The sequence below is a fragment of the Mirounga angustirostris genome, unplaced genomic scaffold, assembly GCF_029215605.1.
Source record: "Mirounga angustirostris isolate CCGP_5_RB_7025 unplaced genomic scaffold, mMirAng1.0.hap1 SCAF_4, whole genome shotgun sequence".
Classification (NCBI taxonomy): Eukaryota; Metazoa; Chordata; class Mammalia; order Carnivora; family Phocidae; genus Mirounga; species Mirounga angustirostris.
In genome coordinates, this window is record NW_026991712.1 from 163,620,102 (window position 1) to 163,761,022 (window position 140,921).

The 140,921-nt window shown below is 48.8% G+C and overlaps 4 protein-coding genes and 1 long non-coding RNA gene across 7 annotated transcripts in view; 3 read left to right on the top strand and 2 right to left on the bottom strand.

Annotated features, from left to right (window-relative positions):
• The first annotated feature begins 244 nt into the window (after positions 1 to 244).
• DLGAP3 (DLG associated protein 3) lies at positions 245 to 63,156 on the top strand. Its single transcript, XM_045898132.3, has 12 exons — positions 245 to 444; positions 21,941 to 22,023; positions 23,740 to 24,894; positions 29,282 to 29,487; positions 29,771 to 29,843; positions 41,741 to 41,954; positions 42,220 to 42,533; positions 42,898 to 42,983; positions 59,648 to 60,132; positions 61,086 to 61,177; positions 61,415 to 61,558; positions 62,252 to 63,156. The coding sequence occupies exons 3-12, from the start codon at positions 23,791 to 23,793 to the stop codon at positions 62,468 to 62,470; spliced, it is 2,937 nt and encodes a 978-aa protein (XP_045754088.1). The 5' UTR covers positions 245 to 444; positions 21,941 to 22,023; positions 23,740 to 23,790; the 3' UTR covers positions 62,471 to 63,156.
• Positions 63,157 to 68,044: 4,888 nt separating this feature from the next.
• Positions 68,045 to 71,981, top strand: SMIM12 (small integral membrane protein 12). The gene is made up of 2 exons (XM_045898133.2): positions 68,045 to 68,178; positions 71,264 to 71,981. Exon 2 carries the CDS (start codon positions 71,269 to 71,271, stop codon positions 71,545 to 71,547), a length of 279 nt encoding a protein of 92 aa, XP_045754089.1. The 5' UTR covers positions 68,045 to 68,178; positions 71,264 to 71,268; the 3' UTR covers positions 71,548 to 71,981.
• Positions 71,982 to 82,266: 10,285 nt separating this feature from the next.
• On the top strand, positions 82,267 to 91,932 carry LOC129046474 (uncharacterized). The gene is made up of 3 exons (XR_008507885.2): positions 82,267 to 82,879; positions 83,366 to 84,432; positions 84,897 to 91,932. It is a non-coding gene; the product is annotated as an uncharacterized LOC129046474 (long non-coding RNA).
• Positions 91,933 to 126,457: 34,525 nt separating this feature from the next.
• Positions 126,458 to 129,284, bottom strand: GJA4 (gap junction protein alpha 4). 2 transcript variants are annotated; one of them, XM_045898135.3, is made up of 3 exons: positions 129,129 to 129,209; positions 128,854 to 128,892; positions 126,458 to 127,976 (listed from the first exon to the last, which is right to left on the bottom strand). In XM_045898135.3, the coding sequence occupies exon 3, from the start codon at positions 127,957 to 127,959 to the stop codon at positions 126,958 to 126,960; it is 1,002 nt and encodes a 333-aa protein (XP_045754091.1). In that variant the 5' UTR covers positions 127,960 to 127,976; positions 128,854 to 128,892; positions 129,129 to 129,209; the 3' UTR covers positions 126,458 to 126,957. The 2 variants fall into 2 exon arrangements, with proteins under 2 accessions (XP_045754091.1, XP_045754090.1); XM_045898134.3 differs by lacking the exon at positions 128,854 to 128,892 and having other exon boundaries at positions 129,129 to 129,284.
• Positions 129,285 to 135,773: 6,489 nt separating this feature from the next.
• The window catches only part of GJB3 (gap junction protein beta 3), a 5,849-nt gene continuing 701 nt past the window's right edge, over positions 135,774 to 140,921 (bottom strand). Inside the window, exon 2 of one of the 2 annotated variants that reach the window (XM_064589507.1) lies at positions 135,774 to 137,740. In XM_064589507.1, the coding sequence (XP_064445577.1) occupies positions 136,894 to 137,706 (813 nt within the window). In that variant the 5' untranslated portion in view covers positions 137,707 to 137,740 and the 3' untranslated portion in view covers positions 135,774 to 136,893. The remainder of the gene's footprint in view (positions 137,741 to 140,921) is intronic. The other variant, XM_045895463.3, reaches the window with a different exon arrangement.

Genomic DNA, 140,921 nt, shown 5'->3' on the forward strand with positions numbered 1-140,921 from the left:
CACCCCGGAGCTGGGCCTCCCCAGCGCTGTCGCTCAGCCGGGCGGGCGCTCCTCGGAGACCCCGGCGGCCGTCCGCCGGCTGCGACCTCGGCCCTCCCGGGTCCGGTGCGGGGGCAGGGAGCTCGGTCCCCCTCCCTCTCCCGGGCTCCGGGCTCGGCAGCCCTGCGCGGGGGCGGGGGCGGGGGCGGAGCGCGCGGGCGGGATCCCCCCGCCTCCCCTTCCTGGTCCCCGGGAAATCCAGCCTCCGTGGCTTGGCCGCCTCCCGCTCCCGCTCCCGCGCCCGCTGCCGCTCGGCGCTCGCTCGGGGCTCCGCAGCCGGCGCGGCCCCTTCGCTGGGGGCTCCGCAGTGCCGGGCCCCGTCCCTGCCCGCCCGCCCGCCGCCGCAGCGCCCCCGGCCCGGGCCGCCGGCACCATGTAACCCGGCCGGAGCCCGAGCCGGGCCAGGTAAGCCGCGGGGAGGGGTGAGGACGGGGCCGCGCTCGCGGCGCCCTCTGCAGCGCCCCCCAGCCTCGGCCTGGCTGCGGCCCCGGCGCCGCCCACGCCCCGGGCTCCCGCGGCCTCGCCTCCCGGCCCCGGGGTTGGGTGGGAGGGCTGGGCCTCCTCCGCCGCCCCCGCCCCCGCCCCGGCCTCGCGGCCGCGGGCCTGACCCAGAGCACCGGCGGGGGCACCACGCGGAGCGCGGACCGGCTCTCCCGGGTAGAGCCGCGGGGGCCCGCCAGCCCCGGCCCAGTGCTGGCCGGGGCTGGAGGCTCGGTTTTGGGAGGGAGCAGCCAGCCGGGTTTTGGGGGGAAGTGATGGTGCTGGGGAGATCCGGCGAGAAGTTTCCTTTGCAGGTGTGTGAGTGTGAGTGCGTGTCACTGTGCCTGTGATGAGTGTGTGAATGTGTCACCGTGTGGGTCTGTGGGTGATTGTGTATGCCAGTGAGTGTATGCAGTGTGTGCGTGTGTCATTGTGGGTGAGAGTGTGTGCGTGTCAGTGGGTGTATGCAATGTGAGTGTGGAGTGTGTTACTGTGTATGTATCTGTAGACGTGTATGAATGAGTGTGTGTGTTGTCACCGTGTGTGCCTGTGTATGTCTCTGAGTGTGTGTGTGAATAGGATGTGTGTGTGTCAATGTGACTGTGTGAGTGCGTCCAGGTATCCGTGGCCTCTGTGTGTGTGTGTGTGTGTGTGTGTGTTGGCTGTGTGAGAATGTATCTGAGCAGGGTTCACTCTGAATCACTGACTCCTGGGCTTTGTCCCTCCTTCCCCCCAGGGGGTTCCTGGCCATTGTCCGGAGGCAAGGGACGGGGAGATCAGACTTTTCTGAGGTCAGATCATCCCTCCTCCCCTGTGACTCCTCACCCCCAACTCAGGCAAGAGCTGCATTGTACTCCCCACCTTGATCCTCACCTTCACCTACCTCAGGGGGTATCCTCTGTGATGTTACTCGTTGTGTCCTTCTTGCCTGCTGGGGCCCCTGGTGGTAGTAAGGCCAGGGATGAGCTGGTGTGTGTGTGTGTGCTGCTTCTTGGGGCCTAGGAACTTGGGTCATCCCAGTAATGTTCACCAAGGGCCCTTTAGTCCAGGAGCTGAGGAGGCCAGGTGGAAGCTTCTGTCCTGTTGTTAGTCATCAGAGCAGGTGGCTCTCTCCCGGACTTCCAAGTCCTAAATTTCCAAGTTCTGGGTCATTTGTTCAGTCCCTTGGCTCCAGGTGGGTCTGAAAGCTCTTTGAAGTAATAATAGTAAGAAAACAATGCCCTTGTATCTGTCCAGGGCTTTTGAAAAATACTCCACCCTCAACTCCTTCTTCTTATCCCCCCAGTAGCCTCAGGGAGCTAGCAGGCCAGGTTAAGCCATATGAAATTGCCAGTATTCAACTGTTTTTGTTTTTTACCTACAAAACCAGCAATTTCACGTAGTTCAACTTAATATAATGCCAATTTACAGATGAGGATGCTGAGGCTTGAGAAGTGAATTGCATTTCTCATGAAAGACTCCAACCCAGGTCTTTGGGTGATTCAAAGAGTTGGGCTGGGCCAAGGTTAAAGAGTGGTACCTCCTGGTGTGTTCTCTCTGACCCTGGGGGCACTGATCTCCATCTCCACCCAGCATTTCCTGAGTGCTGGGGCTACTTCTGCACCCAGCTGCCAAGGCCTAAAAGGGAGAGAGGGGGAGAAGAGAGGAGGGAGGGAAGGGAGAGAGGCTTCGTGAGTTGGCAGTGAATCAGGGTCTAAAAAGGGAGCTGGGAGGGCTAGGGTGGCAGGTGTTTCTAAAAGGAACATGAACACAGGATGAACAGCCTCAGATACAAACCCTGCAGCCCCCACCCCCACTGCCCCACTGATCTAGCAGGCAGTGCCCACTGCATTTTATGCCAGGGGGCTCACGTCCAAGGAGTGAGCTTGTATATAGGAGAGGAACCTTAGAATCGACTTGGTCTAACCTCTTAATTATAAAGTGAGGACACTGAATCCCAGAGAAGGGAGGGGACTTGCCCAAGGTCACACAGCAAACTTGTGTGTTCCTGGCTAGTCTTAGCCCAGGAACTTTCCAACCCTCCATGTTATTCTCCATTCCTGGAACTCCCACCTGCCCCAATCCATGCCCATCAGAGCTGAGAAGAAAGGATTTGAGGAGAAGAATCAAAGACCCAATAAGCCTAAGGCTGTAGATTCTTTAACCTGGGACCCTTTTTTTTTTTTTTAAAGATTTTATTTATTTATTTGAGAGAGACAATGAGATAGAGCATGAGACCGGGGAGGGTCAGAGGGAGAAGCAGACTCCCCGCCGGGTCGGGACCTGATCCCAGGACTCCAGGATCATGACCTGAGCTGAAGGCAGTCGCTTAACCAACTGAGCCACCCAGGTGCCCCAACCTGGGACCCTTTTTAAAGAGAGAACTAGATGTTATTGGGGATAGGGATTCATAACCATACCCACCACCGAGTAGGCCATGGGCTTGTCTTGATTTCTGCTGGTGAGGGGCTGAAGCTGCTGAAGGCCAGACTCCCAGACTTTCTTCTGTGGCAGTGCCTGCTTTCAGCTGCTGCCTGGCACCTCACATCATCTCTCTCCAGCTGATGTTGGGGCTTGAGCTGGCTGAGCTCCATTTTCCTTCATCCCACCCAGTTTCTGATGCATTTTGCCTCTAGCTAGCCTGACAATTCCTTATTTCATGTGTTCGTGTTGGGTAGAGAAACTTCTGGGGCTTTTCTGGTTTTGGAAGTGTCTGTAGTACCCTTAACCCTTTCTAATTAAACTTCCAGAAGTCTAGGGTAAATGATAAGATAATTGTCCCCATTTTACAGATGGGAAGACTGAAATTCAGAGAGGGGCCTTCTATTTGGTTGTTTTTTCTCTTAATCTACTAAGATCAGTAGAAGAGGTTCTTGGAGTGAGGGGATGAAGGAGGCAAATGACAACAGAACCTTTTGTCCAGAGGGGCTTCTACGGACCCCTTCTACTGTCTTACCAACTCCATAGTCAGGAAACCTTTCCAGAGTTTGATTTTATTCCCACTTGGTGGATTCAATGTGTTGTCTCAGTGGGAGTTGGAAGAACAGCTGTGTACCCTCCACTATACAAGAATTATGTCTTGATTCCTTCTTTACTCACCTGCCCCCCCCCACCCCAGTCTGAAGACTGCTGGCTCAGCGGGCCTCCTGCTGTCTGGGGAGTCTGGGTTTGAGCTGGGGTGAGGCAGTGGCACCATCGTTATGGTAACGAGCTGCCAGCTCATTGTTGCTAATAACTTGTCAAGTCCCTGGGCTCAGATGCAGCATGCCTTCCCACCAGCCCTTCTCCCCATGTCACAGAAAGAAAAAGTGAGGCTGTGAGGGAGGGGCCGACGAATAAGGGTATCTGGGGAAGTGGATGGCCTTGTCCTTGGGTTGCAGCTAGAGAGCTGGGGGTAGGTCTCTTGGGGGCTGATTTGCACATTTGATTACATAAGTTTGTGTATGATTGCATGGGCTGTTACATGTGAATACACCCAAAACATACTTGTATAGACCTGTACATGCTAGCTGACATGTTCATGTGCTTTTACACAGCAAGCCACATGTAAACATGCTTCCAAGCACCAGAACATGCTTGCGCATGAATACTGCCTCTACCATCTGCACATAAGGCACCCAAGAAATCTGGGTTTGTGGGGGTGTCCAGGTGTGTGGGTGGGGATCTGATCTTTTTCTGAAGCAGCTTCAAAGTGTTTTGTTAACAAAGGGACAGAATGGTACCAGGGTTCCTTCTTCCTTCCAGTCAGGAGCTCAGAATGGGAGTGGGCTGGGAATGATGTGGGGGGCTCAAGCTCCTAACTCCTGAAGGCCCCTGCTTCTATGTCCTTTGAGTTCAGGTATCCCCTGCCCCCCTCACTCTCTGTTCTTTCTCATCCTCTCTTCTTCCTATGTGTAAATATTAAAGGGCTGAGCCTGCAGGGCTGATGTAGACATGGGGAGAGAATGAAATTAAAAAGGATTCCCTTGCCCCCATCCCGACACCCCCACGCTCCAGTCCCCCGCTCCTGCCTCCTCCCCTTTCCCTTCTCCCCTCCCCTCAATCAGTGCTTCCACATGTCTCTCCTCCCCCCAGTCCAGATGGGAGCTGGCTCCTTCAGAAAGGGGGCTCAGATCAGGGTGTGGGGAGCCACCTCTCTCTGCCTCCCCCCACCACATCTGCCTACAGGGCTGGGAGCCCCCACGTGAGTATTTCTCTTATCTTTGGGGTGGTGGTTAAGAAGGAAAAGTGGTTTTTAGAACCAGCTGTGAGTGGCGTTGAGAGGCTCTGGGCTGAAAGGAGGTGGGTGGGGTCCTCTCTCTAGGCTCCCTCAGGGAAGCCTCGTGTCTGGGTTTCTTTTCTCTCCTTGGACACAGAGGGAAGGGAGCAACATCAGGTGCTCCCGGTGGATGGGAGCGAGCGTGGGATGGGCAGGGGAGAGGGGCTTCTGTTCTAAAGAGCACCGGTGTGTGGTGGGGTAAATCTTTCTGGCATCCTGGGTTTCTGGCCGTTGTGCCCGGAGAGTCGCTGGGAGCTGTCCCGAGTGCTGAGCGGGACTCGGCCGGGATTTGCTCCTTCGGAACTGTCTTGGGTCTTGAATGGGGCTGCGTTGGAACCCGATGATGGAAATGTGACTAGGCAGTGCCGAGGGCTCACTAGAAAAATTCTCCCAGATGACCCATTTAACAAGGACGGAGTCCCTGGATGGAAAGATAGATTCTGGGATCCTCCTTCTGGCTTTAGGCCTCACAGTTAGTTATTAGTGGTATTTGAAAAAAAGAACTCTTCCTGTTTCAGTTCCCTCTCCCCTTTCCCAAATCACCTTTCTGTTAGTGTGGGGATAGGAATGGAGGATGATACTGTGGCTGTAAGCTCTCTTCTCCTGGATAGTTTTTAGTGCAATAAGCTAAGGGGTACAGACACCAGCTTTTCTCCTACTGGGTCCCACGAGTTCAGGCTCAAGGCAGTTCTGGATTAGGACAGCTTAGGTTTTGCTATTAGGCCTGGGGTAGATAGGTCTCAGGAGTTCAGGACAATTTGATTGACTAGGTGGCACCCCTCTGCCCAGCATACTTTGGAATTGAGGACAGGGGACCGTGAAATATTCTGCAAGCCTGTCTCATTCTCTGCCCACCCCAACCACAGCTTAGAGCAGCATTTGGGAGAGACTTTTATTGGGGAGGAAGATTTCCAAGCAAAGGATTCAAGGAGTGGGTGGGGTTGTTCAATGCCATGGAGCAGAAAAGGAGGAGGCTACTGGAGACAGGGCAATGGGAAAAGAGGAAGATCTGGGGAAGAGAAAAACCCCACAAATTAGGGTATATGGTCTAGGTTTCAATCTTCAGCTTCCTTGGAAATCTTTTTCCCACCAACCTAGCGTCATCTCAATTTTCTGGATTCTTGTGCTTTGTCTTTGTAACTCTGAAGGGAATCGAGCAAGGAGTTATTTCTCCAGGTCCCTTCCCTTGTCATCCCAGGGGGATGAGAGCCAAATGTCAGGACATGCAGATGAGACTGTGGGGAACAACAGGCAGGAAGTGTTGATGGCAGCTTCACCTTCCATCCCCAAGAGCACAATCAAATATTCAAATGGGATCCTTCTTGAGAGGAGAGCAGGGAGGGTTTCCAGATGATGCTGGACAAAAATTGGGTGTGGCAGGGAATTCAAGAAAAGGGGGAAGTATCTAGGGACCCCAAACTGAGCCAGTTCATTCTTTCCCAGATGTGACTTCTAGTTAATAAGGAGCCCATCACCCATCATGTTTTTGATGTAACTCATCAAGATGATTCTTCTCTTCTCTAGCTGCTTGGGAGGAGCTGAGTTTTCCTATGCTGTGGGTGCTGGGAGGTGGTGGGTGTGGGTGTGGGTGCCTGTTTGGGGAGGGGAGGTGTTTGTGCTCCACTCAGCTCCCTTAGTTACATAACAGCTTTGATAAGACTTTACTTTGGAGCTGCAGCTACTGCCTGAAGCAGTCACCCCTCCACCCCCACATGGAATACTGGATGTCCACCCCCCTCTCCCTGGCCCCTTGGAGAGTCCTGCTATTCATGATCCAATGTTCCAGCAGCCACTTTCCTGCTGGGAGTTGTCTTCAGTTCCCCTCCCTGATCCCTACCTAGCTCCTGTTTTTTAAATACTTGCTTCTTTTGTTATCTTGAGCCAAGGTCACCACCGTTACATTTTCAAGCCTTAAGGTCTGGCCTCTCTTTGGCAGGGTCCTTGGGCTGGGATGGAAGGGGTTCACTGGACATCATGAAGTTGCCTTCTAGGGAAGAAGAGCAGCATCCCAGGAGGTTTGAGGGCCCAGAGATAATCTTCTGACTGTTTCCTCCTGTGCCCCAATAACTCTTTTGGAGTCTGGGAGCAGTGGACTATACCCAGAGGTACTGGGAGGAAAAACTCTGGTCTTGATATTTTCTTTTTATTTCCCTTTTTTGAATTAAAGACTTGTATATGTACATGGGGGTGCGGGTGGGGGCTGCCTCTTGGGTGGGGAAAAAGTGCACCTATTCCAAGGTGCACCTGCTTCGTTGCAACTGATCCCCCAGGTTGTCTGAGGAAATATTGGTTACTACAGGCATGGGACAAGGGGATAACAGCCCATTTTTAGAATGACTTTTTTTTTTTCTTCTGAGAGTGGGTGGGAATGGGGTGTGTCCAGGAGTGGGGCATATCCTATTGATAGTAGGAACAACTTTCCAAATGGAGAAGTGGGAGACTGGCAGGAAAGAGAGCAAGTGCAAACTTGTGATGTCCCTTGGAGAGAATATGGACTCCTGGCTTTGTGCGCAGGACAGAAACTAGGGGAGGGGCTGGATAGCTCCGCTATTCTGGTGCACATGCATGTGTATTGCTGCCTGTGAGTGGGTCTGTGACTGTGCATGTGTACACACATATGCATGAGTATGCTGTGTGAATGTGTTCAAACACATTTATGATTTTGTGTAGAAGTGTGGACACATGTATATATAGGTTTATGTATGTATAACTTTATGTGTGCATCCATGTATATATGTGACTTTGAAGGCAATGACTTAATTAAACCCGTGTATGTGTGTGTGTGTGTTGGGGTGCTCACCCAACAATGCGTATATGTAAGTGTAAGTTTGCATGTGAGTGTGTGTGTGGGGACACATATGTGCACACATGGATTAATAGCATGTGAATATATCTACATAAACTGGGTCATATGAGTAAATGTGACAGAGAGAAAGAATGAGAGAGAGAGTGAGAGATTCTGACTGAACACTGGGGCTGTCCAAAAGTTGTTTTCCCACACACTTGAATTTGATCCACCCTGATGCCTGTGGCTCTTCTCCAGAAAGCAGCCTCCTGAGGTGTCTCAAATTCTCATGTCACGGGGACCCAACTGTTCCTCAGTACCATCCATATGATGGGGATTTGCAGAGGAGAAACCTATACAGGCCTTGGAGACAGCTGAGTGAGGGAGCCCAACCCAAGGCTGATCGGATGCTATGGTGCTCAGGAGTGTATGTGGGAAGAGGGCATGGGAGCTTAAACACTAACATGACGACAGACATTTTAAGAATCAAGCAGAACAAGGGGGGCTTAGTGGGTGAAGGGGGCAGGGATATTAGAGAGGCCCAAGTGTGTGTATGAGCCTCACACTTGTGGGGCATGTGGCAATACGTGTGTACGTGTATATGTGTATATTACTTGTCTATGCTTTAATATGCCTATCTTGACATAAATGCACTTTCTAACATGTACACACATGAACGAATCTACAGGAATGTATAGATCAACACAGGGATTTGTCAACATGTACATGCATGCTAGCAAATATACACATATGAACAGAGTATGCAGAAATATGTGGGCATCTGCTAACACTGGCCTGATTGCAGCCGGTGAGCACATACCTGTGCACCTCACTCACCCGCTCACATGTTAACAACAGCCTGCAAATAGTCCCTTTTCCACCACCTGTGCCTCACCCAGTGCCTCGCCTCATTCAGCCAATGTTTATTTTATGCCTGTGATCTGCTACATTCTGTGCTGGACACTGGGGATGGTTCTCGACCTCAGGTAACTTATAATCTAGAGAAGGTGAAAGACCTGAAACCAAGTAAGGAGAGTGTTGAGGAAGGTGGGAGGACATAAGTGGTCACTGGGGTGGTGGAGACCTACAGAGACGTTGGTCGGTTCTGGAGTGGGGAAGGGAGGGGCTTGGTAAAGGAGCCATAGGAGAGGAGGCCTTTGAGCTACAGCTTGAAGTTGTAACAGGTGTTCCCCAGGTGGACAACTGTAGGAAAAGGTGTTTCAGTGACAGGAAATGTCCCAGATGGTCTCCCTACTCCCACCATTGCCAGGCCCTCCTCCATAGATTCTCCCCTGCAAAAGCAGCTTGAGTAAGATGAGGTCATGCATTTCCAATGGCTTTTCATCTCAGAGTGAAATTCATAATGCTTAGTGGGGCCTCTGTGACAGAAGTGCCGTGTGTAAAATAGCTTCTGGTGCCCTCCCTGATCTCAGGTGCCACCCCTACAAGGACTTCCTTTTGGTTCCCCAAAGATGGCAAGCACAGGCCCACCTCAAGGCCATTGTACTAATTTTTCCCTCAGCTTGAAAAGTTCTTCCCCCAGATATCCATGTGATTTGCTCCCTCACTTTATTCGTCTTTGCTCAAAAGTCACTTTTATTTTGGAGAGGCCTCACCCACAGTCTACCTTAGATATCCCCTTGTCTTTCTGTCCCCTCACCCCACTCCGTTGTTAAATATATTTGAACCGAGCCCAAGGCTGATCAGATACTGTGGTGCTCAGGGGTGTATGTAGGGAATATATGTTTTATACAGTCTAACGTACATTCTGTACTAGAAAATGAACTTCTTCAGAATGAGCTTCACCCGTTGTGTTTGCTACTCTACCTGCTGTGTCCAGAGGAGTGCATGGCTTTAGTAGGTGCTCAACACATATTTTTTGAATAAACGTATTTCACTGGCAGCCAGTGAAGAGAATAGACGGGGTTGGACCAAGATGCGAGACAGGGAGACCAGTTAGGAACCCACCGAAATAGCTTTGGTGAGAACTTAGGATGAGGGCCGCTTCGATGTCGACCACTGGCAGTGGAGGTGGAGAAAGGGAGATAGAATGTGTGCACTCTCATGCACACGCGTGCACACCTGTGACTTCAGCCACTCAGATCTATTGTCTTAGCTGGAGAAGGCTAAGGAAGAAAGTAAAAATGTCTTTGTGTGTGTATGCAGTGTGTATGTCATGAGCACCCATGGCAAGCTGGACACCCTCCAGCTAACCTTGGCTGACCATTCTCCCTTCCTTTTGGGTCTTTGTACCGCCACTACATGCGCCCACCCCTGCCAGCCAGGTTGCAGAGCGCTGCCGTGTAGGGGTCCCTCTGGCTCCATTTGGTCAGTGATACAGGGCTCCTGCCTTCAGGAACAACGTCCTGAACAGCGGGAGGGGTCTTAGGAGGTCAGAGCCACGGAGACTTAGAACTGAGACAGAGGCCTGCGGACCCCGAAAGGAGTGCTCAGAGCCGTTGAGCTGAGGCCCGGTCCAGACAGACTTCCTGAGGCCCGATGTGGAGGGAGGGCAGCCTCCTCTGACAGCATTTTCCCTCCTCTCTTCCTCTCCCTGCTCCATTCTGGGTCCTCTCTCCTGGTGGGGTGGGTGCCTTGGCCAAGTATGGGCTCAGGAGTGAGTGGTCCCCCCCCCCCAGGCTGTGATGTGAATTCAGGTATGTGGGCGTACCCAGGGAAAAGGGACCCGAATTCCAGAGGACAGGCCAGGGGTTTGGGGGTAAGGGAGGAATCTCTCTGAGAGTCTCAACTTTGGCCGTTATCCTTTCTGCCAAGAGACACGGGGACTCGCGCTCGTGTAGCACCGTGAGGGACTGAGGCTAGACCTCAGGAGGGGCCAATCGGCGGCCCGCGGGAAGGGACAGAGACTTGGGGCGCGGGGAAGGCTGGGAGGAGGGCCGGCTGAGAAAGAGAAGAAGTGGGAGTGGTGGGTCAGCCCCTCCCCGTGCCGCTCCCCGACCTGGGGTAGGGGCGGTTAAGGCCTGAAATCCTTTGAGAGTTCCTCCCCCAGACCTCCAAGCTTGCGCGCGCGTTGCCTCATCCCCCAGAGGCCAGGGCTCGAGCCCCTTGCAGGTTCTAGGTGTCTGGGGGCCTTCTGCCAATCTCGTCTCCATGTGGACGAGGGGCGGGGGCGCTGCCGCCGCTCCCCTCCCACCTGGGCTCGGAGCTTGGGGGTTGGGCCGAAACTGCCGCCAGAGCCGCCCACCTGCCCGCGGTGTCATGGCAACGACTCTGCCCACGTGGACGAAGAGGAAAGGGAGAGAGAGGAGAGGAGGTATCACGACAGACGTGAGGATGGGAGGAGGCTCCTCAGGGTCCTGCGTGCTGGAGCCCCCACCCTGCCAGTGGTCCGGTCCTAGCTGCTTTCACCCCAGAGCCCCCAGGGCAGGGTGGGGCTTGAGCTCCAGGCCTGGCCTCAGAGTGCGCATGTCCTTGGGTGTCCTGAGTAATGCTGATGACCTTGGCCTCTTGTGCTGGGGGCCTCCCCGGGCAGCGTCCTGGGGGAGATGGGGCTGTGGCATGTGCAGATCTCTTCTCTCCCCACCCTGCAAGTCCGGGATGGTGCCTGGGGCTGAGGGGATGAGAGCCCGACCTACTTCTCCATTTTCTCACTATTTTTCAAAAGGAAAATGACCCACTTTTCAGCCAATGGGACTGGGGCCTGCTCCCAGGCTGATTTCCCTGAGCCCCCCTGCCCAGGCCTCTGCCCCATCCTCAGCCTATTAGCCACGTGCTGGACCCACTTCCTGAGGAAAGCAGGTGCACCTGTGTGGAGGGGTCCTTCCCTGCCATCTGCACCAGGCCGGGGAGGGGCCTGCTCTGAGTGAGGCAGGGGTGTGCCAGGGCCCTACTGATCCTATGTCGGCTCCACTTTGGTCGGACCCCATTGGCAGCCACAGTCTTGGGCAGTTTGAGTGTCCTGTCTGCCATCTCCATATACTCCCAGGATGCATCCTTGGAGGGGCAGGAAGGCTCTGGGGAGGATTGGAGGAGGACCGCTCTGTATTAGTGGATGGTGGTATGCTCTCTTCTCAAGCATGGACAGGGAGAGCCTGTGGCCCTTGAGAACCATGTCTGTCTGTCTCCCTGCCTGCTAGAGCTCCTCCCAGAGAACATTCCTAGAGGGTTCTGTCTATGCCTTTCTTCCCAAGCCCCTCCCCCTCTCTAGGATATTGGTCTGGGCCTCAGAACCCCCTCCCTCCTTCAGCTATATTGGCCTGGGCTGGCTTGGGGGGTGATTAGGGATTTAATTATTTAGTTTCTCCAGCTCAATAGATTAATTCCATCCATCACAGGCAGGCTGAGTCTTCTCCCCATTTCAGGGCTGCCTGGCCAACCCCAGAGGGAGGGAGCATCATTGCTCACCTGGGCCTAGTACTGGATCTGGGAACAATGGATAAAGTTCTTGTTGGGGGAGGGTTTGGTGTATGACATTGAGCAGATGTGGGTGCCTGAGTGATGTGAAATGAACATACATATCTGTTGTATGGGGATAAACACGTGAATGAACATGTATGTGAGGTTTGTATCTGTGCAGCTTCTGTGTGTATAAGCATCAACGTCCACTGGATAAAGATGTAGAGGTGTGTGAGCCCTTGTGGGAATAAGTGCGTGTGTATCTGTGCACCTTAGGTGACGATGACTATATATGACATGCCACGTGAGTTGTGTTGGATGATCTGCATGGCTTTGTAATCTGACTTTGGATGAGCACATATGTTAAACTGTGAATAAGCAGCATGTGCCCGTGCGCGAGGGAGGGATGGCAGGGATGGAGGTTTTCTGAGGCTGAGTGATGAGTCAGGGCACACCGGGGGTCCACTTGGTGGCTTCATCAAACCACTGTGGTCAGAGAGACATGCTACTTTTGACTTGCCGGGGCTTGGTCTCTCCGTGGGTGAGAATGTTGGGCCTGGACTCAGACCAGATTCGCATCCCTCTTCCACCACCTCGGTGACCTTGGGCAATTTTCTTTGCATTTCTAAGCCTCAATTCCTCATCTGTAAAATGGAAGTAAAAATGGTAGCTCCTGCAGAGGAGAGTTTTCAAGGGCGCCGTGAAGAAGTGTAATGAAAGTGCTTGATACCATGGCTTTTTAGTTGTAGGCATTCAAAGAGCTGTGCCTTGGAATCCAGAGTTGAAAGGCACCAGGGCTTGTCTGTCTGAAATGTGTTCGGTTCTTGAATCCATTCTATAGCATCCTCCAGAGCAGCCCTCCAGCCTCTGCTTGCATGCCTCACTAGGCAGGACACGCCCAGTTCTTCAGGGAGCCCACCACCCTGGAACAGCTCTGCCTGTTGGGGCATTCTGGTCCAGCCGCACGCAGTCATTTCCCTCCTGCCTTCTTCTGTTTTTCCTCTGCTCCCTGTGCCCCATCTGAGGGGTACTCCTTCTTGATGGCTCAATCACTGAACTTACTGAGCACCTACTGTATGCCAGGTCTTGTCCATGCTGAGACAGATCAGGTGGATTGGTTTTCAAGGAGCTCAGCATCTGCAAATAAAATTTACCCTACTGTGTGGAATTATGGGACCTAAGAGGAGGTGGCGACTGCTTTGTCCTGGGATTGACGGGGGGCCACTCATAGGTAAGTTTTCTTGGAAGAACACCTCAGAGGGCAAAGCTGGGAGGACAGGCCTTCCATACGGAAGGCTCTCCTCTTCCCATGCTGTCTCCCCCTGTGGTCCTGGCTCCTGCTAACCCAGAAATCTAGAGAGGAGAGCAGAGGCTAAGACAACCTAGAGGCTGGGTCAGGATCAGGTAGAGCTGAGGATTGGGAGGTGTTACCCTGTGAACCTGGTAGTGTGCCAACCAACCAGACTTCATGGGGCCGTGTGGGGCCTAGCCCTGTGTGTGACTCCCCTGCAGGAGAGGTCCAGAGGAGGGGCCAGGCCCTGACACAGGCAGCCACTGTCTAAGCTCACACAGATTGCTAATAGGACAGTGTGCTAACCTGGGAGGCAGACCTAAACTCTGGACTCCATCAGACAGCTGGGCCAGAGGGTAGGAAAGGCCATGGGCCGGGCCTGGCCTGGCTGAGAAGCTGCTGCCCAGTGGACCCTTGCCATGGCCTTGGGATCCTACCTGTTGTTCTCTGATGGTTCTGGTAAGATGAAGTCTGGAGGCCAGAGCAGAGGCAGCAGCCCAAATTTCATCAAACACATACAAATAACAGAAGGCACTAGGGTGCTAAAGTCCAGAGAAGCCAACATATGGAAACATATGTGTCCATTGCCTTGGACAGATCAGCTTATTTTCTCATTGCCGCAACCTTAGGAGGTAGGTATTATCCCTATTTTACAGATGAGCAAATGGAGACTCAGACAGATAAACAAGTTTTTCAGGGTCATGCAGGTAGGGCTACAATATAATAGCTGGAGGCAGAAGACTGTCTTTCCAATACCCAGCAATAAGGTCACTGGGCTTTTCCTTCCATATCCCAGCTGGAGGAGATACCACCATCCCTGGCTGCAGGGATTGGTGGGGCTTGCAAATCAAGGGCCTCTAGTTGTCTCAGGTGCCACCATCTTTGGCCACCAGGGCTGCTCTGCTGTCTTCAGCATTCTCAAGGTGTGGGGGGTCTTCAGAAGGAGCTCAGGCAAACAAAGTCCCGGGGAAACATGAAACAAGTGAGTTTTCAGAGCACCCATTTTTGGTCCAAACCCAAGTCAGGCATGGCTACAGCCTCTGCCCAAGGCCATTTGAGAAACCCTCTTAGAGACCCTGTTTCCAGACCTCACACATTTTCGTGGTCCTCCCCCCTCCATTGTTAATAGCATTGATGGACATTTTACCTGCATTATCTTAATCTTTGGGACATCATGATGAGAAAGGAACCATTCTTGCTCCCATGTGGAAGTTGAGGAAACTGAACTCAGGAGAGATGAAGGGCCCCCTTAAGCCCCATGTCTAGTAAGTGGTGGACTTGGGACATGAACCCAAATAGTTTAATTCAAGACCCACATTCTCTCTTACTAGCTGCCCCTGACGAGGGTCCTATAGGAGTGTGGTCCTGGGAGTCCTGCCTTGCAGCAGTGGGCAGGGATGACTGCCCCAAGAAGGCTCTGGAGAACTTCAGGAGGGAGAACATGGACATGACAAGGCAGAAGAGCCTGAGAATTGGTTCACTTGGCAGAAAGGGAAGAGCAGGCCAAAAGCAGTTGGCCATGGCTGCAATTAGGGAGCATGAGGTGGGGATTGGGATCAGGCTGAACTGTGTCTCACAGGGCCTTTGGCAGCCCTGGAGAAGGAGGAGGAAGCCTGAACTTTGCTTCTGGTGTCTCTTGGCTCTGTGGCCCCAGCTGGGAGAGGAGCTGGGGCCCAGAGCATCCGATTGAAGGGACATACTCGGGGCTGGCTGGTAGACCCCAGACCCTGAGATTCCCTCCCCAGAGTCTCATTCTTCTCTGCAGGGTGGGGGAGAGTCATTTACCCCACTCTTTCTTCCCATTTCCCCCAAACGCCTTCCTTGAACTGTGCAAAGGGGCACATCTGGAGAGACCCAGATGCAGCTGGAAAAGAACCATCTGTATCTGCCCAATTGAGAAGGGCTAGATAAGTACGAAGAGCAGGGCTGGGTTTGGAGGCTGGATTTCTAATACCAATCCTTCAGGGGCTCTCTCAAGCCTTTAGAGGGAAAGGAGTAGAGGTCCTTTCTGCTGGCTGTTGGGCACAGGAGAAGAGTGGATGAGGGTGGCAAGTGAAGACTTTCATTCATGCAAATAGGTGTATTTTTTTTAAAGATTTGTTTATTTACTTTAGAGAGAGAGAGAGTGTGTGCATGAATGGGGGGAGGGGCAGAGGGAGAGCGAGAATCCCAAGCAGACTCCCCGCTGAGTGCGAAGCCTGACATGGGGCTTGATCCCTGGACCCTGAGATCAGGACCTGAGCCAAAATCAAGAGTCGGCCACTTAACTGACTAAGCCACCCTGGCGCCCCCAAATAGATATTTTTTGAGCACCTATTAATGCCAGGCATTGTTCAAGACACTCAGAATACTGCAGCACATGAGACAGACATAGTCCATGTCCTGCTGGGGCTTATGTTCTACTATCAGGAGACATACTATAAACATGTAATAAAGAAAATAATTTCAAAGAGCAGTAAGTGCTATGAAGACAATGGAACAGGGTGATGTAGAGCATACCTGGGGGATGGGGTTCAACTTTAGTTAGCGAGTGGTCAGGGAAGGCCTCTCTGAGCTGAGACCTGAAAGATGAGGCAGAGGAAGCCATGGGAATATCTGGGGCAGAGCGTTCCAGCAGAGAGAACATCAAGTGCAAAGCCCCCTGGGGTGGGATTTTCAAAGAGATTATAGGTAGTGTGGGTTATTCACAGACTGAGCACTGTCCAACGGGTCAGGAGATGGATTTAGACTTGGCTCTGCCTAAATGTCTCGAGTGTTCTGGAGCAGTAAGCCCATTTTCTGTAAAATTCCTACCCTAATGCCCCAAGGAAGAGTTGATTAAATAAAGTAATAAAGGTGAATGAAAAAGACCCCGAGCCTCCCTCCTTCTATTCTCTTCCTCCTGCCTTCTCCATTTTCTGAGGAAGTAAGGGTAGGAGGAGGTTTTTCTCTGGGGTCCTAAGGGCCGGGGCTGGGCACAAGACATACTGAGTCTTCAGCAACAGGGCTGGTGGTGGGGTTGAGAGAGGCCAGGGACAAGGGCACCAGCCCAGCTACAAGAGATCCTGCCAAAGGCAGCTGGGCCAAGCCAGTGTGGAATGGTTCAAGGGGGCTCAGGCAAAACTGGATGCAGGAAGAGGCAGGCAGCTGGGGGAGGAACGCCCACCCCTGTGTAGAGGACAGTGGGCTACAGGTCCTCGGCTTTGTGTTAAGGCTCCCCAGTAGCTAGCCCTTTTATAGTGGACATACAGCCCCCACCACAAATGCTGCTGTCAGGACAGGGGGTGGGGAGGACTGGACAGGGAAACTGAGGCAGAGTCCTGGCCATTCTGGTTGACACAGGAAAGGGGGATGGGTGGGCAAAGCCTGAAACTTTGGGGTCCCAAGAGCATACGTGGCCCACCCACAGGTTTGTAGGAGGCCAGGCCTGCAGCAGCAAAATGAGTTCCAGACCTCACTTGCTGCAAGTTCTGCTGTGTTGGAAGTGGTATGGGGATGATCTCATAGGTTCCAGTGTGAGGGGACTAGATGGGGCTGATCCCCAGCCAGAGAGCAACTGTACCCCTTTGCTGCCATCTGGACCAGTGTGTCCAGCTTGTAGCTTTCCCAGACAGCTTCATGGGGAAGGCATGAATTGGTTAATATTTGATTTTTGGAATCTTTATCTTTGCTTTGCCTACCGCATCGATTTGTGTCAGCCTCTGAGACATTGGCCGTTGCCAAATACTCCTGGTTCCCTGGTGCCTAGGCGTGGACAGTCTTGACTAAGACCTGCTGCCTTTTCCCCCAGCAGAATACCTTTGATCTTATATGGTTGTCCAGGAGAGATTAAGTGACCCACCCAAGGGTCACACTGTAAACCAATGGAGGAAGTAAAAAGGAAAAAAAAAAGAAAAAAGAAAGAAAAAAGAAAAAGAAAGGAAAACAGATAATGAGAGCTCCTTTTATTAAGCATTCACCATGTGCCAGGTACAGTTCTAAGGGCTTTATATGCTTTACCTTGTTAACCATCACATTGTTGTTAATCCCTTTCTGATGGCTCTAATACCGCCATTTTACAGATGAGAAAATAGGCTAAGAGAGGCGAATTGGCTGCCCAAGTACACAGAGCTAGCAAGTGAGTGGAAAGGGACTTGAACCCAGAGAGCTTGACCACAGAATCTGCACCGATAACTGCTTTGATCCAGGGAGTTTGGGAGTTGCCTGGGTCTCAAGAAAGGAAAAGCACCTGAGTTGGCTGGGCAGGGCCCTGGGGGAGAGAAGAGGAAAAAACTCTGACTCGATCCTCTGCAGCCCTTTTCCTTCCTCCCTGTTCCATTCTTTTTCTGGAAGGTAATTGCTTGGGGCAGTGACAACCTCCTGGCGAATTACACAGCTGGTTTCCCAGTGAGATTTGTAACAACAACCCCGCCAGCCTGGCAGCCCCCAGCAAGTTCCGGTTTAAGAAACTAATTGCTGGATTGTGTAGTTGGTGCTAAATTGGGTAATTTCTTGGTGACGGCATGCGTGCCAGTTCTTCCATTCCCAGATAGATTTGAGCTGCATCAGAGAATTTGTCATACACGGCACCCTCCCAGACTCCTCCACTCCCCACTTCCCAGCTAGCGCAGGCAATTGCAAAAGAGGCTGCTTCCCTGGGCCCAGAGTTTCACCATCTGGGCAGCCCTCTGTGCCCTGGGATGGTAGATAGATGCCTTGGTGCAGGAAAATGGGGAAAATAGCACCAGCCCCCAGAGTTGTCATAGGGCTTTAGGGAGCTTCCTTTATTCGGTACTTATCTGACCTTGGACTTGGTACTAATATCCTAATTATCTCTGAATCTCCAACACCTAACTCAGGGCTTTGTCCAGAGCAGGCCCTCAATAAATGTTCCCCAAGTAGATGAATAAATGACTGGACTAGAAAGCACTCCTCCACTCCCCACTTACTGCACTTACTGCACAGGGGAAAAGGTGAAACCACACTCTGGTTAGCTCTGGAGGTTTTGTTTGTTTGTTTTCCTTTTCTTTTTTTTAACAAATTCACTGGCATTACTGTGTTTACTTCAGAATGGCAGTTTAGTAACTTTGGCTTCTCTGGGCTAGCAGCACAGGTCAGAGGAAAGCTAAAGCATTGGTGTGAATCAGACCTGGCTGTGACCTCGGGCTTTGCCACCAACTCTGGCACCTGGGCCTCTGTCGGCCTCAGTTTCTTTTTCTGTAAAACGGAAGTGGGGGATAGTATCTATCCCTTGGAATAGTTGTGGGAGTTACATAAGGTGCCATAAATGAAGGGCTTACATTCACCCCACAAACACCTGCCCTGTGCCAAGCATCATTCTAGGGGCTGGGGTAATGCGGTAAGATGGGCAGAAATTCCTGCACTTCCATGGAGCTTACATTCTGGTGGGAGAGGCAGACAATCTCCAAATCACACCAACTGAAAATGGTAACGGGTATAAGAGCTATACAGGTACCTAGTGCCTCGAGAGCAAACAGCAGGGAGATCTGACCTAGTCAGGGAGGCCAGAGAAAGCTGCCCTGAGGAAGCAACAACGGGGCTGAGATCTGAAGGGTGTGTAGGAGTTAACAAGGCAGAGGTGGGCGGGCAAAGCTTTCTGGACAGGGGGAACAGGTCCCTGATGGGAGGGATCATGGGACTGCAGAAAGACTGGCCTGTTTGGAGCAGAGGAAGCAAGGGGGAACATGTCGTGAGAGGATTGTTGGAAACGTAGGAAGGGCTGGACCCTGCAGGCCTTGGTGGACAGGTTATGGTGTTTTATCTTAAGAACATCAATAAGCCATTGATGAGTTTTAAACAGAGAAGTGACATGATCAGATTTCTGTTTCCAAGTGGCCATTGGGATTGGAAGCCCGGTAGGAAAGGAAGCAGGGAGACCAGTTAGGAGCTTTTGCAGACGCTCAGGTAGGAGATGGTGTTCTGAGTTAATTGAATTAGTTAGCAGTGCTCTCTGCTTACAAATACAGGAAATCTGGCTCACAATGGTTTAAGTAAAGAGGAGTTTATTCCTTACCACATATAGGCCTGGAGGAAGGCAACTGCTTCTGTTGGTTCCAGGGCTCAATGATTCCAGGACTAACGTTTCTGTGATTCTCTAGGTCTTTCTCTCCTGTTGGCAAGGTATTTACCTTAGCTCCAGGCATCATGGTTGTATTCAAGCCTATAAGAAAGGGGGGGAAGGATGGCACTAGCAGGCTCCACCCCTTTCATCATAAAGGCAAACTACTTCCTGGAAACCGTCAGATTTTTATGCATATATCATTAGCCAAAAGTGAATTGTGTGGCCACCAGTTATGGGGGGGGGGCGCTGGGAAAGGGGAGAAGGTTGAGAGTGAGTTTTAGCTAGTCAGCCAACAATGATTTGGTGGGTATGGAAATCAGTGGGCAGATCTATTTTTAGGAAGCAAAATCCATAGGCCTTGGTGATGGATGGAATTATGAGTCCCCTCCTAGCTCGTTTTGCCTTCCTATCACTTAGTAATAGGGTGGCAGCAGGAGAATGTGATGGTAAGGCATACTATATAGGAGGAAGACTATACAATTCAATCTACATCAATGAAATCTTTTCTTTAGGAAATCCATAAATTGGGTATCTCCTTCCCTCAGTAATTTGTATTTGATTACAGTTTAGTATTTGGACAGTGGGGATTTTGGAAATCCAAAATAAAGGCTTCACATGAGGGATTATGTTGTGTAATCTTCTAGAGTTTATAAAATGGCTTCATATACATTTTATCATTTAATATTAAGATCCTGGGAGATAGATGAGCAGACATCATTAGGTCACCTGTCTCGTGTCACACACCTTCTGGTTTCAGAACTTGTGCTTTTGTACTGGACAGTGCTGCCCTATAGGACATGGGTAAGGGAGGCGGGGGTAGCTTGTTTGGAGAGGAGCAGTTACAGGGGCCTGTCTCCCCTGAGACTAGAGCTGGAAGAACATGGATTGATGCTAAAGAGACTGAAGTTTGATAAGCTCTCGATGGAGGCTCAGAGGCTTGGCAATAGCCCCTGTGTGGGGCGGGCCTGAGGAGTTGGCGGTGGGGAGCCTGGGAATGTCCACCATTGGGAAGCTCTGAGTGAGACTCCAGGTTGATGTGACCACAGACAAAGCAAATGAGATGGTCTGGGCTTCGGCCAAAGTGGACTTCCGTGCTGCGAGTCTCGAACGTGGGTCCTGCCTGGGGCAAGAGGAGGAGGGCCATGATGTGGACAAAGGACCAGGCTATCAAAATTTCTTTCCAAAGCAGGGAGATGCTTCCAAGAGCTTTTCCAACAGCTGCTTGTGAGGCCCTCTTGGTCTGAAGTCACCTCGGCTTTCCCAGAGAAGGGAAGTGGAGAAGAATTGTTATCTAGAGCCAAGCTGTGAGGTCACCCCCGGCTCCCTGCAGGCAAGATAACCAATAGCTTCTTCAGTCCAGGCCACAGGGTGGGCCAGGGACTGGGCATGTCTCACCCTCTGCTCTATGGAAGATTTCCAGGAGACTCCACAATTCCCTTCATTATCTCACATCCCTCAGGGTCAGGAAGTTCTTCCTGATGTCTGACTGTGTCTCTTCCACTACTATTAATCACGCCTGCAAAGCTAGCTCTTCTTCCTGACATCCCTGTGTCTAATAATGGCATCATTAGTCTTCCAGTCACGGCTACTGCAAACTTCAGAGTCGTCTTCCTTCATGAATCTCTCTCTCCCCCACCTCGTCCCAGTATTTGCCAAACCCTAAATGTCTGCTGGAACTCTCACAGCCCACCCTCTAAGAATTCTTTATTTGCCCACCTCTTCTGCCTTTGTGCCTCCTGTTTCCTCCTCCGGGAATTCTCTCTCCCCCACCACTTTGTCTTTGGAATACACAGCCATCTTGCTCCACAACCCGAATGCATTCTTCTCTGGGAAGTCCTCCTCAATTTCCCTCTATTGGGTCTGGTCTTGTTTTTATCTGAACTAGTGTAACGTTTGCTACCCCTTTCTAGTCCAGTCATTTATTCATCTACTTGGGGAACATTTATTGAGGGCCTGCTCTGGACAAAGCCCTGAGTTAGGTGTTGGAGATTCAGAGATAATTAGGATATGGTTCCTACCCTGCAGAAGACCACATTCTAGTTGGGGAGACAGAAACTGAAACAGACAATTTCAGTGCAGTGTTATGGTTTCTTTCATGGAGGAACCAAGGGTGTTATGAAAGCCCAATAGAGAGACATAACACAAAATAAGAGTACAGAAAGTCTTTGAGGGTAGGTGGGGCTTCATCTGAGTAAGTGTTAGCCAAGGGAGAGAGTTGAGGTGAGTAGATGGAAGGAGATTCTAGGAGGAGGGTACAGCTTGTGCAAAAATACTGGGACCTAAAATACCCCTGTCGTGTAGGATTGTTCCCTTGTTAGACTATAAGCCTCTCGATGACAGAGACCACACTTAAATCACCTCTGTACACTTCTCACTCAGTCTTGCTTATGGTAGCTGCTCAACAAATTTTGTGGAATGGGATCGTATTTGAGGGCAACGAAAAAAAAAATTGCAGTGGCTCAGCACCACGGACAGATCACACAGACACTTGCTGTTGGAGGTAGTCCAACCTGTAAGCTCATTTGCATGTATTTGCATAATGAAGCCAACTTCATTTCCCTGGGGTTCCAAAGGCTCTGCATCATGGGAGATCCAATCAGTCCTGGTTTGGGGGGTTGGGAAGGGAGACTGTCAAGGCCAGAGACTGGTCCTCTGAGGACTCTGGGACAATCTCTTTCTCCCTTTGCTCACTACCCTTTTCTTTTCCATCAGGAGCCAGTGATCCTGAGCCTTCTGAAGTTAGGATTCTGTCTGGTGGTGGGGATCCTGACACCGAGGATGGGAAACCCCGGATGGTGAGTGGTAGGAGTCTGGGAGATGGGGAGTAGATTGAGGTTCTGAAATCAGAATAACTTGGGTTATTCTGGAAGCAGCCTGAAACAGTGGGTATGGAGAGGTGGTGGTTGGGGAGGAAGGAACGCTGGGTCTCGGAGGTGCTGCTGTCTGGAGTCTTTGAGGCTGTCATTCCCTCCTAGTCAGCAGATGGCCCAGGAGCCTGGTCTGGGATGAGGGAGGGCGCCGTCTGCCAGCTCCTCAGTCCCTGTCCCTCCTGCTGACATCCCCTCCTGCTGTAGCGCCTGCCCTGGCAGCTCTGGAGTCCTGATCAGAGGCAGTTCTTGCTGAGAGCTGACCTCTCTGTCCTGTAGCCTTGGCAAGCCTGGGATGGGGGCCAGGGGCACTGGTTGCAGTGCTTTCTCTCCATCACCTCCCTGCCCTGCCAGCCCACTGTTCCTGGGAGGAACTCCTGATTTCCAATCCCAGTGTAGGGTTTATTTATTTTTTTATTTTTAATTTTTCTAAAGATTTTATTTATTTATTTGACAGACAGAGAGAGATAGCATAAGAGGGAATACAAGCAGGGGGAGTGGGAGAGGGAGAGGGAGAAGCAGGCTTCCCGATGAGCGGGGAGGCCGATGTGGGGCTTGACCCCAGGACCCTGGGATCCTGACCTGAGCCGAAGGCAGACGCTTAACAACTGAGCCACCCAGGTGCCCCGCAGTGTAGGGTTTAGATGCTGCCTTGGACAGCCAGCATTCCTCTTCTTTATGGTTTCTTCTCCCTTGGTGACTCCCCTGCAGTGGAATGGGGGTGGCCAATGGGGGTAAAAGGGAAATTTTACTGGGGAACACTTGGAACCCAGAAGAGGAAGAGGCAGTCATCTTAGGTTATTCCTTCCTGTCTCAGCCCTGGAGTGGGTGGGTGGGGGCTTGTGGGAGGGAGGAGAATAAGCCTGCAGCCAGATGGAAGGAACAGGGTGTGGAAGGAAGGGGAGGGGGTGGATACGTAGATGAGGGTCCAGTGTTCTGTTTGGTTACTGCGGCTGGAGGCTGTGACCCTGAGGCCTGGCTCTTCACAGCATTGGGCAGAGGTGTGGCTCTGGATCAGTTTGCCTAAAGCCAGCTTGTTAAAAAGCTAGTTCACCTAATGACTGGTTTCTTTGAATATATATATATTTTTATGTCTGTTTGGCTATCCTTTTATTTTTGGTAACCTAAGGATTTTTAAAAACCCTTTTGGCTGAGGGCATTTTATCTTATGAATAAGTATCAAATTTGCAGCATTTGACGAATGATGGCATTATTTTGTGCCCTTGTGAGTATCTTTTTTTTTTTTAGATTTATTTTTTAAATTTTTTTTAGATTTTATTTATTTGACAGAGAGATAGAGAGAGAGCACAAGCAGGGGGAGCAGCAGGCAGAGGGAGAGGGAGAAGCAGGCTCTGCACCGAGCAGGGAGCCTGATGTGGGACTCGATCCCAGGACTCTGGGATCACGACCTGAGCCGAAGGCAGATGCTTAACTGACTGAGCCACGCAGGTGCCCCCTTTGTGAGTGTCTTTGTCTAGTATGACTGTTTTAAGGCATTTTAAGCTCATTTGGGGAAAGATAGTACTATTACTCACAATAAATTGATATGCATTACCTAAAGGGATACCAGAATACCTAAGAATAGAGTTTTAGGTGAAGTGGCCTGTTGTTCAATCTGAATCCTTTTTCTCCTTATTTTCCCAGGAGGTTCCTGGGGCCTGGCCCCCAACACTATGAAGAACCCTTGCTGAGGCCATGAGGGGTTACCATGGCGACCGCGGTAGCCATCCCCGCCCAGCCCGCTTTGCCGACCAGCAGCATATGGACGTGGGCCCAGCTGCCAGGGCCCCGTACCTGCTGGGCTCCGGGGAGGCCTTCTCCACCGAGCCCCGCTTCTGTGCCCCGAGAGCTGGCCTGGGACACCTTTCTCCTGAAGGGCCCCTGAGCCTGAGTGAGGGGCCATCAGTAGGCCCCGAGGGAGGGCCAGGGGGGGCCGGGGTTGGGGGGGGCAGCAGCACCTTCCCCAGGATGTACCCCGGCCAGGGCCCCTTCGACACCTGTGAAGACTGTGTGGGCCACCCTCAGGGCAAGGGTGCCCCCCGCCTGCCTTCTACACTCCTGGACCAGTTTGAAAAGCAGTTGCCCGTTCAACAAGATGGCTTCCACACGCTCCCATACCAGCGAGGTCCAGCAGGGGCCGGGCCCGGGCCAGGGCCAGCGTCCGGCACTGCCCCGGAGGCCCGCAGCGAGAGCCCCAGCCGCATCCGGCACCTGGTTCACTCTGTGCAGAAGCTCTTTGCCAAGTCCCACTCTTTGGAGGCCCCAGGGAAGCGGGACTATAATGGGCCCAAGGCTGAGGGCAGAGGTGGCTCTGGAGGAGACAGCTACCCTGGCCTGGGCTCTGGAGGCCCCCACACCTCCCACCACCACCACCACCACCACCACCACCACCACCAGTCCAGGCACGGCAAAAGGAGCAAGAGCAAGGACCGCAAGGGGGATGGGCGGCACCAATCCAAGGCCGCTGGCTGGTGGAGCTCCGATGACAACTTGGACAGCGATAGTGGCTTCCTGGCGGGTGGGCGGCCCCCTGGGGAGCCTGGGGGTCCCTTCTGCCTGGAGGCTCCAGACGGGTCCTACCGGGACTTGAGCTTCAAGGGGCGCTCTGGCGGGTCGGAAGGCCGCTGTCTTGCCTGCACTGGCATGTCCATGTCGCTGGATGGACAATCGGTCAAGCGAAGCGCCTGGCACACCATGATGGTCAGCCAGGGCCGGGATGGATACCCAGGGGCCGGGCCAGGCAAGGGGCTCCTGGGTCCGGAGGCCAAGGCCAAAGCCAGGACTTATCACTATCTGCAGGTGAGGCTTTGGTGGGGGTGGGGCACAGGGTCCTCAACCTTCATTGGTGCTGTCACCCAGGGAGCTATCAGAAGGGTTGGATGGAAGTCAGTTGTCCCTGTGGTGGAGGCCTGGAGGCAGGGAGGTTCCACCCTGCCTCACTGTGTCACCTTGAGCCCCTTTTGGGATCTCGCTTTCCCCATTTGTACAATGAAGGGGCCCTTCTATTCTGACATTGCGTGTCACTGCCAGGAAGACTTCCCTTCAACCTGCTGCTTGGACAAGCTGTGCTGGCCTCTGTCTCATGAGCTCGGAGGCAGAATGAGGTTGAGGGTAGGCAGTGGACAGGACAGCGTGGTACTCCCTGGCTGTAGCTTCCCTTGAGATTGGAGGTCAGCAGTTGGAAAGCAGTTCTCCTGCCCCTAGGCCTTCTCCAGACCTCTTTTCTGCTCCGATCTGGGTGGTCCAGATACTGTTTGAATATGAAGGTCAGTTATTTCCAGAATGTGCCTCTGCTGGGGTTTGTCATGCTGGGGTGCCCGCAGTAGGATGCCATGAGGCCGTGGAAAAACCCTGGGAGCCTGTCCTGTAGGTTTTCCTGGGCTGGGGACACACTGGTCTGAGCCCCAGATACAACGCCAGGGCGGGGCTTCTTGGGAGTGGGTGGCGCAGGTGATAGCTGGCATGCTGTCCCCAGCCTGTCTCCCCACTTGTACGGTTTCTACAGATGGGGCGAGGAGCTCTGACCCCTTCTGCTTATGGTGTCCTTATCCATCCCACACTGTCTCCTCTCCATCTCCTTACTGAGCTGGGCTCAGGGCTCTTCTTACCATCAACCTTCCTCTTTGCCTCCGGCTCCTCTCCTTTACCCCTTGGCTTGCCTTTTTTTTTTTTTTTTTTAAGTTTTATTTATTTAAGTAATCTCTCCACCCAACATGGGGCTCAAACTCATGACCCCGAGATCAAGAGTTGCACACTCTTCTGACTGAGCCAGCCAGGCACCCCCCTGCCTTGCTTTCTTGAGGCCTGCCATAGGTTTGGGAGGAAAAGTCAATACAAGTTCTGGAAGTCCAGCAGACTTAGAGTTGTCCCCCAAACCCACATGCTACATATTTAATCCACAGTCATTCACTCGGGGAGCGTTTCTTGGGGACTGTGGATGCAAAGATGACCCCACAGACATTGCTTGTGAAGAGCTCAGAGGTCGGGGTGGGATAGACAAGGAAGCAGGTAGAATAGAGCGATGAGGCTGTGATAGGAGAGAGCCCTGGGCGCCATGGGAGCACAGAGGAGGCACCTCACCCACCGGGGTTGGTGGCGGCTGAGGGCTGCTCGGAGCAGCTTGCCGGAGAGGAGGACGCCTGAACTGAATCCCAGCGGAGCTGGAGATGGTCGAGTGCAGATGTGGATTAAGGGTCTTCTAGGAAGAGACTACAGCATGTTCAGAGGTACAGAGAATTGACCTTGCATGTGTCTTTTGGGCGTCCTTGGCCTTGCCGGTAATTCTTCACACGTTAGGGCTCTCCTGGGTGGAGAACTTACGGGAGAGCTCAAGGGAAAAAAACAGGGCCACGTGGAAGCAAGAAGGGCCACGTGGAAACAGACAGTAGGGAAGGTGGGAGACTTCTAGGATTCAGGACTTCTGGATTGCCCCCTCCCTGGGTAGAGAGGTTCTCTAAGCTGGGAATTGAAGGGTCCAGCAGAAAGGGCCGAGGAGGGGACACCAACCTTCCTTCTCCCCTGTCTGAGCCCTGGCCGTCCCTGGAGCCTCACTGCCACATGGCTGCTCCCTACTGCTTCTCCAGGGCTGCCCTGACCTCTCTGGGGGCTTCCTTTTTAACATGCACCTCACAGCGTCCTGCAGAGGAGTGAGGAGCCGCAGTGGCTGTGGAGTGGGAGCCCTGCAGTGTGGCCGAGAGCGCCCTGGCTGTCCGATCTGCTGGCCTGCCTCTCTCTGCTTGCCTGTAGCTCCTCTCTGGAGAGTACAGGGAAGGGAATGGTCCCTCAGGGCTTGGGGGTCCAAGGCATCTTAGGATTGCCTAAGGAATCACAATAAATGTGTGTGGGAGAACTAACAGACTGCAGGGGCCATGCCCCAAAGCAGGGGAAGCTGGCCCCATCAGACTAGGTGTCTTTGTTGGATCCTGAACCCTTTTGTTTTGAGACCCTATTTCTCCCACTGGATCCCAGCTCTCCTTCAACCCTCTCCTGAACCCCTCCTTCTACCAGAGCCCTTGTTGCTTTATGGAGTCTCGTCTCCTCCCTGTGTTCCCATCTTCTCATTGAGCTCCAGCCTCCTTGCTGAGCCCTGCCCCTATCTGTGGACCCCATTCCATCCCTGTGTCACTGTTCTCATCCTGGTTTCTGTCCTCTCACCTAGCCTCACCCCCAGAGTCTGTGTCCCTCCCTGAACTCTGTGTTCTCCCTGACTCTTGACCCCTCTCAAAATCTCTACCCTCACCCCATTCAACCTGTTCCTTACAACAGGTGTTTGAAGTCTTCCCTACCTGCCCCAGCCCTCTTCCCCATTCCTCCACTTATACCTCATTCTTCCTAGTGTAGGCCAACCATCACAGGCTCCCTCACCTTCCTATCAGCCCATCTACAGACTCATCTAGATCCCTAGCCACCCCCATCCCCTTCCTTCTTGGCTCAGAGAAAAAGCCAGGACCACTCATCCCAGGCTGATCCCTCCAGTAGGACTTGAGCCCATCTCCCCAGGATCCCCTCTATCCCTGAACTGACTACTGACTGTCCCCCACTCCCTCCCTCCCCACATTTAAAGACTATCTTTATCTTTACTGGTGCTTTCTCTTATCCTGGAAATGTGCCCAGGTTTCTCATCCTAAAAAATCCTTCCTTCACTCCATACCCCCTTCCATCTCCTGTCTTCCCTTCATACCCAAGTTCTTAGAGCATAGAATCTACATCTTCACTTCCTTTAATTCTCCCCTTTACTATAGTCTGACATCCACGTCCCCTGTTCTCTAAAATGTTCTGGTAGTGGTCACCAGTGGTCTCTTGAGAGCTCCCTTTAAAAGGCCACTTCAGTGCTTATAATAATAATAGCTAACATTTATTGAGGACTTACTATGTGCTGGGCACACTATGTTGGCTTATTTATCCTTCCTACCAACGCTAGGACATCGGCATAATTGTCATTACCAATTCACAGACAAGGAAACTGAGAGAGTAATCAGTTTTTGCTCAAGTTCGCCTAGCAAGTGATGGGGCGAGAATTTGAACATGGATCTAACTCCTGAGCCCGAATTACTAACCTCTGAATGCACTGTGGCATTTGACATTATCAACTCTTTTTATTCTGGAAATGTCTCCTGTTTCCATGACATGGCATTCTCCTGACTTCCCTCCTACCCCTCTGCCCACTCCTCCTCAGGTGACTTCATAGGCTTTTCTTCCTTTCTTTGCAGTCCCCTTTTGAAATGTCACTGGATCCCTCCCCAGCTCTCTTTCTTTCCCCTGGGCTGTTTCATTCACCCCTGTGGATTCAGCTGCCGCCCATGACTCCCACATGTCTGCCTCCAGCCCAGATTTCTCCACTGAACTCCAGAACCGAACACCCAACCACCTGCTCGGCATTTCACTGCCAAACTAAAGATGCTTAACCCTAACCTATCAGCTCTCCCCCAAACTTGTTTCTCTGGGATTCTGTGGCTCCATGAGCGACAGCACCATCCCCCAGGTCCTCAGCCAGCAGCCTCCCAGTCATCTGCGGCTCCTCCCCACCCCCTCGCCCCCTCGCCCCCTACGTCTAATCAGACTCACTGATGCTCCTTAACACCTCATTTCCATCTCCTCGTCCCCCTCATTGTCATGGTCTTAATTTAGGCTCATCATCTCTTGCCTGGCTAACAGCATCAGCCTCCTAATTGGTCTCCCTCCTGCCACTCCATCCCCTGCCCTGCTCCCAGCCCTACACAGTGCATCCCCCCTATGGACTGTCAGAATGCTCTTTCTGAAACAAATCTGATGGCACTTGCCTGCTTAGAGCCCTCAGTGGCTCCTCGGAGAGGGAAGGAGGGAAGAGTTGGAGGATTTGAGATGTCAGCAGGTTAAGAGGAGGAAGGAGAAGGAGGGGTGAAAGGTGGGGGCAGGTGATACTTCACTGCTGGGGTGGGTCAACACAGGACACTTTGGCCTCTGATATTCATCCTCTTGACTCCTGGCATATCACCTCAGTTCAGTAGTAAGAGGTCCATGAAAGATGATGAGGCATCTCCCGTAAGGGAGGGGACAGCTTGAAACCTTCTGGCTCTGCTTCCACATGTCCCTGAGCAAGGCCTGCTCCAGCTAACAGAGCACCTCCCGTTGGCAGTGGGGACAGAGGGTCCTGGCTTCTAGATGTAGTAGGGACGCGTCTGAGAGACAGAAGCCCCTGTCCCCGCAGGTGCCGCAAGATGACTGGGGGGGTTACCCCACTGGGGGCAAGGACGGGGAGATCCCCTGCCGCAGGATGCGGAGCGGCAGCTACATCAAGGCCATGGGGGATGAGGAGAGCGGAGACTCAGATGGCAGCCCCAAGGCATCTCCCAAAGCGGTGGCCCGGCGCTTCACCTCCCGCCGCTCCTCCAGCGTGGACCAGGCCCGGATCAAGTAAGGACAGGGAGGGCCAGGGCTTGGGGTGGGAAGCTGATACTGGGGGGTTCCCTGCTTAGGGTTCAACTGGGGAGTCTTACCCTGCCCCACATAAAGAGGGGTCCTTGGTGATCGCTCCAATCTGAGTGCCTCTTTGGGAGAGTCCCTTCACCCAGGTGTCTCCTGGGAGGATCCCTGTCTGGGGGTTTCTGAGGGATAGAACCTGCTCAGGGGCCCCAGTGCTGTTATTCCCCTTTCTGGCAGACCCCCATTCTGAATATGGAATTTTGTCCTTTCCCAGCTGCTGTGTCCCGCCCCGGATCCATCCCCGGAGCTCCATCCCTGGCTACAGCCGTTCCCTCACCACCGGACAGGTAGGGACAGTCCAGCATGCCTGAAGGAAAGGGTTGGAAATGGGGTTCAGTCCCATACTCAGTCTATGCCTTAAAATTAGAGGTCCAGCCCCTGGAGAGAGCACAGGTCTGGTTCTGGGGGAGCTGGGAAGCCCGCCTTGGGATTCCTGGAGCTGACTCAGACTGGGGGTCTCAGTCACATCCTTCAAAACCACCAAGGGTCCTCAAAGTGATGAGTTTGTAGGGGTGACATCAGGTCTCTGAGGTTCCCCAGCCATGTCCTGGCCTGATTAGTCTCAGCTAACCCCGTGCAAAGGGCAGGTGTGGTGGTACAGACCGGGGATAGGCAGAGCTGTGGTCCAAGAGATGCCCATGCTTGAGTTCTTTCCTCACTGCCCTCCAACCCCCCGTGGGACCATTAGTGAGACCCAGTAGATCCTCTGTTTTCTCACCTTTAAAATGACAGTAGTAGTGATATTTATCTCAGGGCTTTTGTGAGAGTTCAGTGAGAAAATGTGTGCAAACACAAGGTACCTGGCCCCAAATCGGTACTTTATAAATGTTGAGTTCCATCTCTAAGTGTAGACTTCCCCTTAACTAAGCAGAGGTATGCATGATTACATGCATGACATGGATTGGAATTCCAGCTCAGCTACTTACCAGCTGAGTGACCTGGGGCAAGTTATTGACTTTTTTGAGCCCCACTTTCTCTATTTAAAAATAGGCATCGTAATAGTGTTCTTGGCACATAGCCAGCACTCGGGAAAGGTTAGCTATTTTTACCGTTTGCTGGGGGGAAAAAGCAATGCAAAAAAGCAATGCCGAAGACTGTCCAGATTGGCTCCTATTGTTTGCTGCTTCAGTCTTTGTTACATTTCCTGAATCAGGGAATCTGATTGGCACAGCTGTCTTTTCACATCAGACTAGCCTATGTTGCCAACCAGTAGTTAATGCTCAGTCCTCGTTTTATTTGACCCATCAGCAACATCTCACACAGATGATGACTCTCTCCTTCTTGAAACACCGTACTCAGTTGGCTTTGAAGATACCATACCTTTTACGTTCTCCTAGGTTCTCTCTCTAGCTGTTTATGCTTTGTCTTGCCACCGGTGCCTCTCCAACTCTCCAGGATCTGAACACTGGATTTTTCCAGAGCTTAGTTCCTGGACTTCTCTCGACACTCACTCCTTAGCTCATTCAGGCTCATGGCTTTGAATATTACTGAGGGCCTGATGACTTCCAAATGTGTATCTCCAGCCCCAAATCCTCCCATAATTGCCAGGCATGTGTGTCTAACTGTGTATTGAAATCTCACTTGGATTAATTTAGTAGACATTTCAAACTTAAGATATCCACAGTGGAGCTGCTAGTATCCTTATCCCCCACTCCTTCCCCCGCAAAATGTCCTGCTCCATCCACTGTCTTCTCCATTTCAGATAATGGCAACTTTATCCTTCTAGGAGCTCGGATCCAAAAGCCTGAAATCAGTCTTGACTTTTTTCTCTGTCTCACATCCCTCCATCCAGTCCTTCAGCAAATCCTGTTGGTCCTGCCTTCCAAGCATATCCAGGATCCCAGCACTTCTCACCACCTCCACTGTCATTACTCCAGTCTACATCACCATGGCTTTTGTCTGGGTTATTCTCTTGCCCCCTAAGTGGTCTCCTGCACGTGCCCTTGCTCCAATTCATTCTTTCTCAGCGTTGCCCAGAACGATCATTTCAAACTAGAATTGCATTCACTCAAAACCCTTGCCTTACTCAGAGGACTTTACTACGATTTATAAGGCCTTGCATGATCTGGTCCTTGCTACCTGTGAGTCCCTCTCCTAATGCTGTTCCCTCCCCCCACCCACTCCAGCCACATTGGTCCCCTTGCTAACCCCACAGGTGTGCTCCAGCTTTTTGTCTCCTTCTGTTTAGGTATGTCTTTTGTAAATAGTTTAAGGAATTTATCTTACATCTATTCTGACAATTGCTTGAGGGTTTAGTACATTTATATTTATTGTGATTACTGATATGCCTGGATGTATTTTGTTGTTTTATTTTGTGCCCTTATTTCTCCTGCCTTTTGGGTGATGCTTTTCTACTCCTTTGCTACCTTCTTTTGGATTAGTTTTCTTCATTTTTCTTACTACCCAATCCCACACTGGTTTGGCAGTTCTATATTCTATTTTCATTCTTGTGGTTGCTTTTGTAATTTTCATGTGCATATCTGACTTAGCAAAGTCTCATTTGACAATTTCTTCTATCCTTAGGACACTTTTGTTTTGACCACCTCTTCCCTTCTTACCTGTACATGTTGCCCGGTATTTTAGTTCCATCTCCTTTTTACCTCTCCAAATTAGTCTTTATTATTGTTGCTACATTTTATGCTATTAAGACTTGATTATATTGGGGCGCCTGGGTGGCTCAGTCGTTAAGCGTCTGCCTTCGGCTCAGGTCATGGTCCCAGGGTTCTGGGATCGAGCCCCGCATAGGGCTCCCTGCTTGGCAGGAAGCCTGCTTCTCCCTCTCCCACTCCCCCTGCTTGTGTTCCCTCTCTCGCTGTGTCTCTCTCTGTCAAATAAACAAAATCTTTAAAAAAAAAAAAAGACTTGATTATATAGACTCACATTTGTACCTCCCCCCATACCTTCTTACATTTCATTCCTTCCTTTCAAATATTCTTTAGTAATTTTTCAGTCAGTGTCTGTTAGTAGCAAACTTTGCCTTTAACAAAAAATGGAGTCTACCCTCATTATTTAACATAAATCAGCTTATTTTAGAATCTTAGGTCAACATTTATTTTCTCTCGGCATTTGGAAGATACTCTTTTGTCATCTATGTTCTGTTGTTGCCGTTGGGAAGTCTGCAATCAATCCAATTGTCTTTGTGGGTAGTTTTCATTTCCTTCTGATTGCTCTTGAAATCTTGTCTTTGATTTTGGTGTTCTGCAGTTTCACTATGTGTGTATGCTCCCTGAATCTGAAGATTAATGCTGTTCATCAAATCTGGAAAATTCTCTCATGGTTACTGTTTGCTGGTACATCTTTTTTCATCCTTTTACTTTCAACCTACTTGTGCTTTTTCAAAAAATCCAATCTAACAATTTCTGCCTTTCAAACGAGCTTTCTTGTTCATTCACATTTAACGTGATTATTGATATGGTTGAATTGTATCATATCATTGTTTTTCCTCTGTTTTTTCTTTACTGTCTTTTGTATCAAATAAATGTTTTAGTGTACCATTTTAATTTCTTTGTTATTAATTCCTTTTTACTATATTATTTGAGTTACTAGAGTTTCTCTAGGAATTATAATGTGTATCATAACTGATTAAAATCTAATTAATTCTGGCAAAATATAGAAGCATTGCTCCAAGTGTATCTCTTTTTTTCTCTCCCCTATTTGTGCTATTATTGTCATGTATCTTTCCTGTGTATATGTTCTAAATCTAACAATTATTATAAAGTAATGATGATGTTATAATAATAGTTTTGTAAAATTTTGTGCCTTTTAAAGGATTTGAGAGAAAAAATGAGAAAAGTATATCTATAGATTCTTTTATATTTGTCATTTATGGTCCCCTTCATCTCTTCCTGTGATTTGAGTTATCATTAAGTGTCACTTCCTTTTAGCCTGAAGAACTTCCATTAATGTTTCTTGTAAGATAGGTCTGTAACGAATTCTTCAGTCTATAGGTATTTGGAAACGTCTTTAATTTTACTTCATTTTTGAAGAATAGTTTTGCTGAATATAGAATTCCTGGTTGACAGTTTTTTCTTTCAGCATTTTGAATATACCATTCCACTACCTTTGATGCTTATTGTTCTGATGAAAAGCCAGTTGTTAATCATATTATTGTTTTCTTGTGTGTGGTGAATTGTTCTTCCCTTGCTGCTATTAAGATTTTCTCTTTGTCTATGGCTTTCAACCTTTTGACTGTAATGTATCTGGCTATGGATCTCTTTGTATTTAACCTACTTTGAATTAATAGAGCTTCTTTAATCTGTAGATTAATGGTTTTCATCACATTTGGAAAATTTTGAGCTGTTGTTTCTTCAAGTATTGTTTTCTTCCCCTTTCTCTCTTCTTCCTTTGGGAGTCCCATTACATGTATACTGCTTTGCTTGTTATTGTCCCATAGGTCTCTGAGGTTCTGTTTGTTTTTCTTTTTTTCTCTCCATTCTTCAGATTGGATAATTTATACTAACCAAGTTTACTGATCATTTCTAATGCTGAGTCCTTCTAGTGAATTTTTCACTTCAGTTATTGTACTTTTCAGCTCCAGAATTTCCATTTGAGTCTTAAAAAAGATTCTTTTTGTTGTGATTTTTTTTTATTCATGAAGTCATTGCTGTGCTTTCTTTTAAACCTTTAAACATTTCTCTTAGTTCTTTTAACATATTTGTAATAGCTGCTTTGCAGTTTTTGTCTGATAAATAAAACATTTGGGGACAGTCATATTTTCTTGTTTATTTGCATGTCTCATAGTTTTTTTGTTGTATACTGAACATTTTAAGTAATATATTGTAGTGATTCTGGATTCTTACTTTACCTTTTTAAAAACTTAAAATTTACATTCTAGTTAGTTAACATACAGTGCAATATTGGTTTCAGGAGTAGAATTCAGTGATTCATCACTTACATACAACACCTTGTATTCATCACAACAAGTACCCTCCTTAATACCCATTCCCCACCTAGCCCATCCTCCACCCACCTCCTTCCATTAACCCTCAGTTTGTTCTCTACTGTTAAGAGTTTCTCTTATGGTTTGTTTCTCTCTCTCTCTCACTCTTTCCCCTTTCCCCCCAATATGGTTCATCTGTTTTATTTCTTAAATTCCACATATGAGTGAAATCATACGGTATTTGTCTTTCTCTGACTGAAGTTATTTCACTTAGCATAATACACTCTAGCTCCATCCACATTGTTGCAAATGGCAAGATTTCATTCTTTTTGATGGCTGAGTAATATTCCATTGTATATATATACCACATCTTCTTTATCCATTTTTGTCAGTCAATGGACATTTGGGCTCTCTCCAGAGTTTGGCTATTGTTGTTAATACTGCTATAAACATCAGGGTACATGTACCCCTTTGAATCTGTATTTTTTTTTATCCTTTGGGTAAATCCCTAGTAGTGCAATTGCTGGATTGTAGGGTAGTTCTATTTTTAACCTTTTGAGGAACCTCCATACTATTCTCCAGAGTGGCTGCAGTTCCCATTCCCACCAACAGTGTAAGAGAGTCCCCCTTTCCCCATATCCTTGCCAACACCTTTGTTTCTTGTGATGTTAATTATAGCCATTCTGACAGGTGTGAGATAGTATCTCACCATGGTTTTGATTTGTATTTCCCTGATGATGAGTGATGTTGAGTATCTTTTCATGTGTCTGTTAGCCATCTGGATGTCTTTTTTGGAAGAGTGTCTATTCATGTCTTCTGCCCATTTCTTAACTGGATTATTTGTTTTTTGGGTGTTGAGTTTGATAAGTTCTTTATAGATTTTGGATACTAATCCTTTATCATATATGTCATTTACAAATAATCCTCTCCCATTCTGTAGGCTGCCTTTTAGTTTTGTTGATTGTTTTCTTTGCTGTACAGAAGCTTTTTATCTTGATGAAGTCCCAATAGTTCATTTTTGGTTTTGTTTCCCTTGCCTCTGGCAACATGTCTAGTAAGAAGCTGCTATGGCCGGGTGCCTGGGTGGCTCAGTCAGTTAAGCGTCTGCCTTCAGCTCAGGTCATGATCCTGGGGTCCTGGGATCGAGCCCCATGTCCGGCTCAGCTGGGAGCCTTGTTTTCCCTCTCTCTCTCCTGCTGCTCCCCCTGCTTATGTGCTCTCTCTCTCTCTCTGTCAAATAAATAAATAAATAAATCTTAAAAAAAAAAAAAAAGTTGCTGCAGCCGAGGTCAAAGAGGTTGCTGCCTGTGTTCTCCTCTAGGATTTTGATGGTTTCCTGTCTCAAGTTTAGGTCTTTCATCTATTTTGAATTTATTTTTGTGTATAGTGTAAAAAAGTGGTCCAGTTTCGTTCTTCTGCATGTTGCTGTCCAGTTTTCCCAACACTATTTGTTGAAGAGACTTTTTTCCATTGGATATTACTTCCTGCTTTGTTGAAGATTAGTTGACCATATAGTTGTGGGTTCTTACTTTACCTCTTGAAGATTATTATTGCTTTGTTTATGTGTTTGTTGATCCCTGGATTAATTCTGTGAAATCTGTCTTCCCTGCTAAATGTGGCCTCTGATATCTTCACTAATTTTTTTTTTCTTTCTTGGTTTTTATTTTTAAGCCTGGTTTCCTAGGGGGTTTGTCCTGTGTCTGCACAGCTTAGTGTTCAGCCAGAGATTGTGCCCCAAAACTTTGAGCCAGAAAGGCTGCTCTCTGCTTATTGTTCTGTGTGTGGACTAGGGAGTACAAACTTCAGGCTGTTTTTCAGCCTACCCTGGATTTTCCTTTTTGTCCAGGCTCTCCTATGTCACCACTACACATGTGCACAGGCTCCATTGGCCAGAAAGGCGTGGGCAGCTTGAGGCCTCTTTGTCTCTGTTGTGCATGCACTCACCTCTACTTAACCCAGCATATGTGGCGAGGTCATCAAACCTTCTCTGGCCATCCCATGCCCCGGAACTCCTCTGTTAAATCCCTGCCTAGTCTGCCAGTCCATTGCTTGTTCCAAACAGTGCTGAAATCTCAGCTTAGCTGTGCTGCTGGCTATTCCTCTATTACTGTTCTCTCCCCAGCTCCCCCCCCACCCCCCGCCCCGGCCCGTTCTTGACACTATACGACAATGTTCCAAATTAAGTGAGCCCCTTTTGGCAGTGGCAACGAAGCAGCTGGTTTTCACAGCCTGCCTCACCCTGGTTGAACTATTGCAAGTGAGAGAGCTGGGAACTTGAGTAATGGGAGCAGCCCCAGGCAAGGACGCCCTGGACTCATGCTGTTCAGGAATTTTCATGTATACGCTTCTTTGTTGTATACCTTGGATTGATTTTCAGAGTGATGAAGTGGTTGTCTTTGACAGTTTTGTCTAGCTTTATAGCTGTCTTGCCTGTCACTCTGTCATGCGTGAAGCAAGGAGTCTGGAAAATTCTCCATTAGTCTAATTAATTCTTCAAATATTGCCGCTTCTATATCCTATCTAGTCTGTCACCTGGAGCTCCTATTAGTTGTATGTGGGACCTTATTCTTTCCTCCATGCATCTTAACCTCTGGTTCATATTTTCCATTTCTTTGCCTCTCTATGCTGCCTTCTGGGTGAGTTCCTCAGATGTATCATCTGATTTACCAATTTTCTCTTCAGTTGTGCGTCATCTACTATTTAACTCATTAATTGTGTTTTTAATTTGACTTTTTTTTCAGTTCTAGACATCTGGTTTGGTTCCTTTTAAATCTTTCTAGTCTTCTTTTCAAAGCTTATATTCTCTCCTGATGTTTTCAGTTTTATCTTTTAAGTTTTAGAAATTTAAACAGTTTACTTATTTTTTTTAAAGATTTTATTTATTTATTTGTGAGAGACACAGAGAGAGAGAGAGAGAGAGAGAGAGAGAGAGAGAGAGCAGAGGCAGAGGGAGAAGCAAGCTCTCCATGGAGCAGGGACCCCCAATGCGGAACTCTGATCCCAGGACCCCGGGATCAGGATCTGAGCCGAAGGCAGATGTTTAACCGACTGAGCCACCCAGGCGCCCCAGGAGTTTTAAACATAGTTTAAAAGCTAATCTGTTTTAGCTAAGGTAACACTAGCTGCTGTAACAGATAAAGCTTGCATTCTCAATGGCTTAACTTAATAAAAGCTTAGCTTTTGCTTATACCACAGTTTGCATTAGTTATCTATTGCTATGCAACCTAGTGTCTTAAAGCAACGAGTTTCTGTGGGTCAGGAATCTGAGTGCAGCTTAGGTGGGTGGTGCCTTCTGGATCAGGTGACTCACGTGGCTTCAGTCAAGGTATTGGCCAGGGCTGTTGTCATCTTAGGGCTTGACTGGAGGAATAGCTGCTTCCTCACTCACTCCCATGGCTCTTGGCAGGCCTCAGATCCTCCTTGGCTATTGGCCAGAGTCATCAGTTTTTTGACATGTGGGACTCATCATCGGACTACTCATAACATAATAGCTTGCTTCTCCCAGACAGAGCAGAGGCTCTGAGAGAAAGAGCGTGTTCAAGATGGAAGCCACAGTCTTTTTGTAATTTAATCTCGGAAGTGACATTCCATGTTCTGCTCATTATAATAAGTCTATTCCATCCTCAGGAGGAGGGGCCCACACAAGGGTGTTAATGCCAGGAGGCGTGGAGATCATTAGGGGCTGTGTCAGAGCTAGCATACCACATGGTCTGGGATGAACTCATTTTCAGTGGAACTTTATCTGTGAGAATTGTGAACAGCCTGGGTTAAGAGTGGGTCCCTCAGAAAATATTTTGCATTTGCTTCTGATAGACTATTCTTGGTTTGGGACCATTTTATGTTAATTTTTAATTTGCAGGGAGGTGTCTGAGCAATGCAGGCCCACAGGCCCACAGAATCCTGTGTCTATGTGAAGACCACCTTGTGGGTCTAATCTGAGGAGATTAGCCTACTTTTCCCCTCCAATGCCTAGACTACAAACTGGCTTCTTGTGATCAGCCTGTGCTGATAATTGATTTTTTTTTTTAGTCTACCATTCATGAAAGGTTTTCCGTTGCCTAGGTTTATGAAGGTTCTCATTTCTAACGCTGTGTTTCATGTGGACCCAACGCCTACTCCTACACCCAAGTGGGTGTTAATACCTAAGCCCTTTGGTCCGTCAGACCAGCAAATTGTGCCCCCACCTCCCACCACCACTGGGCTGTTTGCAGCACTGACTCACACAGTTAATATTCTGATTTTCCAGTCTCCTCTTTGCTTTTGTCCTCTGGGGACATATCTCGCTTTCTTGTGAGCTCAGCTATGCATATAAAACGTTTCTTATATTTTATCCAGTGTTTTAGAGTGTTTGAATTGGGAGTGTTTTCCAAGGTTAGCTAAACTAAATGACATAGGTAAAGTATACAGGATGTTGTCCAGCCCCCAGATGAACCCACTGACTCCAGCACAGACAATTTTCAGTTAGACCCAAGCAAAGTATTTTCTTCTAAATATCCCACATCCTTGGAAATATTTACTGATCCTGAGTCTGGTTTGGACAGAGGCTAAGGTTCCCATTTTCTAAGAGGATCCTTTGACTTTAACTCTACTGAAAGTGGGTCTGGGGGCAGCAGGTTGGAAAGCAGGGCAGGGATAATAGGAGAATTCACAGCACAATATTACAGTTTTATAATCATAATACAGTAAAGATCAACATAGGCGCAATATTCCTCTGGGAGTCTATACACGTCTGTGTTTCCCTTGGGTCCTGGTCCCTTGTGGGAACTTCAGAAGCTCGTCTTCACCAGTAGAGATGGAAAGCATGTGGCCCCAGGGAGTTTCTCACCCTCCCTCTGTCTACCTTGGATGGAGTTGGTCATAGGAATAGCATATGGTTGGGATTTCAAGAGCTTCAGAGACCCTGGGAAGGAGAGGCCTCTGAAAGGTGTTGTCAGTGTGATTTAAGAACCTCTTACTGCTAATAATAGTCTATTATGTTTATTGAGCATCTGCTATATGCCAGATATTATGCCTAATACTTTATACACAGGAGAGGCTTGGAGATACAGAGATAAGCTGCAGAATGAGATTCCTTCCATCTATAGGATCCAGAATTGAGACCAGAATGCTCTCTACTGGGGTTCTACAGGATCACCTGTCCTGTGCCCCAGGAAGGATCCTCTGAGCTGGATTGTTCTAGTTGGGGAGTATCTTGAGCCTGGCCTAGAAATAACAGGAGTTAAATCAGCTTCTGAGCTTCAGGAAATACCCAGGCACTGCTGGTCCTTCATACCTTGGGGGTCCAGCGATAGGAAACTGAGAGGTGGACTTGCAGAGGGTCATGATGAAAGCCACGGCTGCCACAGGGTTGTGGCTTGTGCCAAACCTGGCACAACTTCACTTCTACGGGATCTCGAATTGATTTTTCCATGACCTGTGATTTCTGTACACTTGTAATGAAGTTCCTTTAGAACGGGCTGTGGAAGGAAGTCCAGACACTCCTTTTTGATTACGGGACCCACACTGGAACCACTGAATCTGAATTTCCAGCAAAGTTTGTCCCTGAGCTTCAAGGCAGCCAAAGCAAAGAGAGGCATCTAGTTAGAGAGCCCTGGGTTCAGATCCTTGGGGTAGAGCTTGAGTTAATGTAGGTTTAAAAGGTCCCCAGGAGATTCCGATTCAGCCTGGCAAAAGAGCCAGGAAACCTGGCATTTGACTTCGGTAAATCACTTACAAGCTGGGCATCATTGGTCAACTCATCTGCCCCCTCTGAGCCTTAGTTTGCCCCTCAGTAGAACTGGATGGAAATTTCTGCTCAATTTGAGGTAGAATTTAGTGATATCATGTTATGCTTTGGAGATGGAGTTATGGAAACGTTGAGCAGCATTTTACATGTGGATCAAGCCACTACTTTATCTGTTGATTGCACATAAATATGATGCTATGAATCCTTCCTGGGAGATGTCACAAGATGCAGCCATGGGATATCTGCTATCACATTTACCACGTGGATGCTACTGAGGACCTTGTCCGAGACTTCATCCAATGACCTCTACATAATCACTCGGGGGGATTTCTCTCGGGCTCAGTAATAGGAATAGTTGCGGTTCCCATGAGTGGTGGCCTATTTCCAGGTTGGTCTTGAGACCTTCACGTGCCACTTACTGAGGGCTTAGTGTGTACCAGTACCTGCACCAAACGCCTCCCGTGTTTTTCTTTGAGTCCCCTAAATAGCCGCCCCATGAAGATGGTACCATTATCATTCCCACTGGGCAGGTGATTCAACTGAGGCCCCAAAGCTTTAAGTAGCTTTCCCAGGCCACAGTACTAGGAGGTAGCTGAGCCAACTCTTGAGTCTAGGTGGGTCTCTCTCCATAGACTATGCAGGCAACCTGCAGGCTATATTCCTTGATGCTTTGGAAGCTCAGGGTCAAATGTGCACCCATCCTGTGCTCTGGGGGTAAAGCTTATCCCTGGGACCACCCGCCTTTATTTTTTCTTTGTGCTACTTTTCTCATATAATATGAATAGAAGCTGCAATCTCCGTAGTATATTTAGTCTTAGTGCAGTGCTGTGGGACATGTTTCCATGAGCAGAGTTTTTGTTTTGCATTTTTCTTAGTTGCTTTAATTTTTTTACACATCATGGATTCTGTACCACAAAATATCAAGACAAAAACAAGAACCTCAGTCAGCAATGGCTGGACTTGCCTTAGAGGATGAGGGCAGGGAAGGAGCCAGCAGGCCAAATCAGGACCCTAGTTAGTGGGCAGAAGGTGGGAGAAGGCTTGGAACACTTGAAGGTTAATAATTTTTGCTCCATCACTTACTTACCCATTAATTTCTGCCCAACCCCATGGTATGCGTCCCTATAGGTTGCTGTCAATCAATTTTGTAATGTAATGGATCATAAATAATAAAATAAAAAGTGGCCTTCCCTGCCGTTCCCCACCTGCAGACTGGTCCGGAGGGTGGATGTCCCTGGTCCTCTCCCTCAGTGTTAGGTGAGAGAAATGTGAGGGGCTGGACTAGGTGGAGAGGAAGATGGGGGTGGTCCTAGGAGTCTGGGAGAGGCATTGATGGGGTAGAGGGAGGAGTATTTAGAGGAAAGACTAGACCCCAAGACGGGCCCCAAGGCAGGCCTGGACGGCAGCACAGGGCGGAGGCGCCTCCATCTTTCTTTGCACAGAGTGAGGGTTTCAAAGGCAGAGGCGTCACACAGAGACTGCCTCTGCACATGTAGATATATTCCTAAGGCAAAGCGCCTCAGAGATACCCGCTTCCAGCCCAGCACCCCAGTAACTGTTCTCCCGACCCCTGCCCCCAGCTCAGTGAGGAGCTGAACCAGCAGCTGGAGGCCGTGTGCGGGTCCGTGTTCGGGGAGCTCGAGTCCCAGGCGGTGGATGCCCTGGACCTGCCCGGCTGTTTCCGCATGCGGAGCCACAGCTACCTCCGGGCCATCCAGGCCGGCTGCTCTCAAGACGACGACTGCCTGCCCCTCCTTGCTGCCCCTGCCTCTGTCTCAGGGAGGCCCGGCTCCTGTGAGTGTGCCCTCTCTGCCCCTGGCCGGGCCCTAGGTTGAAGAGCGCCCGGGGTTCTGGCGCTGGCGCTCGCTAAGGCTGTGCTGTGTGACCTTGGGCAGCTGGCTTGCCTCTCTGGGCCGGATGATGGGGAGAACAAGCCTTGGCACGTGGAGTACGCGTGCCTGCTGGGTCCTCCGGCGCCGTGTGGGCGTGGGGTGGTGGGCCACGGACACCCGCTGCGACGCGTTTCTCACCGGCTGCGTTTCTGCGTTCCTGGCCACAGCCTTCAACTTCAGAAAGGCCCCGTCCCCCATCCCGCCGGGGAGCCAGGCCCCGCCCCGCATCTCCATCACCGCCCAGAGCAGCACCGACTCCGCCCACGAGAGCTTCACGGCGGCCGAGGGCCCCGCCCGGCGCTGCAGCTCTGCGGACGGGCTGGACGGCCCCGCCATGGGCGCGCGCACCCTGGAGTTGGCGCCGGTGCCACCCCGGGCCAGCCCCAAGCCCCCTACACTCATCATCAAGACCATTCCCGGCAGGGAGGAGCTGCGGAGCTTGGCGCGGCAGAGGAAGTGGCGGCCGTCCATAGGGGTGCAGGTATGGAAGGAGCAGGTGCCGAAGTAAGCTCAGGCCCTGGCGGGTTGGGGACGGGCTGAGGGGGTCGGTGAGGTTGCTCTGAGCTGCACGTAAGCCCCTGTGCCTGGTCATCGACAGGGCTGTTACACCAGTGCCAGCCCCACTCCCTTGTCGCTTGTCCTGGAAACATCACCTCTACTGGCGAGTGGAGAGTGGTGGCCAGTGGGATGCCTCTGACCTCCTGGGCCTCTTTTCTTGTTCCGGCTGACTATGCAGAACCTGCCCACTGGCTTGGGGCTTAGCTTCTGCTCACCCCCCGCCCCCGGGGAGGGCTTGTGTCCCTGGTCTGGCCCCGGCCCACGGACTCACCCAATCTTGCCGCCAGGTGGAGACCATCTCAGACTCGGACACTGAGAACAGGAGTCGAAGAGAGTTCCACTCCATCGGCGTCCAGGTGGAAGAGGACAAGAGGTAGGTCTGGGTGGGGCCATCTCAGGCCTTCCTTTGGGGAGAAGAAGAGAGAGGACTGCATCATGCCCTCCTTGGTCCGCTCTGCCTGCAAACCCTCTCTTTCTGGACGGGAGACCAAAACCTTCCAATGGCGAGCAGCCGCAAGGTTATCCTCAGAGATGTCACCAGTCATGAGACCTAGAGTGAGTTCTCCTTGTACCCACACCTGTCCCGCGTGCTCCGAGGTGACAGGAGTGGTTGGAAGAAGGGGACACTAGGGAGAGGTAGCAGGTAGGTGCTGAGCAGGCCTCCAACAATTGTCGTTTATGGGGGATAACAGGATTTTTCCAGTCCCTCCTTGCTTCCTGTGGTATACAAGTATGTGAACTCAAAAAGAAACAAATAAACATGAAGACTGCCTCTCAGGGGCCCCTGGCAAATGTAACACTCCTCCTCACTTGGCTCAGGCAAGCATTTAACCAGTCAGGGGGACCTATTATATGCCTGAGTCTGTGGTGTACTCGAGATGGTAGAATTACCAGCAGCCACTATTTTGGCATTACGTGGCCTCAGAAACACGGTTTCCTTACTTTCCAGCTGAAAAATTAGCATTTCAGCTTTGGAGGGGTTACTGGGAGGAGTCCCTCAGTCTTGGGCTTCCTGTGGGAAGACCACTTTCTCTAATGACCATGTGGCAGTTTCACGGTGGCCCGTCTGTCCCCTGGGCTGTAGTGCCATCAGGCCAGCGGCCCTAAGTAGGGTGGCTGTAAGGGTTTCATGGTAATCTGTGTAGCCCAGGAGGAAGAAAACTAGAGTCCTAGTAGCAGCCCCTCGTAGCTCTGTTCCCAGTTGCCGTTGTTGGGCCTTTTGCCTTCCCCTAAAGTTCCCCTAGCTCTTTCTGGGAGTCCCTGGGAGTATCTTGTGCGTGCCTGATCAAGTCTTCTTGGGGTTCCCGTGAGCTTCACCATTTTTCTCCATTACATACTCCAGCTCCTTGCAGTTCCATATGCTCCTGAGGCTGTAAATGCCTCCATCAAGGGTGATAGATAGTTGCCTTATTGCCCCCATCAGTCCTGAAAGCGGCTGTCCGCCACACTTTTTTTTTTAAAGATTTATTTATTGGGACGCCTGGGTGGTTCAGTTGGTTAAGTGTCCGACTCTTGGTTTTGGTTCGGGTCGTGATCTCAGGGCCATGAGATCGAGCCCCGTGTAGGGCCCCGTGCTCATCAGGGAGTCTGCTTGGCTCTCTCCCTCTCCCTCTGCCCCTCCCCCCCTCAACTAAATAAATAAGTCTTTAAAGATCTTATTTATTTATTTAAGAAAGAGAGAGAGAGTGGGGAGGGGCAGAGGGAGAAAATCTTCAATTAGACTCCTCGCTGAGCCAGGAGCCCTATGCGGGGCTCAATCCCATGACCCATGAGATCATGACCTGTGCCAAAACCAAGAGTCAGATGCTCAACTGACTGAGACACCCAGATGCCCCTCCTTCAAACTCTTAATATTCCACAAAGATCCCAGAAAAGTAGCACTTTATGGCAAACCCAATTCGCAGGTCCATGACCTGGGTTCTTGAGAGGTGGGGTAGGAGTCATGGAGGGATATAGCTCTGTGTTGAGAACTTTTCCCCCAACTCTTATTACTGCCCCAGGTACCAGAAACCAAGCCCATTACCCCCACTCACTCCCTTACAAGGTTTCTTGTTCCCTCATCCAGTTAGGCCCCCGGGGGTCCCCCTATTCTTCCTAACAAGCCCGAATCCTGGGAAGAGTGCAGTGGGCATTCTACTGAGATTCAGGCTAAATCAGCAAACTCTGTCATTCATTCATTCATTCATTCGGAAAAATACTTACTGAGCATCTGTTATATGACTGTTCCTGTTAAAGGCTCAGGGAAACATCAAAGAAGTGAGTCTTGCCCTCGTAGAAGTTATGGTCTAGAAGGGAATTGAGGCAATGAATAAAAGATCCACAACTAAAAATATGATTATACATTATGGTATAATATGTAATGGGATATTATTACTTGTTATGGTGGGACTATGAAAGAAAAAAGCTAAGAGAGAAGCGATCTTATTTAGGGTAAGCAGGTGACATTTAAGCTGAGACTCAAGGATTAACTAGGAACACTCAGGTGATGACTGGGGGGAAAGCTTTGCAGAAAGAGGGACTTGCATATGTGAAGGCGTTAGTGCAGGGCAGAGCTTGACACGCGTCAGGAACTGAAAGAAGGTTCTGGGTGGTGTGGAATGGGATGGGGCAGTGGTGAGGGAGTGGATCAGAGAATAGGCAGGCGCCAGGTCATGCAGAGCATGGGCATGATAAAGAACTGGAATTCAATTATAACTGATGAGTAGCCATTAAAAGGTGAAAGGAGCATGACAGGATCTAATTTATGTTTACAAAAGATCACTAGCTGCTAAGTGGAGAATGAATTTGAGGGAAATAATAGTGAGTGTGGGAAGGCTAGTAAGCAGGAATGTTTCCTGATCCAGAAGAAAGGTGACAGTCTTTTGCATTATGGAGGATCTTTTTTTCTATTGTATTTTATAATTGGGCACTACTAGTGTATGGGAAGAATGTAAAGCTTTATATGGTGATTTTGTATTTAGCAACTTTGCTGCTGTCTCTTATTGGGACTCATAGTTTATCTGAAAATCATGATGGGTTTTAGTCATGTTTTCTGTAAATGAGGATATTTCTTTTCTTTTTTTTTTAAATTTAAATTCAATTAATTAACATATAATGTATTATTGGTTTCAGAGGTAGAGGTCAGTGATTCATCAGTCTTATATAATACCCAGTGCCCATTACATCATGTGCCTTCCTTAATGTCCATCACCCACTTACCCCATCCCCCCACCGCTCACCCCTCCAGCAATCCTCAGTTTGTTCCCTATGATTAAGAGTCTCTTAAGGTTTTTGTCCCTCTCTGATTTAGTCTTCTTTTATTTTTTCAGATAGGAACTTTCTTTCTTTTTTTCTTTCTTTCTTTCTTTCTTTCTTTCTTTCTTTCTTTCTTTCTTTCTTTCTTTCTTTCTTTCTGAAAGAGAGTGAGAGAGAGAGAGAGAGCATGTGCATGAGCAGAGGGAGGGACAGAGGGAGAGGGAGAGAGAGGATCTGAAGCAGGCTCTGAGCTGGGTGTGACATGGGTTTCGATCTCACAACCCAAGATCATGACCTGAGCCAAAATCAAGAGTTAAATGCTTAATTGCCTGAGCCACACATGTGCCCCTAGGATGATATTTCTTTTAAATCCAGATTCTTTTAATTTCCTTTTCTTGGAATAATGCATTGAATAGGACTTCTAGTTCACTCTTGAGTGGAGCAGTCTTGTCCCATTCCTGACATTAGTGGATATCTTCTCAAATCCTACTCATAAGTAAAATGATGTTTGGTACGGATTTTGATGGTTACTATTTATAAGGGTAAGGAAATTCCCTTCTATTCCTAGTTGGCTAAGAGGTTTTACTTTTATTTCTTTTTAAACAGAAAATGAGAGTGGAATTTTTTTGAATGCTTTTTCAGAATCCACTTAGATGATCATCGATTTTCTTCTTTCATCTGTAATGTGAATTATATTAATAGATTTTCCATGTTGATCCATTATTTCATTCCTGGCATGAACCCTGCTTGATGCTATTATCGGTTTGGGTGAAGTTTGGCTGTAACAGGACCTCGGTAGTCTCTTCAGTGCATTTGTCTCTCACTTAGAGAAAGAAGAAGTGTGGGTGTCGAAGTGCAGTGTTGGGATCCAGGCTTTTTCTATCTTGCTGCTCTTTCACTCTGTGTATCACCTCCGTCCCGGGAGCTGAAGCTCAAGCTCCAGCTGTCCTGTCTGCGTTCTGAGAAGTACCAAGGAGGAAGAAAGGAGGGATGCAGTGCTGCCTCTTAAAAAAAGATTTCCTGAAAGCTACACCGAACACCCTCACCTACAGCGCATTGGCTGAAACCACATGTGGTGGCATCTAGCTGCAAGCGAGGCTGCGGCATGTAGTCTTAGTTGGGAAGCAGGGCACAATGAACAAGGCACATAGCTGCAGATCAGGGTGCTTATGGCTAAAGACAAAGAGAAGAAGGGGCATGCGGAACTCTAGCAGTTTTTGTCACAGTCTTGCTGTGTTATTTTTGTATATGTTATTGGATTTTTCAATAGCTGTTACTTTAAGATTTTTGTAATCTGTGTTCATAAGTGATATTAACTAACAATTTTCTTTATTGTGGTTATTCAGTTCAGGTATTTAGGTGATGCTGGACTCCTGAAATGAGTTTGGTAGCATTCCTTGTGTTTCTGTTCCTTGGAACCATTTGTATAAAGGAGGAATTATCTATTCCTTAAAGGTTGGGTAAAGGTTGCCTATAAAACTATCTAGGCCTGATGCCTTTTGGGGATAGGAGAAACTTGGAATTACAGCTTCAGTTTCTTTCATGGTTATTGACCTGTTCTGGTTTTCCTTTTCTTTTTGAGTCAATTTTGATGATTTATATTTTTCTAAAAAATGGACCATTTTACAAAAATTGACAGTTTCCAAAAATTTTTGGCACAAGTATTCTTTAAGAGTTATAGTGTTATAATTTTATAAGTTTTTATTGTATCTGTAGCTTATGTCCCCTCTTTTCATTCCTAATACCATATATGTATGTCTTACCTCTATTTCTTGATCAGTCTTGTCTGAGGCTTGAATATTTTATCATTTTAATATATTCTTATTTATTTATGAAAAATTATTATTATTTTTTTTAGAGAGAGAGAGAGGGAGAGAGCACATGTGCAAGCGGGTGGGGTGGGGCAGAGGGAGAGGGAGAGAGAGAATCTTAAGTAGGCTCCTTGCCTAGCACGGAACCAGTTGTGGGGCTCCATCTCATGACCCTGAGCTCATGACCTGAGCTGAAATCAAGAGTCAGATGGTTAACTTACTGAGCCATCCGGGTGCCCATTTAATACATTCATACACAAATATGTGTATATTTACATGTACATACATATATATACACATATATATATATTTAAATATTTATTTACTTATTTTAGAGAGAGAGAGATCGAGAGTGTTAGTGGGGTGAGGGGCAGAGACGGCGAGGGAGAGAATCTCAAGCCAACTCTCCACTGAGTGGGGAGCCCGATACAGGGTCTTGATCTCATGACCTGGAGATCATGACCCCAGCCAAAATCAAGAGTCCAGTGCTTAACTGACTGAGCCACTGAGGCTCCCCTTAATATATATATATATTTTTTTAAAGATTTTATTTATTTATTTGACAGGGAGAGACAGCCAGAGAGAGAACACAAGCAGGGTAAGTGGGAGAGAGAGAAGCAGGCTTCCCGCCGAGCAGGGAGCCCGATGCGGGGCTCAATCCCAGGATCCTGGGATCATGACCTGAGCCGAAGGCAGACGCTTAATGACTGAGCCACCCAGGCGCCCCCCCTTAACATATATATATATATTTTTAAAGATTTTATTTATTTATTTGAGAGAGAGAATGAGAGAGAGAGCATGAGAGGGGTGAGGGTCAGAGGGAGAAGCAGACTCCCTGCTGAGCAGGGAGCCTGATGTGGGACTCGATCCAGGGACTCCAGGATCATGACCTGAGCCGAAGGCAGTCGCTTAACCAACTGAGCCACCCAGGCGCCCTAACATATTTTTTTAAAGTTATATTTTATCAGTCTTTAAAAAAACTCACTTTTGGATTTGGTTAGCATCTTTATTGTTTCTCTCTCTTTTATCTTTATTTTCTTTCTTATACCATCTTTGTCCTTTTTTTTACAGCCTCCTAAACACTATTTCTTATTTTTCTAACATGTGTTTTTAAGGCTATAAATTCCCTTTTAACTATACTGCTATAGCTGATAAGTTTTGAGATGCAGTATTTCCATTGTTCAGTTCTAAATAGCTTGTAGCTTTTATCATAATTTCCTTTTTCACCAATGAATTATTTTGAAGTTTTTTTTTTTTTTTTTGGTCTCCAAATTTTGGTGGGGTGGAGGGTTGGGGAACCACCTTTTCACTACTGATTTCTAAATTTGCTGCATGCATTCTGTATGATATTTCTATTCCTTAGAATTTGTTGAGACTTCCTCTGTTTTATATATACATTTCTTATATAGATGGTCAGACTTATACATTATATTTTTCAAATGTTTGTTTGTTTGTTTTGATGTTTGATCTCCCAGTTCTGAGAGAGTTGTATTAAAAGTATCTCACCCTGGGGCGCCTGGGTGGCTCAGTTGGTTAAGCATCCGACTCTTGATTTTGGCTCAGGTCATGATCTCAGGGTCATGGAGCCCCACAATGGGCTCTGTGCTGGGCATGGTGGGGCCTGCTTAATATTCTCTCTCTCCCTCTCTGCCCCTCCCCCCCAACACTCTTATTCTCTCTTAAAAAAAAAAAAAGTCTCACCATGATTGTGGATATGTCATTTCCCTTGGTAATTTTATTAATATTTCTTTAGTTTGAGAGTACTCTTTGTAAATATACAGGCTTATGATTGTTATATCTTCTTTGTGCGTTGGTTCTTTTATCGTAAATAGGCTCCTTTTCATCCTTACTATGGGTTTTTGCCTCCAAGTCTGTTTTGCTATTATGGCTGCTTTCTTTTGGTTAACTTGCCAAAATACCTTTTTCCATTCTTTGGTTTTCATCTTCCCTGTACCCTCGTGTTGTAGACCTGTTGCTTGTAAGCCATATGGAGCTAAAGTTTAGTAGACATATTTAATCTATTTATATATATATATTCATTACTGATTTATTTGGACTTATTTTTATTATCTCTTTCAATATTTTCCATTTGATATGCTCTTTCTTCCTTTTTTTTTTTTTTCTTCAAGTAATCTCTACGCCCAACACGGGGCTTAAACTCACAACCCCGAGATCGAGAGTCAGGTGCTCCACTGACTGAGCCAGCCACATGCCCTGTCAAGCTTTTCCTTTGTTTTCCTCCGCCCCTACTTTTCTGCCTTCTATTGAACTGATCACATTTACTTTATTTCTCTTTGTCCTTCTCCTGGTTTGGAAGTTTACATTTTAGTTGTGATTGTCCTCAGATTTTTAGCAAATATACTTAATTTAATATTTTTCTAATGAAGTCTAAAATTAGTGAGTATTTCTGTCCTGCATAGGCAAACACCAAGAATCTTGGAACACTTTAATTTCCTTCTTAACTCCCTCCTCCCATGTCCCATGTTGTATTTGTCTAGTATTTTGATTATACCTCTTTAAAAAGACTTCACTAAATCTGTTGTTTTTATATCTTTTATGGTTTAATAGTTTAGATTTACAAACATGTTTTAACAATTTATGTGTTCACTATTACTTGTCGCTGCCCACTCCTTCCTCATGGGTTCCGTGTTTTTTTATGCTAAAATACTGCTTGATCCTGGGACCAGTTTTAGAGTTCCTGTCTCAGCTTGAGGTTTCTGTATTTCAGTGGTGGTACTCACTGGAACTCACACCCACACACAGAGCAACCTTAATGTTCTTATTCTCAGCATCCTGCTTCCTGGCCACATTCCTGGAGCGTGATCTGAGTTTTCCAGTCCACGTTTGTAAGTGAAATTGACCCTTCTTGGCTGCTGGCTTTATGCACAGGATCTCCTTCCAGCTCCACAGGATGCATGGGTTTGGGGGCTCTCCTCTCATCCTCCCTGGGCACTACCATCTAGCCTTTAGCATATGTCTGGCCCAATATTCCTGTGGCTCACTTGGCTTAGATTCCCTCTCACTTCTTAGGTTTTGATTTTCCTTTTTGTCTCTAGTACCTGAAGATATCGCTCTTCCTATTTTCAAGCGTGGTATAGCAGAAACACCTTTTGACTTTATTTTACCGGCATTTCTGTATGTTTGGGGGTGTGTGTGAGTGGGAGCTTCTTAAGTTAGTTCAGTCTACTCTATTGATTGGTTGTCTGGACCAGGCTGATAGCAGCAGATACAGAGAGAAGTGGACCAATTTGAGAAGCATTTTGGAGTGAAGTCACAGAAGGGCGGGGATAGGCAGAGACTGAGGTCTTCCTTGCTCTTGCGTAGGTATTTGTGAGGTCTTGGTGGGGTAAGCTGGGGAGGGGGAGATGGTGTTGGATGAATGTCTGAAGAACTGACTTGCCTGGGACAGGTGATCACACTGGGAACCCAAGGGGGTGACAGGTGGGGAGAGGAGAAATCTGGCGCGTGTCTCTGGCCAGGCTCCCTTGCCTGTCTGCTGTGGGCATCCTTCGTTATACACCTGCACTGTCCTTTCTGTCCCTTATGTCCCTGGCACTTTAAGTCTGACTTACCACACACCATGCCCCAAATGGTACATAAAAACGAGCCATGACTACCAGCCGCCTCTCTGGGCAAACATCCAGGAGCTCCCCACCTGCTGCCGCTCCATTTTCTTGGACTCTCTTGTCCTTACTCCTGTCTCACTGGTCCCAGGATCTGTTGTCTCTCTCTGTGCATTGGTTTTAGAAATTGCCAGGGAGGAAAAGTCTCTCCTTTTCCGCCTTTCAGTGTGTTCCCTGCCAACCTGTTGGGTGAAGAATTCAGATTTATTGCTCCTTATACCTGTCGTCGGTGGGTTTTTCCAGTTGCCCACCATCAGTGACTTGGCTTGGAAATACACAGGGATGGTTGTTGGTGCTTCTTTACTTCCATCTCCACTGTACCCCCACTCAATATTCATTTGCCCACAGATAGTTATTGGATCCCTATTATTTGTCAAGTACTTTGCTGGGCACCGAGGATACACAGGTGGGTGGAACCAGACAGCCCTTGCCTGTGAGGCATACTGCCATGTTAATCTGAGAAGCGCATAAATGATGTACAAGTATAGCTGTGGTGGTGCCACAAAGGAGAGGTTTGTGCATAGTGAGAGTGTGCCACAGGGGGCTCTGACCTAGTCAGAGTGGTTTGGTGTGACTTCCCCAAGGAAGTGACATTTAGGCAGAGATCTTAACGAACAATTAACACAATTTTACAAGGTGAACAAGAATTAACTAGGTGGAAGTGGGAGATGAGAGTGTTCTAGGCAGAAGGAACAGCATGTGCTAAGGCCCTGTGGTGGGAAGGAGCATACTTAAGGATCAGTTACCAGCGCTGCCACAGGGCATCCTACAGCACCTATCTACGCAGACCCAGCATACTCTGGGCCAGGATAAAAGAATGCATCAGATGTCCTTGCTAAATATTGGAAGAGTGTTCCTGGGGCCCTTTAAGAACATAGAAACCAGGTGATTTTTGCCTCAAACGCTCTCTAACTATGGGGATCCCCTGTATCTTTTACCTCTAGGTCCTTCCTACTAAGACCTTATCTTAAATTCAAGATTTAGCAAAAACAAACAAAATAAATGAACAAAATACAACAGAATGCTCAGTTAAATTTGGTTATCAGATAAACCATGAACAATTTTTAGTATAAGTAGTTCACAAATATTGCATGAGATATGCTAAAAAATTATGTTATTTATCTGAAATTCAAATTCAAGAGGGAGTCCTGTATTTTATCTAACAACCCTACTTGTAACCAATTGAGCCCAAACAGGGCCAGCTGGAGAACTCTACGTAGGAAGGCCGCCCCCTCCCTACCACCGCTTCCTTAGCATCATGGTAATTTCTGGCCTTGGGACCTTTGGCATGGCATATACTGAAAGAATAGAGCCCCTTGAGGCCCGGGAAGGAAGCTTCCATCCTTGTGAAATTTTTTTTTTTTTTAAGATTTTGTTTATTTGTCAAAGAGAGAGAGCACAAGCTGGGGGAGCTTCAGGCAGAGGGAGAAGCAAGCTCCCTGCTGAGCAATGATGCAAGTCCCGATGCGGGACTCGATCCCAGGACTCTGGGATCATGACCTGAGCCGCAGGCAGACGCTTGACTGACTGAGCCGCCCAGGCACCCCTTCATGAATTTGTACTCCCAGAGCAGTCATGCGAAAACAATGCACTGTGGATTGACCACGAGCCCTGGGTGTGGACACTGCCTGCATTCCTCAGCCTTCTACTGAAGGACGGTTCCTGACTGACCTATGGCTCTTCCTAAATCCCCCACCCTGGCCCCACCTCGGCATCACTGTCACAGCCCCCAGGCTGGGGTGGTAGACTCAGGGCCCCCAACTGATTATATATTTAAGCCCTTAGATGCTTTTCCAGAGAGGGGGCTAGTATCATTGCTGAAATGCTACTGCCCTTCGCCCCTCCCTGCCCAGTGCCCCCTCCCACCCCTGCCAGCCTGCTGCCAAATACTCCTTGTAAAGCCTCTTGACAACTCCTGGATGTGGAGACTTCCTTGGACACTGTGTCTCTTGGGATAAACCAGTTTCTTCCTAGAGCCCTTTGTGTTATCCCTTAGAGAATCACAGTAGAAATGTCACCCTGAAATAACCATGTAACAACTTCTAGAATCATCAGGAATGTGATCATTGTCACCCCAAAGAGCTCGAGGGGGAAGGCCTCCTCAACCTTGTTAAAAAGCTTGGGGAGAAAAATATTGTGACAGGCATTGTTATGAATTAGTGATGATTCACAACTGAGGCCGGTTTCTATCCTGTGTTTACAGCTGTTGTGAAGACCACAGCAAATACTGCCAAATCCAGAACTAAATAGGGACATAAGCTCTGGACTTCACTACCCTGAAAATTCATCTGTTATCGTTAGGATTAGGTTTGGCTGTGAGTTCCAGAAAACCCCCAAGATGACAGTTTATTTCTCTCTTGCTTAGAAGTCCAGAGATTCGGTTGAGAGCTGGTAGGTGCTGTGCAGTGTCAGGACCCGGGCTCCTTCTATCTTATTGCTTCTCCATTCTTAGCACTTGGCTTCCATCTCATATTCCCAGATGGCTGCTAGAGTCCAGCCATTGCGTCTGCATTCTGGTCATCAGGGAGGAGGAAGGAACAAAAAATGGCACATTTTCCTTTTAAGAACATTTCCTGGAAGTTGCACATACCCTTTTGTTTTTATCCTGTAAGCTAGAACTTAGCCATATGGCTCTACCAGAGAAACTGGTAGAGTCGTTACTCGAAGTGGCCATGTGTCCAGCTGTAAATTGTGGGATTCTATTACTGAGGAAGAAGGGGAGAATGGATATTGGGGGATGAATAGTGGTCTGTACCATCCTTCCTTCCAACCAACCAATCTACCAACCGACCCACCAACAAACCCACCCACCAACCAACCCAGCAACCACTCAGCCAGCATTTATGTGAGGAATGGCTCTATTTATAAGGGAGACAAATGCAAATTACTAACTATAATACAATGTGCTTTGGAGTATAAAAGAGGTTTTATTCCGAATGCTGTGTGAGAACAGATGGAAGTGATCAGCAGCAATCACAATGATTAATAACTACAATGCCCTCGCTGGGTTCTCAGTGCTACATTCCCATTATTGTATTTGTCCAGCTTCTTTTCTTTTCAGTGAGAGCTACAAACCTCTCTGCCTCTCAATATAATAGCTAACATTTACAATGGGTAGGCCAGGTGCTGGTCTAAATTCTTTACATATGTTATCTCATGAGAATTCTGTGATCATTTTCACTAGTAGACAGGGAAAGTGAGGCACAAGCCATAGAGCTGAGTTTTGACTCCAGGCAGTCTGGTTCCAGGGTGCATGTGCTAACCACTTTGCTGGGTTGCTTCCCCTAAAGCTGCTCATTCTCATTTCTTCCCTGACCGCGCCCAGCCCCCAAATTTCCAGAAGACCACCTCCCTGTTCACTTCCCTATAATGATTGTGGTCATCTGGTGGGACCTGTCTCCACTTCTGGACCAACTCCCAACTTCCTTGCCTCCCTTCCCTTGCCTCTGCCACCAGTCCTGCCCGAGGTTGAGGCATATCTCCCCAATTACAGCCACCCCTCTCCCTCAGTCCTGGGGAGGCAGTGGAGTGGACTGGAGTGGTGTAAGCACTGGCCTCCTCAGCTAGACTGGGTTAAAGTGATAACTGTCTGATCGTAAGAGTCCACTTTCTTCTTTAAACCTCAGTTTTCTCTTTTGTAAATAGGGATGATACTAACACTCTTACCGTGGGACCGATTCTGAGGATTGAGCATGTTTCTGTGCAAAATACTTAGTCTAGTGCATACTAAGTGCTCAAAGGATGTTATTCTTTATTTATACTCCTTATGTTTGGTCCTTGGACTACCGCCTCTTTCTTCTCAATCTTTAATCGATTTCTCTTTACAGGTTGTGTTAGTTTCCTATTGCTGCTGTAATAACTGATCACAAATTTAGCAGCATCATATAATACAGTATTATTGTCTTACATTTCTAGGGGTCAGAAGTCTGAACTGTGTTTCACTGGGTTAAAATCAAGGCATTGGCAGGACTGATGCCTTCTGGAGCTCTGGGAAGAATCTGTTTTTTCCCTTTTTCCTGTTTATAGAGGTTATCCACAGTCCTTGGCTCATAGCCCCCTGCTGTCTTCAGAGCCCCAGTGGCAGGTGGAGTCCCCATGTTACATCATTCCGGCCTTGATCCTGTCATCCCATCTCCTCTGATTCTGGCTTACCTCTCTCCCTCTGTCACTTACAAGGACCTTGATGATTAAATTGGACACACCTGGATAATCCAGACTCTTCTCGTCTTCTCAGGATCCTTAATATAATCATATCAGCAAAGTCCCTTTTGCCATGGATGGTAACCTATTCAGAGCTTCCAGGAACTAGGACGTGGACCTCTTCAATCATTATTCTGCATACCCTGCAGTTTCTCTCCTCTCGAGATACGGCATGGGAGAACCATCCTAAATAAAACATCCCTCTCTTCCTCTCCCTCACCCAGCTTTATTGAGATATAATTGACAAATAACCAAAATATCCCTCCCATAAAGGTACACTGTCTTTTCTTTTCCTCCTTTCTCAACCAAGCTCTTTGAAAGAATTGTCTTCCCTAGTTTTCTAGACCTCCTGCCAACCTCCTGCCATCTGTGCCAGCCCCCATACTCCACTAAACTGACTCTTGCCCTGGTCCCCAGTGGCTTCTATTTTGCCATAGCAGCGGACACCTTTAATTCTCGACTGGCTGCATATTCCATGTTGATTACTCATTCCTTCCTGAGACCCTTCTGTCTCCTCTCTGCCTTTAGGTGACTTTGCCCTGGTTTCCTTCCTCTTCCTCTCTGGCTTAGACACCTCTGGGGCTATATTGTCTCCACCCGCCCCTGAAATGTCAGTGTTCCCCAGGGCTTTGCATCTTTGTTTCATTGCTCTTTTCTTGGGTGATCACATCACACTGCTGGTTTTATTATTTATTTTTATTTTTGATTTTTAAAAAGATTTTATTTTTGGGTGCCTGGGTGGCTCAGTCGTTAAGCATCTGCCTTCGGCTCAGGTCATGATCCCAGGGTCCTGGGATCGAGCCCCGCATCGGGTTCCCTGCTCGGCGGGAAGCCTGCTTCTCCCTCTTCCACTCCCGCTGCTTGTGTTCCCTCTCTAGCTGTCTCTCTCTGTCAAATAAATAAATAAAATCTTAAAAAAAAAAAAAAGATTTTATTTTTAAGTCCTCTCTATACCCAACATGGGGCTCGAACCCAGGACCCCAAGATCAAGAGCCGCGCACTCCACTGACTGAGCCAGCCAGGTGTTTCTCACTGCTGGTTTTATTATTTTATTTTAATTCTTCCAAATTTTTATTTAAATTCAAGTTAGTTAATATATAGTGTAGTTTTGGTTTCAGGAGAATTTTTTTTAAGATTTTTATTTATTTGAGAGAGAGAGCGAGCACGTGAGTGGGGAGGGGCAGAGGGGGAGGGAGAAAGAATCTGAAGCCGACTCTGCACTGAGCATGGAGCCCGATGTGGGGCTCGATCCCACAGCCCTGAGATCATGACCTGAGCCGAAACCAAGAGTCAGACACTTAACTGACTAAGCCACCCAGGTGCCCTCAGGAGTAGAATTTAGTGATTCATCTTTTACATACAACACCTAGTGCTCATTACATCAAGTGCCCTCTGTAATGCCATCACCCATTGAGCCCATGTCCCCACCTACCTCCCCTCCAGCAACCCTCAGTTTGTTCTCTCTAGTTAAGAGTCTCTTATGGTTTGCCTCACACTGCTGGTTTTAAACACCACTTGCACAAGGTTGACCGACTCCTGCTGGAACTGTGCCAATCTCTGGCCCCCAGCTGGGAATGTTGGTGAAGACTGTGCTTCTAGTCATCCCATGAGCTTCTCAACTTTTTTGGTCTTCCTTGAGGCAGGCATGGTGAAGAGACCTCATTGAAGTTGTGACTTGAGAACCATGAAGCCTGAGGCACTTACCCATGCTTCTGTTCCAGACCACGTAGCCTGTTTCCACCCAGACTGGATGTGACCTTCTCAGGACCCCTCAGAGGCTAGGTGAAAGGTAGCATGCACAGTGGTGCTGAAGGACAGATCCATGTTTTGTGGGGGGACCAGGGAAGCAGACAGGGAAGACAGGCCTTCGATGATGTCTTTTCTGGGGCAAGCCCCACCTGTACCTGTGTGGTTTGCAACTGCTGGAGCTCTGAAGGAGCCAAAGGTGAACTGGAGTTCAGAGGCATGAAAATATTTGCGGTGGAGCCAACATGCATCCAAATAGTTCAGTTAGACACACAAGACTCTCACCTGAAACAGAGAACAATTTAACGGAACAGTGGGGCTGCTTCCACATGCAAGAAGGCTGCTGAGGGAGGTACAGTGCTGAGGATGGTCTTGGGGGCAGTCAGGAGGCTCACAGAGGAAGAGATGACTAGAGGCAGGAATGGACAGGGAGGGAGGAGGAGGAAGGCCATTTTAGAAAGGGGAATAGCACATGCAAAGGCTTAGAGTCAGGGCCAGCATCGTCTACTTGGGGAACAAGGAGAATGCAGGGGGGATGAGGTTGGAGAGGAGGACTGCTTCCAGAGTCGAGGTTAGCATTGGGTGAATGCCAGCAGAGGAAACTTGAACTTTTTCTGGTTGGCGGTGGGGAGCTGTGGAAGAGTTTTGGGCAGGGGAATGAGTGGGCAGAGGTCAGCTTTAGGAAGACTGCTCCAGATCTGAGCGGATTGGTGAGGGAATGTTGGGCCCCTGATCTGAAAATATGCAAGGTATAATTTTTGAGAGAGGAAGTACCTTGGTGATTATTGGTCCATTCCTATCATTTTATATCGTATATATGTGTGCATGTGTATTATATATAATAATATGTATCATATTAATATATTTTACACACACACACACACTAGATGGAGGGTGAGTGACTTCCCAAAGGCACATGGCAACAAAGCCAGCATTAGAACTCAGATCTGACTCCTCATCTAGTGGTTTTCTTTTGTGCTGAGTGGAGATGGAGGTGTCTTGAAAGGAGGCTGATCTGATACCAAGGAAGAGGGTGGTACAGTCCTGACCAGGGCAAGACAGGGCGGATGCCGGGGTGAAGACCATGTGGGAGGCAATGCGGATATGTTCTCGCTTTCTCTCTCTCTCTCTGGGTGGGGGTGGGGACACAGGGCTTGTTGGAGACTGCACATGAGTGCATCTCTCTTTCCTGGGTCCTGCAGCATCCTTCTGGGCCTGGTTTCTATGGCAACAGGCTCCCAGCAGGCAGCCCGCCAGCTGGAGGGAAGCAGGCAGGCAAGGCAGGCAGGGAGAGAAGGCCTGGGCAGCAAGAGGAAAGCTGAAGTTGTGGGGGTTGGAGGAGACTCCGGGGAAGCTGGAGGGGTCTGCCAAGAGTTGGCCCCCCAAGTCCCTCTCTCTTCAGACCATAATGGGGTGGAGGTGGCTTAAGACACGTGGGTCTTTTTTTTATGGTCCTGAAATTTCCAGACGTCAAACTTTTGTTCACCTCTCCCCACCACCCCCACATCTCCTGACTCCCACTTCTTCAAGGATTGTCTGACCCCAGCTCCATGCACTTCAGGGGCCACGGACTTCTGCATAGCAAAGAACTCTGAACTGTTGGGGGAGTGGTGACAAAGAACCAGGCCAACTGACTTTCCGTTTTGCAGAGGATTTGCATATTAACTCAAAAACAAGAAATTTCCAGGCCCTGTGTCATTCCTGCCAACAACTTAATTCAACTCCACTGGCGCTGGCTGACCATGTCTGGCCAGGCTCTGGGCTGGGCTGTGGGGGTCCCTAGAGGAGAAGTCCCTTCAGCTGCAGGCTCCTCCCACCCTGGCCACTCCAAGGCAGTTCTTTCTGATGTTCTAGCCGCTGGTGTGGTGGAAAGTGCTTGGGCTGAGGAGCCAGCGGCCCTGGGTCTAAATCCTGGCTAGCTACTTTGTAGCCCGGTGACCACCCATCTGGGCTTTAGTTTACTCATTTCCGAAGGGCTGAAGACAAACCCATGCAGCTGGTGTAAAGTAGAAAAGACACACTATTTGTTAAAATGCTGAAATACTTCAGTAGTCACTGGGAAAGAGCCACCACCCTGGCCCCTCTCTTGCCCTTCTGCTCTGCCCCACAGTCCAGCTTCTGCAGGCCATGCTCTAGAACTCTGGGTGTGTCCATTCTGATCCATACATGCCAGCATCTTTTCTGCCCCTGGGGTACAGACTGTTAGATATTTTGAATATCACCCCTGTCCAGAGGCAATGCAACAGGAATTCTGTACCCACCAGCAGGGACTGGTATATTTAAAGGTCGTGTGTTAATGTCCATCCCATTGTAGGTTTCTTTTCTCATTCCTTTTCCTTTTGGCCTGGGGTGGGGTGAGGGGGCTTGTGAGGGTGGGGATGAGACTGGGCAGGGGCAGCGATGACAGCCACCTCTCTCGCCAGGCGGGCAAGGTTCAAGCGCTCCAACAGTGTGACGGCGGGTGTGCAGGCAGACCTGGAGCTGGAGGGCCTGGCCGGCCTGGCCACAGTGGCCACAGAAGACAAGGCCCTGCAGTTCGGACGCTCCTTCCAGAGGCACGCTTCTGAGCCCCAGCCCGGGCCCCGGGCCCCCACCTACTCAGTCTTCCGCACGGTCCACACGCAGGGCCAGTGGGCCTACCGCGAGGGCTACCCACTGCCGTATGAGCCGCCGGCCGCCGACGGGTCGCCAGGCCCTGCCCCTGCCCCCACCCCCGGCCCCGGGTCCAGCCGCCGTGACTCCTGGATGGAGCGCGGCTCACGTAGCCTCCCCGACTCAGGCCGCACGTCCCCTTGCCCACGGGACGGCGAGTGGTTCATCAAGATGCTGAGGGCAGAGGTGGAGAAGCTGGAGCACTGGTGCCAGCAGATGGAGCGCGAGGCGGAGGACTATGAGTTGCCCGAGGAGAGTGAGTGAGGGACCCTGCGTGCGCGGAGGGGTCCCAGCTGGGCTGGGCGGGGAGCAGTGGAACGCCAGCGCCCTCCGCTGGGGCTTGAGTGTGCCTCCCCATGCTTTGCTTCTTTGGCCTGGATAGCCGTGGGCCCCCTTGGCCGCAGGGCATGCTGGGAGCTCTTGGAAGGAAGTGGGGAGCAGCTTCAGAGGCCGGGGTGGGACTGGGCAAGTGACCAGGTGGAAGGGCCGGGCCTCTTAGGAGATGGGGCCAGTCCAAGTCACCCAGTCCTTGGGGCTCAAGGGGACTCTATTCCCATCTGGCTGGTGTGGGAGTCCAGGTCTGATCTAGGGAGTAGGACCACACTTCAAGGCGGAGGGTGAGCCAGTGCCAAGGTCAGATCAGTGTCTGAGACCTGGGTGAAGGAGATTCCACCCGAAGACATGGCCCTGGACTGAGGGAGGCCATGGCCCTTCCCTGCAAGCCCATCTGAGGGGAGACGTGGCCATACCTCAGAATCCCTAAGTTGATGGGATAGTGACTAAGAAGACAAGAGTCATGCACATGAAATTTTCAGTAACCCTGGATGAGCCAAGGAGTCATATACTGACGAGTGACAAAGTTCTGCCGATGGGTGGTCATTGAGCTAGTGCCTGGGTAAGCCTGAAGGGCCAGGCTGGGGCTAGTTCCCCTCTGTTCCATGGCATTGGAGGAAAGAAGGACACAGGAGGATAAGTGCTTAAGAAATGGAGGTTGTCTGAAGAAACACTGGTGTCTGAGGATATAGTCTTCTTGGTGCCGTGGGATAGGAGCCACTTGTTACGAACTTGAGGATGGGATGGGGAGGGCCTGGAGGGGACAGCCTGACAGAGTGCAGGATAAGGCAAGGTTGAGTCATTCAGGGCAGACTTCCTGAGGCTGGGAAAGGAGAGGCATCCGTCCCTCCCCCTCAATCTCCTCCTGCTCCCCAGTCCTGGAGAAGATCCGCAGTGCGGTGGGCAGCACACAACTTCTCTTGTCCCAGAAGGTTCAGCAGTTCTTCCGGCTGTGTCAGCAAAGCATGGTGAGTGCCGGTGGGCCAGAGCCCACCAAGGGTGTATATTCCTGGAGGTGAGACCAGGTGTTTGTGCTCAAGATGGAGAGGCCCGGGCTCTTTCTTGTCTTCCTGCCTCCCACCCCCCAACGCCACTGTCCCAGGCTGAGCTTCCTGACGGGGAGGGTGGATGGAGCATTCTCTGGTCCTGGCTGGGGAGCAGATCTTCCTGACTGGCCGCCTCTCCTCTGTCTCCCTCCACTGAAGGACCCCACTGCGTTCCCCGTGCCCACCTTCCAGGACCTGGCGGGTTTTTGGGACCTCCTGCAGCTCTCTATAGAGGATGTGACCCTCAAGTTCCTGGAGCTACAGCAACTCAAGGCCAACAGCTGGAAACTCCTGGAGCCTAAGGTAGGGGGAGAGTTCCTTCAAGCCAAGAGGCCAGACCCTGGAAAATGCCCTTCCCCACAGATGGCCTGTGTGGGGAGAGGAGGGGAGCTGAGGGCATTCATGGGCAGCAAAGGCAGTCCTGGACAGGTGAGGGTGGCCATCTTCTTCCAATACGACCACATTCTTGGTCACTGCCATCTGCTTGGCCCTGTGCCCATCACTGCCTGAGCTGCCAGAACCCCCAGGTGGCTGCAGCCCCCTCGGACCAGCTGTAGTCTGAGGGAGCAGAACTAGAGCTTTCAGAAGAGGGGCTGCCCTTAGCTTGGAGCTAGGCACGGAGGGGCTCTCGGGGGGCCTCACAGACGTTGTCTGTGATGAGGCCCAGAGGCCTGGTAGCGAACCCCCATTGCCCTGCGTGAGTCGGGGCCGCGCATTCCTCCCGACTGGAGGGAAAGCGCCCACTTCCCACCCACGTCCCCGGAGGAGCGAGCACTCGGATGCGAGTTGTCACGAACGGCGCCACCGGGGGGCGCCCGGATTCGTAATTTTTAACGAAAAGTGGCTTTTGACCTTGTCCCAGGCACACCTGGGGCTTCTGGCCGCCCTCCCGCGTCGGAGCCGCGCGGTGTCGGTCCCTGGGGCGGCGGGGGCGCGAGCGGGGACTGGGGGAGAGACCCCGCCCCCAGACTGAGCCGCCGCCCCCTCTCCCGGCAGGAGGAGAAGAAGGTCCCTCCGCCGATACCAAAGAAGCCCTCGCGGGGCCGGGGCGTGCCGGTGAAGGAGCGCTCCCTGGACTCGGTGGACCGGCAGCGGCAGGAAGCGCGCAAGCGGCTCCTGGCGGCCAAGCGCGCCGCCTCCTTCCGCCACAGCTCGGCCACCGAGAGCGCCGACAGCATCGAGATCTACATCCCCGAGGCCCAGACCAGGCTGTGACCGGCCCGGCCCGCCCAGCCCGGGCCAGGGCCCGCGGTTTTCTACCCGTACTGTACACCCAGCGTCGAGGTCACTGTGAACGCGGGCCGCACCGTGCGCCCGCCCGGCCGGCACCGCACGCCCCGGCCCCTCCTGCCCGTCACACTCTCGTGGGTTTTTTACCTTCCTGACCCCACGCGAAGGAGCCCGGGCTGGGCTGGGGGCCGTGCCTCTCCGCCCTGCGCCCCCACCTGGACCCCCTTCTTTCCTGGTCCGACGCTTCGTCCCCACCTCCTCCCCAGGGGCACCATCTCTGCCATTACTTCCCCCACCACGGGCCAGGCCGGGCCGGGTCCCCCATCTGGGCTCTGCGTCCCCCTCTCCCCCCCCACCCCGCGGGGCTGGGCTTCGTGGGGATCAAGCTTCGTGGCTTTTTATGAAGAATCCCGAACCCCACCTAGGAGCCTGCCCCACCCTCCCAGGGGCTCCACACTCAGCCCTCAGCCCACTGGGCCCAGGGACCGCAGTGGCTGGACCAACCCAGGACCAGGGCGCCTGGGCCTCTCCCCTTTCCCAGCTGCTGGGGAGGGGAGATGGGGCTTCCCCTCACCACACCTGTGGCTGTTTCCACATCCCCTTGAGTATCCCAGGAAAAATAAAACGGCAGAACTGCACTCGAGCCGGCTGCTCTCTCCAGAAGGAGCCACCTCTGCCCCGTGCGTGGGAGCCGGGAGTGTGGGGTGGGGGGGAGGGGGAGGAGGCAGGGGAATGGGGGCGTGGGTGGGGGAGTGGAGGGAGGGGAAGCCAGGAGCCACTCTCCGTTTGGGGAGAGTGTGGTAACCTGGGCGAGCTGGGCAAAGGGGATTCGGCCCCCTGGTGGCCACAGAAGGACCTGAGCCCTCCTGGAGGGGCCCAGGGGCGGTGAAGAGGGGAGGGTGTTTTCCTCACCACTTCTAGTTCAGTCCATTTGTCTTTCTGCCCCCCGGTGCTCCCAAGCTTTCCCGCAACCGGGCAGCCCAGAGCCCAGTGCCTGGCCCACCGGCCTGTGCTCAATAAACAGGGAGTGCTGTTATTCTTAGATGCGGATGGATACTGGTTTCCCTTCCCCTAAGGGTCCCGTGTTATCTCTGCTCGGCTCATTCCTGATCAGCAGCAGAAACGCTGTTCGATTTAGTGTTGTCACCTTTTCTGATGCCTCCTCTGGGTGGGCACTCCGGTGGCGGCCCAGGAGGAGAATGGAACTTTCCTAGGAAGCTAAGTAGCAACGCCCAGCTAGTAGTGCTGGCTAATGTTTATGGGATGTTTGCTCTGGGTCAGGCGGTGGGGTGGAGGGGGAGTGCTTTACATGAATGTAGCTCATCCTTAGGACAGATGAGAAAGCTGAAGCTCAGGAGAGGTTCAGTGACCTGTCCAAAGTCACAGGCAGGGCTAGGAGTGGCGGCCCCAGGTCTGCTTCATGCTAAACCGGGAGCTTTTTAGCTCTACAGCTTTCAGAGTCCCCAAAGGGTTTGATGGCAGCCCCCACCCGGTCTGGCAACCCCACCCATTGCTTGGGGTTGATGTGTCACCCTGAGGCAGGAAGAAGAGCCATCCAAGGCTTCGACTGCCCTTCTGGGCCACACTGGACTGGACAATTCTCATTCATTTATTCAGCAGGCATTTATCAAGAACCACTGTTGGCACTGGCCAGCACCTGGGAGATAGCCCTGAACGAGTGTAATTTCTACTCTTATGGTGCTAATGGTCTTATGGGAAAAACAGACAAGTGAACAAGCAGTTACAGAATAAGGGTGAGTGCTGGAAAGAGCCACTGGAGGAGGGCCAGCGATGGGAAGAATGTTCTAAATCAGACAACAGCTATGCAAAGGCCAGGAGGAGAAAGAGCATCGGGAGTGCAGAGGCATGACCATGCTGGGCTTTTCGGTCAACTTGAGGTGGGTGGGCCTGCGTCCCCAGAGCCATGGGGAGCCACGGAAGGGTTTTGAACAGGAGAGGGGCATGAACAGCTACTTTATAGGCCAGTGTGGGAGACTGCTTGAAAAGCAAGAGGTTGTACACACACACTTATATGAGACCACGGAAGGTGGAGAGGAGCCCCATGTGATCCAAATTCCCGAAAGTGAGTCAGCTTGGAGCTGATCCCACACAGATTCCTGGGCCCTGTCCAAGACTGTGAATAGACTCTCTGCCCCCAAACGAGTTTTTAACAAGTGTGCCAGGTGATTTTGATGGGCAGCCAGGTTTGAGAACACTTAGGTTGGATGATCGTCCAAAAGTTTCCACTGGAAATACCCATTTGTCTATTTCCCCTAGACTTGCCAAGTGAGCCTTTAGCTGGGTCACTTCACCTCTCTGAGACTGAGTTTTCTCACCTCTAAAACTGGGACGTGGGCAAGGTTTGTACTAGATGATACTCAGAGCAATCCTTGAAGCCGATATTGTTGTTACCATCATTTATAGGTGAGAAAACTAACACTCTGAGAGTTTAAACAATTTACCCCAAATCACAAAGCTGAGAAGTGGCTGAGTCTGAGTTTAACCTTCTATACTATACAGCTCTTTATGGCTCTATGTCTTTTCCTAGAAACTGGGCCACGTTTCCCAGGACCAGGAGGTATACGGGATGGGCACAGAGGAGCAGGGCAGCCCTGAATGAATGTAGTGGGCATCTTGCTACAGACTGACATCTAAATCTCCCCGTGTGGAGCTGATGTGCTGTGGAGTCTTTGGATGTTGAGGGCTGGGGAGTTGTGCTGGGCTCCATGGACAAGTGAAGGATTAGATCCAGTCCCTGTGCTTTTCAGTTGCTCCCAGGTGGCCATAGTCAGGCACATAAAGAGAATGGCACGTACAGAGGGAGGCTTCTCCCAGAGGGGCTGAGGATACCAAAGGAGGAGGCCTCTAGCAGTCAGTTGAGTCTTTCTGCAAGAAGGGCCTTTTGAACTGGGTCTTGCAGGATGAGTTAGAGTTTTGCAGCAGAGGAAGAGAGGGAGGACATTCATTTCAGGCAGAGGGACCAACTTGGGCAAATGCATGATAGGGTATGTCTGTGTGTGTGGGATCATGGGAAGAGCAGAGACTGGAGGTTGGTGACAGGCTCGGACAGGGGTATAGAGGGCATAGAGGAGATGTGGCCAGAAGGGACCCATGTTCCAGAAGAGAGGGGGTTTAAGCCGGAGATTTCACTTTTTTTTTTTTTTTTTTAAGATTTTATTTATTTGAGAGAGAGAGAGAGCAAGTGTGCACAAGCAGGGGGAATGGGAGAAGGAGAAGCAGGCTCCCCACTGAGCAGGGAGGCCAATGCAGGGCTCAATCTCAGTACCCTGGGATCATGACCTGAGCCGAAGGCAGACGCTTAACTGACTGAGCCACCCAGGTGCCCTGGAGACTTCATGGTTTTATTTAAGCTTTTGAAAGACCCTTTGGCTAAAAATGGAAATGGACTGGAGGGAGCAATAGAAGGCAATGAGACCACTGAGGGAGTTGCTAAGGTAGTCCAGGTAAGAGATGAGGATGATGAGGGACTTGAGAGACATTCAGGAAGCTCAGGTGTTCTAAGCTGGGTTTGGGGAATAGTGCAAAGATGAGATTTTGAGGATGTCAGGTTTTTGGCTTAGTGAATAAGTAAAACCATAAGTGGACATAGAGCATTATAGAAGGAGGAATCAATTTGGGGAATACTAAACATACCAGTGGCCATTTACTGAGCACTCAGGAGGCGCCAAGTACCGTGCCAAGCGTTTTATACACATTAGGTGACTAGGACTCAGAACCACCCTAGCGGATGGGTATTCTCATTGCGTCTGCTTAAACAAAGAGTGTAAACAACTTTTCTGAGATTAGCTGGCAGCAGGGCCAGGATTTGAACCCACTTTTGATTCCTAGGTCTGTGCTCTCAAGCCCCACTCAGTTCTGCCTGACTGAACTACTAGCCATCACTTGAGACTCAGCTCAAGGGCAGGTTCCTCTGGTGAGCCCTCCCTGATTCTTTCTGGGTTCCTCCTCTGCGCTACCTATGCATGCTTCTGTTGTCACGTTTCTCACACTCCCTTGACAGTTTGTAGAGCCCTCTGCTTCCCGAGCGGTTGGTCCGAGAACTCCTGAAGGCAGGGGTGGTTCTAGTCATTTTTGTATCCCCAGTGGCTAGCACATGTCGATGTTCTAATGCTAATTGTTCTAGGCAATTTTGTTCCCTTCTCTTCTCTACACATTCATTTAGGGAACAAGTGCTGCTAATAATGGTTTCTTACATATATCTCTATACTGTTCTTTTCTATCTCCGCTGCAAGAGCTTAGCACTGACCTCTTTGAGATCATAGAGGAAGGGCATCTAACATGATGATGCAGTCTAGGAGGCTCCCTCTGGAGGTGTCTCTTAAGCACGAAAAATGAGCCAGAGCTACTTTGGTAAAGAAAAGTGGGAAGGGCACTCCAGGTAGATGAATAAGCATAATAAATGAAGGCACAGAGGTTTGAAACAGTTTGGTCTGCATGGGGGAATATGAGGGGTTTAGCCTGTGTTACTAAAGATAAGTAAATACGCGTGGCTGAGACTCGTGGAACAGAGGTGAGAAGGCAGGGCCAGTGGGGGCATTCCAGAGCTTGAGCTTTGGTGTTATTTTTCTATACAGTTGACCCCTGAACAATGACAGCACTAGGGGCGCCCAGCCCCCGAACAGTGGAAAATCCATGTATAACTTTGACATCCCCCAAACTTAACTACTAATAGCCTACTGTTGGTCGGAAGCCTTCCTGATAACATAAACAGCTGATTAACACATATTATGTATGTTATATGTATTATGTACTGTATTCCTACAATAAAATAAGCTGGCCAAAAGAAAATATTATTAAGAAAATCATAACAAAGAGAAAATATATTTCTAGTACCATTCTGCATTTATTGAAAAAAGAAATCCATGTGTAAGTGGACCCACACAGTTTCAGACCCCTGTTGTTCAGAGGTCAACTATACCTGATAAAATAGATGTCTGTACAGGGCATAGTGGGGACACAGCGGGAGTGAATACTTGTATCAAGGGGTCAGGCAAGACTTAAGTTTCACTGTATTTCAGTTCTTTGTATACCGACAATAGTACCATTTATTTCCCTGTTGCTATGTACCTGGCACAGCACTTAACATGCATTATCTCATCAAACCCTCACAACATCCTTTGAAATAGATGTTATTACCTTTATGCCTAAGAGGGAAAGGAGGCTCCAGCGGATTAATGGTGTTCCCAACGTCACATGGCTAAAAAGCTAGCCCAAATCTGAAGAGGTCTTAGAGTTCTAGACTATAGCCTGCTAAGGAGATCTTCTTGAAGTTAAGGAACATGTCTTTTGTTTTTGTGTGTCCAGACCTAGGTCTTAGAGACGCCCAATAAACATCAGTTGAATAAATGAACGGACGACCTTCCACTTTCTCCACGCGGAAAGCACGTGCTGACGTCACTGGGAAACCCTCCGGGCCACGAGGGGGCGCAGTCCCCATCTCGGCGCAGCGGGGCCCGCTGCGGACGCTCAGCTTCCTCCGGGCCTTTGACTGGAGCTCAGCCAATCGGCGCGCTCCGAGAGAGCTGGCGCCGGTGGGCGGGGTCCCGGGGCCAGGCCTCGCAGGCCGCTGGGAGACGGCGTCGGTGCTCCAGGCGAGCGAACAAGCCGAAAGGCTCGCTCGCGGGCTGGGCGGAGGGCGGGGGCAGGACCGTGGAGTGCGGGCTGCGGCGCAGGTGAGCACGCGGTCCCAGCGGGCAGTTCCCTTCCCCGGAGCGGCCGCCGGGGCCGCCCATTGTCAGGGTGACGACTCCTGGTAGTGACCTCTGAGTTAGGGAAGGGTGATTGCGAGTGTCCGCTCCGGCCCTGGCTGGGCCTGACAGCTCTCTTCCCAGGGCTCGGAGGCCGTGTCTGGGCGCCCAGCACACCCTCTGCGGCCAGCGCTTCTCGGCCTCAGGCACGTGGGTGAGAACGGACGCTGCGGAGGCCACGAGCGTGGTGGGACCGGGAGCCCAGAGGAGGGAGAGGGCCAGATACTTGGGACTCCGACTTAGTTGCGCTCCCATCCCCGGGCTGGGCTCGAGTGACGGTCAGGGCCAGTCTTCCCACCCTGTCAGGTCTCCTTTGCTCTTGTTAACAATTCTCAAATCTCGGGCTGCGGCTTCAGGTCTCATTGGGCTTCCGGCGCGCCCGCACAAGGGCAGGTTTCCTGGCAACCCACTTGACCTTTACCGGACACTCAGGCTTCCTCTGCCAGGCTGGAAGGAAGACGTTCCAGTATTTGCGGGACGCTTTTGCCGCCTTCGTTTTGATGCCCTGGGGATGACTTGTTAGGGGGTATTTAGCTTCTTCCGATCTGCAAAGTAGCCTGCTGTATTCCTGCCGCCTTAGGAGGGCGTGGGGGTGGGCGACTGCTGTGGTTTTACGCTGGTGCGTTGTTTGAGCTGTCATTCATTCATTTGACAAACTTTTTTGGGAGCACTTTATGGCAGGCAGGGCGGGAAGGGTGGGGGATGGATAAGACACAGTGGGGGCCGCACAGACATGGTCCTTGCCCTCTTGGAGCTTAAGTGTTTTGAGAAATGCAGACAAGTCGGGTAGGCCCGCCAGCACAACGTCTGTCACAGAGAAGGTGGTTCTAAGTGTTGAATAAATGAATGAATTGACTTACTTGGGAATGATTAGAATGTGGGCAGGACAACAGAGAGAGAGACATTTGCTGCATATGGGAGAGGATATGAATTGTGGACTCGTGTTTGGTATGTTTTACAACAAATTGGGGATCTGAAGGGAGAATTGCTGTTTAGGGTAAGTGTTAACTTAGAGAGAGCTTGCATAAAAGGTAGGAAAGAAAATGAAGTATTAGGTTTGAGGTTCTTCAGGATTGTTTGTTTTAACAACGTCTAAGTCCTGTAATTTCACAAATCTCTGAGTAATCTTAGAGTTTGCCAAAAGGGACGCTCTTCCAGATAGTGACATGCCAAGTTGATGGAAAAAAATTGCAGGAAGCGCTCCCCAAGTCCAGGATTTGGACAGAAACAGCACACCTATCTGCAGTGTGTTCTTGCCACTAGAAAGAGCACAAGTGTTGACGTTTGGAGAAGCCTGGATTCAAAAGCAGTGGTTCTGTCACTTCTAGTGATCTTGGACAAGTTCACATAATGTCCCTGAGCCTTTGTGGCCTTAGACACAAATCTGGGCTAATAATTCCTACCTCATAGAGGTGTTGTGAAGATCAGGTGATGACCAGCGGGTGACTTGTCCGGCATAGGGGCTGGTGCTAAGACAAAGGACCCAGAGGGGAACATTCTAGCTGCTGCAGTTTTTTCCCTGATAATGGTCCGTTATAGTCTTGGGTCCACAGAATGCTGGGATTCCTCCAAAGAGAATTGGAACCAAAGAAAGAATCATTTTATCCTTGGTGAGATTTCAGTTGTACACTTTAGACTAGAGATAGCCAAGTTGGAGAAACACCTACAGAGGTGCAAATGGAATGAATGATCTTTTAGTTGAGACTTTGGGGCAAGTTACTTAACCCTCTGATAATACCATCTACCTCACAGAGTGGACATGAAGATAGAAGGAGATACTGTAAATAAAGTGCTTAGCCCAAGGAATGGTACATAAGTGCTCAATAAATGATATCTATCATTATTATGATAATGTGAGTAATCTTTTTTTTAAGACTTTATTTATTTATTAGAGAGAGAGAACAAATGGGGGGAAGAGTAGAGGGAGAGGGACAAGCAGACTCCACACTGAGTGTGGAGCCCGACTCGGGGCTTGATCCCACAACCTTGAGATCATGACCTGAGCTGAAATCAGGAGCCACCCAGGTGCCCCGTGAATAATCTTTGATAACTGTTAATGGTAATAGTCATGAGACTAAATGGCCATTAGAGTGAACCAATTTGTGTGTTATATATATTTTTTTGGTGTTATCTTACTTCATTTCAGGACGCTCCAGGGCCAATCCACTTTTTCCCCCCACCGCCATGGGCTTGTACAGTGTTTTTTTTGTTTTGTTTTTGTTTTTTTGTTTGTTTTTACAGAAAAATTCAAGACCTATCACGTTCAGAGTATGTGTAATGTGTTGGTGATATTTTTAGGAGTTTATTATGCAAATACGAGGGTATGGGTTTGGTTGAAGAGAATGTATTTTGAGAGAGGTTTGGCCAGCAGTTTTGTAAAGTATAGGTATGTCTCATTGTTAGAAAGATCAAGTTCAGAATAGGAAAAAAATCATTATCTAAAATCCAGAATGGTTGAGTAATGGATTAGGGTATTGGCCATTTAAATAGACTCCTTATTCTTTTTGTGAGGTAAAGGAACTATTTCTCATTATCTTGGACCAGGAGAGTCACAGTGGGACTATACACGGTGGGAAAAGTGTGGCTGGCTGTGTTCATGGAGAAATTGCATAGAGCAGGGAAGGGCTTTTTTCCATTCCTGAAATGTTGGTAAACTGTGGAGGGAGGGCCTGGGGCCAATCACAGGCTTGAATCTTTGTTAGGTAAGCTCAGAGGTTCCCTTGTGGGGAACACTGCCAGACATGGTTGCATAATGGTCAATGAGTATAGTACATAAAATAGAGATCCTTCCCCTTTCCCCTAACAGTCACGTCTTTCAAAATTTTCTAGATTGCTTCAGGGCCCTAACTGTTGCCTAAGCAAGGTACCATCTGTGTTACTCTGCGTGGGGTGGGTGCTTGGTAAATTCTGCCAGGCTGCCTGGTAAATGGAGAGCCCTGGTGGGTTGTCCGCATTCGGTGGGAAGGGGGATGCTGGTTTCTCCCTAATGCTGCCTTGTGCTCTTCTGCAGATGTCATGTGGCCTGTGCTTTGGACCGTGGTGCGTACCTATGCTCCCTATGTTACATTTCCTGTGGCCTTCGTGGTCGGGGCTGTGGGTTACCACCTGGAATGGTTCATCCGGGGAAAGGATCCCCAGCCTGTGGAGGAGGAGAAGAGCATCTCTGAGCGCCGGGAGGACCGCAAGCTGGATGAACTGCTAGGCAAGGACCACACCCAGGTGGTGAGCCTTAAGGACAAGCTGGAATTTGCCCCTAAAGCTGTCCTGAACAGAAACCGCCCAGAGAAGAATTAATGAAGGACACAGAGCCCCATGGGTCCTTGTGTGGGCCATGACTGGCCCTGCCACCATGTCTACCCTGCTCCAGAACCCACATTGGATTTGCTGTGTCGCTTATTCTGGCCCCTCCTGTACCACCCAGCCCCGCACACACCAGCCGCCCTCGTGTTGCCAGGTGGACACTCGAGCAGCCGAGGGGCCAGGGAAGAGGAAGGCCCTTGAGGGTTCTGGCCTGAAGGCTGCATGTGTTGTATGGTGGCCGAAACTGCTCAGGCTTCTGCGCTTGTGGGCGCGCCATGGGGAGGAGTGTCATGAAATGAATGATGGCTGTCTGTTTCTTTGGGGAGGCACTTTGGCCTCAAGTGGGAGTGGCTGGGGTTGGGGTGTTGCCTTAGGAGGGATGCCTACATGCCTAGTTCCAGTGTACACTGGGAAGAATTCAAAAAGCTGCCTGGCTCCCTTCACTAGTTTGCCCTCTTCTTGTACTCATTCTTCCTGAAATCCTGTCCTGTCAGCTCAGGAATGAGACTCCCTGGGGAGGAAAGCCTTTTACTGTTCTTGGAAGCCCAGGTTGTTTACCTTGGGACAGGTGAATTTGCTTGAAAACAGTCACATTTTTCACCACCCCCATCACTGTATGGTACAAAACTTGATTAAAGTGGCATCTGAGAATCATATTGATCTCATCCTATCTTCCAGATCCTGTCGGAGTCTCCTTAGGGTTATGCAAATGCAGGCATTTCAGGGTCGGATAACATTGACCTTTAACCAAGGGCTCATGGGCCCAGGCACTGAGTCCTGGAGGTGCAGGTTCCCAGGAGCCTTTTTATCATGATGAGAAAAGGCTTATAGGACCTTTCAAAATGTGAATTCAGTGTGGACCGGGGAGCTTAATAGTTGCTATCAAATTTTTCAATTATACACAGGCATACATTTTCCCCTATAGATGTAATATATGTACATTAAAGAACATTTGGTAGAGATTGATAAATGGTGGCCCCCCACTCCCTGGGCTCCAGTACAACTAAAAAGGTAGCATTTATTACCTTTCACTAATTCTTGGCATAGTTTTTTAAGTGTTTTTTTTTTTTTAAGATTTTTATTTAATTATTTGAGAGAGAGAGTGCAAGCGAGAGAGTGCATAAGCAGACGGAAGGGTAGAGGCAGAGGAAGAAGCAGGCTTCCCGCTGAGCAGGGAGCCCAATATGGGACTTGATCCTAGGACCCTGGGATCACGACCCAAGCCAAAGGCAGCCGCTTAACGGACTGAGCCACCCAGGCGCCCCATTTTTTAACAACCTTATCATTACTGTCCCTTTAATTTTATATTCCTTTTTTTTTTTACATAGTGTTTCATATCGTAATCATTTTTCTGTCTTATCACATGGTCTTCATAATCCTAGTTGTTTTTAATAGCCACATAATTGCCCATCAAGTGGGAATAAAGCATAGTTTGTTTTTAATAATTTCCCAGTTGCTGGACACTTGGGTTGTTTTTGATTGTTCACTAGTGTAAATATTGTAGTGACTGTCCTTTATAACTTCTGCATTTGGGAGTAAATGGCAGGACCAGTAAATGGCATTTTGGATGAAATGGATGAGCAGTTTTAAGGGTCTAAATGTCTTTCCTAACTGGCTTCAGGAGTTTATACTAAATGCTGCTGCTTAAGATGTTACTGGTACTGTTGGAAGAGCAGTGAGAGCAGGGGGACAGGAAGAGGCGTGAGAACCTATTGTCTCATGAAGTCCACTGACATTTAACCTAAGTGAGCAAAAGGAAGTGAGTGCATGATGAAGGATGCACTGTCTTTAAAAGCAGGGGAGGGTGTCTGTCCCTGTGGGGAGGTGCTGAGGCCTGATGGTGTTAACAGGTGGGTGAAGGTGGGATGCCTGAACAGGTAGAGATGTCCTGTGGAGTGGGAGGAGCTGGGAAGACGTGGAAGGTGGTGGCCAGAGAGGAGGAGAGTGGAAGTGGCTAGTGGCTCCTCCTCTGTCCCTGAGGCGAGTGGGCGCGCTGAAATGAGCCGCTGTTGCTTTTAGGGAATAAATCTGATGGGGAGTGGAGGGGATGAGCGTCTGCTGCTGAGGTAAGGATGAGATTTCTGGTTCTGAAAGGATGTGCCAAGCTCAGCTGGGTTACTCACTGGCAGGTGGGCGGGCCTCAGTGACGGCCCAGTGCTGCCGCCCTGTGGCCGTCCTGAGCATGACCAAGCCTGGCATTGCTTCCCTGGGCTTGAGGAGTGACAAAGACATGTGCCCACAGGGGTCAGTCGGGTGACTCCAGTGAGCAGGCCAGGCCAGGAACTAGAAGGACGGGCCTGCCTAATGGGGGCGGTGGCCATGCGGCCTTCTCCAGTTTGTGCTGCTTGCCCAGTAATGCCACATTTTTCAGTTTTTTCCCTAAAAGATGCTAGAAATTTATATATATTTTTTAAGATTTTTTTTGGTTTATTTGACAAAGAGGGAGCAAGTGAGCACAAGAAGGGGGAAAGGCAGAGGGAGACTGAGAAGCAGGCTCCCTGCTAAGCAGGACGATGCAGGGCTTGACCCAGGACGCTGAGATCATGACCCGAGCCAAAGACAGATGCTCAACCAACTGAGCCACCCAGGTGCCCCTGGAAATTTAGATTTTTGTGCATTTTTCTTGAAACTTGATTTTTAAATGTTGGCATTTTATTTTATTATTATTTTTTAATTCTAAGCATGTTCACATACCCATGGGGATAATTTGACCCACTGGCTGCTGATTTGTGACCTCCCAAACTGCCCTGTCCTTCCAGTGAAGTCTGATAGGTATACATTTTTTTTCCTAGCAATCTAACAACTTGTGGCAAATATTAGGGCCCAGGAGTGGTTTCTCTTGGAACACTTTTGGGTGTCGTGCATGTGTGTCGTTTAATATCTGTCTAACTGGGGGGTCAGAACACTGGGGGACAGAAAACCTACAGAAATGACAGCAACAGAGTTTTCCCACAGCCTGAGACATTTTTGGATTTGCAGATCTTTCAGGGTAAGCCCGTCACTGTGGCTATGCCTCCTCCCAGAGCCTGGCCACAGAAGCCCCATCTTTGAAAACCAAGTTGCTCTCTTCCAGCCATCTCACTTTATGCCCCCTTTTAAATAATTTCATCTCCTAGGGCTTTGCTCTCACTGACTCTCTGCCTCTGGCAAGTCTATTAATATCTGCAGCTGGGTCTTTCTTTCCCACGGTCGGCTGGGACCTGCTGCCGCAGGGCAGGCATGGACATGGCGTGTGCTTTCTTGCCTCTGCTCGGGTAGCAGGGTTTCTGTGGATGTGGGCAAAGGCAGGCTGAGCTTGCTGGGATGCCCCAGGGCACTGGTTTTCTTCCATGCTTGCTGATTCACCTTGGAGGCATGTGTCCCTTTTTATGGGCTGGTCCAGCAGTCACGATTCACTGAAACACATTAGTGAGTAGAGGCGCTTGGTGTCGCGCCCGCCCCCCCCCCCCCCGCCCCGCCTTGGGTGTTTTCCCGGCCTAGAGATGGTGATGGCTTTAGAGCGGGGTTATCCTGTCTAAGCTGGGTAGGAATCACTTCTCTCCCCACTCAGCCGCCCAGTGTCTGGTGCTTTTCCACTCTCTCTAGAGCCTTTCCTGTGCCTGTTGCTGTGTTAGCACAAGTCAGCTGGGAGGCCGCCAGAATAAGCCTGCCAGGGAGCCCTTTGACTCTTGTCGGCCTCCCAGGGTTCCAGGCTGGTGGGGCTGGTGGCCGAGTGAAATGCTCTGGGATGGGCCTCCCTGGAGCTGCCTGGGAGCTGGGCAGCAGAAATGGAAAAGCTCCTGTCTTGCTTCCCTTTTCCTTTTCCACTTTGATGGGGAGGCCTCTGCACTGGTAGAGTGGTGAGCCGGGCCGTGCGGGAGAGCAAAATAAAGTGCGCTCTGCAGTCTGACAGACTCGAGTTATGATTCCTGCCTCAAGGGCTAGCTGACCTTGGGCAAGTCACTTAGGCTTTCTGAGCCTCACTATCCTCATCTGTCAAATGGGGATAAGAATACCCATTTTTGCTGGGTTATGTAGCAAGGCTAAGGTAACCTATGTGAAGTTTTTAGCAGAGTCCCCGGCAACCAGTAGGTGCTTAGTGATGTTAGCTGCTTTCATTTGACTATAGGAAAAACCTCCACTTCCTGCAATAGTGGCATGTATGCTTGTGATCCTGGTGAAGTGGAGATCCAGAGGCAGGAGGAGCCTTGGCTGGGAGAGTGATGACAGGGACCCTCATGGGCCCGGCAGTGGAGGGCTGCTTAGGAATACTTTACAGAAAGGACCATGTTGCATAAGAACCCAGGTGGCCAGACCTGTGTCGCTAAGTAGGAGTTCCATTGGTGCTGTCTGTGGGGTCAGAGACAGAAAGCGGGGAGCGAGGGGTTGCAGAATGCCCAGGAGTCATGGATCAGGAGCATAGGCAGAGGAAAGAGCCGTGGATTTGGGGCCAAGGAAACTGGGTGACCTGGGACATGACCTTCCACTTCTCCAGGCCTTGGCTTCTCTGCCTGCAAACCAGGGATGTGGGTGTGCTCCCTGCTGATGGCGTAAAAAGAGGGAGAACCAGCTCCGAGAGTGCTTGGGAAATGTTGGGTGCTAGGTTCTAGCCCAGCGAAGCCTCACTGTTAGCGCATTGGGGTGGCAGCCCGTCTGGGTAATGAAATTGAAATAAATGCTCTTCTTTTCTGTCCACAGTCTCTCAAAGTATTTGCTAAAAAGCAGTCTTTGGGATGTCAGCTTTTCAGAATAAAGAAGAGTATCTGGGTACCCCTCCCATAGTGTATGATGGGTTTGCAGATAACTCCGTAATCTAGTTTGTGACTGGGAAAAGTCCCTTTGCTTCTCCAAGCGTCCTCTGTGGAGTGGGGTTAGTTCTGCCTCCCTCACGGAGTTGGGACGATTGAGGGGATGTTTGTAAAACACCCAGCACGGTGTTTGGCGTGGAGCCCATTCCCCCTGTTCTGTTTCTCAGGCTGTCTATGACTCCCCTGCCCCCCAGGGGTTCCCTCACCAGCCTGCGGCCACCCTCCTCTGTCCGGCCCACCTCTCACATCCCCGCTTCAGGGCTCCATCATCTTGCCTCAACGTTCGGTCTCTCCCGGGAACCTCTTCCTATTCCTGCCAGCATCTTCCTTCTACAGTACATCTTTGTTGAGGTCACTGCTTGAAGACCTCCATGGCTCCTTTTGTCCTCTTGCCCCAGTCTCCCTCCCGTCATCCCCAGGGATGGAAGCCAGGCTTTGCCTCTTCCTGAACACATCGTGCTCGTTCAAACCCTGATGCCTCCAGATGCACCATGCGTCGTGCCTCCTTGGCTCCTTGGCGAACTCCTATTACGCTCTAAGATTTGACACGCGTAGGTCCCTACCCGCTTTCCGAAGCAGGGGCTGCCATTCCCTCCCGCTCCAGGCCTGGGGTCATGCTACTGTGGCATTTATTACAAGGCACTGTAACGGGGGTGTGTCTGTCCCCCACCCAGACTGTGAGTTCCTCGAGGGCAGGGGCCACGGCTTAGGCACCTCTCTGCCCCTTGCAGAATGCCTGGCACAGAGTCCTTTCCAATAAATGTTGAGTGAATGAAGAGGCCCCTGAGTGTGATTCGGGGACGGGGCAGGTACCGGGGCTGGGCGTGGAGATGAGCCCCTTTGGAAGACAGGGAGCAGGGCTGCCCACAGCCTTGAGCTCATGGCAGCAGTGTTTGGCTGTGGCTTTGCCTTCCCCAAGGCTGGTAATAAGCTAAACCCAAAGGAAACCACCCTCCCCCACCCCGCCCCGCTTAAATTTCCCAGGGGAAGGGGCTTGGGCAGAGGGCAGGCTTTCCCCACTGGGTGGGACCTGGCCCGGCAGAGCCCATGATGAATTTGACCCTGATGACTCTGTAGTGGGGAACAATGTCCTCAGGAAAGCATTCAGGAAACCCTTCGTGTAGTAGTGATCAAAGCCCTGCAGCGGCTCAGCAGGCTGGATGGGGACGCTCCAAGGAACCAGCAAGGCCCTGGGCTGGAGCCCAGGGACTCACTCAATGCCCTTCCCAGGTGGGGCTCTCCCTCAGCCTCTGCAGAACCGTGGGCCAATGCGGGGGACGTGGAGGTCCTGGGGAGGCCTGGGAGTCTGAGGGAGCCCCTGCTTCTGGAGTGTCTCCGCTTTGTCTGCATTTATCCCCTAGGCCTGGGAGGGCGGGAGGGCTGATCGGTGAGGCGCACTTTAGTTTCCTCATTTCTCCTCAAAGCTGATGTAAACCTTCCGTATTCACATGAAGCCCCTTTTGTTTGTCCCTCATCCCCAAGGAGTTCGGTCAGAAGGGAGAGGAGCACTGGTTCTCCTCATGCTAACAAAGGGCCTCGGAGGCCCCAAGCGGGAAATGGCTCACCCCAGATAACACCAGGAATTCTTGGCAGAGCTGGGCTTGTAGCCACCCCGTGCCCCCTCCCCCTCCCAGTTTCTGTATTGTCATCACACTGGACCGAGGTCAGCTGGCCTGTAGACTGGTTGACTTGATGAGGGAAGCACCCTTTGAGTGCCTGCTGGTCAGAGGGCACAGCTCGGGCCCAGCTCGGGCCCTCTGCGGGCGGCTCCCGGGACTTGCCTCAGATGGAGGCTGCTGCCTGCTTCGCCTGCCCCTTCCCGCTTTCATTTTCCCCCGTATGCAGACCAAAGATAAAGCTTTAGGGGTAGCGCTGCCTCTCGGATGTTCTCCAGACTGCTTTCCTCACGTGCGGGAGGGTAGGAGGTCACAGTCTTTCCCACAGATGGAGTTCTTTGTGTTTATAGTTTGGTCAATTGATGACAAGGTGGATTGTTTATCTACTGTGGTCCCTAAAGTCCTGTCCTTGGCTGGCTGTCACCTCCCTGACATGTGTTGGGCTTCTAGGGGCTCAGATCCCAGCCCTCCCCTTCCCCTCCAAGAAACTCAGCTCTGGAGTTAGGCTGTTTGAGTTCAAAGCCCAGCACTGCCCCGTATAGCTCTGAGGCCTCTGCCAAGCTGCTTGGCTTCTCGGGTTCAATCCCACGTGTCAGATGGGCTAATATGGGACTTGCCTCAGAGGGTTATTGTGAAGACTAAGGGACAACATGCAAGGTGTTTGGAACAGAGACTCACTGATAGTTAGCGCTTGGGAAAAGGTAGTTATTTTGATTGGTAGCTTTTACATTCCATGCAGGTACTCTTGCCTCAAGACCCTGGTCTCTCTCTAGGCTGTAAGAGGGAGTGTAGAGAGGAAACAGGACTACAGTGAGGCTGTGGCAGGGGGCTGGGGCATCCTGATCCTCAGCCCTGAGGCCCTTCGGCTTTGCCATTGGCTGCGTCTCTGCTCCCTGCCTCCCCCACCCCCCAGTCCCTTCTGCACTGCCGTGGCATCTCGAAGCATTTCCCCGGCTCCAGCTGGGTCCCCGACACCCACACAGCCTTACCTTGGTCGGCTCACTGATTGGCCTGCGGGCAGATGGAGGTTTCTGGAGGGGGCTGTAGAAGCTGGGCATCTGAAGGGTAGGGCCAAGCTGAAGGGAGCCTGCCGGGGTTATTGTTGCAGCAGCCCAGCTGGTGGCGTGTGAGGGGGAAGCCCCCCAGAACCCTCCTCCTGATCCCCCCAGCCCAGGGGAGGGTCGCTGCAACACAGAGCCACAGGCCAGGTGGCCCGGGGCTGCAAGTCTGAGATCAGGGGCCAGCAGGGTTGGCTCCCTCTGCGGTCTCTCTCCTTGACTTGGGGGTAGCTTCCCACTTGCTACCTCTTCACAAGGTGGTCCCTCTGTGCCTGTGACCGCTCCCTGGGGTCTTTTGTGTCCAAATCTCCTATTCTTAGAAAGACAACAGTCAGGTTGGATTAGGGCCCACTCTAATGGCCTCATCTAATTTAATCACCTCGTTAAAGGCCTTATCTCCGAATACAGTCCCAGTGTGAGGTACTGGGGGTCACGGCTTTAACATAGGAATTTTGAGGGGACACAATTGAGCCTATAACAGGAGAGTAGGGCAGCCGTGCAGAAGAGGCTGCTTCTGCCACTGGGGAGAGCCTTGGGCAGGGGGTACCCAGCCCCCTGAGGCGGGGCCCCGCTGGTCTCTGGTGCTGCCCTGGTCCTGGGTGAAGCTGGTGCTGGCTTCCCCCGACTCCCCTCTGCAAGAGGCCTTAGAGTAGGAACTAAATGCCTGAGGCCGGAAGACTCTGCGAGCTGATTATCCCTGTGGTCTCTGGGGTGAAGGAACAGTCAGCAGGCCCCAGGCACGGGTCCTGTCCTTCCCCTGCCTTATCAGAGCCTGGACGCCCTTCCGCCCCAAGGCAGCTGCTCCAGGCAGGGCCGTGGCCCCAGGCTCTCCCAGCGGGGGCTGGCTTTGCGGGGATCATTCAGCTGCCCTTGTTTTAGCTGAGCTCTGCAACTCACAGTAGTACCCTTTCAGGTAGGGAGTGGTAGAAAGGCACCGAGAATCCGAGTATCCCTTCTATTATTTTTCCAGAAGATTTACCTGCCTGATTGGGTAGGTTCACGCTGATGTTCTCATATAGACTTTTTCCTTTCAGCTCATGTGTTTTTTTGATAAAAGCTGAGCAGGGTGGGAAAGTGACTCAGATGTTTGCTGGGATTCAGAATTGGCCACAGATAACAAGCCAGCACCTTGCCTTGGCCTGGAGCCCACCTCTGCGTCACTTTTCATGCAGCCCCATTAGGTGGACTAGCGAACGTTTTAGGGACCTCTGATGGTGCGCTGCCCTTCCCCAACCCTCATTGTGTCCCTCCAGGCTCTGCAGCCCTGGGCAGAGCCAGCAGTGCGGGCAGGGGTGACGGATGCTTCAGGACAGGCTGCCAGCCACCTCCTGCCCAGCTAAATCCATGAGTCCTGGGATTGTGATGTTCCCGGCTTCTTGGAAAAGAGCTAGCGGACAGCCACCCTGTTTCTCCTGCGGACCTTTTTTTTATCTCAGGCACCTGAGGCAGACAAATCCCAGCCAAGAAGAAGGAAATAAGCTTGCTTGCTGAGCTCCTGCAGGTGAAGAGGAGTAGTGGTTGGGCTGGGTGCTTCACCGTATCTCACTTAATCCTCCCAAGCTGCCTGCAGGGCAGGGGTCGTCTCCATGGAAAGGAGGTAGAATCTGAGACTCAGAGGCTAAGCCACCCTCGAAGTCACAGGTGGAGAAGGCGGTGATACTTAAGCCCAGGTCTCTGGCTTCTGAGTTCTTTTCTACCCCAGGGAAGCTGGCTGCCCCTCCTGATTTCACTATGCCCTTGGCCTTTCCTCCCCTGGGACAGGGGAGGGTGGAGGGTGGGAAAATTGGTGAGGGCTTTCTCCCCTCCTTTCCATCCCCAGAGACCTCTTAGTTCTCCCCATTCCTGGACACTGTGGGCCTGGGACTCCTTAGCAGCTGAGCTGTAGCTCTCAGGTCTCCAGTGGGTGGGCGGGAATGAATGGGTTGTCACCCTTTGACCTGTCCTGCCTCCTCCCTGCGCCCTCCCCCCACCCAGGCAACCACAATGGCCTGAGGCTGATTCAGTGCCTCCTTTATCAACAGTGGAAAACAATACTCAGAGGCAGGCTGCTGGCGGGGTGGGTGCAGCCCCCTGCCCTCCCTAGTGTTGCTTCCCCAGTGCCCGGAAGCTGGGGGAGGACTTCCAATGTCGGGGATATGGGGCGCAAGTCCTAAGAGGGTGTGTGAGAGGAGGGGGTAAATGGTACCCTCTCCATTGCCCTAGACCTCAACCTGTCTCCCTGTGCCAAGCAAGGCTGGGGGTAGTATGGCTCCAGCTCTCAGTAGCTGGGGGACCCGGGGCCAATGGCTTAACTTCTTGTCCTGAACGTGAGGCTCTACTACCAGTGTCACCAGGTAATGGAGGGAAAAGCTCTTTGCCTAGTGCCTGACTCTGCAGAAGATGCCCAGGTGCATTCACTCCTAGTTGCCCCGGTCTCGCTGTCCCTGATCAACCTCCGTGGGGAGCCAAGGTGTGTGGGGAGGCACGCCCGGGGAAAAGCTTTTCTCGAGTCTGGCCGGAGCCTGGAGGGAGAGGGGGCCTCCCCGCTCTCTTGCTGCCCTGGGCTTTTTGTGACACAGAGGAAGCCGAAGGAATCATGACCATCCACCCTGGGAAGAGAAGGTCGAAGGGTGACTGAAGGAGCATTTGTAAGACTATTGAAGGTTATTGTTTGGAGTAGAACCGTGTTCAGTGTGCACCAGAGGAATGCGAGGAGACCCGGGAAAGCCTTTCCCAGCAGAGGCCTGAGATCCTGGAATTGGGGGGTGGGGGCTGTTACTGAGGAAGGCCGTGCAATCTTTAAAAATAGGTCATTTTGTTCTGCCTGGGCTTGGGTGGGGTTTGGCCGGGAGGTGGAGGAACTGGTTAGAGGCCAGCAGAGAATTCACCCTTGAATCAGAAATGAGGTGAGATGGGTGGCCTTTTGGGGGGGGGAGAAATGAATCCTGCCCGGGCCCCCCTGGGGGGGAGCAGACAGAGAAGCTCTACCACTGCCCCCGCCCCCAGCCTCACCGAGCTGTATTTTCGGAGACAGCACAGGAAGTGGGCCTTCACAATGTCAGGATACAGGAAGCTATCGGACTATTGAAGGCAACTTCCTGTGAGCTGGTCATTCACATACATTTGTCACCGGCTATCAGGCCTTTTGGGCCCTGCCATTGTCTGGAGGGGCTGCGCAAGCCGGGGGGCCGCCAGCGGAGGCTCTTGGACACAGAATGCACTATTGTGCCGAGCTGGCAGCACCCCGTGGGGTGGGGAGGAAAGCGGTGGGTAAGAAGGGGACGCCTGCCTCTCATTGTCACGGACTGCACAATGGGGTTGGGGGCTGGGGGCTGCCCCTGTTCATGGGAGCCTAAACTTCCGGGAGAAGGGATAGATGCCTGCAGCAGGAGCCTGGCTTCGGGCATGGTGCCAGGCAGAGCTGGAGAGGAATTGAGGCCCTTTATCAGCAGCGGTGGGTTTTCCAGATCTCTGCCAAGAGCCAGTGTGATCTAAAAGGGGCTGGGAGTCCGGCAGAGCTAGATTTTGAAGTCGCACTCTACCCTATCACCTGTGTGACTTTGGGCAGATCGCCCTGCCTGTCTGTGCCTCAGGCCTGCTCCTATAAACTGAAAATAGTCGTCACTACCCCGTACCGATGATCAGTACTCGAGACGGTCTGTCGAAGTCCTTAGCTTGGTACCTGGCATGAAATGAAATGTCTAAGAAATGTTAGTCCCTTCCCCACCCTCATCTCCTTCCCTTCCAGCTCACTTCTGACCCCCCGTCTGGCCCAGCCTTGAGTGAGCAGATCAGCGTGTGCAGGGGAGGTGAAGAGGTATTTTAATATTAGCCCGGACAAAGCACAGCTCTGCCTTCCCCTAAGCCAAGAATATCAAATCAACTGGTAATTATCCGCACTAATGGATGGCACAGAAGCAGATAATTTGTCTTTGGCCATGTGCCTTTGGCCTTCTGTGTGAATCTGGGTGTGCCTGAGTTCTACAGATTCACCTCAGGTCATAGCATGCAGTCATAACAGGGCAGCCTGAGCTCAGGAAGAGGCAGGTTAGGGGACCCTGGGCAGCCCTTGGCCTTGCCCTGCCCCGCTCTGACCCGTCAGCGCCAGGAGGGAGCGCTTTGTTCCTCAGCTGTGTAATGAGGTGGAAAACCAGGGACTTTGAGGCCAGACTCTTAGGGTCAAACCTTTCCTCTGGCCTTAACTAACTGGGTCACCCGAGGCAGGTTATTAGACCTGTCTGAGTCTCAGTGTCTTCATTCCTAAGGTGGGGATGATCGTATTTACTTGGCAGGGTTTCTGTGAGGACGAAATAAGGTAATACGTATACGCCTTTCTTTTCTTTCCCTTTCCCTCTTGTCCCTGTCACTTCAGCCCTACCCTGAACAGAGAGCCGTTTCTGATCGCTCCTGGCACACGGACATGGTGAAATGTTTGGATCTCAGAAGGTTTTACTGCCCCGCCATGTGCAAGAGCCAAGACTCCGCTGTCCCATATGGTGACCACTAGCCGTGGGCAACGATGACAAGTACAAAATAATGAATTAAAACTACACATCCGCTTCCTCACTAGCCACACGTGGCTGGTAGCTACTGCATTGGATATCACTGTGGAATGTTCTATTGGACAGCACTGAGCTGGAGGGCATGCTATACCACAGAACCTGAGAAGGAGGAGGAGATAAATTAGTGGAGGAGAGAGGCTTTGAAGCAAATATTGGCTCGCTCCTACTTGGACTCTCTACTGCCAGGGGCCTCTGAGGCTGGGCTGAGAAAGCTGCCCGGGTAGGCCCTGTGCTCCAGAGTTGGGTCACCTCCAGCCCTTACGGACAGTTTGCCCTGTATGCCACGGCCACAACGCAGCTGTGAGTTGTGGCTACTTAGGCCCGGGGGAGCCACAACCGCCATAAGACTCTTTATCTGGACTCTCTTGCCACCCCTGGTGTAGAAAGCAGGGCCATTCACGTGGCCGGCGAGGACACCACCTCCTCCCAGGTGCAGTCCTGCGTGTGACTCAGTCTCAGCTTACTTTGTGCTTAGCTGCAAGGGCCAATCCCACCAAGCAGCCTGGCCTGGGCAAGCTGCGGGGCTCTGGAATCAGCTTCGTTGCCAACAGCCTGGTGTGTGTGAGTCCTGGGCACCCCTGGACCTTGGCTATCTGGCTCCAGCTCTGCTTTTCCAGTTTATACAGTTTATACGCCCTGCTTTACTTCCTGACGCCCTGACTGGGCTCGTTCGTGTCTCCTTACCCTTCTGCCTTTCTCCTCTGAGGGGCTGGGCTGGTTTCCATGCTCCTAAGCAGTGGACTGGGATCCTGCTCAGAACACAGACATCTCCTAAAACGCCAGTTCCGGAGTCTGTCTGCTTTGAGGATCAAACTGGCCTAAAGACATCAGCATTGGGCTGGGTCTTGCCTTGGAGTAGCTCAGCCTCCCTGCTCAGGTCCTGGTTTCCTGTCCTTTCCCCTCAGCCTGCACTAACAGCAGAGTCCCAGCAGTTGGCCCCGTGGGCTTGCCCACCCCGAGCGGGTACACAGTCATAGCAATTAGAATTCAGAGGACTTTGGCAGGTGCTAAGGTCAGGGGTGGTTCTGGTGGGAGGCCAAGCTGGGAGAGATCAGGATTCTCCAGCTCAGAGTCTATTCGGCTCCCATTGTGTGTTTCACGGCGGGGTGTTGGGGGGGGGTGGGGGGTGGGGAGGAGTGGGGGGATGGGGTGCCTGAGGGAGAGGAAAGAGAACTGACTGACTCAAGGCCACACTGGAGGTCTGAGTGGGGGCCAGGCAGCCATCTTTTCTCCTGTTGAGCCCTTTCCCCACCCGGGCCTGGGATCCTTCCCGCCCCAGCACAGAATGAGCTGTTCTCCTGTCCCCCACCTGACCTCTCCTCTTTCCCTCTCTGTCCTCAGGAAGCTGTCGTTAGAGCGTGGTCCGCAGGCATCAGGTTTCCGAAGACACTAGAACTGCCTCTACCGCCCATTCCCGCCTCAGTCTCGCTCGGCTGCCAGCTGAGTGGTGGGGGTATCCGGGGAGGTGTCTCAAGCCATAATGAACAATGTGCTGCCCGTGTGATTGTCGGGAGAAGCCCAAGGGACGGCCCGGCTGGGGCCCCCTCCCGCTTTCCTTCTCCCTGGTGCTGCTGCTTGGCCCTGCCTCTCCTGGGATGGATGGGAAAGGGCACGATGTGGGGGCTGGACAATGCTGTAGGCCAGTCACCGAAGTCCAGCGTCAGGCTCTTCAGGCAAAAAGACCTTCCTAGTTTCTAGAGCGGCTTCAGCGTCGGCCATGAAGGTCACCGTACTTTCTCTGCGCCGCTCACCTCTGTGTCTCTCTCTCTGGTGGTTCCAACCTCTCTCTGCATACCTGTTTCTTCCACATGGAGGAACACGGCTGCCAAGGACTCCCAAGTCTGATATATGGCAGGTTCCCTCACAGGACTCACCTCGATCCTTGGTTTCCAAACCCAGAAGTCGAGAGAGGAGGCACACTGGCCCACTTGAAAGGGCAAGTGTTAGGTGAGAACGTGGCCGATTCTGCAGTGGCCCAGGGAACGGGGCCAAAGTTCCCAGAGAAGGCAGGCGGTTTCTTAGGAGGCACGATGAGGGGGCAGGTCTGACGGCGCCTCTCGGGCGGGGCAGGGGTTCACAAGGTGGCCCCCAGGCGTCTCTGCTGCTGAGAAGGCTCAGCATAGGTGTACCGGCCTCGGGAAGGGAAGTGGGGTGGGCTGACCAAGAGGATTTCTGGGACCTTCGCATTGAAGTGGGCATCAGGGGTGCCCTGGTGAACGAGCGTCCTGGAAGGATCATGGCTGTGGAGCCAGGGACCCAGGCGTGGTGCTGGCTGTACCACCTCCGCAAGTGACTTGGCCTCTTTTTTTTTTTTTTTAAGATTTTATTTATTTATTTGAGAGAGAGAGAGAATGAGAGACAGAGAGCATGAGAGGGAGGAGGGTCAGAGGGAGAAGCAGAGTCCCCGCCGATCAGGGAGCCCGATGCGGGACTCGATCCCGGGACTCCAGGATCATGACCTGAGCCGAAGGCAGTCGCTTAACCAACTGAGCCACCCAGGCGCCCTGTGACTTGGCCTCTTTGAGCTTGACTGACATCCCTAAGAGTTCGTGAGAGACGGCTTTCCCTGGCTTCACCAACCTGTGGCTACAAATGAAATTATTGACATTAAGGCCCCACCTTTGCTGCCTCATAGCTCCCCGTCGTGAGGACCCCAGGCTTCTACCTACTCACAGAGCCCCCAGGGTACATCACACGTGTTCATAGTTGGCTATTGCATGAGTGGCCCTGGTCTGCGAGCCACAGAAGGGCTACAGGGACCCTTATCCCAAACCCAGTGCCACCCCAGTGCCCTCAAGCCTATGATAGGGTGCCAGGTGGCATCATATTTCCCTCAGTCCTTGCTGGACTGGAGCCACGGGAATTGTATGAAGAAGCAGGGAGAAGGGTTCTCTCACCAGATCCAAATCATACTTGGTCACCGGGCCCCAAAACAGAGGGGCTTGTGAGCTTCTCTCACATAACCCCCCAGGAAAGGCAGTTTCCCGGTTAGCAACGCCCCCTCCCTCTCCCTGAGGTTCTGACCCAGTCCTGGGAGCTGGGCTGGGGAAAGCGCATCTTGCTCCGGCCTCCTTTTCTCCAGGAGCCTGCCTCCTGTGTACGCCCCCATGCCCGACCTTCCTCTTGTGGAGGGAGGCTAGGAGGAGAGGACACGGTCCCTTCCATGTGTCAGACTCAACCTGACTCTGAGTCCTCACTTAGCCTCCTCTGGAAATGCCTTCTTCACCAGAACAGGAATTCCCCCTTAGAAGGGTTGGCGTGTTAATTACAGGAGCTACATGATGGGTGCTCGGCAAATGTTCCGTTTCCTTAGGCCAGGTGTTCATTAGTCTCCTTTTGGGAGGGCAGGGATGATGGCACCTCTGATCTGCCAGGGGAGCAGGCCCATTGGGGCCAGGAAGCAGCCTGGACTGGCCAGATGAAGCCAGTGTAGGTCCAGCCTAGCAGCTCTTCTGTGGCTTTTTGGGATGAGCTTCATGGGTCCCAACATGGTGCAATCAGAGGTCCTGGCTGGTTGTTAGGTGTGTCAGAATTTGAGCCAAAAGGTCAGAGAAGGTAATCCTGGCTGAGAACTCAGACCCAAGACAGTGAGGAACTACCTTGTTTCCCCTGGATGACCTCCTGCGGTGTGCATAGCTGCCCAGCTGAAAACCAAAGCTCTGCCTCCCTCCCAGGCAGGAATCCCCTCTGTGGCAGCCCAGCGGATGGCTGCCCAGGCTCTGCTCGAATGTTTCGGAAAGCAGGTCCATCAAACAGGAAAAAAGTGTGCTCTCCATTCAAAGACATCTCCACGTGCTGGAATGATAAAAATCTAGCAGGGGTAGAGGGTAAAATATTAAACTGCATAAAGATAGAATGGAGAGCTGGTTTCCAGAGAGTCTCAAAAACAGCCTTGGGAAAGTGGGGACAGGTACCCAGTGAGGAGGGTGGGAGAGGGTCTAGGCTGAAGTCGCTGGGGGATATTTAGTATCTCCCCCAGAGGAAGATGTCTTTCACAGTGAGATGTTCTGGGTTCTGGGAGCTAGGACTCACTGTCCCCCACCCTCTCCCCCTGTTCCCTGGAAAAGGTCCTCAGAGAAGGTTCTGGATGAATCACTCCTTCCCCAGCCAAAGTTGAGAACAGGGCATTGACCCCTGAAGGGAGCACACAGAGGTGGTGCCCTTGGGGAGCAGGCAGGACAGAGTCAACTGGAAGCTGCTCCTAGAACATTGAAGCTGGTGGTTTCCCAGAGGGGATGGCTTCTGTCCTCAAGAAGGCTCTCAGAGCTGCCTTTCACCCTGGGACATAAGACAGGGAGGTGTCCACCAGGACCTGCTGTCTGTTCATCCAAACTTCACTTCCCACGAAGAGACCTAGAACCCAAGGATTAGCTACATGCACGCGTGCAAGAGCCTCAGCCACACCCTGGTAGTCCTCATGCTCATGCACACATGTGGACCCTGACATATGCATGCCACTTCCTTCCCATCTTCAGCCACTCTTGTCCTGGACAGTTGATGCAGGCCCAGGACTTCTTGTCCCCTCCTCCTCTGCCCTCACTGCCCCCCTCGCAGCCAGCCCCACCCCTGAGAAAGTACAGCTCAGGGGTCCCCAGGGCTGCACAGGAAATGCTTTGCACACCACGGGTCAGCCAGGCTATTTTCTGTCCCAGAACCGGAGGGGGGCTGGGCTGGGAGCAGCCACACGACAAAGTCGGCTCTTCTCTGCCTCTTTCTCTGGGCCTTTTTCTCTGCCTCTCCAATTTGCCGTGGCTCTCTGTCTCCCCTGTCTCTATCTTGTCTCTGGATTTCTCTTTCCTTGGACCCACAGTCCTTTGCTTCCTTTCACTTGATGATTGCCTACATGCCCTTCAAAACTCAGCTCAGTGCCACCCACCTCTTTCAGAAAGCTTTCCCTGAGCTCTCCTGTGCCGTCTGGGTTCCCCTCCCCTTCGCTCTCAGAGCTCTGCACCGTGTGCATGTGTGTCTGCCTCCGGGCCAGACTGTGCAACATGCGAGCACAGGCTGCGGGGGCTTGAGCCCTCTTGTCAAGGGCTAGATCCTTGCGTAACAACGGACAGCTGCTGAACTGCCCTTTGAGGAGGGTGGTTGGGGCACCTGCAGGGCTTGCACCTTAGCTGGGTGAGCTGTGCAGGTTTGGGGCCAGAGCAGAATTGCTTGAGACGGGGAGTCCACGGGGTAAGGGGCTCGGGCAAGAGGAGGATGTATTAGTGTCCTATTGCTGCTGAAACAAATTGCTGCAAATTTAGTGGCCTAACACAACACAAACTTATTTTTACAGCTCTGGAGGTCAGAAGTGTGAACCATGCCTCACTGGTCCAACGTCGTTTCTCTCTGGAGTCTCTAGAGGAGAATCCATTTCCTTGCCTGTTCCAGCTTCCAGAGGCCACCAAATTCCTTGGCATGTGGCCCCGTCTCTTCTCTCCACCTTTACAGCCATTTCCAGTCCTCGTGTCAGATCACTTCGACATCCACTTCTGCCTTCCTCTTCCACTTTTTATGACCCTTGATAGTGTAGGATAATCTCCCCATCTTGATGTCAGCTAACTGATGACCTTACTACCGTCTGTAACTTTAATCCACCTTTAATCTACAGGTTCTGGAGATTAGCATGTGGACACCTGGACGGGGGCAGACATCATTCCACCCACCACCTTGGTCTACTAGTGTGGTGGGGAGGAGCCTGGGATTAAACACATCTGATGGGTTTGGGGGAGGATCTTGCTGTGGGGTGTGTACGTCCTCTGTATTTCTTACAAAATCTCCAGCACCTGGACACTACGTGTATTTTCCTGGGGGTAGATGTGAAGACAGGCAGACTCTTGCTTCAAGGGTTGGCCTGAGGAAAAACCCCAGGCTTCCCACAACAGAAAGGGCCGGAGGCTGGGTTACACATTCATTCACTCAAGCTGTATGCGCCAGGCTGGGAGTACAGGCTCACGGCCCCCAAGCCATTCACAAGCTCCTGGGGGCGGCAGGTGTACGAACAGGTGAGATCACTCTAGGGTAGGAGGTCAGTCGTGAGGTTCTGCACAGGTGGGGTACGGAAGAGACCTTCCGCTTCATCTGGAGAGAGAAGAGGCCAGGAAGACCCAAGGAGGTTGCACCTCAGCCTCATCTGAGTTTTGCAGGATGAATAGGAAGGAATTCGCCAGGTGAAGATGGGAAAGTGTATTTCCGGCAGCCTGGACTGACTGTCAGAGCGAGGACATGGAAATGAAGATACAAGCCAGCATGAGGGGGGCGTGGGGGTGTGTGGAACTGTAAGCATAGGTCCTGGCACATTGGAAATATTTCTGGAAGGAGTACTTCAGCATTCATGCTGTCCCGTCTGTGTTTCTGGGCAGGTCTTGGCCCTGCCAGACATCACGGAATAGGAGACACCTCCTTTTGTGGAAGCCCCCCCAGAGTTGCCATGACTTACCCAAGAAGTTTTTCAGGGTCTTTCCTTAGGAAAAAGGGGCAAGTTTATTTCATATCTGATCTCCAATGTAAGAATAACTCTTCATATCTGAAGAAGAATGCATCATGCTTTACTGAATCATTTGTAATGTCTCAACTGATCTTTTTTTTTTTTTTGTCCCAGCTGAAGAAACTGAGGCTCAGAGAATTGGTGAACCTTTCCCAAGGCCCCATGGCCAAGGTCCCACAGCTGGACTCCAGCACACCTGCTTCTCAGCCAGGCCCTGAGCGGCTGCTAACTGCTGGGTCCCCTTCCGTCTGGTGTCGGGGCAGCTGGGAGCTGGGCCTGGATTGCTGAGTGCTGCCCAGGACTCTTCTCCTCCTCTTCCCCAAAGGGTTTTCCTGAAGGTGGAAGTGGGTCCTGCGGCCCTGGAGGGTGTGCATTGTTCAGCTGCACCTGGAGGGTGAGCTCATGTCAGCAGACAGGGCAGGGAGGGCAGCGCCAGGCAGGGGAGGGCCTGAGCAGTTCCCTTGGCCCGGGTCCCTGCCTCCACCTTTGCCTCCTCTTCCCAGGAGCGGGTCCTTTCCCCGAGTCCTGGGCTGACAGTCAGGAGGCCAGGGACCCAGTGAGGCCAGGAAAGTCCCTCAGTTTCCCTGCCTGAAAATGAGGGTTGAGTTAGATTGGGCTTTCCCTGTCTGCTGAACAGTACTCCTACAGAATATTCTCCAAGAAAAGGGTTGCATGGTCAAATGAGGGAAAACCTGGTGACCTCTTCTGCTCCAGTTGGTGCCGCAGGAAGAGCCTGGGTTTTGGGACCAACAGCCAGATGTTGCCACTTAGGAGCTATGGCTCAGGCAGGTCGATTCCTGAGCCTCAGTTCCCTCATCTGTAAAAAGGCACATGATAAAACTCAGTAGAATCATTGCAAGGACTTGAGACATATATGATTTAAAGTACTTGGTGTATAGTAGGCACCCAATAAAAGATCATTGTATCATCATCAGATCCCTGTGCGAGCACTATGAGCCCTTCACTAGATGGACTCCCTGAGCGCAGGGATTGTGCCTTTTATCTTGTCATCCTGAGCACAGCTGCTGACACAAAGTAGATGCCAGGTAGCATTGTTTGATGAAGATGGATGGACGGAGCCTGGCAGCTGGTGTGGAGGGCGGGATGGTGGGGTGAGACTCCCTGTCCCCACACTGGAGACAGCAGTGTGTCTCATGGCTCTGCCACACTTTCACTGCAGGGGCTGAGGCAGAACAAGTCTTCAGAGACCTGAGAGAGTCTTGCCCTGTGCAAAACAGAGAAAAGAGAAACTTTTGATTTTGGACATGTGACTTGGAAGCACCAGATGGGTCCAGGAGAGAGAGACGGAACTACTTTTGTGTGGATCTAGGAGTCTGGCCCAAGGGTTAAGTACATGGAGAGAGATTTTAGCTCCAAATATGATTAGATTTTTGGGACTAGGCTGCCTTTGAAGGTGATCGGAATCCCCTTGATGGAGCTGTATGAGCAGAAGCTGGCCAGCCATTGGTCGGTCCAAAGGCCAGACCACAATCCAATACCTGGTTGGGTCGTGTATCAGCTTTTTCTGCGTAATAAAACTTCAATGGCATACAGCAATAAGGATGCCTGGCTCACAGGTGGGGAGTACACTGGGGTGGGCTAGGCAGCCCTGCTGATCTTGGATGGGCTCAGTCTGGGAGTTGCTGCCTCGGCTGGGGTGACTGCCGTGGCTTGGCTCTGTTCGGCGTGTCTCTCATCCTCCCGGGCTAGTGCAGGCATGCTGTCTTGGCTGTGGTAGAGATGCAAGAGAGCAGAGGCAAACATGCAAGACCGCTGGGGGCCCAGGCTCAAAGATGGCACACAGTCAGTTCTGTTGCACTTTGTTGGTCAAAGCAGGCCACGAGGCCAGCCCAGATTCAAGAGGTGGGGAAGCGGATTCCATTTCTTTAGTGAGGAAAGCTACAAAGTCATATACAAAGGCGGTGGGGTCAGGGAGGGGTAAAGCTTTAGAGTCATGAATGCAATGCAAAATGGGTGGGGATTAGCCCATTGTTTTAAAATCTGAGTTCCGTGTAAACCTAAGTTTTGAACATTTTCCTCAGGGATCCTTGGAAGGCTTGGGGGAGGGTGAATGGGTTGGAAGTTTCCTCTGGACTTTTATAAAAGCCTCTTAACTTAGTATTAATAATGTATTATTAGCTTGGCATTAGCAATGATAAACACCATTGAGTACTCTTCACATCTGGTGTATTTTAGGCTCCCTAGTTAATCCCCTTAAGAATCTTTGAGACCGGCATTATTACTTTTCCATTTTGTTGGGGAAAAGACACCGAACCTTACTGAGGTCCAGCAATCAGCCTGTCTGATCTCAGGGTTCTGGCTCTCAAACGGGGAGCAGGCAGGAGAGCCCAGCAGGGCTGGTGAATAGAGGATGGAGTGGTAGAAGAGCCTGAGATCCAATCTGGGGTGAAGGGCATGTGTGCTCCCAGGGGCTCAGAGGCAGAGCCGTACTGAGTGTTGAGGCTTCCCCAGGTGGGTCTGGACCTCTGTGGCCAAGGTGTGGGCTGAGGAAAACTCATCTACTTATTCTTTCAGCTGCTAGCTACTGAATGCCTCTCTTGTCCCAGGCACTGCTCTAGGTACTGGGGACACAGCAGGGAAGAAGATGGACCAGGTGTCTGCCTTTTTGAAATTTACTCTCCAGTGGAGGGAGAAACCAAACCTATAAGCAAATCCATAACAAAACTTCAGATAGTGGTTAAGTGCTAAGGGCCTGGTCTCCATTCAGGGGATTTCCCAGAAGGTTCAAGGTTGTGTTGATGACAGTGCACAGGTGAGAAGTCACCTTCCGGTGCTCCCTCTGGGTCTGTGTTGTGTAACCATTGGGAGATCATGGCCCCTAGGTAGACCAGCTGGAGGCCAAGCTTTTTTGGATTGAATTCTCAGGCCAGGGCCCTAGGTGCCCTGGGGGCAGGAAGCAGGTGTGGAGTTGGACAAGAGCAGAGCAAAAATAGCGCTGAGCACAGTCAGGGAAGATTAGTGAGGATTGTGACATCAGAGAGGTAGGCGTAGGACCCTGGATTACGTGCGAGAGGATGGGATACAGACCCCTAGCCTTAGCGAACAACCTGTGGAATACTTCTTGAACAGGGAGTCTGGTCTAAGAACCTTAAAGATCCCAGGGATTAGTTCTGATGCCAACTCAGAATATGGTTGCTTAGAGTGATGTGTGGAGGATGGGTTTTGAGACAGCATTCCCCTTCAGTGGAAAAGAGCCCCGACTGAATCAAAGTTTCTGTTCTGGATACAGAATGGGAGAGGAGGAGCAAAGGACAGTGGGGTTTGGCAGGGGTGGGGTGGGGGTAGGGGCTGTCCACCTGGGTGGGGGAATATTTTGTCACTAATATTCTTGAGAATGGCCAGTGCTTGGTGATAATAAAAAGCTGGCTGAGTTTTAGTCAGTCTTACTGTTCTTTGCTGCAGACAATGCACCCCTTTATTGCCCCTACCTGGGATAGACCATGCCCACCTCTGCCCCGCCCTGGCATCCTTCTGCACACATGCAAATGGTAGGACAAAAGCAGATCAGAGCAGCCCTTTCTGGCATCTGTTATAAACCCCCAGTGACTGGATGCATATGCCTCTTTGCCAAAGACTCGGAATCAGAAGATAACTTGCTATATGGGGCGCCTGGGTGGCTCAGTTGGTTAGGTGTCTGGCTCTTGATCTCACCCCAGGTCTTGATTTCAGGGTTGTGAGCTCAGGCCCTGCACTGGGCTTCATGCTGGGTGTGGAGCCTACTTTAAAAAAAAAAAAAAAAAAAAAAGCTTGCTGTGTTGAAGTTGGACAAATCACTTGAATTTTTGAGCTTTTCCTCATCTGTGCAGTGAAGTGCCCAGCATGGTGTCATTTGTATACCTGCACTGGGCACTTTTCACCAGTGACTAGGCCACCAGAGAGCCCTTGGGTATAGTGAGAGAAATGGTGAAGAGAATTTGGGGATTGATTATATGGCTCCTGGACAGTAATTTTTTTTTCCTTTTTTTGAAAAAAAAATTAAATTCAATTAATTAACATATAATGTATTATTGGTTTCAGAGGTACGGGTCTGTGATTCATCAGTCTTATATAACACCCAGTGCTCATTACATCATGCGTCCTCCTTAATGTCCATCACCCAGTTACCCCCTCCCCCCACCCCCACCCCTCCAGCAACCCTCAGTTTGTTTGTTTCCTATGTTAAGAGTCTCTTATGGTTTGTCTCCCTCTCTGGTTTTGTCTTGTTTCATTTTCCCCTCCCTTCCCCTATGATCCTCTGTTTTGTTTCTTAAATTCCACATATGAGTGAAATCATATGGTATTTGTCTTTCTCTGATTGACTTATTTTGCTTAGTATAATACCCTCTAGTTCCATCCATGTCATTGCAAATGGCAAGATTTCATTCTTTCTGATGGCTGAGTAATAGTCCATTGTATATATATACCACATCTTCTTTATCCATTCATCTGCTGATGGACATCTGGGCTCTTTCTACAGTTTGGCTATTGTGGACATTGCTGCTATGAACATTGGGGTGTAAGTGCTCCTTTGGATCACTACATTTATATCTTTAGGGTAAATACCTAGTAGTGCAATTGCTGGATCGTAAAGTAGCTCTATTTTTAACTTCTTGAGGAACCTCCACACGTTTTCCAGAGTGGCTGCACCAGCTTGCATTCCCACCAACAATGTAGGAGGGTTCCCCTTTCTCCACATCCCCGCCAACATCTGTCATTTCCTGACTTGTTAATTTTAGCCATTCTGACTGGTGTGAGGTGGTATCTCATTGAGGTTTTGATTTGGATTTCCCTGATGCCGAGTGATGTTGAGCACTTTTTCATGTGTCTGTTGGCCATTTGGATGTCTTCTTTGCAGGAATGTCTGTTCATGTCTTCTGCCCATTTCTTGATTGGATTCTTTGTTCTTTGGGTGTTGAGTTTGATAAGTTCTTTATAGATTTTGGATACTAGCCCTCTATCTGATAAAACATTAGCAAAAATCTTCTCCCATTATGTAGGTTGTCTTTTGGTTTTGTTGACTCTTTCTTTTGCTGTGCAAAAGCTTTTAATCTTGATGAAGTCCCAATAGTTCATTTTTGCCCTTGCTTCCCTTGCCTTTGGAGATGTGTCCAGCCAGAAGTTGCTGTGGCCTGGACAGTAATATTAAGACCTTCTCCTCAGGGGCACCTGAGTGGCTCAGTCAGTTAGGTGTCCAACTCTTGATTTCAGTTCAGGTCTTGATCTCTGGGTTGTGAATTTAAGCCCCACACTGGGCTCCACACTGGGCACGAAGCCTACTTAAAAAAAAAAAAAAAAAAGATCTTCTCCCCAAAAGGAGGAAATAAATTCTGCCCCCACCCCCGCTTTTGGAGGGGGAGGTCATGAATGGGGATGGAAGACAGAGGTGGAAGCGGGGAGGAATCCAAGGACACGGCTCTCTCTGGACAAGGTCAGAAGGGTGAGGATGGTGAAGCTTGTTGTCTCTGGCTGGGGTTCAGACCCTGTGGGGTGGGCTGCAGGGACTGTGACCCTTGGTGAGAGGTCATCCACTTACTTAGAGCTGAAGATGGGCCCAGGGTGTCCGGGTCCCAGTATGCAGAGGGTGTGGGCGTAGTGTGGTCTGGGTGGGGGGCATTTTGTAGTTACATCTACAGAATGAGGGTGATGTTTTCTGTTTACTAACATGGCAGAGTCTGTTGGGGCCCCACTCATGTCCCCTTGGCACTGACCGTGCACATGCTGTCAACTTGTATGCCTCCTCCTGAGGGCTTTCTCTGGCTACAGGAGCATGCCCAGCCTCTCACAGCACAGTCTCAGGGGGCCAAGGTGCCAGGAGCAGCCCTCAGCTAAAGATGGGTGGCAGTGGTGGGTAATTATGTCAGCTTCCTTGCATCTCTGGGGGACAGTCCTGTTCTGTGTCCCAGGGGTCCCCAGTGTGACTGAATCTCACTTGCCCACAGCTGTCTTGGCCCACTGATATGCCTTATGGGAGCTTCCTAGGATCGATTCCTGAATAATCTGCTCTGCATTCAAACCCTTAATTCAGGGTCTGCTTTGGGGGCATCCCAAACTGAGACATGATCCTCACAGGTCTGTTGTGAGCTTCTTGATAAAAAATGTGGGGTAGCTATGGCAGGTTGATAATAGCCCCACAGCAGCCCCAGTAAATGAATACAGTAGCCTGTAAGAACTTTGTAAACTGAAGACCCCTACAAATACGAAGGGCTGTGGGGCTCGCTAGGGCATGGAAAGAACGTGGGCTCTGTGGTCTGGCAGATGCGGATTTACATCCCACCTGTGCACCAAGAGCTGTGTGGCCCTGGACAAGTCACTTAGCCTTTCCAAGCCTCAGTCACCTCATCTGAGAAAGGTAATGGGGAGCAATCCTTCTTATATCATCTACAGCATTGAAAATGGCGATGCTGGGGAGGGGACTGTCACAGAGACCAGCGGAGAAGCAGGCACCCCGTGGGTATGTGCACGTCTGCTCTCAGAGGTAAGCGTGCTGTGCTGCTGAGGTCAGCGATGGTGCTTGTGCCCTTGGCAGCCCCCGTCTTCTCTTTCCAGTGAAGGCAGGCTTGGAGTTGGGTGCTTCGTCCCTGGAGTGGCCAGGAGCTCACTGTCCCCACCCTGACTCTGAACCTGGCATTCTGGCCCCAGTGACCTCCAGGGTGGGCCTGGCCCTGCCCCTGCTTCTGTAAACGCAGCCGGCAGCCTGGCAGCCAGGCCTGTCCACGCTTATCAGCAACCTTGTTTGCTCAGGATGGGCACGGGCCTCCCCCTCCCCCTCAGAAAACAAGAAAACATGTTTTGCCAGTGGCAGGGTGGAGTGGGGTGGCCTCTCCAGCTCCAGGCCCGCCCCCCAGCAAGGCCGCCAGCGGGCAGCAGCCTGTTGTTATTGGAGGGATAGCTGGCTCTCCAGCCGCCTGTTTCCTCCAGCTGTCCAAGCATGGCTGGCTGGGGAGGAAGCCCCCGGTCTGCGGGGCCCTTGCCGAACCCCCTGTCACAACAAGGGAACAATGGCCTGGATGGGCCGGTGGGTGGGTGGAAGGGCAGCCTTCTCTGTTCCCTGCTCCCACCAGCGAAAGGGACAGGTTGTTGGGAGGTCTGCTCCCAGCTTACCTCCCCCACCCCATCTTGTTTTCCACCTTGTTGGGCATACTGTCTCCCATCACAGGGCCAAGGAAAACAGCGGCCTCAGGAAATGTCTCTGGCCTGTTGCTGGGGTTCTGCAGCTCTGGGAGGTAGCAGAGCTGGGGGAGGGAACCAGAGAGGGATAGGCATTGCACAGGCTCCAATATACCTGGGACTGTAGCTAAGGAGTCACAGTCTGTTTCCCTAGAGCCCCTTGAGTACTCTGTCTCCCTGCATCTTGCGTCTTTAGGCCCAGCACGTGGCTGGGCATTGAACAGATGGCAGAAATGATTTGTTGACTAAATCAATGAAAGATTGAGCAAATGAATAAGTTCAATTTCTAGATCTGCTACCTGCTGGCTGTGTGACTTTTAGCAGGTTACTTAACCTCTCTGAACCTTACTTATCTCATTTGTAGAGTAAGTACTTCATAGAATTGTTGTAAAAATGAAATATGCTTCTAGCATTAAAAAAAAGTTATTTATTTATTTGAGAGAGAGAGAGCAAGAGCAAGGGTAGGAGCAGAGGGAGAAGGACAAGCAGACTCCGTGCTGAGCACGGAGCCTGACAAGGGGCCTGATCTCACAACCCTGAGATCATGACCTGAGCTGAAACCAAGAGTTGGATGCCCAACCAACTGAGCAGCCCCAGTGCCCCTATGCTTCTAGCATTCTGATTTTCCTTGGGAGAAGTCTCTGACACAATAAGCCCAAGAGATTGTAACTGATGTTAGTACATGATTGTTGCCATTGTGGTTTTTATCAGAGTGTGATTTGGAGGAGGTTGCCACAATATGTGCAGTAAGAGGTGTACAGTTTTGTCTTCATGAGTATGGGGGGAGGGCTGAGGAGATGCTATCTCTCCTGGGGCCAAGAGTGCCACTCCCCACATATTCACAGCCCTCTCCATTGTAGGCTGGCTCCTGGGAGCCTGGCCAGTTTTGGCAGCCTGTGGGGATGAGGCCAGTGGTTTTGGGCTCACTGCAGGACTTCAGTGTATCAGAGGCTGTGCAGGCCCCTACTGTCTGTTATCTAGTGTAATCTTCACAACAACCCCATGAAGAAGACATTATTATCTCCATCTTACAGATGGGGACATTGAGGCTCAGAGAGATAGAGTCACATGGCCAAGGTCACATGGCTGGTAATTTATAGAGAGATTTGGATCTAGGTCTTAGAAACACCAAGTTTTGTCCATTCTAGTGTGCCTCACTGCCTAGAGATAAAGATGTGCTACTTAGATGTGGGATTTGGTCTATCAGTGACTTTAGACTCAGGATTATAACAGAAAGTAAAGATGGAGGTTTGAACATAAAGCCAGGGATGGAAACTGAAGAGTGGGATGCTGAGCCCAGCCTGAACTAGGGCTTTTGAGGAGTTGTGTTCAGAGTAAGAAGGACAAGGATAGAGCAATTATATATATTAGTCAGGTATGCTAATGGTGTAACAACAATAATAAAAACCCAATTCTTTGTGGCTTAATACAATAAAGGTTTATTTTTTACCTACTTCACAGTTTAGCATAGTGGGTGGGGAGGGGAGCTCTGCTCCATGCAGTCATTCAGGGACCCAGGCTTCTTCCATGTTGTGGCTCCATCATCTTCTAGGGTCTCAGAGTCCTCCACGAGCTTCTCTCCATCCTCCAGGAAACAGAACATGGAGAAGGCAATCATTCTTTTTTTCTTTTTGAGAGAGAGAGAGAAGCGGTGGGAAGGGGCAGAGGAAGAGAGAGAGAGAGAATCTTAAGCAGGCTCTATACCCAATGCAGAGGCTGACATGGGCTCAAAGTCATGACCCTGAGATCATGACCTGAGCCAAAATCAAGAGTCAGACACTCAACCAACTGAACCACCCAGGCACCCTGGCAACCCATTTTTAATTGCCTTGTCCAGAGGGAACTCGTATCACATTCAACCACATTCTAGCAGTAAGAACTAGTTTCATGGTCCTACCTAGATGCAAGGAGGCCAGAAATGGGATCTAGTAGTGTATCCAGGAAGAAGAGACAACATGATTTGGGTGAGCCCCAACAGGCTCTGCCACAAAAATATCAGTAATTTATTTGTATCAATGATCTATTTGTATCAATGATCTATCTATCATCTATTTTTCTATCTATCTATCTATCTATCTATCTATCTATCTATCTATCTATCATCTATCATCTATCTATCTATCTATCATCTATCTATCTATCTATCTATCTATCATCTATCTATCATCTATTATCTATCTATCTATCTATCTATCTATCTATCTATCTATCTATCTATCATCTATCTATCTATCTAACAATTATTGAACTCTTTCTATGTGCAAGATACTGTGTTAAGCTTTGATCCACTGGGTACAGGTAAGCACTCTGTGCTCAGGTAGTTGCTAACAGGACTGATGCTTGCTTCTTTTGAGTTAATGGATCTGAACTTGTACAGAAGTATGTAGGTGAGGGGGCTTGGATAGTTCGTGAGCTTTTTGAAATGGCCAGAACAAAAAAAGCCTGCCTTATCTTCTTTGATGAAATTGATGCTATTGGAGGGGCTTGTTTTGATGATGGTGCTGGAGGAGTCAATAAAGTGCAGAGAATAATGCTGGAACTGATCAATCAGCTGGACAGTTTTGATCCTCGAGGTAACATTAAAGTCCTGATGGCCACTAACAGATCTGACACTTTGGTTCCAGCACTGATGAGGCCAGGGAGATTGAATAGAAAGATCGGATTTAATTTACCTGATCTAGAGGGTTGGATTCACATTTTTAAGACTCAATGAGGGTTGAAAGAGATATCAGATTTAAATTATTAGCACGACTGTGTCCAAATAGCACTAGGGCTGAGATTAGAAGCGCCTGCACAGAAGCTAGGATATTTGCCATCAGAGCAGGGTGAAAAACTGCTAGTGAGAAGGATTTCTTAGAGGCTGTAAATAAGGTCATTTAGTCTTACGCCAAATTCAGTGTTATTCCCCATTATATGACTTATAACTGAGCCCTGAAGACTTTCATGAAAACACTTCTTTTCTTTTCTTTTTTTAAAGATTTTATTTATTTGACAGAGAGAGACACAGCGAGAGAGGGAACGCAAGCAGGGGGAGTGGGAGAGGGAGGAGCAGGCTTCTCACCGAGCAGGGAGCCCGACGTGGGGCTTGATCCCAGGACCCTGGGACCATGACCTGAGCTGAAGGCAGACGTTTAACAACTGAGCCACCCAGGTGCCCCGAAAACACTTCTTTTAATTGGAATCCTAACCTTATTATAGACTTGTTAATAATCATTACACAGAAAAAAATTAAAGGGTTTCAAAATTGTATGCTTTTTTCAGATGTCTTTTCTCTGTAGTGCAATAAAAGGTATAAGCGTCTGCCTTCGGCTCGGGTCATGATCCCAGGGTCCTGGGATCGAGCCCCTCATCGGGCTCCCTGCTCTGTGGGAAGCCTGCTTCTCCCTCTCCCACTACCCCTGCTTGTGTTTCCTCTCTCACTGTGTCTCTCTCTGTCAAATAAATAAATAAAATCTAAAAAAAAAAGGTATCTAATATCTAATATCATTAGTCAGAAAAGCTTATTACAATGTATGTTGACTCTTTTTTGATCCACTACCATTTAAGAGTCCCATATCATAAAGTGCTTGCTTAGACCCATATGTTCTAGGCATATTTTGGCTGGGTGATGATTGTATCCTACCATCTGCCCAGTGAGGTGGATATAATCAATGCATCTTGATCTAAAGCAGACAAAAACTTTCCTACCTAATTTACTTGTTCCAGAGCTCGGATTCAAGTCCAAGTTTTTCAGCTCCATTGCCTATGTTCCTCACCTTCATGCTCTTCTCTCCCTCATCAAAATAGCCCATCTAGGCATCGGACCACATGTGTTGTTTTGTTTTATTTTGTTTTCCTACCACATCAAGTAATAAAGCTTTGGTCACCTTTTTTAAAGTGGAAGAAGCATCTGATATATTAGGTTTAGCTTTGCTATTTGAGTTGATTTCAAGTTAATCAAGAAGAATTAGTGATTTTAATCACTAGCGATGTAGTAAAGCAGAAAGAAAAATATATACACATAATAATCTAATTTAGAAAATCCAAATTGGTTTCATATAGAGGAGTACTTATTTTCATCTTATAAATTAATGGTTTAAAATTTTGATGAAGGTCCTGTTAGACTTCTGGTCCACAGTGAGGTATTTCTAAAAATAAAGTTGTATTAGGATCTTAAAAAAAAAAAAAAAAAGATACTGTGCTAAGTTCTCTATAGAGGTCATCTCATTTTATCCTTGCAACAACCCTGATTGGTTGGTACTAATGGAGATGACTTTACTCTTTACAACTAGCAACCATTGATCTGCTTTCTCTCACTGAAGTTTTGTCTTTTCTAGAATTTCAGATAAATGGAATCATATAGTGTATCATCTTTTATGTTTGTTTTTTTCAGTTAGTGTGTTTCTGAGATTCATCATGTTGTTGGTATGATCAGTTCTTTTCATTTTAGCCATTCCGGTGGGTTTTGTAGTGGTATTTCATTATGGTGTTAATTTATATTTCCTTAATTTCCAAAATGTTATTGAACATCTTTTCATGTATTTCAGTTATTGCTTTTGATGAAGTCCATTTATCTCTTTTTTCTTCTGTGATTTGTGCTTTTTATGTTCTAAGAAATGTTTACCTAACCCACAAATTTCTCTTCTTTTTACTTGTAGAAATTTTTTATTATTAGTTCTCATGTTTAGGTTTTTGACCTACTTTCAGTTAATTTTTGTGTATGGTGTGAGCTAAGGGCTCAAGTTCCTTTTTCCCCCTCCCTATCCAATTGTCCCAGCATGGTTTGATGAAAAAACTATTATTTACCTTGGCATCTTTGCAAAAATTCAATGGGCCATGTATGGATGGATCTATTTCTGGACTTTCTATTCTGTTTATTGATCTATATGTCTATCCTTACACCAATACCACATTTGTTGATTATAATAGTTTTATAGTAAGGCTTGAAAACAAGTAGTGTATGTCTTCCAACCTAGTTCTTTTTCTAGATATATTACATTTTTTTAATATAAAGATTTTATTTATTTATTTGACAGAGAGAGACACAGCGAGAGAGGGAACACAAGCAGCGGAAGTGGGAGAGGGAGAAGCAGGCTTTCTGCCGAGCAGGGAGCCCGATGTGGGGTTCAATTCCAGGATCCTGGGACCATGACCTGAGCCAAGGCAGATGCTTAATGACTGAGCCACCCAGGTGCCCCAGTATATTACATTTTTATATAAATTTAGAATCAGTTTGTCAATTTCTACCCAAAAAGCCTGCTGGAATTTTGATTGTGATTGTATTTAATCTATATTAATTTTAACTTATGTTGCATTTAATTTAGAAATCACTTTCAGGAGAATTGACATCTTAAAAGCAATGAGTTTTGTTATTCATGAACATGGTATATCTCTCACTTATTTAGACCTCCTTTAATTTCTCTCTGCAATGTGTTGTAGTTTTCAGGGTACAGTTCTTTTACATGTTCTTAAATTGATCCCTAGGTTTCCATATTTTTGATGCTGTTGCTAATGGCACTTTAAAAATCCCAATTCCATTTATTTTTTGTGGCATAGAAAATGAAGTTGAGTTTTGTGTATTGACCTTATAAGCTGAGATCTTACTAAACTCATTTATTAGCTCCAGTATCTCTTCTCTTATAGATTCTTCAGGATTTTCTAAATAATCATGTCATTGGAGAATAAAGACAATTTGACTTTTTTCTTTACAAAGCTGCCTTTTATTATTATTTTTTTTCTTGCCTCATTGCACTGGTCAGCATAATGTTGACTAGAAGTGGTGAAATCATACATCTTTGTCTACTTCACCATTAAGTATGATGTTAACTATAGATTTTTTGGTAGGCACTCTATCAGATTGAGGAAATTCTCTTCTATTCCTAGATTACTGAAAATTTTAAATCATGAATACATGTTGAATTTTATTAAATGCTTTTTTTCTCACCTATTGAAATGATCATGTGGTTTTGATTTTCTAATGTTATATCAGACTTGTATTTCAGGAATAAAGCTCACCCATAAAGTGACTTCTCTCTTTTATATATATCCCTAAACTTTTCTTAGAGACTTCTGTTGTCTATGTTCATGAGGGGTATTGACCTGTAATTTTTCCTCCCTCCCTCCCTCCCTTCCTTCCTTCCTTCCTTCCTTCCTTCCTTCCTTCCTTCCTTCCTTCCCTCCTTCCCCCATCCTTCCCTCACTCCCTTCCTTTTTTTTTTCTTGGAATCTCTTTATCTGTTGCTTTTATCAGAGTAATGCTTGCTTCATAAAGTGAGCTGGTATATATTCCCTCCTTTTCTATTTTCTGGAAGAGTTTATGTAGAATTGTAAATATTTTTTCCTTACATGTTTGGTAGAATTCACCAATGACGTCATTTGGGTCTGGAGGTTTTTGATTTTTCGTTTTTTTTTGGCAGGAGGATTTTAAACTACAAATTCTATTTCTTTAATAGATATAAGGCTGTTCCTGTTACTTCTTTCTTCTTCTTCTCCTCCTCCTCCTCCTTCTTTTTCTTCACCTTCATTTAATATATTATTTCTTGTTTATTAAAATGAAAAAAATTCAAGACCCAACAAAACAGCTAAATGATAAGTTTAAATGATATGTTATTTAGTGAATTGAGAATCTGTCCAAAAATATTTTCTGAGAAAAACAATACTTGATACAAATGTGAGTACAAATTTGTCTCTTTTTAAACTTTAAAGCATATTGTTCAAAGTTTTAGCTTGTGTGCATGATAGAAAATCCATACATTGTTTTCTCAATGACAATAAAAAGCACACTTTATTAAAAACTGAAGTAAAAATAAAAATAGCTTTTTAAAAAATTGGTCAGTTTTATCATTGGTATATGGAGGTTGTTCCAGGGACCCATCCAAAGCTCCTCATCACCCGAGTGTCTGTGGTCACTATAGAATTCCAAAGTCTCCTAGATGTTCTTACTGTCAACCACAGACTCCTGTTCAACTGTGCTTTTCAGCCTGTGGCCCAATGGCTTCCCTACTGTACTGTCAGTCCCCAAAGGGCAAAGGACAAACGTAACCAGAGTTGGTCTCGTGTTCATCTTCTCAGTAGAAATTGGCCCCTTTGATAATGTGTTCAGGCGGACATTTTCCTCATGTGTCACTGCCAACTTCTCAACTTTCTTAAAAGGCCTCCCCAGTCAGACAGGAGAAGTAGCTTTTAAGGTATCAGTGAGGCAGACACAGTGGGTTCTCACTCTGGAAACGTTCTCTCTCTCTCTCTATATATATATTGCAGTATATATATTGCCATTGATGTTACTGTGTGTTTTTGGATGGTGAAGACATTTTCTCTGACATTCTGGAGCAAAGTCTTCTCCAGTGGAGCTGGCTTCATACTCGTGATTGACAACCAACCTGATCATTCTTTATCTTACCCACTGCCAAAATAAAAAACAATGAGTCACTGTCAAAGGAATTAAAAGGGCAAAGATTACAAGAGGCCTGTGAAATTCAAAACCTTCAATAGAAAGCTATCAAAGGTAAAAAAACTCAAAAGAGGTAGAGAAAATCAACTCTTCATTAACATCAGATTCTTTCCCAATAACTGTCTACTGGTTTTAGTGCTCAACTTCTGAAGAAAGTGTTGCTCAGTTAAGAAGCAGACATTTTAGGAAGCACCTGTATATTTGTTTCTTCTTGAATGTTCTTTGGTTGTTTGTGTCTTTCAAGGAACTTGCCCATTTTATCTGAATTGTTGAATTTGTTGGCATGAAGTTGTTCATAATATTTCTTTATCATTCTTTTAATGTTTGTAGAATCTATAGCGGTGACCACTCTTTCATATTTTATATTTGTGATTTGTGTCTTTCTTTGATCAATCTTGCTGGTTGTTTAGCAATCTTATATGTTTTGTTAAAGAACCAGCTTGGTTTCATTGACTGTTGTTCATCTATTCTCTATTTTTGTGGACTTCTGATCTTACCTTTGTCATTATGATTTTTTTTAAATTTAGATTCACTTTGGTCTTTTTTCTAGCTCTCTAAAGTAGAAGCTTAGATTATTAATTTTAGAACCTTTTCTTTTCTAATAGAAGCATTTACATCTATCTATTTCTATCTAAGCACCATTGAGCTGCATCATAAAATTTTATGTTGTGTTTTCATTTTCGTTCAATTTAAAATATTTTCTAATTTTCCTTGTGACTTCTTTTACTCCAGGCTTACTTATAAGTGTGTTCTTTTCCAAATATTTTGTTTTTTTTCCAGGTATCTTTCTTTTTTTTTTTTTTCCTTAAAGATTTTATTTATTTATTTGACAGAAAGAGACACAGAGAGAGGGAACACAAGCAGGGGGAGTGGGAGAGGGAGAAGCAGGCTTCCCACCAAGCAGGGAGCCTGATGCGGGGCTCGATCCCAGGACCTTGGGATCATGACCTGAGCTGAAGGCAGCTCCATGCTTAACAACTGAGTCACCCAGGCATCCCGTCCAGGTATCTTTCTATTGTTGATTTCAAGTTTAATTCCACTGTGAAGGGAACATATTTTGGATGATTTCAATTCTTTAAAATTAATTCAGATTGGTTTTATAGCCCCAAATATGATCTGTCTTAATGATGTTTCATGTGAACTCAAAAAGTGTGTATTCTGTTCTTGTTAGGTGGAAAGTTGTATAAATGTCAATTGGGTCAAATTGGTTGATAGTATTTTTTTAAGAATTTATTTGTTTGAGAGAGAGAGAGCACATGAGCAGGGCAGGGGCAGAGGGAGAGGGAGAGGGAGAAACAGACCTGAGCAGGGAGCCCAATGCAGGGCTTGACCCCAGAACCTCCGAGATCATGACCTGAGCTGAAGTCAGATGCTTAACTGACTGAGCCACCCAAGCACTCCAGTTGATAGTATTGTTAAGGCTTTTATATCCTTAATAAATTTTTTGGTCTATTTTTTCTATCAGATTTACTGAAAGAAGGGGATTGAAATCTTTAGCTATAATTACAGATTTATCTATTTCTTCCTTTAGTTCTATCAGTTTTGCTTCATGTATTTTGAGACTCTTACTAAGTGCATGCATATCCATTTAGGATTGATAGATCTTCTTGAATTGGTGCCTCTACATTATGAGATGCCTTCTTATCCCTGGCTATATTCCTTGTTTCAAAGTCTATCTTGTCTGACATTAGTATAGCTACTCAACTATCTGTTAGTATTTGCATGGTATATTTTTTCCATCCTTTTTACTTACAAAAAAATATATTTTTACAGCAGTTTTAGGTTCACAACAAAATTAAGCAGAAAGTACAGAGAGTTCCCATATACTTCCTGTTTCCTGCCCCCACCCCCAAACCTCTCCCACTATCAACATGTGGCACCAGAGTGGTACATTTGTTATAATTGATGAAACTGCACTGGTACATCATTATCACCCAAAGTCTATAGTTTATGTTAGCGTTCACTCTTGGTGTTGTATATTCTATGGGTTTTGACAACTGTATAAGGACATGTAGTATCATACAGAATAGTTTCATTGCCATAAAATCATCTGTTTGTTATTCATCTTTGCTCTTCAGGGTTATTCATCCCTCTCTCCCTCCTAATTCCTGGCAACCACTGTTGTTTTTATTATCTTCATAGTTTTACTTCTTCCAGAATGTCACATGGTTGAAATCAAACAGTATGTAATCCTTTCAGATTGACTTATTTTACTAAGTAGTGTGCATTTAAGTTTCATCCATCTCTTTTCATGGCTTAATAACTTGTTTCTTTTTAGTGCTGAATGATATTCTATTATTTGGATGTACCACAGTTTATTTATCTATTTACCTATTGAAGGACATCTTAGCTATCTCCAAGTTTTGGCAATTATGAATAAAGCTATAACCATCTATGTACAGGTCTTTTTTTTTTTTTTAAGATTTTATTTATTTATTTGACAGAGAGAGACACAGCGAGAGAGGGGACACAAGCAGGGGGAGTGGGAGAGGGAGAAGCAAGCTTCCTGTCGAGCAGGGAGCCCGATGCGGGGCTCGATCCCAGGACCCTGGGATCATGACCTGAGCTGTAGGCAGACGCTTAACGACTGAGCCACCCAGGCGCCCCTACGTACAGGTTTTTATGTAGAAATGAAATTTCAAATTTGGGTAGATACTAAGGAGCACAATTGCAGGGTCATATGATAAGAGTATATTTAGTTTTATAAGAAACCACCAAACTGTCTTCCAAAGTGGCTGTACTATTTTGCATTTCCACCAGCAATGAATGAGAGCCCTTGTTGCTCCATATTCTCACCAACATTTGGTGGTTAGTGTTCTGGACTTTGGGGATTCTAATAGGTGTGTAGTGGTATCTCATTTTAATTTCCCTAAGACATCTGATGTGGCATGTTTATTTACCATCTGTGTATCTTCTTTGCTGAGATGTCTGGTAAGGTCTTTGGCTAATTTTTTAATTGGTTTAATTGGTTTGTTGATTTCTTATCACTTAGTTTTAAGAGTTCTTTGCATATTTTGGATAACAGTTCTTTATAAGATGTCTTTTGTGAATAGTTTTTCTCAGTCTGGGGCTTGTCTTTTCATTCTCTTGACCATGTCTTTCACAGAGGAGAAATTGTTAATTTTAATAAAGTCTAGCTTTTTAATTACTTCTTTTATGGATGTGCCTTTGGTGTTTATTTAAAAAGTCATTGCCAAGCCACTCTGAAAAACAGTATGGAGGTTCCTCAAAAAGTTGAAAAAAAAGCTACCCTATGACCCAGCAATTGCACTACTGGGTATTTACCCCAAAGATACAAATGTAGTGATCCAAAGGGGTACATGCACCCCAATGTTTATAGCAGCAATGTCCACAATAGCCAAACTATGGGAAGAGCCTAGATGTCCATCCAACAGTTGAATGGATAAAGAAGATGTGGTGTATATATACACAATGGAATATTATGCAGCCATCAAAAAATATGAAATCTTGCCATTTGCAACGACGTGGATGGAACTAGAGGGTATTATGCTAAGCAAAATAAGTCAGTCAGAGAAAGACAATTATATGATCTCACTGATATGAGGAATTTGAGAACAAGACAGAGGATCATAGGGGAAGGGAGGGAAAAATGAAACAAGACGAAACCAGAGAGGGAGACAAACCATAAGAGACTTGTAATCTCAGGAAACAAACTGAGGATTCCTGGAGTAGAGGAGGGTGGAAGGGATGGGGTGGCTGAGGGATGGGGTGGCTGGGTGATGGACACTGGGGAGGGTATGTGCTATGGTGAGCACTGTGAATTGTGTAAGACTGATGAATCACAGACCTGTATCCCTGAAACAAATAATACATTATAAGTTAATAAAAAAATAGTCATTGCCAAACCCAATGTTATCTAGAGTTTCTCCTGTGTTATCTTCTAGGAGTTTTATTTTGCATCTTATATTTGGATCTATGATCCATTTTGAGCTTATTCTTGTGAAGAGTTTAAGATCTGTGTCTAGATACATTTTTTTTTTTCATGTGGATGTCCAATTGATGGAACTACATTTGTTGAAAAGGCTATCCTTTCTCTATTGTATTGCCTTTGCTCCCTTTTCAAAGATTGACAATATTTATATGGGTCTATTTCTGGGCTCCCTATTCTGTTTCACTGATCCACTTTTCTATTTCTCCAATACCACCTTGTCTTGATTCCTACAGCATTATAGTAAGTCTTGAAGTTGGGTAGTGTCAGTCTTCCAACTTTGTTCTTCTCTTTCAATATTATGTTGGCTCTTCTGGGTATTTTGCCTCTACCTATAAACTTTATGTCTGGTTTGTTGGTATCCACAAAATAACTTGTTAGGATTTTGATTTGGATTGCATTTAATCTATAGATCAAGTTGGGAAGAACTGACATCTTGATACCATTGAGTCTTCCTATTCATGAACATGGAATATCTCTCCATTTATTTAATTCTTTGATTTCTTTCATCAGAGTTTTGTAGTTTTCCTCACATAGATCTTGTACATATTTTTTAGATTTATACCTAAATATATAATTTGGGGGGGTGCTAATGTAAATGGTATGGTGTTTTTAATTTCAAATTCCAATTGTTCATTGCTGATATATAGGAAAGTGATTGATTGTTGTATATTAAACTTGTATCCTGGCAACCTTGCTATATTGCCTGTTAGTTCTAGGAGTTTCTTTGGTTGATTCTTTTGGATTCTCTACATAGATAATCATGTCATCTCTGAAGAAAGACAGTCTTATTCTTTTCCTATCAATATCAATATCAACTAATCCAAATCCACTTTCCTATGATATTATACCACTTCATGGGTAGTGCGAATAGCTTATGATAATGAAATAATCCCAGTTCTTTCCCACTGTCCATTTCACTTATATAAACACACACACACACACACACACACACGAATAGATATTTGCTATTATTGTTTTTGAACAAACCTGTTAGATCAAATAAAAATAGAAAAAAATAAAGGTTTTTTATTTTATCTTTACGTATTCCTTCTCTGATTTCTTTCTTTATGAATTTCTGACATATATAATTTTCCTTCTCTCAAAAGAACTTCTTTCAACATTTCTTTCATGGCAGGTATACTGGTAAACAATTTCCTCAACTTTTGTTTGTCGGAGAAAGTATTTCTTCTTTATTTTTTGTTGGTGACTTTTTCCTCTTGACTCTTTAAATATCTCACCCCATTCTCTTCTTTCTGAGAAAAAAATTGGATATAATTCTAAGCTTTGTTCCTCTGTAGGTAAAGTGTTTTTTTACTCTAACTTCCTTCAGGATTTTTTCTTTATTTTTTGATTTCCTGCAATTTGAATATAATAGTCGTATCATATTCAAATTGCAGGAAATCAAAAAATAAAGGTTTGAGTTTTTTTTTTTTTTTTGGAGAGGGGTATTTATCTTGCTTCATGTTCTCTGAGACTCCTAGATCCATGGCTTGGTGTCTGATTAATTTGGGGAAATTCTGAGTCATTATTTCTTCACATATTTCTTCTGTTCCTTTCTTTCTTCTTCTAGTATTCCCATTATGTGTATGTTACACCTTTGTAGTTGTCCCAAGTTATTGGATATTCTCTTCTGTTTTTTTCCTTTTTTTTCAGTCTTTTTTCATTTTGTTTTTAATTTTGGAAGTTTCTATTGAGATATCTTCAAGCTCAGAGATTCTTTCCTCAGCTGTGTCTAGTCTACTAATAAGCCCATCAAAGGCATTTTTCATTTCGGTTACAGTGTTTTTGATCTCTACTTTTCTTTCTGATTCGTTCTTAGAATTTCTGTCTCTCTGCTTACATTATCCCCCTATTCTTGTATCCTACTTTATCCATTAGAGTCCTTAGAATATTATTCATAGTTGTTTTAAATTCCCAGGCTGACAAATCTTGTCATACCCATGTCTGGTTCTGATATTTGCTCTGTTTTTTTTTTTTCAAACTGTGTTTTTGCTTTTCAGTATGCTTTGTGATTTTTCTCTTGATAGCTGGTCATGATGTACTGAATAAAAGGAACTGCTATGAGTAGGGCTTTAGTAATGTGGTGGTAAGGTGTGGGTGCAGGGGAAGTGTTCTATAGTCTTATGATTAGTCTCAGTCTCTTAGAGCTGTGTTTCTGGATTGTGAACTTCAGTGCTTCTCAGCTATGTCTAGACCTCCCCTCCTCCCCATTAGGTGGGACAAGTTGGCTAGAGGGGGCTAGGGTTGAGTATTTTTCTTCCTCCAGATCAGTTTGGCTCCCATAAAATGCCAGTAGATTAGGTTCTGGTTTAGTAGTTTCTCTGAGAGCAGACCTTATTCAGAACAGAACTCTCTGATGTATTTCAAAACGGCTACTTTCCCCTCCCATTGCAGGAAGCATCAGGGGATTTTTCTCTGATATTCACTGTGAGAACCTAGTTGAGCCCTTGAAGTTAAAACTCACAGAAGTGTGGAGACCTTCCCACCCCATGACTCGGTCCCCCTGGAATTTTGGACTCACACTTGTCCATACTGAGTTTCTAGGAATTTGTCAATTATTGTTTAAGTTTTCCTACCCTGGCACTGGTTCTGTCAGAGGTCTCAGTGGGTGGGTGTCATCTGTTGTGATTTTCTTTTTCTTTTTTTTTTTAAAGATTTTATTTATTTGACAGAGAGAGCACAAGCAGAGGGAGAGAGAGGGAGAAGCAGGCTCCCTGCTGAGCAAGGAGCCTGATGTGGGACTCGATCCCAGGACCCTGGGATCATGACCTGGGCTGAAGGCAGCCGCTTAACTGACTGAGCCACCCAGGCGTCCCCTGTTATGATTTTCTATATTAACCTCTTGGTCTTTCTTTTTTGGGGGCAGCAGTTTGCCTTGTGACCTCAATTCTCTTACAGATCCAAGGAAAGTTGTTGGTTTTTCAGTTTGTTCAGCTTTTTACTTGTTGTTAGGATGGAAGGGTGGCTTCTGAATTCCTAATATGCTGGACTGGAAACTGGAAGTCTTACTTTCATTTTCAAAATCTATTTTCCCTGAGTTTAGAGTTCTAGATTAATCGTTCTTTTTGTTGTTGTTGTTTTGTTTTTATTTATTATTACTTATCATTCTTTATTAGGAAACATTTCAAACCTTTAGAAATATATAGGATAGTAGAGTGCCCAGGAATCCATTCCCAGTATTTAACAAATGTTAATACTTATGTACCATAGATAATTAAAAAAAATATAACAATTTCTTGATTCAGTTGAAATGGACCTGCATACCTTCCCCAAACCAATTCCCTTTTCTCTCTCTCTCTCTCTCTTTCCCCATCATGATAAGTGTACTTCTCAATGGGTAAAATAAGTGATGGGGACTAAGGAGTACACTGATATTTTTTTTTAACTTTAAAAATATTGTTCCATTTTTCTTTGGCTTGCTTAGTTTTTGATGAGAAATTTTCTCTCATCTTTTGTTCTTTTACGTGTAATGCTTTTTTAAAAAAGTTGTGGATACTATTAAGATTTTCTCTGTATCTCTGGTTTTCAACTATTTGATTTTGATATACCTTGGTGTAATTATATTTATTCTTCTTATGTTTCATTGTGCTTTTTCATTGAGATGTTTATGGCTTTCATAACTTCAATTTTTTCGGTCATTTTTTTTCTTCAATATTTTTTCTGTCTCCTTTCTTTCTACTTCTAGTATTTTCCCACTTCTTTGTTAGACTACTTGATATTATCCCATAGGTGGTGGGACTCTGCTCAATTTTTTTTCCCAGTGTTTCTTTTGTACTTCATTTTGAATAGTTTCTCTTGGTATGTCTCCAGTTTTACTCATAATTTTTACTAGAATGTCTAATCTGTGTAAATCTCATCCAGTGTATTAAAAAATTTCAGATTTGCATTTTTTCTATATAAATTCCATTTTGATCTTTAAAAATATTTTCCAGGGATGCCTTCAGCTCAGGTCATGATCCTGGCATCCCAGGATGGAGTTCCGCATCAGGCTCCCTGCTCAGCAGGGAGTCTGCTTCTCCTTCTGACCCTCCCACCTCTCATGCTCTCTCACTCTCTCTCCCTCAAATAAATAATAAAAAAACAAAATCTTAAAAAAATTTTTTTTCCATTGTTGTCTTCAGTATGTTCATGTTTTCCTTTATATCCTTTTTTTTTTTTTTTAGGATTTTTTTCTTTTATTTATTTGATAGAGAGAGACACAGTGAGAGAGGGAACACAAGCAGGGAGTGGGAGAGGGAGAAGCAGGCTTCCTACTGAGCAGGGAGCCTGATGCGGGACTCGATCCCAGCACTCTGGGATCATGACCTGAGCCGAAGGCAGACGCTTAACAACTGAGCCACCCGGGTGCTCCTTCCTTTATATCCTTGAGCATAACTTTATATATATATAAAGTTTACATAACTTTACATATATATATATATGTAACTTTACATATATATATATATGTAAAATAACTCTTTTAACTCACTTTTTTGGGTAATTCTTTCATTCTATAATTATTGGGTCTGTTTCTATTTATTAAAAGTTCTCCCAGTTATTGGTTACATTTTCATGCTTCTTTGCATGCCTGGTAATTCTTATTGAATTGTATTCCTTTAAACAAAGTTCAAATTGTTCTAGCATACAACTACATTACTTGGGATTAGTTAGATCCTTGTGAAGCTTACCTTTAAGTTTTGTTAGGGTGGGTCCAGAGGACCCTTTAGTGTGCAGCAAATGTAAATCCACTACTATGCAATGCCCTTGCTGGGAATTTTTTCATTGCCTCATGATTTATGTGGTCTCTCCAATCTGATAGGTGGAAACATGAACTGTTCCCAGACCTGTGGAGGTTCCCAGGATTTGTTCAGCTTAGAGTTTTCCAGTGATTCTTGACTTGTCTTCATAGGATGCATGGACTCACCATGGACTCAAAGGACCCTTCTGAGGATCTCTGGAGTTCTTTCTCTGTGAGGCTCCATCTTCTGTGGTACTCTGCCCTAGACAGCCTACCTGTCTTGGCTTCCCTTAACTCTGGTCTCTTTCTCTTCAATTCAGCAAGACTGTTGGTCTCCATTTGCCCTGCTTCTCTGCTCTGAAGCCTGAAAACTGTTTCCACACAGTGAACTGGGGCGATCATAGTGCTCACCTTGTTATTTCCTTTCTCTCAGGGAAGATAATCCTTTACTGTCTCTTGCTCAAAGTCCAAAGGAGTTATTCATATATTTTATTTGAGTTTTCTAGTTGTTTATAATGGGAGGGGTTTTTCATAGCAGTTGATTCTTTGTGAGTAGAAGCACAATTCTCCATTAGTTTTAAATTTCAATAACTTCTAAAAATTGTTCTGTAAGTTTGATTTAGTTCTTTAAAACGTGTGGACCTTAATTTCTTAACATTATCTTTTTTGCTCACTTTTTATTTCTTTTTGTTTTTTTTCTTAATCATTTTAAACATATTTATTTGTATAACTTACCTATAATATGGTGTAAGTTATCACCCCAAAACTTAGTGGCCTTCTTATGCATCTGTTGATTGGCTGGGACAGCTCTGCAGAGCGAGGCTAGGCTCAATTGGGTGCCTCTGCTTAACACTGTGGCGGCTGGCAGGGCTCCACTTCTCACTGAAGATCTGTGGTCAGCTGGGGCAGCTTTGCTTCTAGAGTGTTTATTCAGGGCCCTGGCTGAAAGGGCAACAGCCACTGAAGGGAGGAGTTTCTCATGATGATTGAAGAGACACAAAAGGACAAACAGAAATATATGAGGCTGCTTAAGGCTTAGTCTGGGAACTGATCCATGGTTACTTCCTCCACATGCCATTGGTCAAAACAAGGCATCTACTTAAGCTCTAAGTTAAGGGGTGTAAAAGTACACTCTGCCTTTGATAAGGCCATTGCAAGGGTGTAGATGCAAGGAGGGATAAAGTACTGGGGCCAATAATTCAATCTATCACAATTCAATCTGTTGAACCTATCCAATGGTTCAATGATTCGAAGTTTTGGGGGGTCGTATTCTTTTGTATGTTGTTTTGCTTATTCTAATTCATAGTGCATTATTTTCTTGTGTGTTTTGTAATTTTGGATTGTGTGTTCATATATAGTGGGGCTTTTTCTATGGGATTTCCATGTGGCTTTGCTTGAGGAAACATCCCTCAAGAGTGACTTTCAGTTTCTTCCGGGTGCCCTAAGGCTCATATTGGCTAAAGACTACTCATCATGTTAATTTCTGAGCTTGGGGTATCTGGCTGTCACAAAGAGCAGAAATTGAACTCCATACTTGTGTGAAAACAGGTTTGTGGTTACTAAATCTCAAGGGAGGCATTATCCTCCGCTACTAGCACCAGGGCTGAGAGAGAGAGATTGAGAGAGATACTATTGGCTTTATCAGGAGTCTCAGTTCCAACTCTGCCACAATTGGGCCCAAAACCTTGTCTCCTGTTCCCATATCATTATTAAAGAGTAGGCTGGCCCTCTGACCTCTGACTTGCTGGCCTCCAGAACTGTGAGAAATAAACAATTGTTTAAGCTACCTAGTTTATGGTATTTTTGTTATAGCAGCCCACACTGACTAAGACATCATCATACCTCTGGGCTCATCTCTACCTGTCCTGTGTCTAGGCAACCCTTCCAGGAGGATCCTGGGCAGAAACATCTGATTGACTGAGCTTAAATTATGGTCTCTGGTTGCTAGGTTCCAGGGAAAAAGTGTTTTTTCTTCACTTCAGCTTCCATGATGGGAGGTAGACCCAGTCTTCAGTTTCTCCTAGGGCTCCTTCCACACTGGGAAGGGTTTGGATGCCTGTTCAGAGGTGGCTGAACTTCTCTTATCTGCCTGGGTCTCTGCCCCATTTTCTCCTACCTCTGCCCCATGCTTCATGGATGTAGCTTCCTTTCCTTTCCTTTTGTGACATTTACCTGCTTTCATGCAATATCTTGGAGTTCTCTTAAATTGGTTGTAAATCTCTTGCTCTCTACTTCTTCATATATTGCAGATAAGCTCATGGACTTTACTCTTTTGAAAGTATTCCTGCTGTGCCCTGTCAGAATCTCTGAGTTCAGTTCAATTAAATTCTATAAACCTTAATGAAGTCATTTTTTCTGGTTCAGAAAATGTATACTTTTTGTGGGAATTTCCTGATTGCGGGTTTTGTAGATGCATAGTCCAGGCCCTCAGGGATCTCATGGTCTAGTGGAGGAGACCTAGAAACTCAGATTATTTAAATCCTTAGTCCAGGTTTCTCTTTTCAAATCTTTTCAGGAGTTGAAAATCCTGGGCTACTTTTACTTCTTGAGGCTCTTGCTTATTAGATAGTAAATAATTGTATATTACATTTGTGGTATGTTTCAAAGATGTAAATTTTGAATGTTTTTGACAGACATGCTAAAGCACAATTGTATGTATAATCTCACTTGGAAATAGTGTCAAAACTTCTACTGATGTTACCGATGGGTTGGTGTTCTAGGCTTGTCCCCTCATTGTCTCTACTCTAGGTATGTCTGGCTCAGATACAACCTGCTGTTATCTCTCAGTTCCTCTAGGGGCCTCTTTCAAGCCAATCACCGGAAGCTACCTGGGCTCCCTGCCATACTGTGTTTTGTTCTTTGCAGGGACTGACTGCTGTAAGGCTGAGAATGATTTTTCCTATAGCTAAAGCTTGGGTTGGGCACCTGTAGTCCTAACCTAATGCCTGGGCATCTGGTCTTGAGAAGCTTTATGGGTCCTGTGCTGAACTTGACTTTCCATGTCTGTCCCTCATTCCCCTTGTAAAAATCCACCATCCCCCAACCCTTGAGTTTCTGTTTCTGCTCTTAGAGATCCTCTGGGTCACAGCCAAGCTGGGCTGATTGATTCTCTGAGCTCAGGACATGGCCTAGGTAATCAGGTCTCCCACACCCTCAGATTCTCTGTGATACTTTGCTGTTCTGTGCTGCCTTCCCTCCTGTAGAGTGGGGTGGAGCAAGGAGTATGGTCTTTTAGAAATAGTACTTTGCACTTAACAAAGACCCTAAACATACAGACCCAGGAATAAATGTTGACTCCACCATGGAAAGCCACTTAATTGTATTAAACTCTCAGACTTACCAGATGAAGGATAAATCGGATTTATCAAAGCGAAGAGTGGTTAATACTCTGGATGAGAATCCAGATTTAAGAGGATGGTTCTTGTCAGTTGGCATAATGGGCTGAAGTGGACATGCTGACATTTTGCTGTTGTAGATTTCAGATGTGTGACTTTTATTGCCCAAATTCCCAATTACATAAGCTCATGCTTAGTAATAGCTTAGTGGCAGCCCATCAACCTAGTATAACTGTGATACAAAATTTCTCCACACGGCACACAAAGAAGCCAAGGAACAATCTTATTTAGGGCTTTTAGTTGAAGTGTAAGCAAAGTGAAAATAGATGGCATGATTACCTAAGGCTGCCCAAGTACCTAATTCAAATAGCATTTTCTTTTCTCTTTTTCTTTTTTTGTGGGAAAATATAAAGTACTAAGATTCATGAAAAAGGAAATCTGAGTAGGCAAATAGTTGGTGGAGACAGTAAAAAAAAATTTAAAGAATGACATAAAAAGGCATTGAAAGAAGAGTTACTTATTCTTCTCAACTGTTCCAAAAAATAGAAGAGGAAGGACAACTTCCAATTCCTTCTATGAGGCCAATATCACCCTAATACCAAAACCAGATAAAGACACCACAAAAAAAGATAACTATAGGCCAATATCTCTGATGAACATAGATATAAAAATCCTCAACAAAATACTAGCAAACTGAATCCCACAGTACATTGAAAAAATCATTCACCATTGAGCAAGTGGGATTTATTCCTGGACTTCAAGGGTGGTTCAATATTTGCAAATCCATCAATGTGATACATCACATCAATGAGAGAAAGGATGAAAACCATATGGTCATTTCAATAGATGCAGAAAAAACATTTGACAAAGTGCAATGTCTGTTTGTGATAAAAATCTTCAACAAAGTAGATTTAGAAGGAAAATACCTCAACATAATAAAGGCTATATATGAAAAACCCACAGCGAACATCATACTCAATGGGAAAAAACTGAGAGCTATTCCCCTAAGGACAGGAACAAGACAGGGATGTCCACTCTCACCACTTTGATTCAAAATAGCACCGGAAGTCCTAGACACAGTAAGTAGACAAGAAAAAGAAATAAAAGGCATCCAAACTGGTAAGGAAGAAGTAAAGCTTTCACTATTTGCAGATGACATGACTATATATAGAAAACCTGGGGGCGCCTGGGTGGCTCATTCAGTTAGGCATCTGCCTTCGGCTCAGTTCGTGATCCCAGGGTCCTGGGATCGAGGCCCACATTGGGCTACTTGCTCAGTGGTGAGCTTGCTTCTCCCTCTGCCTGCCACTCCCCCTGCTTGTGCTCTCTCTCGCTCAGATAAATAAATAAATAAATAAATAAATAAATAAATAAATAAATAAATAAATAAAATCTTAAAAAAAAGAAAACCTGGGGTGCCTGGGTGGCTTAGTCGTTAAGCGTCTGCCTTCAGCTCAGGTCATGATCCCAGGGCCCTGGCACCGAGCCCTGCTTTGGGCTCTCTGCTTGGCGGGGAGCCTGCTTCTCCCTCTCCCACTCCCCCTGCTTATGTTCCCTCTCTCTCTCTGTGTCTCTTTCTGTCAAATAAATAAATAAATAAATCTAAAAAAAAAAAAGATGAAAGACCACCAAAAATCTATTAGAACTGATAAACGAATTCAGTAAAGTCACAGATACAAAAGATGAGAATGAAGCAGTCGAAAGAGAAATTAAGAAAACCCTCCCATTTACAACTGCACCAAAAATAATAAGATACCTAGGAATAAAGCTAACCAAAGAAGTGAAAGACCTGTATTCTGAAAACTATAAAACACTGATGAGAGCAATTGAAGATGACACAAAGAAATGGAAAGAAATCTCATGCTCATGGATTGGAAGGACACATATTGTTAAAATGTCTATACTACCCAAAGCAATCTACAGATTTCATGCAATCCCTATCAAAATACCAACAGTGTTTTTCAAAGAACCTCAACAAACAATCCTAAAATTTGTATGGAACAACAAAAGACCCCAAATAGCTGAAGTAATCTTGAAAAAAGAAAGCAAAGATGGAGATATCACAATTCCAGACTTCAAGTTATATTACAAAGTAATATAATCAAAACAGTATGATCCTGGCACAAAAATAGACACATAAATCAATCGAACAGAATAGAAAACCCAGAAATAAATCCACAATTATATGATCAATTAATCTTTGACAAAGCAGGGAAGAATATCTAATGGGAAGAAGACAGTCTCTTCAACAAATGTTGTTGGGAAAACTGGACAGCTACATGCAAATGAATGAAACTGGCCTACTTTCTTACACCATACACAAAAATAAACTCAAAGTAGGTTAAAGACCTAAATGTGAGATCCGAGGCCATAAAAATCCTAAAAGAGAGCACAGGCAGTAATTTCTCTGACGTCGGCTGTAGCAACATTTTTCTAGATTTGTCTCCTGAGGCAAGGGAAATAAAAACAAAAATAAGCTATTGGGACTACATGAAAATGAAAAACTTCTGCACAATGAAGGAAACAACAACATTCAAAAGCAACCTACTGAATGAGAAAAGATATTTACAAATGACATATCTGATAAAGGGTTAGTATCCAAAATATATAAAGAACTTACACAACTCAACACCAAAAAAGCAAATAATCCAAATAAAAAATGGGCAGAAGACATGAATGGACATTTCTCCAAAAATGACATACAGATGGCCAACAGACACATGAAAAGATGCTCAACATCACTCATCATCAGGGAAATGCAAACCAAAACTACAATGAGATACCACCTCACACCCGTCAGAATGGCTAAAATCAAAGACTAAAGACGTAAGAGTTGGGGAGGATGTGGAGAAAAAGGAACCTTCGTGCACAGTTGGTGAGAATGCAAACTGGTGCAGCTACTGTGGAAAAGAGTATGGATGTTCCTCAAAAAGTTAAAAATAGAACTACCCTCTGAACAAGTAATTTCACTACTGGGTATTTATCCAAAAAGTACAAAAACACTAACTCAAAGGGATACATGCACTCCTATGTTTATTGCAGCATTATTTACAATAGCCAAATTATGGAGGCAGCCCAAGTGTCCATCGACAGATGAATGGATCAAGAAGAAGTGGTATAAATATAAAATGGAATATTATTCAGCCATAAAAGGAATGAAATTTTGCCATTTGCAATGATAGATGGATCTAGAGGGTCTAATGCTAAGCAAAATAAGTCAGTCAAAGACAAATACCATATGATTTCAATGACATGTGGAATTTAAGAAAACAGATGAGCAGAAGAAAAAAAGAGAGAGGGAATGACAAATCAAGAAACAGACTCAACTATAGAGAACAAACAGAAGGTTACCAGAGGGGAGGGGAGGTGGGGGGACGGGTGAAATAGGGGAATGGGATTAAGGAGGGCACTTATTGGGATGAGCACTGGGTGATGTATGGAAGTGTTGAATCACTCTACTGCACACCTGTATGTTAACTGTACTGGAATTAAAATAAAAAAATAATAAGTGAAGGCAAAAAAAAAAAAAAAAGACATTGAGTCCAACTGGCTTTAAAGGCAAGTTTGTTCAAACCTTCAAGGAATCATGCTATTAAAACAATTGCAGAGTGTATAGTCTACCTAAATCAGTCGTTGGCCTGGGTATAGAATTCCAGGTTGAATTTTCTTTCCTCACTTTCCTCAGAATTTTGAAGACATCCATCGTCCTGTAGCTTCCAGTGTTGTTGAAAAGTGTGATGCTATTTTGATTCTTGAGACCACATATAGAACTCTGTTATCTGTCTGCAGACTTGTGGGCTCATCTCTTTGTCTCCTGTGCTCTGAAAATTTCCACCTGTGTGGTCGTATATTGTCCATTGGGCTGGGCACTCAGTGGTGTGTTTCAGACTCTTTCATATAAGGTGTTTTCCTCGAATGCTTGGCATTCTTGGCTGTGTGCTCATATTAAGGAAGGGTCGCCAAAAAAACCTGGGATGCTCAGAGTGAATGGGTGGGGCTTTCTGACTGCTCTTCATCTCATGGCCATGGAGGAATCTGTTTCCTTTGGCAACCCTTACTGACCACATCTTTAGGTCTTTTCTTATGGGTCTGTCAGATTCCACTGAGCAGATCTTCCAAACACCTGCCTAGAGAATTTATACATGGATTTCAGGATTCTGAAGAGAAGTAAAAAAATAAGAAAAGAAGGTATTCTACCAGATTTTAGAATGTGTTACAAAGCTACACTAATGCAAAGAGTGTTAGTATCATATAAATTAATAAATCAATGGAATGACACTTTAGGTAGTCCAGAAATGGATTGTTTCATGTATACAAATGTAGTGTATGGTCAAGCTGGTATCACAAATTAGTGTAGGAAGGATCATTCAGTAAGTGCCGCTGGAATCATTAGTTAGTGGGGGAAAAAAGTTAGCACCTCACCTTATATGCTAAAATTAATTTATTTGTTCATTCTTTATATTATTCAACAATTATTTATTTGTCTCCTATTATGTTCAAGACAGGTCAAACATCAGAAGCTGAAAAATAATTCTAGAGAAGGGAAACAGTATAAACTTGAAATTATTATATAGAAAGAAATTGATAAATTTGACTACATAGAGATTAGAAAGGACAAAATAACACACTAAGGAAATTTTTTATAACCAACATGCCCGATAAAGAGTTGATATCCTCTCTCTATAAAGAGCTTAAACAAACTGATCAGAAAACACCAAAACCCGAGAGAAGAATGGGCAAAGAAAATCCACAGAAGAAACATAAGTGCTGAAGAAGTAGTTTTAAAATGTCCAGCCTCACCAGTAATCAGGGCTTATGTGTTAAAAGGTGATATCATAATTTTTTTTTCTGATTAATAATTAACAGAGGAATTAAAAATTTTTAATAATGTTAGTGTGGGTGCCTTGCGTTGGGCACTTTCATACAATGCAATTGAATATATAAATCTTTTTTTTTTTCTGGAAAGGAACTTGCAGATCATATAGAAAAAAGTCCTGAGCAATGAATAATATATCAAGCCCCCTTCTTTCGGAGCCTGGAGAATGCTGTTCCCTCTGCCTGGGATGCTCTCCCCATCTCTTCCCTGAGCATCCCTCCTCACCTTTTGGGTGCTGAGGCTCACTTCCTCAAGGCAGCCTTCCAGGGCCTGCAGTCTAAATCAGGTTCTCTTTTTATAGCCTCATCTAGAACCAGCATTCTGGGAGCCAGCTGTGGGGGGAAAGAGGGTCTCACCGTTGAGTATGTAAACTTCCATTCAATTCCCCTGTGTCCTTTATGCTACTCCCACCCTGCACTCTGCATGGTGTCTCCCCCTGCATCTCTGCTTTGTTGTCTCCTGAGAACAAGCTCCCATTTCTCTAAGGATGGGGGAAGGAGGATCCTCTGTGCCCTGGGCCTTCAGTCAGCTCTCCTGTTTTCAGCTCCACCTTTTCCCCCACGCAGAGGTGGCTGGTGCCTTTCCTTCTTAGGATTTGCTTGTGCCTTTCTGCATTTCTGAATCATCCACAGTGAATTACTTCCACAATCAGAAAAAAAGCCCCTAACTTTTTAAAATGAAAATGGACCTTTAAAATTACTGGAACTTTGACCCAGTAATTTCACTTCTTGGAAAGTCTTTCTTTTAAGGAAATAGGCAATTTGGAAAACACTTATGTTCAGGCGTCTACATCACAGTGCAATTTATAATAGAGGATAATTAATTGCAAACAACTTAAAGATCCAATATCAGGGTCATGGTTAAGTAGATAATGATAAAGCGATTAAGTAGTGTATCCAACTTGATGACATGGGGGAAAAGGCTTATGATTTATGTAAAATGAAAAAAGAATACAAAACTGTAGGTACACCTTCATTCAGATTTTATTTAAAAATATTCATGGAAGAGCCTGAAAGGAATTATTTCTGAATATTAATAGTTACTATGCCTGCATGGTGGGATCTCATTGTCTACAATGATCATGCATGCTTTTATAATCTGAAAAAAATTTCTATATATGGAAAAGAGAAGAAAATAGAGAAGTTAATATAATCCTATGTTGCATTAATAGAGGTAGAAGTTTTGAGTCAAGAGAGGTGATAATCTGGACCCTGACCACCTTGACTATCATGTCTAGCACCCAGGAGAGTGAGGCGCCTTTTAAGAGGAAAGTAGACAGATTGCTGATTGGCCAGGGACTTTGGGAAATCAGAGTCAGCTAGAAGAATAGGAGAAGAGCAGACTCAGGATCAGCCTGGTGGCTGTCTGTCTGTGGTTACAGTGCTTGCACGGAAGGACAGAATGGTTGAGCCTGGTGTGGCACTGAGGTCAGAGCCAGGGCTGGTGGGGGAAGTTGTAAGGTTGAAAAAAAAGTTCTAACGATCCGTTATGGAGATCCCTTCCTACAAACGTCAGCGGTCATGCTGAGGTTAGTGTAAAACGGAAACAAAGGATCCTCAGCGGAGGCACTGGAGGCTGGTGGTGGTAGAATCATGAGGTCAGCACCCCAGCGGCCAGTAAGCTAGGACGTTAGAGCCAGCACGTTAGCTTGGGAAGGGGTTTGACATCACCCAGCCCGACAGCTCTGTTTATGTGCAGCGCATGATGTTCACATGCTCCCGTGGGTCATAGATAAGATGACCTTGGGTTATGCAAAATTCCCACTGCACTCCACATAACCCCCGTCCCTTTCTTTCCTACTCAGGAAGGCACTGTGAATTCAAGTGACTGGAACTGATCTTATATAGGAACAAACTGGAATCCATTCTGATTGATGAAAATAGCACATCACTCACAAGCTTTAGACCAGTGATTAGTCACAGGTTACTTCCTGCAATGCTCCTCATACCTAACTGCCACATACCTGTTTTTCAGCTGAGGCCCAGAGAGGGACAAGGGCCAGAGTCAAGTCAGTGTGAGGAGTGGGAGGCGGGAGTCAAGCCTCCTATGACTCTTTCTGTGACTGAGAATTGCCTGTTACCATCTTAGATTTTGGTGGTGGTGGGGAATAGGCAGGTGGGAGGAAGAAGTGACGTGGAATGTGCTGGGTTCCATCCAGGCCCACATCACCAAGGAGATACCCGAGTCCAGTACATACTGAACATTCTCCTTGACCTCGCCCCACTAGTGCTTAGAGGTGAGGTGGGGCTGGTGGGGTGGCGCTGTGGGTTGTGTTCCCCCCAAAGAGGTATGCTGAAGTCCTAACCTCTAGAACTTCAGAATGTGACCTTATTTGGAAATAGGGTCTTTACAGAGGTCATCAAGCTAAAATGAAGTCGTTAGAATGGCCTTAAAATCCAATATGGCTGATGTCCTTATGAAAAAATGTGGACACAGAGACAGACACACACAGAGGGAGGATGCCATGTGAAGATGAAGGCAGAGATGGGGGTGATGCTTCTATAAGCCAAGGAATGTCAAAGGTGGCCAGCAACCCACCAGAAGCTGGGAGAGAGGCCTCGAACAGACTTTGCCTCAGCCCCCAGAAGGAACCGACCCTGCAGACACCTTGATCTCGGACTTCCAGCCTCCGGACTGTGAGAGAATAGGTTTCTGTCGAAGCCACCCAGTCTGTGGTGCTTTGTGACGAAAGGCCTAGGAAACGAGTACAGGTGGGTTGGAGCTTATAACAACTCTTCCTCCATAACTCTTCACCCTACTGCCCTGCCCCCACCCCACTCTGTGTGGCCCCATTCCCACGACAGTGTTCTCATCCTTAAACCACAGCCCATTTGCCTTTGTGTTTATGTGGCCACAAGCGTAGGACCCAACCCCAGTCTTGTCCAAGAGCCAAGTCCCTGGCCTGACCTCAGACCCCAGACCAAGCTCAGAATGGATGAACTTCGAGGGAAGGGAAGGAAGGATACCCTCCTCGCTCATCTAAACCTTTCTTCTCTCACCTTTCCAAGCTAGGACAGGTAGGGAATACCTACTGGAAGCACAGGCTTCTAGAACCTTCAGGTTGGGCTGGCTATAAGAGACTACCCTCTAACCCACGGATCTGCCCTTTCACCCTGGCTGGGGGAGAATCTCTTGGAAGAGGACCTCAGCCTCTTGGATCATGGCCTTCTTATGCACAAACAGCCTACTTTCTGCCAAGTCTAACTCAGTCCCTCATTTCACAGACAAAGTGAATGATGGGCTAGGCCCATGGGGAATAAAAGTGACTTCCTGGTGATCCTTAGAGACTCACTGGGGAGATGAAATAGGCTCATACTAAGCAGTGGTTCAGTTTCCTGAGGTGGAGATCATCAATAGGGACTGGCTGGAGAAATCAAGGAGGGCTTCCTGAGGAAGAAGGATGTATGATAGCCTTGCTGGAGGCTGAGCTTAATTTTATTGCATGACTGCTAGGATCCAGGGACAGTCTTGTGCTTTCTCTTGTTTTTATGTCTTGTTGTGTGGCAGCCAATGCCATCTGCATATTATAGATGATAGAACAGAGACTTACAGAAGTGAAATAATTGACTTAAGACCACATGGCTTTGTACATGTCAGAGGCAGCATTGAAATTGAGGACCCTCTGACGTCAAAGCTCATCTTTCTCTCCGCACTCAGGTACTGCCTTTTTCAGGGTGGTGTAGTGTTTAAAGGGCTGGTGGGGTTTGGGAGTGGGGGGAAGAGGCACTCTGGGCTGGCAAAGGACCCAGGTAGGAGCACACCCAGATGAGTCTGGGGAGCTGTGAGGAGGCTGGTCTAATAGAGCTCTGGGATTCAGAGGGAACAATGGGAACTAGAGCTGAAGGAGTTATAGGGCTGTAACTTTTCAGGCTGAGCATTCAGACTAGATGGGTAAGTAGTGAGTAAGTTAGTTCTGGGCTGAGGGACGCAGAGCTGGTGTTTTGGAGACCTATTTTGATGGGAGTGGGACAAGTTGCCAACCTGCTGCAAAGGCTCTCAAGGAGAGGTACGTGGCCACTTGAGCTGGACTCAGTCCCCCCTCCAACCGCAGCCCCAGATCTCCCTGGGTAGGGAGGGCTACTAACTGAGTGCTCTCCTCCTCCCATGTCACCTTCCATGAAAAGTCAACTCTGCCAACACTGGGCTCATCCTCAGCCATACCTCCCACATCCTGGATGGCTCATCAAGCCCTGAACCCCTTAATCATCCCTCTTCTCCATGCTTTTGCAGAGACAATTTTCTCTGCCCAAATACTCTGTGTTCTCTTCACCTTCCCAGTGAACTCCAATCCACCTGTCAAGATCCAGTTCCACTGTTTCTTTTTCTGCAAACTTTGTGACTCGGGCAAGATTTGGTCCCTTCACAGTCCCTTCCACTTCTCTGTACTGCCATCGTCTGTTCTTACTGAGTTTTCAGTGCATGGGGAGGAGATATGATACAGACCTGTAAGTTGCTCCTTCTGGTGGGCAGACCAGAAAGGGCCAAGGTAGGAGGGGGCAAGTGATCTAAGCCTGCCTCTCCAAATACCCAGGGGTCCAGGATGAGGTCGAATAGGAGTGCAAGGCCCATTTGAGCTGGACTGGGAAGGGCGTGGCTGGCAGGCATGCTTGGGTAGCAGAGTGTCCAGTATGGGGGTGCACTGCACCCAGTGTGGCCAGGGCACTGAATGGCCATGGGGCGGGGTGGGGACTGACGCAGCTCTGGCTGTTTTGGGGGACTAGGTAGTGGGGATGGAAAGAGGAGGACCGTGGCAGAGGCCTTTCAAAATATGAGTGTTTAGAACTCAGGGCTGCTGAGAAGCAGGATGTAGGGGCGTGAGGGTTTAAGGTGCTGGGTGGAGTTGGGGTTGCAGAGGTCAGAGATCATGAACGACTGCCAAGAAAAGGGAGATGGGCAAAGCCACTGCCCCCCAGCCCTTGGAGGCACATCGCGACAGCATTGGTACACACCTAGCTTGTGATCAAGTCTTGTTTATTTTAGAAGCATAAACAGTGGAACTAGGAAGGAGTGAGAACGAGACACCTTGACAGGGCCAGCTCCAGCACAGGCTCTGTGCGTGTGATCAAGGCCGACCCAGCAGCCTCGACCAGCCTTCTCCTGTGAGGGCAACGTGGGCAGAGGTGAATCTCCCATGAGGGTGGGGTAAAATTGGCTCCGGGTTTGCTCTGAACCAGGTGAAAGAGTCCAGAGGCGCCACAACACCCTTGGCCAAGAGCACCCCAAGCTGGCTCGGTCCATGCCTGGGGCAAAGTCATGTTCTGGAGGGGAAACCATGGTGCCCTCTGCTCACCAGGAAGGCCCTACGTGTTCAAAAACAGGCTGCAATGAGGCCCCCGTGGCCAGCAAGCACCTGCTTCCCCTGCCTCCCTCATCCTTGCAGTCTTCCAGGAGAGGACATTCAAGGCAGCCAGACTTCCCGGGGCCCCTCTGCTGGGTGACAGAAGCCCCAGGCCCCTACACATACTGCTTCTTGGAAGCAGAGCTGCTGGGGCGACTGGGGGATTTCTGGCCACTCTCGGGAGGTGGGTCCAGGAAGAGGGGGGCCCTGGAAGAAGCCAGCCTCTCTTCTGTCGTCAGATTGGCCCAGTTCTGCTCACTGGATGAGAGCCCATTGTAGGTGGGGCACGGTGGGGACGAGGGTCCCTCGCCCATGGGGAGGTAGAAGAAGACCCGGTCAGCGTAGGGCTCCGAGGAGGTGCGCTGGGTCAGGGGGACATCCTGGCCCCGCTGGGCCCTCATCCCCCGGCTGAGGCAGCGGCATAGCAGGTGAGCCAACTCCAGCAGGTTAAGCACCAGGGAGACGATGCCGACCACCAGCATGAAGATGATGAAGATGGTCTTCTCCGTGGGCCGCGAGACGAAGCAGTCTACGAGGTAGGGGCAGGGTGCCCGTTGGCACACGAACACGGGCTCCATGGTCCAGCCGTAGAGACGCCACTGGCCGTACAGGAAGCCAGCCTCTAGCACGCTTTTGCAGAGCACGCTGGCCACGTAGGTGCCCATGAGCGCCCCTCGGATGCGCAGGCGACCGTCCTCCGCCACCGAGATCTTGGCCATCTGACGCTCGATGGCTGCCAGTGCCCGCTCCACGTGTGGGTCCTTGGCTGGCAGCGCCCGCAGCTCCCCCTCCTTCTGCCGCAGCCGCTCCTCGCGCCGAGACAGGTAGATGACATGGCCCAGGTAGACCAGGGTGGGCGTGCTGACGAACAGGAACTGCAGCACCCAGTAGCGGATGTGGGAGATTGGGAAGGCCTGGTCATAGCAGACGTTGGTGCAGCCCGGCTGGGCCGTGTTACACTCGAAATCGGACTGCTCGTCGCCCCACACCGACTCACCAGCCAGGCCCAGGATGAGGATGCGGAAGATGAAAAGCACCGTCAGCCAGATCTTGCCCACCACGGTGGAATGCTCCTGGACCTGGTCCAGCAGCTTCTCGAGGAAGCTCCAGTCGCCCATGGCTCCCCGGCCTCCGTCTGCAGGGACACAGAGGATGCTGTCAGCATGGCATCCTCCTCGGTTGTCCTAGCAACAAGCCTGCGGGGAGGTTGGCCATGCCCATTTTGCCTACAGAGACACTGAGGCTCAAGGAGGGGGAGGGACTGGCCTGGGGGCTCACACGCAGCAGGGTGGTCAGGACTAAAAGCTGATCTTTGGATGATGGCTACTAAGCTCTGACAAAATACAGCTAGGGTCCTTGTCTTGTCATACACCTGTGTCCCTCTTGTTCCCAGCCATTGTCCCAGGATGACACAGCTCAAGATTTGGATCACGTTGAGGCTCCTGAGCTAATGGGAACAGAGAACTTGAGGAACTTACCTAAGGTCACACAGCTGTGCTATGCCCCTCCTTCCTTTGCTCATGACAGGCTGTCTGTCTCCAGATTGTGGGGGTGGGGGTGGTGCTATCTTCAGCTTCTCAGGGGGCCCAAAGCCTCGGCTCCCCACTCTTCTGCCCATTGTAGCTCACCCAGCTGCCCTCACTCTAACCTTTGAGCTTGTGGGACGGGTGTTAGATGCTAAAGGCAGCATCCTGTAATAGTCCCACCTGTCAGCAATAGTGACCACCTGCCACTTAAGCATGGACACTGATACTCTCCCCTTTCTCCATCCTTCCCCCATCCCCCAAGCTGTTGCTGCCAAATTCTTAACTCTTAAAAGAATTGTCATAGCAGAGTGGAGGCACAGGCCACAAAGTTCCCAGAACATTGGGGAAGGGAGGGAAGGGGAGCGGAGAACTGGGGGGAGAAATGCAGGGAAGGATGCAGAGGAGGTGCTTCTTCCTTGGAGCAAGGCTGTTTAGAGCCAGGCTGTGGAATCAGACTTCGGTCCTCACTCCCTCTTGTGAACTAACCTTGGGGAAGTGTCAACCTTAGCACCTGAGCATCCTCTCCTGTAAAATGGAAATAATACTCTTACCTCCTAGGGTAGTAAGAACACACTGAAAGAAGGTTGGAACGTGGCTTAGCAGAGAGCCTGGCCACAGGCAGGCTGGGTAAGCCTAGCCCTTGGGGCTCCCCCCGGACCCCGCAGCCACCCTCAGCCCCTGGCCGGAGGCAGACGTGTCCCCCGCTCGCTCGCTGGCAGGTGGCGCCCCGGTCCCCCCCCCCGCCCCCCAACCCTACTCACCGCCTGCCTGCTTGCGTGGCTGCCCAGTGGCGGCGGGGAAGCGCGACGGTGGAGCGGCGCCCGCGGGAGCCCTGCTGGACGGCGCCGGGCGGCGGGGGCGCCTTAAATAGCGCGGAGGGGCGGGGTGGGGGCAGGAAGCGCGGCGGGAGGGCGGCGGGGCGCTTTTCAGAGCGGGGGGCGGGGGCGAGGAGGTGCAGACTCCGTGAAGCCGCGCTCAAGGAAGGGGCCCTGGAGGTGGCACTGAGAATTCGGGGGGGGGGGGTGGAGGGGGCTCGAGAAGCCTCTGGCGTCCCCTTCTTCGCCCTCGGCGCCGTCTTCCGGCCGGTAACCCTCCCAGCCTGTTTCTCCGGGGAGTTCAGGAGTTCTCCAGGGCCAAGTGTTTTCAGGGTGGCTGGATTTGAAAGGTTCATAGCAAGAACTTTCTGATCCTGCACCTGATCTGAGGGCTGTGGGGGATGGGCAGATGGGGATGAGGGTGTGGGGGCCTCCAGGGAAGGGCCTTTCCTTGACTTGGGGGCCTCTTGCCCTCGGTGGGAAGAAAGGAGGGAGAAGGCCACTCATTTTTTAGGTGGCCTCAGTGTGCCCCGCACTGTGCCAGGACTTGGCAATGGAGGCTCATCAGGACCTGGGGAACCACACTGGGAGAGACGGGTTATATCTGCCCTCCCTAGCATCTGTGGTGGAGCTGGGCTCTCAACCCAACCGGAATGCTTGCCGAATTCTCAAACATCCCCACTCCTGGGCAGGCGATCAGAGGTCACTAGGCAACTTCCAGAAGTCACTGGAGACCGAAGAGGAGGGGCTCCCCACCTTTAGTTTGGATCCCATCCTCATGCCTCTAAAGGGGGGTGGGGGCACCCAAAACAATTAAAGAGGTGGGCGGAACTCCCCCCCCCGCGTTCACTCAGGCATCACCCTGTGGATGAACATTGATGGGGGTCTGCTGTGTAGCAGGCATTCTAAGTGGAGCCGGGGACTTGGCCATAAACCAGCCACGTGTGGTCTCTGGCCTCTGCTCACACTGGCTGGTACAGGAGGCAGGAACTGAGCATCTCAGCCCTTGGGTAAGGGTAAAGTTGTGAATATGCAAGGTTTTCCTGAGAACTACAGGGTGACTCAGAGTGGACTTGGTTAGGAGCACTTCCTGGAGGAGACTCAATTAGCCGGTTGAGAGGGCTGGGGGGATCGTTCTAGTCTGAAGGAGCAACATGAGCAAAGGCCAAGGGTTGCAAAGACTTGGGTGCTGAGACTTTGCTGGGCAGAGGCAGAAGAGCCTAGAAGTTGAGACTTTGCTGTTGACTCCTGTGCCTCAGTTTTTTCCTTTGTAGAATGGGGATAGTAATGCTTCCTATTGTGTAGGGTTGATAGGAGATCCAATCAGCACATAGCATAATATTGGTACACAGAGAGTTTTCAAGTGAGTGGTGGCTCAAAACATGGCAAAACAGTTGTGGCCAAAAGGGGTCTGTGGGTTGGTCTTGGTGGGGGCAGACAGGGCTGAGGGGAAGGAAGCTCAGGGATGGAGCGTTGGGGGGACGGGGCAGCTAAGGAAAGGGAATGTGGGAGGTGGGGGCTGAGACCTGGGGCAGGTGGCAGAAAGGTCCTTGTTTTTCCACAACAGGATTCAGTCCTTGGACTCCCAGTGCCCCAGGGCTGGGGCCCTGAGGATCCTGCCTTCAGCCCTAGTAGGGAGACTTTCGGGGCAGCAAGTGTGGTGGGCTTGGCTCAGACCTCAAAACTTCAGGATCAGGCTGAACTGGCTTCTTCTTCCAGGCCGGTCCCTCAGGGCCAGGCTGAGCAGAGCCTCCTGGATTTCCAAAGCTGACAACTGCACCCACTTAGTTCTGACCCCTGAGGGCATGAGAACGGAGGTCCCTGGAGGCGGCTTCTTACCACGCCCCCAAGACAACCTAGGATCCCAGAGTTCCCCTCCTGCTGCTGGGCCCAGGCTCTCCCAAGCCTTTCTGATCCCATCTACTGGAACGAGGGAGGAGCAGGTAGAGACAGCAAGGCCCCTCACCCTATTTTCAGCCCTTCCTCAGGGGCTCTGGGGATCAGGGTTTGAATGACCAGGCCCCTTTCTAAGGAAAAGCAGAGCAGAATCAGCCAAGACAATCCCCACAACCTGGCCACTCCACCTGGGAGACATCCCTGGAACCCCACACCTCCCTCTCTTCCCACCGCTCTGATCCTGTTTATGGGCCACTGTCTCAATGGCCTCCTAGCTGGTCTCCTGGCCTCCAGCCTCCACCTTTCCCCAGAGATCTGACTGCACACTGCCTTGCTTAGAACCCTTCTGTGGCTCCCCATTGCCTTCTCCAGCCTCATCCCTCTCCCCATTTCACTCTCTGATTCAGCTGCCCTTATTACTGTGGTTCTCCACGCACTCTGCCTGTGTCTGCATGTTCCCTCTGCCTGGAGCACCCTCACAAGCTGAACCTGGGAGTCTTCCAGGATTTTGCTCTATGTCGCCTTCTCCCACAAGTCCCCTTGCCGGCCTCTGCCTCCACCGGCTTAGGTGAGCCTTTGTGCTGTCAGCGGCTCAGGTACTGCTCCTGGGTACATTGTTTTATTTTGGGAATTTGTTGTTGTTTTTTAAAATTCTTTCCTTAATGTTTTGTTTTTTTTTTACCAAAAAACATGTAACATAGAATTTACTGTCTTTTTTTTTTTTTTTTTTAAAGATTTTATTTATTTATTCATGAGAGACAGAAAGAGAGAGAGAGAGGCAGAGGGAGAACCAGGCTCCCAAGGAGCAGGGAGCCCGATGCGGGACTCGATCCCAGGACCCTGGGATCATGACCTGAGCCGAAGGCAGACGCTTAACCATCTGAGCCACCCAGGCGCCCTAGAATTTACTGTCTTAACCATTTAAAAATGTACTATTAGTAGTGTTAAGTACATTCCCACTGCTGAGGGACAGAACTCCAGAACTTTTCCTTTCCTTTCCTTTTTTTTTTTTTTTTTAAGATTTTATTTATTGGACAGAGGGAGACACAGCAAGAGAGGGTACACAAGCAGGGGGAGTGGGAGAGGGAGAAGCAGGCTTCCCGCTGAGCAGGGAGCCCGATGTGGGGCTCCATCCCAGGACCCTGGGATCATGACCTGAGCCGAAGGCAGGCGCTTAACGACTGAGCCACCCAGGCGCCCCTCCAGAGCTTTTTCATCTTGCAAATCTGAAACTCTGTACCAGTTAAACAACTCCCCATTTCCCCTCCTCCTGCCCTAGGTGCATCATTTACCTGTGTCTACCCCCTCCCATCCTGCCCCATTAGACTGCGGGCCCCCTTGAGAGCAGGCAGTGGGTCTTGCTTACATCCCCAGCACCTAGCAGGGCACCAGGCCCATATATGAATTTACTAATTCAACAGATTTGAACTGAGCACCCACCCACTGGGTGCTGTGGCACTGTCTTAGACACTGGAGACCATCCAGGGGATGACAACCAATGTCCCTGTCCTTGTGGATTTTATACTCTAGCTATGGGGAGACAGAACACAGAACCTGCTCAATGGTGATCAATGCTATGTGGAAAGCAGGGAGGGAGGGAGGGTGGAGGGTGCAGGGGGTGCCGTTTTGATGTTGAATAGAAGAGAGGAGATACTCTCACTAAGGGGCTGACATCTGATGCATAACGTGAGGGAAGGGAGGGAGCCCTGTGGCTCTCTGGGGGAAAGAGCCTGTTGGAGGAGGGAACGGAGAGTGCAAAGGCCCTGAGACAGGAGCGTGCCTGGTGTTTCCTGCTTGAGGGACAGCAAGGAGGTCAGTGTGGCTGGAGTGAGGTGAGCAAAAGAAGCATGCTGGAGAACATGGAAGGTGTGGGGTGGGGCAGATCTTAGAGGCCCCTCGAAGCCCCTGTGAGGTGTCTCAGGAGGTTTGGGCAGGGGAGCAACATGGCCTGACTTGGGTTTTACAGGCTCACCAGGACTGTGGTGCAGAGAGTAGACTGAGGGCGTGAGTGGCGAATGCAGCCCTCCCCCTTCATGGCAGGTCTTGTTACCCCGCTGCGGGAATCTGGGCAGCTGACAGCCTCCAGCTGCTAGCTCTCTTGGGTCTGCTCCAGCTGTGGGGTGGCCCCAGGCAGGGACTGAGCCAAGCGGGGGTCAGGGACTCCTTTCAAGGACCATCTTTGTTGAATGGACACTGCGCCCTGCCACATGTCTTGTCGCTCCATCCTGCTCCCTCTCCTTCCCATTCTTCTGCTTCCCCAGGGTGAGGGCAGGAAGCAGGGGCCTTGTTGTAGTAATCCAGGGGTGAGATGATGTGGTTGTTTTAGCTCAGGCTGCTAGAACAGAATACCGCGGACTGGGGGCGGGGAGCAGACCATGGAAATTTACTTCTCGCAGTTCTGGAGGCTGCAAGTCTAAGATTGGGGTGCCGGCATGGTTGGGTTCTTGGTGAAGACCCTCTTCCCGGTTTCCGCAGGGCTGGCTTCTCATGGTGTCTTACATGGTGAAGAGAGAAAGCTCATCCCTCGTGTGTCTCTTCTTCTAAGGGCACTCATCCCATTCTTGAGGGCTCCATCTTGAAAGGGTCCCACTTCCCGATGCCATCACATTGGAAATTAGGATTTCAGTGTATGAATTTTGGGAGGACACAAACATTCAATCTGTAATAGGAGGCTTGGACCTGGGTGGTGAATACGAGACAATGTTTATCTTGGGCTGCGTGGTGGGGCAGCTTCCTGCAGTAGGTGGGGCTGTGAGGGCTGTGTATCTGAAATCTAAATCTATCCTATCCGTGTTGGAAGGAAGCTTGCAAGTGAATCCTCATGCGATGGGGAAGGATCTGATCAAGTGAATCCTCATGCGATGGGGAAGGAGACAGAAGTGTGGGCCCCGAGAGGAGAAGGCCGGGGGACATGAGAGCCACCTTGTGGTGACAGCCTGGTGTGCTGGGGACTCTGGATGGTGAACACATCCTGGATGGGAAGAGTGAGCTGCCCCGCTCAGAACAGCTCTCAGGCCACAGGTGGGACACACAGAGCGGGGACATTCCATCATCCACGGTCCTCATCCACAGCCTGGAGAAGATCAATTGTGCTGGGATAGCCGATGACATCCTCCGGGTGCTCTGACCTCCAAGCCACTGGTGACCAGGCAGCTGAAACCATCCTGGAAGATGCTGGGATGTCTGGCAGCAAGTAGGAGACATCACCCTTCCCTGAGACCTTTACAATCATCCAGTCCGAGCTGGGTCTGACCTGTGCTGTGGCCTGGGCAGCGAGCATGCTGGTGTCTGGATATTTACTGGATACATTAGCATCGTACTGCTGTGTTACCTACAGTGTCTCCTTTTATCTCTACAACCATCCTAGGAGTAGGTGCTGTTCTGATTGCCAGGCTGAATATGGTCCCCTTGCCCCTTGGATCAACTCTCCACCCTGCTCTGTGCCCCGGGAGGCCGAGCCCTACCGACTGCCTCACTGGGGTCCCTTGCCCTCCGGATTCTGGTTGGGCTGGGTCGGTGGGAGCCACTGGCCAGTGGGCAGGAGATGCGAAAGTGAAGTTGGGGGATTTATTTGGTCACCGGGTTGAATGCATCCTTGCAGCTCCAATGTGGTCCCTGTCTGTGGCAACCTTGTCACTAGCCCCAGGGCGCTGAAGTGGTCTTTGTGGGTTTCCTTAATTATGCCCATACCCTTCGATTTTTTTTTCTTTTGAGAGAGAGAGAGAGAGAGAGAAAGAGAGGGAGCACGAGCAGGGGGAGGGGCAGAGGGAGAGGAGAGAGAATCTCAAGCAGGCTCCATGCCCAGTATGGAGCCTGATGTGGGGCTCGATCTCATGACCCTGAGATCATGACCTGAACCGAAATCAGGAGTCGGACACCTAACCAACTGAGCCACCCAGGCGCCCCAATCATGCCCAGACCTTTTAAAAACAATCCCTCAAGGAAACTCTTGAAAGTTACTGGGTTTGATTGTGCCATCTGTTTCTTGTTGGACCCCTGACTGATGCAATTCACTGTTCTGATGACAAGACTGAAGTCCTGAATGCTTGCCCACAGTGCAGTGACATTGGTCATGAAGTGGTTAAGCTATGATTCAGACCTAGGGGGTGGGTGTCAGCCCACCCCGGGCCCTTGAAGCTTTGCTGGCTTACCCATCCCACTAATGACCGCACGTAAGAACAAAGGTGAACCACAGCCAGTTCTGTGGACGCAGTGATCTGCCCTCTCCCTGCCTGCATTGGCTCTTGGCTCACTGCTCCTAGATTTCTGGCTCTTGGCCTCTGATCACTAAGTGTTTTTCTGAATTAGTAGAGCCCTGCACCCCCTTTTGCTTCCCACTCTGGTCTGGTCTGGATGTTGGTATCCTCTAAATTGCAGGTCACCACACGGTGCTGGGAGTGGGGCTGTGAACCACTCCAGCAGTTGGTCAGTGCAGAAGACAAGTGTGTTTCTGCGCCGCCCCCTGCCCCTGGCTCTGGGCTGTTTGAGCTCAGCTCCTATTCCCCTGTGCAGCCTCAACATCCTGCCAGGGCCCTCATGTGCTGAAAATGCTCAGGGAAAGTGGAAGGAGCTGACTAATGTTCAAGTGACGCTGAGACTCACGTCTTTAGAGGAGACAACCGGGCTGTTGTGAGCATATATAAGGAGTGAGAGTGTGAATAACCGGGATTTTGTGTACACAGGGTGGGGATGTGGGTTGTTGATGGCAGTGATTGGGTTATAAAGGTGGAGGGGGTGTGACTTGTCCACAGAGAGGACAGTTGACCCTGCGCATGCTCAGGTCAGGGTCTCACTATAAATGCTAGAAGCTCAGTTGCAGAAGGAGCACAGCGCCCTCTTGTGACCATACCTATAATCACAACATATATATTGGGAGGTTCCACCCCACATCCCCACGTGGATCCACCCCCGCCCCAGCCCAGCTTCTGCTCCAGCCTTGGCCACAGCCCCCATCCTAGCCTCACCCACAGACATATAGCTCTCTCCCCTCCTGAGGGCTACCTTCCCTGCCCTCAGGGTCTCGTGGGTGGGAGTGGAAAACAGAGGACGGAGCCAACCTGTATAAAACACAGCCTTTATTGATTTCAAGAAATATCTACCTCGAGTCTCTGGGAGCATGGTCTGGGAGGCTGGCACCAGGTTGAGCACATTTGTGGGGAGAAGATGGGAGCAAAGCTGTCTGAACCTGCGGGGAGGAGGATTGGGCAGAGGGGGGCTTCCCCTGAAGGCAGTGGGGACCGGGAGGATCCCTGCATATCTCAGGCAGGGGCTGGTGTCACCTCCCCCTGCTCCTCGTCACAAGCTCACTCTCAGGCCTCAGACCTCCCACTGCTTAGAGACTACTTCCTTCCTGCCCCAGAAGTCTCCAAGGAAATGGAGATTCCCTTTGATCTGGGGCCTCCAACCAGGGCAAGCGTCTCCCTCTTTGTGGCCTCCAGGCCTCTGCACCTGCTGTTGTCTCTGCTGGGAAGTGCTTCCCACGTCTCTCAAACATTACTTCCTCAACAAAGCCTTGCCTGAGCACCCCCTCTTGGGTTAGGTAGAAGCCCCCTCAGTGTCCCCTTGCATGCAGTAGCTAATTTGCTTGTTTCAATGTCTGTCCCCCCCAGGGCTGGCCGGCTCTGGGGTAGGAGACTTACACCCAGGCAGACAGCACAGTGCCCGGTGCTCAGGAAGCCTGCCAGAAATGCAATTGGATAGATTAGGGAATTCAAAGGGGGGGGGGGGCACCCAGCACCTGTCGGACCCCTCCACCAGTGCAGTCCTGCCCCACCTGTCCCCAGTGGGAGCCCCAGGGCCGCTCCCCAGCCTGTGGTCAGATGGGGGTCATGGCGGGTGCTGACGCGTGCCTCTTGTCGTCACCAGAGTCGGAGCCCAGCTCCCCGGCCTCCACCAGCTTGTGGTGGCAGCGGCAGGTGGAGGCGCGGCTGGTGGAGGATGGGAGGCTGCGTCTTTTGGGGGACTTGTTCTTGTTCACGTCCCGCAGGACCCTGTGGAAGATAAGGTAGCAGATCTCGCAGATGGTGAGCACGATGCAGACCGCAGAGGCCCCCACCATGAAGTAGGTGAAGACCTTCTTCTCGGTGGGCCGGGCGATGTAGCAGTCCACGACGTTGGGGCAGGGCGCCACGTGAGCGCACTGCACCAGGCGCGGCATGCCAAAGCCGTGCCAGAGAGTGTGCAGCACGTACAGGAAGAGGAACTCGATGACGAGCTTGAAGACGAGGCTGAACAAGTAGGTCCACCACAGGCCGCCATGCTTCTTGCCCGCGTTGGCGTACAGCTTGGCGCACTGGTCCCCGTGCTTCTGGCGGTGGCGGCGCTCGCGCTCCTCGCGGTAGGCCACGTGCAGGATGACCAGCAGCGAGGGGCACGTGACGAAGATGAGCTGCAGGGCCCAGAGGCGGATGTTGGAAATGGGGAAGAAGTTGTCGTAGCAGACGTTGGTGCAGCCCGGCTGCTTGGTGTTGCAGTCAAAGTCCTTCTGCTCGTCCCCCCACACGCGCTCTGCGGCCACCACGTACACCAGCACGCGGAAGACGAACACCACCGACAGCCAGATGCGCCCGAACGCCGTGGAGTACTTGTTCACGCCGCTCAGCAGGGCCTGGAGCGTCTTCCAGTCCATGGTGCCCGGCGGGGGTGCCGGGGCCCGTGCCCGCCTGACACAATAAAAGGAAAAGCTGTATGTTCATGACCAGGGGACATTTGTGGAGCATTGCCTATGTGCCAAGTGCTGTTCTGAGTTCTTTACGCGGATGGATTCATGTGATCATCCAATGACCCTTTGAGATCAGGGCTGTTACTCTGCCCGAGCGCGGCATAGAGAGGTTAAGTAACCACAGAGCTTGTATGCGGGAAGGAAGGTTGGCCATTTATGCAGCATTTACTGTGAGCCAGCCACCAAGCTAAACGTTTGGTGCAATATTATCTCCTTTAGTCCTTATAATGACCCCAAGATAGATACTATTATGCTCCTCATTCATAGATGAAGAGAACAGTTGTAAAGCACTTAGCACAGAGTAAGTGCTCAATAAATGCTGGCCACTCATTGTGAAATCTAGAGAGGGCAAGTCACTCATTTAAAACTACAGTTGGATTCTAGGTCGGGCTCTTGGTGCCAGGGCCGTGCTCTCCACCACCTCCTCTCCCCTTCTCTGCTGGATGCCTGCCCCAGGCCAGGGTCTTGCAACTTACTTCATCCATGCCTTGCTACTGTCTTGTGAGGGTGGGCTTATGGGCCTGTAGGGGCCAAGGGCAGGCCACCCCAAAATAGGCCACTTTGACATGACGATTGCTTTGACTTAAAAGCAATCAAAACCCAGCAGATTCAGGAAAAGCTCTTTACCTCTCTTTCAACTGCCTAAAAGAATTCATATAGAGGACCGGTTCCAGGAAGAGAGCTATCACCACAGATAACTACATTTTTATATGAACTAGGTATGGTAGACAGGGGGGAACCTAGCAAGGCTTGTTTGATCAAAGTCCTCTACATCCCATGGTTTCTGAGTGGCCTGGCAAACATTTGTTTCCCAAATATTTATTCATTTTCATCTTCTGTGAATTGTATTCCTTCCCTTTGAAGTCCCTGACCCCTATTCCCTTCTCTTTAGTTCAGGATGACATATATACCTCATTTTGCCTGTCTTTGGAATTTCGTATCTGTGTGGATTCCCCGTACATATGAAATTAAACTCCGGTTAATTTGTCTCATGTCAATTTCATTCTTAGTCCAGCTAGAAGGAGTTTGGAGGGCGAAGGAAATTCTTCCTCCCGGATAAGCCCCATTCTACGGAGAGGAAACAGGCTTGGAGAGAAGAAATAACCTCCCCAAGGTCTCACAGTCAGTAGGTGGTGGAGTTGGGAGACCAGCTCAGGTTGGGGGTGAATGGGGGCTGTAATAATGGTCTGGCTCCTGGCATACCAGATCCAGGGAAACTCTAGAGACAACCTCCCCTCCCTGTGCCAGAGCTCCCTGTGCCCAGCTCCCCCAGGCATGCCGGATGCCAGCGCTTTGTGGTAGAGAGACATACTGTATTCAGGCCCCCGAATCACACATTTTTCTCCCAGTGCTGGAATGACTCAGAGGGTGTGGACGGGTGGGTATGCATGAGTTTATCTAGTGTCTGGGTGCTGCCATGGGTGTGGGAACATGAGTCTCCCCATGTGCATGTGTGGGCCTGTGTGCACATGTGGGCGCTCTTGGAGCTGGGTTTGTGACTCTGAGCAAGCATAATGCCTGTGGGTCCAAACCCTGCATGACTGCTTCTCACCCCTCCACTGCTACCACCCTCCTTCAAGCCCCCATCACTCTTGCTGGTATTATTACCACAGCCTCCTCACTGGCCTTTCATCATCCGGTCCTGGGCCCTTAGAGTCCATGAAATTGGATCATGTCACTCATTTGTTTAAAACTTTCTACTAGCTTCACGTTACACTTAGAATTAAACCCCAGATTCTACATTCTTGCCCTCCTCTCTTATTTTCTCACCCCGATTCTCTCTGCTCTGGCCACACTGGGAGATTTGGGGGTTCTGCAATTATTCCTGCTGCCTGGAATGCTCTTTCTCCAGAACCCTGTATGGCTGGGTCTTTCTCATCACTGAGGTCTCCGCTCAAACATCATCTTAGTGGCCTCCACAGATTACTCCGGATCTAGGAGCCCCTGCCCTCCAGGTCACTCCACTCCTGTCCCCTTTATTTTCTTCCTTGAATTTAATCACCATTTGAAAGTAAAATACTTGTTATTTTTTTGTTGTTGTTCTTATTTATCATCTGTCTCCCTTACTAGAATGTCAGCTCTGTCTTGCTTATTGCTTTATATTTAATGCCTAGTGCTTGGCACATTGGAGATACTCAGTAAAGGCTGGGTGAATAAACAAATGCATGCTGACTTCTCAGGCAGCTTGGAGGGAAGAGCTGTGAGGTGTAGACAGGAATGATGTGGACAAGATAGCTTGCCGGAAGGAATCCCCCCCCCCCCCCCCCCCCCCCCCCCCGCTAGAAGGAGAAGGCACAGTTGCTCCTCAACACCTCAGCTCTCCTGATGCCTCTTCTCTGGGAATCTCCAACAGGACGGCGTGACTGAAGAAGACCTCATCCCAGGAGACCCTCCTCTTCTCCCCCACTTGCCCCTCTGAGACCTGGCCTTTGGGGAGGGGCAGTGGAATGTGCATTGAGCTCGGAGTCATGGCAGGATTCTAGCCTCAGCTCTGCCACTTACTAGCCTGGTGACTTCCAAGAATCCCTTGATAGTTTTAACCTCCATTCCTTATCTCTGAAAGGAAGGAATTCCTACTTTCTTGAGCTATTTTAAGAATCATAAGACCGGGCGCCTGGGTGGCTCAGTCCGTTAGGCGACTGCCTTCCGCTCAGGTCAGGATCCCAGGGTCCTGGGATCGAGCCCCACATCGGGCTCCCCACTCTGCGGGAAGCCTGCTTCTCTCTCTCCCACTCCCCCTGCTTGTGTTCCCTCTCTCTCTGTCTCTCTCTCTGTCAAATAAATAAATAAAATCTTAAAAAAAAAAAAGAAAGAAAATAATTAAAAAAAAAAAATCCTAAGACCATTTCCTCCCCAGCCACCGCTCACCTGGTGGGAGTTCAAAAAAACTGAAGTGGTGGTTGGAGCCCTGTCTGCCAGCCCTCAGAGAAGAGGAGCCCTGTCACCGGACACCCATCGGGGCGCAGCCCCCTTCTGGGTCCTCACTTTCCACCTTCCGGTCCTGTCTGTCCAGTCCCGCCTGACACACCCCGGGGACTCGACTCACCTGCAATGAATTTCCCTCCAAGCCCAGAACCAGTCTGATCACCCCCAGCGGGCCCCCAGCACCACCACCCAGCCAT

Bases quoted from the DNA above. Each gene is read 5' to 3' on its own strand.
- GJA4 (XM_045898134.3), bottom strand. From the start codon at position 127,959: ATGGGCGACTGGAGCTTCCTCGAGAAGCTGCTGGACCAGGTCCAGGAG.
- DLGAP3 (XM_045898132.3), top strand. From the start codon at position 23,791: ATGAGGGGTTACCATGGCGACCGCGGTAGCCATCCCCGCCCAGCCCGC. The intron at 29,488-29,770 runs GTAAGGACAGGG...GTCCTTTCCCAG, and splicing joins GTGGACCAGGCCCGGATCAA to CTGCTGTGTCCCGCCCCGGA. The intron at 41,955-42,219 runs GTGAGTGTGCCC...TCCTGGCCACAG, and splicing joins CTCAGGGAGGCCCGGCTCCT to CCTTCAACTTCAGAAAGGCC.
- SMIM12 (XM_045898133.2), top strand. From the start codon at position 71,269: ATGTGGCCTGTGCTTTGGACCGTGGTGCGTACCTATGCTCCCTATGTT.